This window comes from Lissotriton vulgaris, chromosome 1_1, assembly GCF_964263255.1.
Source record: "Lissotriton vulgaris chromosome 1_1, aLisVul1.2, whole genome shotgun sequence".
Taxonomy (NCBI): domain Eukaryota; kingdom Metazoa; phylum Chordata; class Amphibia; order Caudata; family Salamandridae; genus Lissotriton; species Lissotriton vulgaris.
The window spans coordinates 1,392,717,322-1,392,861,500 of NC_141685.1; positions in this window are offsets into that span (position 1 = coordinate 1,392,717,322).

Sequence of the window (144,179 nt, forward strand, 5' to 3'; positions counted from 1 at the left end):
TCCTTGTGCAGGCCTGGTTCTGGAACGGAGGAGGCTGCTTGCTCGGGCTTTGCTGCTGGGTTCCCGCAGGTATTCCAGTGCTCGCTTCGGCAGCACGTATACACACGGCTCCTGCGCTAGGGGGACGCGCAGATTCGTGGAGCTTTCCAGGTTAGTGGTGAAGTGTGACTCAGGACGGCAGTCCCGGTGGCTGAGATTGGTCCTGGACCGGGGTTCAGTTCCCCGCCTCGGTGGGTCTTAGGCCTACATCCTTCCATGGACTCGAGAATTCTCATTCCGGTACCTTCTCGTCTCAGAGGGTCACGCTCTGCAACTCTGGGCAGATGCTTGCTTAGTCTCCACTAGGTCCCCTTGCGGCGGGTTGCCTGACTCTCACCTGGTATCCTGCTGGGGTTTTCTCGCAGGGGTATCCCAGGTCGGGTTCCCAAGGCACGCTCCTTGTTGCCTTTGGGTGATACGTGCGCTATGCACATCGCATTACACTGGCATTCTCCCTCTCTCGTTCTACGAGCTCTTCGGGGTCCGCCCTTTTGGGCCCCGGCCCTCGGTGGCTCTGCGGTTCCTCGCCTGTCAGGTGGTTTTCCCTGGTGGCGAGGGTGTCTGCTGGGCGGATGGGCGTGCGGGGGTCGTTCCTCCGCTCCCCGCCCTTCTTGCGGGTTTTGCCGGACGGGGTTGCTCCTCCGGCATGTCCCCCATGTCCTTCCCGGGGTCCCTTCCCTGGGGCCTCGGTCTCAGGTGGTATCTTTACCGCTTTTTCCGACCAACGTGGTTTCTCCCTTGTCCGGGCCGGTTGTTCGGCGTGCTGTTTTGGCTTCTCTTAGCCGCACGTTTTTCCTTTCCCGGTGGGATGACCTGTGTTATGCCTTTCGGGCCCGTTTCGTTCGGGCCGCTAGCCCTCGTTCCTCAGTGGTTCACGGGCTTACACAGGCTGGCATCCTTCCCTGAGCTTCGCTGGGGTCGGTGGTTCCGGCGGGGGCCCAGGGTCGGTCTGCGAGGTGTGGCTCTGTTCCCTGGGCCCCCTTAGTGGGTGTCTCCTCTGTGGAGTGTTGGTCTGACTTCGGCGTGGTCATCACCCGCCTGGTACGTGGGTCTCTAGCAGTCCCGGGGGGACTTCGCTGGGGCCGTTCTGAGTGCTGGAGCTGCGACTCCTGGTTGGCCTCCTTTTCCTGGAGGTCTTGATTTCAGGTTTCCTGTGGTCCCTGTTTTCTTTTCAGTTGTTTACATCAACCTTGGGTTGGTTTCTCTGCATCACCTTGTGGTGTTGTGGTTATGGTGGTCAATGAAGCCTTGTTGGCTTGGGTATTTGCTCACTATGTAAATCATGTGGCGAGGAAGACTTACGAGGAGGTAATGCCCCGGTTACTTACCGGTAATCTTCATTACTCCGAGTATAGTCTTCCTCGCCACATGAGTTCCCTCCCCCCCTCCCTGTCTGGCTATCGGCTTCATTGTTTGCTTGGTAGAACAGGCTGATTGGTTGGGCCGGCCCGCCTCTTATAGAGGTCAGGTGGGACTGGTCGGCCATGTTGGGAGGGGGTGGGAGGTGGTTTATTTTTGCTTTGGAGGGTTCTGTTGTGGAGCTAAAGCTCACTATGTAAATCATGTGGCGAGGAAGACTATACTCGGAGTAATGAAGATTACCGGTAAGTAACCGGGGCATTAATGGCCCTTTGCAGTGCCTATCAATGGGCTAAGTCAGTAAGAAACCTCAGTATTCGGAGATAACGATAAACATAAATAAACCCAGGAGAAACAGAGATTTGAAGTCCTCATGCAATAATGAGCATTATTGTTCTAATGTGCTAATGAGCGCTCGTAGTGAATATCCATGTGCCCAGTGATGGCAGAAATTCAATACCCGAGGTATTATTAAGCACCAATGAGTTTTATTCACTCCTCCTTGTAATTCATATTGGTGTCCCCAAACATTAATACCCTTTAATGTCCACAGGCTATAATAAGAGTTAGTGGACCTAGAAATAAAAAGTATCATTAAGCCTAGGCAGTGTGGTGCATTTATATTAGCCCCACACAATAATGAATATCAACATCCCAAGACAGGAATTATATGTTATGTTCCCAAGCAATAAGATGTCTCAATATTTCTAGGTTTAATGGACTCTTCTTCTGATTATCAAAAGGTCCAGTGAGTGATGCTTGTGAATGACCTCTGTACCTCATAAGAATTAATTAACCTTCTTGAAAAGAGCTATAAAGTTAGAGTTAATTAATGATCATGAATGGCTCCAGATGACTAATGAGCATTATTTGGCCATTGCTGTAATAAACTATCAGTGCCTAAGGCAGTGTTCCAGGGAGCAGTTAGCCTTAATAGGCCCCTCTGAATATCAAAGTCCTCAGACAGTTCTTGGCATCAATTGGGCTAGCCAGTAATGTTATGATTGAGCCCACCCATCCAACAAGCAGCAATAAAGTTGGCAACAATCAGGGTTGAAAATCCATGTGCCCATGCATTAATAGGCCCAGGCAGGAATGAGTGTCAACTATTAAGGGCTTTACTGAGCATATATTGCCCCTTACAGTAAAGAACATCAGTGATTCCAAGGCGCACTGAATAATCACACCAGGATTATGATTAAGGCTTCCAATTTTCCTTTTTTTTACAGATTTTTACTGATAAATACAGACAGACAACAATCCATTTACTATCTCTATTTATTTTTAAAAGCTGAAAAATACAGAAAATTGTGCTCCTTGTGAGTGACTCTCTTTGTTGTCCTTCGTGAATTCCAGACCAAGAGCTAAGCAGACAGATGCCATGGAGATTTAAAAACAGGATGAGATTCCCTCAAAGACAGGGATATGTTACCATATATTTGTATATAATGCTAATATTTACCTCCCGGTGTAGTGCTTTGTTATATTTAGCTGCTTAATTTGCTAAAAAGCGAGAGGCATCCAAGTATGAGTGCATGTTTATCAGTTAAATAAATATGGAAAGATACCATTTTATGACCCCATTTATACTCAACTCATAAAATAAATATGGATAAACACTAATATAATGGCCCAAAAAGAAAATATGAATAAATACAGATGGAAATGTTAATAAAATAAATACCATACCACCATGAACCCTAATTATAAATTCAGTGGCCTCAAGAAGTAATGCTTTACAATGACCACTCACAGCAATACACCCTAATGTCTCTAGGCAGACACGAGCATGAATGTTTCTAGCCATTAATGACCATAGATTTGTAAAATGCTGTGGGGGGGGGGGGGGGGGCTTCACCTCCCTACAAGGCATTTGTAGTTTTTAAATGAAGAGAAAAGAAACCGTTGATTTTTAAAATCTATTTTTAAACTTTATCAATGGGTGAGAAAAAAACATTGTTGGAAGTACCAAACTACTGTAGTGTAGTTCCTATATTCCCAATAGGCTCTGCGCATTGGAATAACATAAACGGTAGTTTAGACGTAGGACTGAGGTCGACTAGGTCTCTACTGAATATGTTAGACTTAATTAGGTATGCCAGCTAGCTCAAAGGTCACTAGAAACTTTCTCTAATGAACAGGGAGGAGTTAACCTCCCTGATTAGACAAGAAGGGATTAGTTTCTGACAACCGCATAAACATGACAACTTTGCTCCCTCCAGAATAAGGAGTATATCTCCAGAGTCATGTGAAAACAATAGATAGCTATTCCACTCAGTCAATCGTGCATACTTAGTTTCACCAGAGTGCAGAGAAATAGAGAGACTGGCGTTTTCAATAAAAGGTGTTATTTATTGAGCAGTCTTCTTTCTCATGCAAGAGAAGTGAATTGCCACAATTGCAATACTTATCATAAAGTAAAGTGCGTACAGTAAAAGGAGTATTATGAAATAATACTGTAAAAACATTTATATGGTTTCTGAGCCATATGATACTTAAAACAGATAAAATATATACAATGCAAACAAAGATCAAAGTTTGACTAAACGTACTCAACTGGTGCTTCTAAATTACGCCTACCCCAGTGTACCTAACCTAAGCCTAGTACGTGGGAAGGAGTAAGGGAGTTGCAGTTTAAGTTTAAGTTAGTTTTGCCAAGAATCTGAATCAAGAATTCTCTAAGGATCTAATCAGCTCCGTACCTTGGTTTTAGAATGAAGGAGGTCTTGTATCTCGCTCTCAGGACTCGATCTCCCAGTAACCCGCAAGGGTGACTGGAAACACTAGAGCTGGATTTTCTTGGCAGGAGAAAAGACAGCGTCTTTCTCAGTGCGTCAAATGGGAGGGACGGCTTCCTTCGGCGCTAGTATCAGCTGGGCTTTGGGTAAGTAGATAGCCGCTTTGCTCCAAACCACCGTGTGTTGCTTAAGACAAATGCTGGTATATTTATACCTGGAAGGTGCCGAGTTTGACGTAAGGTTGGACATAAAACGTCACTAAGAACTGTCACTAAGAACTGGCAGTTCTTTCAGGACTCGCAGGAGTTCACGGACAAATCAAAACAAAAGCAGGGGGAATTCCCGGGCTGCTGGAGGTTTGGTTTGTTTAAAGAACGGGTTGTACTTTCTAGGAGTCTGAGGAAGTAGCCTTGCCGTATTTGGACTGCATTGGCTTTGACTAAATATGGATATGATTCTTATGCCTTTATAAGGATATGATTTGTTATAACGACATAAGGGCATAAATCGGGAATATTTAATTAGGGTCCTAGATACGTTCACAACACTACTCCATGTTTGTAATTGTAGCTGAGTTTGGGCCTTATTGCCAATTTTGTTAGATTGTTTTTTTAAAGCTCAAAACAAACAGGTTTTACGTGTCCCGCCTGGTGTTTGTGAATACCCTGAAAGCTAAAAACAATTCCTTTTCCCTTCATTATAATACTAGATGCCACACAGAACAATATATCACATTTCCCTCTCTGATTTAAACATCAGAGGAGCCCACGTTGTTAAAATGTTCCACATTTCCTGATTTTGCACTAGGGCCATAAGTGTTAGAGGTGTCCCTCCCTGCTGAAACAATGATAGGATTGCAGCTATTTGATATTTCAGACATTTAACGGATATATACAGGACCAGTGCATGCAGAATGCAGCTTTGCTCATTGCTTATAAGTTTAATATTGCTGAAAGGAAAAACAATTCAACACAACGAAAGGCAGGAAATGAAGCCAGAATACCCCAAGTCTTCCAAAAAAATGGTAATTTACTTGTGTGGGTAGGCCTAGTGCCCGTGACAGGAAACCAAAACGCAACGTGGACACACCACATTTTCACAGTGAAAACTGACCCTTTTTTTGCAAAGTGCCGAGCTGTAGATTTTGAACCCAAGCACTGCTGGCACCTCGGGAAACCTAGCAAACCCAAACATTTTTGAAAACTAGACACCCAGGGGAATCCAGGATGGGGTGACTTGTCTGGCTCTCACCAGGTTCTGTTACCCAAAATCCCCTGTAAACCTCAAACTTTGTAAAACAAAAACACATTTCCCCCACATTTCTGTGGTGGAAAGTTCTGGAATCCGACTAAGTGTAGTTGACAGTTGGCTCTTGTGCATTCTTCCCACACGGTGAGACAAAGAGACTAAGTATTGACAGGATGGTAGGGGAGGGGGCTGTTCCCTGCACCTCTTACACTTAAGGAGCTGCCTTCACACACTCCCAAAGAACTTCACACTAGTCTTTTGTCACCCTATACCTCTTGCAGCCTGGTCAGGGGAGGAAGAAAATTCCAGACCCAGATGTGGGGTGGACTATAAGTTTCCCTCACTTCAAAGGGTGGCACTAGGTATAAACATTTGACCTCCTGAGACACTCATCAGTACACTACTGGAGCTGTGGAAGAATTCGGAAGGACTGCCTTGTAACATCGAGCACTGCCCTGTTGCTTTAGGCCTAATGTGTTCCCCAGAGGGCTGCCCTGCTGCTTGAGGCCTGCCTTGTTTCTCAGAGGAACATCTTGTTGCTACCAGAGGACTGCCTTTGTGCCTGATACCCTGCCAAGTTCTCCAGAGGACTGCTCTGCTGCTTGAGGCCTGCTTCGGTGCTTGAAGGAGAGATGAACTTCTCCTTGATCACAGGCTACAAGAGTGACTCCAATGGTAAATGTGATGAACTTCTGTCCTGAGCTACAGGGACAGAAGCTCTAGATAAGTCTTCTCTGTAACCAACACAGCACAAAACACCTTGACACACCTTAACATAAATCTCTGCATCATAAGCTCCTGACCAGTGGCTTCACTGGGTTGAAACCGCTCAACACATCTCAATGCCAAATCTCGCAAATCTCAATGCCAATTCTCCCATCACAGGTCCTGAACAGAGGCTCCAGTAATATCGATGCAAAGCTGCACAGGAGTACGCAGACTTTTCATATTGAGCCCAAGGACACAAGATACTATCTTCAGTAGTCCATGTTCAATCATGGTTGGCCTGAACTTGTGACGTTGACCCAGTCCAGTATGACCAGATAATGGTAATTGGAGTTTTGCCCTTCCAGGTGCTATACTTACCTAAACGATTGGAATTGCATAACCCCGGTTCTACAGCTTGCATTAATGTCAATTTAAAAAAATATATAGTTTACTAAATTGGTTTGGATTTTTTTCTTGTGTTGTTTTGTCACTTTATTGCTGCTTGAGTGCTGCATAAGTTCTTTACACATTGCCTCTAAGTTAAACCTGACTGATTTTGTGCCAAGTACCAGAGGGTTGAGCACAGGTCAATTTACTGACTTTTTGTGGTTCACTTTGATGAGCATTGTGCTTGTTGCTTGAAAAGGCTTCACACCCCGTAATCAAAAACCTAATTTCCTAAAATGTATATATATATATCTATATATATATACACACCCATATTTAATCCCTGTCCTGATTTGGTCCTTAATCTACTAATCCCGCTCATTTCAAATTTACGTACGGGTTATGTTCTATATCCACCCCAGCGTTACGTTTCTTGTAGGCCATAGCGTGAAACCGAAACTTAAGATTTTCACTTAGTCTATGTTGGGTATTCAAGAGCGTGACAAAGGGATAGTTGTTCTCCCCATTCCTGATATCCCTCAAATGCTCCTGTGTTCTCTCTGTCAGTGAACGTATGGTGCTACTCATGTATATCACTCAGCTCTGTCAAATACTACAGCAGACCAAATACTTGGTATAGCAATTCATGAAGTGGTAATTGTTAATAATATTATATTGAAACTAGTAGTTTTGTCTAATGCATATTGACATATGTTACAGTAAAGACATTTCTAAAACAAATTTTAAAAAAATTCATTTAGGGCCACCTTGGTTGTCATCACCAATAGGTTAATTTTCCACAGCATGTTACATAAGCATACTTTGTAGTGTTTTACCACAAAAACCACTGATAACTCACAGCAGAGTTAAAAGGTTGGAGAGGGTATTGTCCAAAGTAAGCTGATAAAAATATTTTTTTAAAACATTGGCATTGTATCTAAACATCAATACAGCTATGAAACCATGAGTATCACACAACAGATATTTTTGCCCTGTATAAAACACCATTATACCTCCGCACCTTCACCTCAAACAGTGTTACAGTGGAATGCTGTACAAGAGAAACAACCATTACAACAATGATGTTACAACGCGTTGCCATTACAACACAGTTGTTACAACTCAACTACCATTACATTGCAATGCCATTAAAATGCATTACAATGCATATGCTTTAACCATGCATGCCTTTACAATAAATTAATTTTAAGTTTTAGGGTGGGTATGGGTTTTGGGGTAGCAAGAGAAATTTTAGAGATCAGGGTGGGTTTGGGTTTTGGGGTGCTAAAAGTAATAATTTTAGGGCTCAGGGTGGCGAGGGGTGCACAGAGTCACTTAATAGCGGCAGCCCATGTGAGAGATCTGGGGCACAGAGGAAGGAGGGGAATGGTGGCGGCCAACATCCAGCACAGACATCTGAAGCAAAACTGCGATTGACATTGAAGTCCTCTGATTGATCAATATCATTGAGGATGTCGGCTTCATCATTTTCAAGCCAGTGTTACTGCTACCTGTTGATTGGCTCGTGAACAGCCAATCTTGAAGCTGAACCATTTAAATAGACTTGGTGCTGGCAGCTTCGGAAATTTGTCTCTGCCCATTGAGGAAAGCACACAGCTGAAACGCGTATGCAGCGATTAAAGTTTCATAAAACACCCTACAGGTGCTCCATGTATATTTGAGGTAGATATATATTTTTGTATGGTTGCAATTTTGTAACTTTGTATCTTTATATTCTGTTTATTAGCAACTTTGCACATAGCATTTTTGCACATTGATCAGAATATGAAAATAATCTCTCGCAGTCTTTGTATTGTATTGTTCGCCTAAAAGATTTACTGATATTTTCCAATTAGGATATTTTGAAAGGCTCTCGTTCAAACTGCTAGGTCACTATCAGCTTTTCCTCTTTGTATCCAGTAAAGTAGTGGAATATGAGTAACTTTTTAAAAATATAGAGAATCAACTATTTCCTACGTTTTCTCCACTATTTTTTACTCCCTCTTTTTTCCATTTTTATATTAGAGTTCTTTGCACCTTTTTAACTGTGATGATGATACTGTCTTATATTAATGATTTTTAACATTTAGTCAGGTGTCATATCTGATGCTAATGTTATTTATAGACATATATAATATTTATCACACAGTTAGCTCCTTATAGCACTTTTTGCACAATTCTTCATATTTTGCACTTTTTGGCACAGTTTTGCACATTGACCATTCCTTGCTGCTAGCCTAAATAAGAGAATTTGTATCATATGGCCACAAGTAGTTTGTTATCAAGTTCCACTATCCATGATTAGTTATGACATTAAATGATTGTCTTTGATATAACGATACATATATTTATATGTATAGTGATTTTTAGGATTTATCCTCTGATTTAATGAAATTATTTATTGTATTTATACAGTTATATAGTTTTTCAACTTGCATTCATGCTTTTAAATGTTTGCCAATACTGCTAAAATCGTTTTTATATCGGACTGCAGTGGAATGTTATATCATTTTGCCTGGATAGTAGTATTTCTTCTGTGTCTAGTGATCACTGGATCGGCACTGAGATGATGTGTGTAGGGGGGTACCTCTTTAAATACTCCAACTTGGCGTTTGGTCGGGGTTCTCCGCTTGTGAACAAGGGCTCTCGAGCCTGAAACGCGTCATTGCTGCAACTTAAAATAAAAAATCTTCACTGACCTGATCCTGTGGTCTGTCTTCCTGCTACGCCGTTCTACGGGATCGGAGGTTGCTGTGGAGCTGTCCCGCATGTTAAAACACGGAAATTGGTTTGATTCCATTAACGGACCCCCTCGCTGATTGCTGGCGTTTCTCCCTTGAAACCACTTCACGAAGAATCCTCACGGGAACTGTGGAGAAAACGCACCCTAAGCAGCCGGAAGATTCGAAGCGGTTAGCGGAACGAGGACTAACATTGATCGGGTCGGAGGACATATTGTGGACTGTCTTCAACACTACGGGGTGAATCATTGGCAAGACTTAGGTTACAAGGTATTGGGATCAGTGAAATTTAGAACGCGGTTTCCACAATTTTTAGCAACTTGTTTTGTGAAGACTTTGTGGTATAGTCAGCATGTCAGCGGAAGCTGTGCGTGCCAGAGAAATGGAGGTGGATGAGTTGTTCAGCAACATACCAGCAGCTGCGACCGGGGCTAATAAAAACCCGAACAAACAAGTTGACAACGACGTAACTGATGTTAAATCATTGTTGAAACAGCTTGAGAAGCATAGAAAATCAGAAATAACCAAATGGTGGGAGCATTACTCTTTGTCTAAATACTCTGAAGCAGGCTGTGTCCCTCGCTGTCTGCGTATTCTACTTGCACCCAGTTTTGATAAACCTAACCCTCTGATGTTGAAGGAGTGGGGGCAAAGTAACCTCGCAGTGTCCATGAACTTGGTGCACATTTTGCTAAAATACGCTGCAATTGACCGCGTGGAGGTACTTAAGGAAATTGACAAAATCATTATTGAAATTGATAACTTTGATGAAACGGATGCGACTAAGAAATTAAAAGAAAGTATGGCTGAAAAGCTAAAGAAACATGAAGATAAAATTAAAACCAGAAAGGTACAAAAGTTCGCTAGAGATCAAGCGGACTACATTAATGGTCATATCTTCACGTTTTCACGAAAATATAACACTGCGAAGCAGCAACAATACACTGACAAGGCCACCAACAAAGGCAACATATGCACTGTTCTGAATACTGCTTCAACCTCAGCCAACAGAACCAACGCCACCGACGATGACGCGACCAGCATAGAAACAGAGTCACTCACCAGCAATTCCAGTCTGGATACTGATTTACAAACAGCGCCAATATTAAATTTGGAAGAAGAATTAGATTTTTTAGTAGCAGAAAGACTGCAAACTCTGAGACCGAGACAAAGAAACACAACAAGCAACGCAGGAATAGGAGAAGAAGAGAAAGAAGAAGAAAACATAAAAAAGAAAAAACAACAAAAAAAGACCAAGAAACCGTGGCACAAGAAACAATAAAATTCCATTATTAATCTGTCCGACGTAGTATTAACTACAGCTGAAGAACAACTTTTATCACTCGGACTTAACTATTGTCCTAAGCAATCTTTCAATTATGCCTCCACACGTATGGATGTTTTTTGTTTTATTCGTAAATTGAAATTAAAAAAATTCTTTTCTTTGCAGAACATCAAAAAAACTACGGAGGGGGATTCTCATCTTCTTGATTCCCTTTCAGCCCTGCCTAGCCTTGTCTCCTCGGATGTTTCTACCCTTTTATCGTTGCAGGATCGTGAAGCTGCCACGGATTCCCAACCTATGCAGCATGATTCAGATATCAACACTCAATCTAGACTATCCAAGCTCAATTTTGCACAGAAAGGAGCGGGTATCGCACCCTTCAAAGCAAAATCTACCTTTATTCCAATAATGGCAAAGGATGCTGTTGATACTTTTCACGACAGTGTTACCAATGACATCAAGGTACTATACAAAAAATCCAGAAAAAAGAAAAAGAAAAACAGCCACAACCAGAGTACAATAGACTCATGAAGAAACTAAATGAAAACCTTAATATTGTGATAAAGAACTCTGATAAGGGCAGGAATTTGGTCATCTGTCCCAAGAAAGGATATATCACGGAAGCAAAAAGACAATTGGCTGACTCCAACTGTTATGAAAGAACTTGTCAAAAAAATTATGTTAAAGCTAAAGATATTTTATTGAAACTTTTGTCTCAATGGCGGAGGGAAGGTCTCATTTCATTTGAAGAATATAAATTTATGCATAATGAATCTCCTATCCTTCCTGTGCTTTACCTTATTCCTAAAGTTCACAAATGCATTATCCCTACTCCAGGGAGACCGATAATTTCAGCTATAAATAGTGCGAGTGAACAGGTCAGCCAATACATCGACTTTTTTCTACAAGACCTAGTTAAGGAATTGCCTAGCTATGTCAAGGATACAAGTGATTTTTTACACAAAATTGACGATCTGGAATGGAATGAAGATATGCTTCTAATAACTTTAGATGTAGAATCTTTATACACCAATATCAATCACAATCAGGGTATAGCGTCTGTTGAGCATTTCCGTGGCAAGCGGTCTATTGAGTTTTATCAACACAATAAGGTTTTATTGAGTCTAATTGAGTGGTGTCTGCACAATAATTATTTTTTGTTTGGAAATGATCTCTTTAAACAACTCAGAGGGGTGGCGATGAGATCCTGTTTCTCCCCCAGCTATGCGTGTTTACACGTTGGCTGGTGGGAGGAACAGGTCCTAAACAAACAACATCAAGTATGGGTTGATGAGAAGATAGTTAGATATCTTCGTTATATCGATGATGTCTTTATTCTCTGGCAGGGCGATGAGGTTGAGGCTTCCTTGTTTGTGCAAGAAATTAACAATAACAACCTCAATCTTAACTTTACGTCTCATGTAAACAAGAAAGAAATTTAATTTCTGGACGTTAAAGTTTATATCAAGAATGCCCGGATAGAAACTACTTTGTTCAGGAAACCCACGGCGGGAAACACGACTCTACATGCCACCAGTTTACACCCCAAGCATACAATCAATAGCATTCCGTATGGGGACGCACTGAGATTAAAAAGAATATGCAGCACCACCAGTGACTTTTATTTGTGTGTTCATGACATGAAGAAGAGACTGAAAAAGAGAGGCTACTTGGATAGCACAGGCTATAGCAAAAGCTAATTTGCAAACAAGGGAGAGTCTACTACTTCCAACTTTTTCTGATGTTGAAGTTTCCGAAAATAGTGGGGATAGTGATAATCCCTCTGGTAATCTTCAATGTCCTAGACTAGTTACCACGTTCAGCAATGAGGAGAACAAGATTAGAACTAGCATTAAGAAAAATTGGCCCATAATCTTAATGTATACAGTTATTGGGTCAAAACTGCCTAGTTCCCCTCCTATCACTTTCAGAAGGGATAAGAGTATGGGATCACTTTTAGATAAATCCAGTCCCGAAGTGAGTCTGAACTCAATGTGGTTACAGCCTGCACGTGGTTTTTACAAATGCTCTACGTGCAGAGCTTGTTAATTTGGAGAAAATAAAACACATTATCAAACTCCATTTAGCTCTCAGGAAATTGCTGTAGCTGGCAACTTCAACTGCAAGACTGATCATGCTGTGTATGTCTTGACATGCACCTGTTGCTTGAATTACATTGGAAGTACCAAGCTATAGGTGAATGTCAGGATTCTACAACATCTTAGGGCAATTTTGCACAGCGATCAAGCATATCAAGTAGCACGCCATTTCAAGAGATTTCACGACAACAATTTGGCATGTTTAAAATACTATGTGGTAGGGGCCATTCCAAAATCACGCAGAGGTGGAAACAGAGAACGAAGACTAAGGCAACTTGAAACCACCATGATTTTGGAGTTTGATAGTGAATGGCCCAACAGGTTTAATAATTCAGAGGATATGTATAATTTCTTATGAACATCATCTCCCCGTTTTTAATTCCTTAGTGATTTCAGATTAGGGTGCCAAGTATTTTATATTGTCGTGATCTCTATTCTCTCTGTCTATTCTGGTATTTTTGCATTTTTGTATTTTTGTATAGTTGTATTTTTGTATATTTGTATTTTTGTACTTTTGCAACTTTGTATCTTTATATTCTATTTATTAGCAACTTTGCACATAGCATTTTTGCACATGGATCAGAATATGAAAATAATCTCTCGCAGTCTTTGTATTATATTGTTCGCCTAAAAGATTTACTGGTATTTTCCAGTTAGGATATTTTGAAAGGCTCTCGTTCTAACTGCTAGGTCACTATTAGCTTTTCCTCTTTGTATCCAGTAAAGTAGTGGAATATGAGTAACTTTTTGAAAACATAGGGATTCAACTATTTCCTACGTTTTCTCCACTATTTTTTACTGTCTCTTTTTTCCATTTTTATATTAGAGTTCTTTGCACTTTTTTGTAACTGTGATGATGATACTGTGTTATTTAAATGATTTTTAACATTATGGTGTCATATCTGTTGCTAATGTTATTTATAGGCATATATAATATTTATCACACAGTTAGCTCCTTATAGCACTTTTTGCATAATTCTTCCTATTTTGCACTTTTTTACACAGTTTTGCACATTGACCATTCCTTGCTGCTAGCCTAAATAAGAGAATTTGTATCATATGCCCACAAGTAGTTTGTTATCAAGTTCCAATGTCCATGATTAGTTATGACATTAATTGATTGTCTTTGATATAACGATACATATATTTATGTGTATAGTGTTTTTTTAGGATTTATCCTTTGATTTAATGAAATTATTTATTGTATTTATACAGTTATATAGTTTTTCAACTTGCATTCATGCTTTTAAATGTTTGCCAATACTGCTAAAATCGTTTTTATATCGTACTGCAGTAGAATGTTATATCATTTTGCCTGGATAGTAGTATTTCTGCTGTGTCTAGTGAACAATGATTGGCACTTGGATGATGTGTGTGGGGTGGTACCTCTTTAAATACTCCAACTTGGCGTTTGGTCGGTGTTCTCCGCTTGTGAACAAGGGCTCTTGAGCCCAAAACGCGTCATTGCTTCAACTTAAAATAAAAAATCTTCACTTACCTGATCCTGTGGTCTGTCTTCCTGCTTCGCCGTTCTACAGGATCGGAGGTTGCTGTGGAGCTGTCCCGTATATATATATATATATATATTACGCTTGACTCTCCCAAAATCCAAAAGAAATATATAATTGTAGCTTCAATGACACCTTCCAAAGAGAAGCCGAAACCATGCAAGAAAGATTTAAAGAGCGGGGATACTCGCAAAAAACAGTAAAGGCAGCATATGAAAAAGTGAGCACAATCAACAGAGAGGACTTACTTGTTGAAAAGGAAGAGAGTGATAAGAATGAACCAGTGAGATTTATCACCACCTTCAACAATCAGACCAAAGAAGTGAGAAAATGTATAAGTAAATTTTGGCATGTACTAGGAACAGATACAACCATAAAAAACTGTATTGATGTTTATCCCAGTATTACTTACAGGCGATGTCCAGCGTTACAAGACATACTTTGCAATAGTAACTTACCATACGAAAAGAAAAAAACATCTATCCAAGGCTTTTTCAAATGTTTCTCCTGCAAAGCGTGTAAATTTTGTAACAACTGTAAACAAATCACACTTTCAGGAAACCAGAAACCATTTGTCATCTCGAAGCATTTAAATTGTAAGACAGAATTCTGTGTTTATGCCCTAATATGCCCCTGTAAATTGGTGTATATTGGCAGCACCATAAAGCCAGTAAAATTACGCATACTGGAGCACATGCGAGCTATTACCAATGACGATAAACAGTATCCAATCGCTCGCCACTTCCAAAAATTTCATAAGGGAAATGTAAATCTGTTACAATATTGTGCTCTAGATTCAATCCCAATATCTGAAAGGGGTGGAAACAGGGACAAGAATTGCTTAGGCTAGAGTCACGACTAATCATCAAATACGAAACTATGCAGCCAGGAGGGATCAATAAGGATGAGGAATTGGCGGTCCACCTAGGCTGAGAACTGCATTGTGTTTATCATATTATATGAATGAAATTTTACCGCTGTGATCCATATGCCCACTTGGGCAGAATTGTATCAAAGTTTGTAAATAGTACACATTTCTGACAAAATACATGAATTGCATGTCATCCAGAATTTACGCCCACTAGGGCTATAAGAACTATAACAATTTCCAATATCATGTGAAGTTGAGAGATTTTTTATCTTAAAATGTGATACGTTAATTTAAAACTGGTTATAAATGCATTAACTATATGTAGAACAAATCACGGCGAAAATATGTAAATATTATAAGTATTGACTATGGATGTTTAGTTTAAAATACTGTTCCAACATGGCGACTCAGTATCCAAGAGAAAACAATGGGCTGAGTAAAATCCGTAGTCCTCTCTTTATCGTTTTGCACTACATCACCTAAACACTGTGTGTTAGCAACTGACCCGTGACCAAGGAACCGGCTGGTTCCGAAACGCGTCGAGCAATGTTTGCCACTGCTGCATAAAGAATAAACTGCTTCACTTAAAAAAAAAAAAAGAATTGGGGCTCGGCGTCTTTTTCTTACTCGAACTGTAAGAACCCTTTTGCTGGAATATATATATATATATATATATATATATATATATATATATATATATATTCCAGCAAAAGGGTATATATATATATCTCAAACACACCATCACTTCTTTTCTCGTGCTCTGGACCAACTCCAGCCAGGAAGAAAGCCAACGGACACGGACCAATTGTAGTGCTCCAAATTTTATTTCAGGTGCAGTAGAAGTCTCATGACGTTTCGGCTCGCAAGAGCCTTGTTCACATGACAATGTTCAACTTAAAGAAGCACCATTTTATACTGCCAGTGATTGGATGATATTCGTCACATGAGAGGGTAGTGGTACATCATAGTGGACATAGAAAACATACTGGCAGGTCTTTAAAATGCATGTTGCAAAAAATGAATAAAGACCATGGTTTGGGACATAGAATTACGGTAAAATACCAGATTGCTGCCCAAAAACACCATCAATTCAAACAGAGGTAATCAAACAAACTATATATATCATCACTTTTCTCTCTAATACTATAGGACTTGTATTGTCTGATATCGGTAAAATACCCAAGTTTATAATATAGTATTCACAGCAAGCTGTTATACAATAAAGTGCAAGTGCATGTCGTATTCATATGTGCAAAACCTGCAATAGTGCAAATATGAATGTGCAACAACTAGCAATAGTGCAAAACTCGCAATGTGCAAAATACCGCATAATAGTGCAAATGTTTGCTGCTATCAGCTCAAGGGGAACCCATCCTACTAAAGGATTCTCTCTCTAGAATACTGTATCCTGTACATCTAAATTCATACAAATCAATAACCACAAATATTTAAAAATATGGTTAAAAAGTCATAACAGAATCAAATATTCAGTCCTATATAGATAAAATGATGATAAAATTTGAACAAAGCAGTTAGATTATTAAAGACCCTCTGTTTCCAAGTACTTTCTATCTCATATCACTACGTTAAAACTAATTATCACCGTGAATTGAGTGCATAGTGGGTTGGGTACACGAGACTATCAGGGAGCAAGGACCCGTTTAGTCTACCTATATCCAGCCATACCCATCAAATGTTAAAACCAAGTTCATAATCAAATAGCAGCAAGTACAGATTAATGCCAGATTCAAAACCAAGAACCTGTATTTCATATGCTACATCATATGTCTCCCAGCCGGGCTAAAAATACAGGAATACTCAGGATGACATATCAACAGTATGTTAGTATGAAATAAATCAAGGTAAGCATGTATAAAGGTCCTCCGTTACATTCAATCCCCCCCGGACTCTTGGTGTTGAGCAAAAGGATATATTTAGTCTCAAGCCTCCTCAACTTGTTCTCTCTGTCTCCACCCCTTCTGCTGGCTAGCACTGAATCAATCACCCAGTATTTCAGCAAGCTGTTATTGCTCTGGTGGGTCTCCCTAAAGTGTCGGGCTACTGGGTATGTGTTATCACCATTGGTGATCGCACGCAAATGCTGTAAAATGCGCTTATGTACAGCATGCTTTGTGCTGCCCACATATCTCAGTAGGCAGGGGCATTGGAGACCATAAACCGCAAATTCGGTTTTACAGGTCAAAACCTGTGTGATGGGATGAGGATGGTCAGTGAAACCGTCCATGTATGTTTTAGTGTTTTCCCCATGGACGCACGCCTTACAGGTCTTACAGCGGTAACATCCTTTATTATGTTGCCACCAAGACGTTTTGTTGAATGGCTCTGGACTAGTGTCAACTATTTTATCCCGAAGTGAGGGCGCCTTGCTGAATGTAAGGGAGACTTTTTTGGGTAGGGTAGTTCAAATGATCGAATCACGGGTAACTAAAGGCCAATGTTTGTTCATGATTTTATATAACTCATTGTGTTGCCTGCTGTCCCCTGTTATAATGCGGAACTTGTTCTTTTCCATATCCAATTTATTTTCAGTCTCCCCAGTTTCAAGTAATGACTGCTTCACAGTCCTAGTCAGGAGCTCCTCCCTAGTTTGCATCATGGATTTTTCTTTATGAATCACCTGTCCAGAGTATCCACGTTCCAAAAAACGTTGCATACTGTCCTCTTGAGCCAATTTAAGGTCTGTGGGATTGCTGCACACTCGGCGTAAACGAAGCATCTCCCCATAGGGGATGCTCGAAATTAAATGTGCTGGGTGTGCACTAGCCGCATGAAGTATGCTATTTCCTGCGGTTGTTTTCCGAAAGATTCTACTTTCAAGGTGTCCATTGTGAACATATAATTCAGTGTCCAAAAAAGTGATAGATTCTTTGCTAAGGGTGGCAGTGAATTTGAGGTTGATAATATTGTTTATGCTTTCAATAAAACTCAAAGCTTCCTCCTTGCTACCTCTCCAAATGATCATCAAATCGTCAATAAAACGATACCATCTAATCAGGTTGTTATTGATAATTTCTTGGTAGTTTGGTCTGAGGACCAGCTCCTCCCAAGCCCCCATGTGCAAACATGCAAAGCTTGGGGAGAAGCTGGCCCCCATTGCTACCCCCTGAAGCTGGCAATACAGTTGATGATTGAACAAAAACAAATTGTTTGCAAGGCAAAATCGAAGCATGCTCACCAACATTCTGTTATGATCTTCAAATTCAGGTCCTCTTCTCAATAAATAGTGCTTCACCGCTGTAAGACCATCAGAATGTGAAATGCTGGTATACAGCGCTGTTACATCTAAAGCAATTAACCAGTCTCCCACCACCCATTCAATATCAATGATTTTGGTTAAAAAATCCTCAGTATCCTTGATATACGAGTCCAGGTTCCGCACATAGCCCTGCAAAAAATAGTCAATATATACAGAGGTGTGCTCCAGAAGACTGCCTCTAGCAGAAATTATGGGTCTGCCCGGTGGATGTAGGGGATCTTTATGCACCTTCGGGAGAAAGTACAAAATGGGTGTGATCGGATGGTCAGTTTTTAGATATTTATATTCAGCCTCACTGATGAGTTTAGATGTTTTCCACTTGGCCAATTTTTGGTGGTAATCTGTTTTGACTGATGTTAATATCTGCATTTGGACACGTTCATAGCATGTTCGATCATTAAGTTGAGCATAGGCTTCTTGGTCATAGTTGGTCCTGGACATAAGGACCACATTGCCCCCTTTATCACTTCCCCTCACAATGATATCCTTATCCTTTGATAGTCTTTCAGTTAATGCTTCATATTGTTAAACACGATCATTACATTGCCATTTCTTTTTGTTGATGGTTTCACCATGTAGTTGTTTTAAGTCCCCCACCACACGCTTTCATGGAAGACATCTATATTGTCTCTAGGCAAAACCGGTACAAATACGGAAGGTGGCCTGAATTGGGTTTCTATTGAAGTTCTGTTACCCCTTTCATCAAACATGTTTCCCTCATCCATCAAATTGCTTTCATATCCGGCCCCTTCAGTTTCCCAAAGTTCTGTGATGATTTTAGTACCTTGAGTGGCAATCATTGTGTCGCTGTTCAAATTCATAGTTTGAGCTGGATTGTTTTTAGCCCTATCCTTCCAAGCGTAGAATTTCCATAATTTTAATTTGCGTACTGCTTTGTAAACATCACAACGTGTGGCCGAGTAATTAAAGTTGCAAGGGGAAGCGTAGGTTAGTCCTAATTTGAGAATTTCCTCTTCTTTCGATGTTAATTTCAAAGGTGTGAGGTTGACGATAGTGCGGTTATTGTCCCCCGCTATTCCTGTGCGGAGGCAGGTCCCTGCCCCCATCCTCGTCCTCGTCTTTTCTTCTGGAAACCTCCTTTTTTGCCGCCCTGCTTCTTTTACACCTCCAGTAGTTTGCCCGTTTGCGGTTTGACCTGTCTGTGTCCATGGCCTTAATGACTTTAGTCTCTCCTGACATAAAAAAGCAATTTCTTGGCCAGGAGAGGGTTTGGGTCCAGCTCCCGCCTGTATTTGCTTGCGGCGGTCCGTTTCAGATCCAGTTTCAATGTCAGAGCTGAAGTTAGAGTTGGTTGAGGTCGCGCAGTCCGATTGCGCCTGTTTTTGGCGAGAGATCTTGAATTTGGGCAGAGGCGGTTTAACTGCTCCCTTGCGGAGTGAGTCATATTTACGAGAAAACGTAAATATTTGACCCAACTCGTAGTCATTACGATCTCTCGCAAATTTATATGCTTTTCTTTCTGTGATTTTAGATTCTTCCTTTTTTAGGCGCTCATTCATAGCTTTTAACAGACGTGTCCGCTCCTCCTCGTCCACCATGGCTTCCAATTCTTCCTGAATGTTAGCTATTTCGCTTAACAATTTGGCCCTATCGATGTCGGCATATTTAATCAAAATCTGGACCTGACGTCGTGATGCGTCCAAATTACATTCAGCCCATTCCCTCATAAGCTCAGGATTGGGGTCCTCATATGTTGGGGCTGTTAATATGCACTTTTACCAAGTGTATGTTGTAATGGCATGGGTGGGAAAGGCATGTAATAGCAACGCGTTGTAACAACACTTGTGTTGTAACAACTGCGCTGTATCATAATATATTCGCCGTACAACAGAGGTAACAGAAGTCCATCATGCATTTAAGGTGGTCTGATGTCATTTTAGAGACCAGTTTTTCAACATACACATCCCACATGAGCACGTCCTCTTCACAACCTACGCAACATTAACGTCTTCAATAAATCCTGTATCCATAAACCAACTTCCAGTGGATTAGTCATCTTCCAGATCATGGCTATGTGTCTCCTAAACAACACCAGCGCCAGGTCCACAACTCTACATTCCACCCTATTGACTTTTGTTTGGGTCATGAACCCCAGCAGGTAGGGTCCAGGGGTGCATGGAATCTGACTGTCCACTATTTCCAAGGTGGTGGCCATCATCAACGTCCACACTGGCTGTAACGCCGGGCAGTCCCACACCATATAGTAAAACCCCACATCCATCCGCCTGTAGCAAGGACAGCCCCTGAGAGCTACCCCAAACATACGTTGTATGCAAAGCAGGGTGAGGTATGTTTGATTCAGGTAATCTGTCACAGGGATTCTGCTACTAAGCAGAACTATGCCTTGGGATGAGAGAACCACAGAATGTAGGGACTGTGTGTCTCTACAACATCAGTACTTGTCGGCCCAAATCATGGCTAGCTCACAGGGCCTCACCTGAACTCCTAACCAGAGTAGCAGGGGATTTTGGCAACCTAGAACATGACCCTCTAGTCCCCAAGTGAATCATGAAAACAGATCCTCACCATTCATCACTCACTCATGCATGTCCATATAAAACATAAAAAAGACACGAAGAAAGTTTACAATACACTTATTGAAACTATCGTAGTCTACTATGAAGCAAATGTGCTGCAATCACTAGGCAGATTAAACTAAAATTAGCATTACTATCTGGCTGGATAAAATAAACACCCCCACCATTGCAAATTATCTGTCTAAGACTATCCTTATCATGTAAACAAATGAATATATAAGTGATCTTTGGGAATGGCAACAGGCTCCATACCTGGTGTGTATGAGGTGGTCCGCATCATGAGTGTAAACTCAGTTTACACAAGGATGCATATCAGACTCTGTAGGTGTTCGTTTCGGGACCAATATCTCTGCCAGAATTCTCCTCTTTACCCCGAAGGGGAAGGTACAGTTTACTTGATAATAACTACTGTTGGCAAAGCTGCAGTTGTGCTACCTTGTTATGGTTAAGTGTTAGAAGCTGTTGTTGAACCAAGCAGAAAAACAGTACTCTATGTTGTTATGTATTCTAGGCAGTGTACAAAATGTGCAGACTGAACGCCGAGAAGAATCACTGAATAACAAACAACATGCACAGCATATCCTTAAAATCATAGTACGAAAATAAGTGTTATGCGTGACTGTGCAAAGCCGAGGCAGCCCAAAACATCTAATATGCATAACTAAGGAAGAACCAAAACAGGCCCAGAAGAGAAATTACTACAAATTAAATTGTGCAAATCGAAAGTGCACATTCTGTGGCACCTGTTTGACATAGGCAACAACCCTGCTCCATTGTGAGGATGAAAATTCTGTGGCGAGATTGGTTTCCCATTTCGCCTTGTGATTAGGAGTCGCTTTGTGGGATTGTGCCAATAATGAGATGTATGGGTTCATCAACGCACTCCTGCCCGTGCCATGAGTCAGTAGCCCCGCTAATAGCAAAGAGGGGGATAGCTGCCACCTGTGAATAATGATCGTAAGTTCATCATATGTGAGAAACTGACAGCGCAGAATCCCATACACATTGACCAGATCTTGGAATGCCCCGAGTTTGCCATCTACGAATGGATACTCACCCGTGACACCCCTTCCTTCCTCCATATCTGGCCTGACCCAACTTGCCAAATCTCCGGCTTCAGGGTGTGCCTAAAAAACTAGCTGAAGGGCATATGGACAAGACTCTTCCCACAACCACCCCATCAGCATGCGCATATCTGCCCCAACAATACCTAGCCATTTTCATTAGTGCAGTTTCTGTCACCTTCTTTCATTTGGGCTGGAGAAGCCAGGTCATAAGAGGTGTGCCACCCAGTAGTCCCTCCACCTCTTGTCTTTCAGTGTTAGAGTCTACCCCAGCCATTTCTTTGGCCATTGCAGCTGTGCTGCCGTCCAGAACCACTCATAGTTTGGAGCTCCGAGGCCTCCTTCCAATATGAGGTATTGTAACTCACGCTGCACTACCCTTTTCCTACCACTACACCATATAAGGTCCAAAAGTTACCAAAAAAAGGATCATTGGGGGACCACTAGTAATGAAGTAAAAAAGTATAGAAGCCTAGCAAGATTACCATCTTGGCTAACACCACCCACCGGTGAGAGAGGATGGGAGGTCCAGAAAGGATGGGAGCCAGGGATTGAGTGCAAACATTGCCTTCAAGTAGATCAGGCTCATCATGGTATATCAGTATACCTAAGTACTTAAATGTATCAAATCACTAAATAAGCTTAGCTGGGGGGCCTCAGGACACTGGACGGGTCACACAAACTTCTAGGGAAAAAAAACAGAACGTGGCCCAGTTAACATTAACCCTTTGGGTGCTGCCGTCAGCCGTTGGCCGACGGGAGCACTAGCCCCGCCCATTTTGCAGAAGTGCCGCACTGCCGCGTAATTGCGGCAGCAGCAAAGGGGTTAAGACCTGAAAACTTCCCAAAGGTATTCAACATTGCCTTAAGAAAGGGCACTGTCACAGTTGTGTCTCATAAATAAACTAGGGCATATATGTATAGCGAGACTAGATGCCACCGACCCTTCACCCAAATCCCCCACTCAGATGCCCTGGTGCAGCGTAAGCATTCCCCGGGCTTTATGGCTTGTGCAAATAGCAATGGGGACAACGGGCTAACCTGCCGGATGCCCCTGCTGTTTGAGAAGCAAGTCTCAAGTACTGTCAGGAAGAAAGGCCACCCAAGTGTATCAAACACCATTTCTATATCCAGTGACACAGGCCAAAGAGCATTAATTAGTGGTGGCAATATCACTCATTAAACTTAGGGCCAGATTACAAGTTTGGCATGTCTCGGACCGCCAGACTCGAGGTGGCGAGGCAATGGCGGATCCAGCCACTGCCGCACTGGATGTCTGACTGCCCAATTATGACTCGGGTAGTCAGACCGCACTAGGACCACTGGGTCCACCAAGGAACTGCCTATCCCTGGTCGAGGAGTGGTGGCCAGAAGCTACAATATGCGTGGCAGGACCGCCACTCTCCCCACCAATCATATTGTGTGTTTCCTCTCTGCCAGGCTTATCCTAGCAGTTCCACCTCCATGAAAATCATGGAGAGGAAACAAAGGGGTGCCCTAAAGGGTGCCCCTTTGCCTCAAACATATGTGGATGCTCACAGGGGGGGGCATAACACAAGCCCTCTGTGTGCAGGCACATAGGTTCCTGCATGGCATGGACTTTCAAGTCCATGCCATGCAGGAACCTTTTGGGGCATTCCCATTGCGGTGCCCTTTTTAAAGGCACCGCTGGGGAAACCGCCACGCTGCCCGCCCCTCAGCCAGGCCATTGAAAAGTAGTAATCTGGTAGTCGGGCAATGGCAACCTTCGGCGGAGTGGTGGGTGGCGGTGTGTCGGTTTGCACCGCCGCTCTTCTGTAAGGTCGTAGTTTGGCCCTAAGCAGACACTGTATGTTTATAGAATGGCCTGGTCAGGAACCTGTAAGTATGCCGCAACTGAGCTAGTGCCCAAATGGTCCAAAGCCCGCGCATGCGCGTTGCGGTCGCTATGCGGTGCGCATGTGTGCTCCTACTCCAGGACTCACGCGTCGCACTACAGGATGTCTAGAGCATGCGCTCTAGAGCGCTGTCATCCTGGTAATAAGGCGGACGCGCCTGCAAATAGAAACAGCTGTTATTAGTTGACCAATTAGACAGGGTATAAATACACATGCGCCCTGCACGTCGGTACCTCCGTTCCTTCTCGGACGCCGGCATCGAGGTACCGACGGACAGGTAGGGTACTAATAATCCAATCTGTGGTCTTTAGAGGGCGAGTTATTGTAGTACCAGCACGAGAGCTCTAGAATGGCCCTATCGACCATACACCTTCTAACACTTGCCCTAGACTTGGTGACTGATAGCGTCAGAGCCTACTCTAATGAATTTATAGCGCTGAACATAGTCCTCCCAGGGGTGGCTTAGCCCCCCAACTTTTGTGAATTAATCCTTGCAGAGTCCCTCAGTCATTTTTCTTATATGTGGTTGAGTCTTTTTCTGCTTAAAGCTAGGTATTGTTAAGACTTATCTTGGAAATGGTAGCTAATTTGGCTTTTAGTCCCTTCGCTATTTTTTCAAAGGCACTTTCCTGTCCATTTCCCTCCTTAACTAGAGCGGGGCCTCCCTTTTTCCCGAGTTGGTTCCGGGTGAGGTGAGGCGTACTCCCACATAATGCTGGGTAAGTTACTATATATTTACATGTTGGTGATTTTTATACACTGATTTCATCATAGCTGTATAAATTAGCGGGGAGAGATTTTCTCCATCGCCCTGTTATGTGTGCCCAGCATCTTGTGCTTGTTCTCTTGAAACCTGTTGTGCACCATATGGTTACTGATTCACGCTTATGTCTCTTCTTTAGGAGATACATAAAGTTCTGGATTTCCTACAGTATTCATCTGGGCTCAGAGGAACTGGTAGGATCTATCCTTTGTACATCAGCGTATATCACTATTTTCTTTTGCAGTCGCAGTTTCTTTAATGGTCCTGAAGAAAGCTAAGACCAACAGTCATAACAGCTGAAACATGTCGACCTTCACTCACTTTGCCCACATATAGTTATTATTTCAAACTATTCAGGCAACATATTTTAATCTTGACCCAGGTGCCTTACTGATTAAAATTAATTTAGGCCCTTGGAGTTAATTTTATCTTCACGTTCTTCACTTTTGTTTTTTGCACTGCACCCCATTAGCATCACCAGTGAAGCCCAGTGGTTTGCATTTACACCATGGTAGTCCATCTCTGCACCATGACTAGGTGCACTGCTTGAGATTGGGATTGGTGACATCTCCCACATGACGACATTCCACCACATGGGTGGGCTGATGGGAATTTTCCTAGCAGACCCGGGCGATCACTTCTAGTGCTACTAATGGTTTTGGGGCACTAGCTCAGTTGCGGCATACTTACAGGTTCCTGACCAGGCCATTCTTTGTTTGTTGACGGTTTCTCTCAGGGCATGAGTGGTTCTTGGTCATTAAATATAGCCCTACATTGACCCTCCTCACACTTATTTTCTGTACTGTATGTTTATATACATGCTCCCATGAACCTGTACTGATCTGAGTGAACCAGGAGCCCCATCAGCTGCAGCAACCTATTCGCAAGGACCCTCCCCAGTATCTTACAGTCCAGGTTCAGTAGGGAGAGAGGCCTACATCCGTGGAGGGGTGTTACAACCAGGTTTGGTGAGCACTACAAACAGAGCCTCCCTGAGAAACTCCAGCAGCAGTTCCGACTCTCATCGTTGAGCCGAACAGCATGAGACACAGGTGGGTGCTATAAGCAGAATAAAATTCTAATGGTGCCCTTCTGTACCCGATAGTATGTTTTGTGCCAACTGTAGTAAAACCACCCACATTCCTTCTATCCAGAGAGGATAATGCAGCTCGCTGCATTGCAGTGGATTTATGCAGGGAGTCTGTATGTCACGGAGGAAGGTCAGCAGTCAATCAGCAGGCGGAGCAAGAGCTTGTGTGTATAATGTGGTGTAATAATCACTGAAGGCCGCATTTATAGAAGCCTGTGATGTGACCTCAACTCCATTGGGATGAGTTATCAGTGCTATGCGGTTGTAGTGTACACTCTCCCCCAACAGCCATTTCAGCACCCTCTACGCTCTATCACCCTCAACATGTTGTCTTGTTATGAAGTCCAAGGTGGTATAAAATTTCTGTGTCTACGGCGTAAAGCCCGCAACGCCTCAACCCTGTCAAGATCAATGAGCAAGTCAGTCTCCAGCCATCTCATGTCATCTTCAATACATATAATATCTGTGTGTAGGGTATGTTTCACCTCCCATGTAGTGGCTATACATTTCCCCCCTAATAACTTCCTTGAAGGCCTCCCATTCCACCAGCCTAGACTGGGTCGACCCTTAATTATCTGCAAAGTAATCAATAATTTGAGTGCCAATTGTGTCCTGGAAGGGCACGTCATGTACTGCCTCCAGGAGAAGCCTCTACATGAGTATCTACTTCTGCTCCACTGTAATGTCAACTTTAGGAGGGGAGGTTATGGTCTGGACAGTGCAGGTCAAATATTCAATGTCAACTACTTCTCTGAATGCCCACTAGTGCAGAGAAACAGGTCCAGTCTTGTGTACAGTTGCTGCACTGGTGAATAGAAGGAATATTCCCTATGCAACAGGTTTATACCCCGCAACAAGTCTCACACCTGCATGTCGTGTACCCAGCTCTGGAAGAAGTGGAAAACCACCACACCTGTGACTCTGTGTAGCGGTAGTGTACAAATCCATGCTCGTACCTAGCACACAATTAAAGTCCTCCCCCATATGCATGGTGTTAGAGCACTGATACTCAAAGTTCAGCCCAGGGGCCGCCTGCAGCCTCCAGACCCTGAGCAGCACTGAGCTGCTGTTTAATCGATTCCGCACTAACGTTAAAAAGACGTTGAACAAGTAGGCAAGCGTTTATTGAAATTCTAATTTAAGTTGAAGGAAGGAAGTAACTAGACTGACCTGCGCTGCTTAACTTTAAAAATACCTTCATTTTGAAAGACATTTTGCAGTAAAAGTTTAAAGTATGCTAAAGTCTGTTCAAATTTTAAAAAGTCTATTTCATTCACACGAAGAGCGGTTTCACCTTAGTACATCAGATTATATAAGAGCACTGAGAAGTATTTTTATAAAGGTGATAGTTTTCAAACATGGAATTAGAAACATTCATTCTTCACTCCACCCTGACAACAATGCCACTGGTGAACTAAAAGGCAGGACAGTTTTTATGTTCTCTCTTTGGGTAAGATGGGTTTCTATTATACATGAGCAACAGTTTATTGAATCAAGCACAAGGTGGTTTTGTCAAGCACACACCCTCGAGTCATTTATTTCATGGTCCTCATGTGCAATAGTGAAGAAAAAGGAGGGAAAGTGAAATAAAACAGTTCACTAGGCTCACACAATCGGGTTAAATGGGGAAACAGGTGAAAATTGACCCAAGCTTCTGGTTTCACATTGTGCAATTCAGACACCAGATGTATAAGCTTCGCTTCCCCTATACCCACCTTTCTACCAACCCACCTGCCCCACCCCAACCGCTACCCTTCTCCGATCAATGCAGCCCTCGGTCACATCATAGACCTAGTTTGTGGCCACTGGAAAAATGTTTGCGAGTGCCCGTGTGTTAGGGGGTCATAGGAAGCCCGACCGATCTGTGTAAGGTGCATAGAAGGACATTATGCTCAAAGGGCCGCCATCCAGCCATCCCTCAAGGATACCATAGCGATACTCTGGGTCTACTTTGCTGAAGGTCACTTGTATGGGGACCCCCGGCGCTATCCATATAAGCGTGCCCTTTGTGTATGTAGAGTAACTAATGCTGTATATCTGACCCCCCACCTCCTACTCAGTTTTGTGAGTTCCATTGCAGTCAGGAGAATCTGCTGGAGACATGCAATCTGAATATAGTGGCTCTTAAGGGAGGTATAAATCGTATGCCCTTTGTGAGGCGTGCCAATGTTGTGTACGTTCCAATTCAAAATTTATACCTGGATGTTAGAAATAGGGTCTCTAGTTGGCAGAGGTATACACCCTGTCCAAGTAGATACAACAGTCCTAGTCAGGGTAAGTGACAAAACAACCCAAATTATTCTGTGCTCACCCTCTGATAGCTTGGCATAGAGCAGACAGGCTCAACTTAGAAGGCACTGTATACAGTATTTGTGCAATAATTCATACAGTAACACAGTGAAGACACCGCAAAAACTCCACAACAGTTTAGAAAAATAGAGAATATTTATAAAATAATGCCAAAACAACAAAATCCAATGTGTAGAATTTGAAAAGGAGAAAACCTAGAGCCCATTGCCACCTCCTGTGATTGAATGTATCAATGTACATATTGTGGAAATATGTTATTATCCAAAATGATAGAAATCATATCCATCAGCATGTTGTGTTCCCATAATGTTGCACTTCTAGAGGATGAGAAATGTTGAAATAAATAACCCATTGTTCTTAGAGATACTTGTATATAGAGAACAAACATCTAAGGTACCAAAGACGAACTGAACCGACCAAATGATCTCAACCAGTTTAAGTAAATCTTTTCTATCCCATATATACATATATGCTGGAAGAATTTGTACCAGTGGTTGCAAAGAGAGCTTTACGTATTCTGAGATGTGTTCAGTGGAGAACCACTGCCAGCAATGATCGGCATATGTTTTTTGATAGGATGTTAATACATGAAGCACTAGAGTTTGGGTTACACAATTATTACAAGGCAACGCTTATTTATATTCGAAATCAGTAATGAGGCATATGTTTTTGTTTTGTCATTCTATTCACCTATGCCATAGGGTTATATCCCAGTTTGATGCCAACCTGACTATTGTAAAGCTGTTGATCTATTTTATCCATACTAATATAATAAAGAGAGAGCCCAAACCTTTGAGGCGGGTAATCTCAGGAACCACAGCACCAATCACAACACCCAATACAGCTTTGGAAAGGGCAGTTGCAGCAGAAGGACATAGGCTATGCAGACGCCCACCATAAACATTTAAAAGGTAAAGGAACCGTGCCAGCAAAGTAGTCCCTTGTGGGCGTGTCTGCGTTGTGCTGTGGGTGTGTGCTGGGGGCGTAACAAACGCTGGGGTCGTGTGGTACGTTCCGCCCTTCATGCCATGTCTCATATTGTGTGCTAATCCCACCCTGCTCCCTTTAAATACCCCTGCACCCCATAATCATAACCCACCCTTACTCCTTAAAATACCCAAACACCCTTAAACACTAACCCATCTTAACCCTATAAATATACCCTGTACCCCAAAACACAAACCTATCCCCAAACCCTAAAAATACCCCTGTACCCCAAAACCCAAACCTAGCCCTGAACCCTAAAAATACCCCTGTACCCCCAAAACCCAAACCTAGCCCAGAACCCTAAAAATACCACTGTACCCCAAAACCCAAACCTACCCTCGAACCCTAAAATACCCCTGTACCCCAAAACTAGCCCTGAACCCTAAAAATAACCCTGTACCCCAAAACCCAAACCTACCCCTGAACCCTAAAATACCCCTGTACCCCAAAACCCAAACCTAGCCCTGAACCCTAAAAATACCTCTGTACCCCAAAACCCAAACCTAGCCCTGAACCCTAAAAATACCTCTGTACCCCAAAACCCAAACCTAGCCCTGAACCCTAAAAATAACCCTGTACCCCAAAACCCAAACCTACCCCTGAACCCTAAAATACCCCTGTACCCCAAAACCCAAACCTAGCCCTGAACCCTAAAAATACCTCTGTACCCCAAAACCCAAACCTAGCCCTGAACCCTAAAAATACCTCTGTACCCCAAAACCCAAACCTAGCCCTGAACCCTTAAAATACCCCTGTACCCCAAACCCCAAACCTACCCCTAAACCCTACAAATACCTCTATACCCCAAAACCCAAACCTAGCCCTGAACCCTAAAAATACCCCTGTACCCCAAAACCCATACCTATCCCTAAACCCTAAAACTACCCCTGTACCCCATAACCCAAGAATATATCTGAACCCTTAAAATACCCAAACACCCCAAAACATATACCTCAGTACCCCAAAACATATACCCCTATACCCATACTTACCTTATCCAAACATTTTTTAAAAAACATGCTTTTACCATTCATGCATTTACTACGAATTTCGTTGTAAATGTATGCATGGTAAAAGCATATAAAATGTAATGTCATGCGCTATAATGGCATTGCGGAGACATGGTACCTATGTAATGAAAGTATGCTGAGTGATGGTATGCGAAAAGAAAGTTGCGGATTAATGGGTGTTTACCCTCCCCCGGTAAGTACATTGGTGGCACGGCGGCCCATATCTCCAGCAACATACTCATATTTTTTCACCACCCATTTGAAAAATGCACAGGTCTCTCTCATTGATGGCCAGCACCGACATACACTTTTAGACACACCACCCGCCACAAGTTCTAGAATTGCGAACTTTAGAGCTGGGGAGCTACGTTTGAATCTCGGCATCAGCTCAACATCCTGTGATTCCAGGCAAATCGCTTTGTCTCCCCATTCCTACCACAAATGAATGTGTTCTTCTGTAATGTTAATTGTGCTCATGCCATGTTGTCAAGTTCGCACTATATAATATTGCAAGGAAAAATAAAGTAAGGAAACTCGAGTTCACACACTACTGAATGCACACTCTTAAGTGCATCAGCAGTGCACTGTGAATCGGAGCGTTTCACAGGCCTGTCAGAGATGAGAAATGCTATCAAAACGAAATCCTACAAAACAATATACTACTGGCCGGCAGCAATTCATACCCGGACAACGTCGGGACGGGCTGCTAGTTTACATATATAGTCGAAGGCTCACAACAGGTCTAAGTGATATTATTAAATATTAAACCTCTAGGTTTTGGGACTTCTAGTAAAGGTAGAGTCAAGGGGAACCCAGAACACCCTTGGTACTGTCAAGGGTTGTTCTATCGTCCGCTGCAGTCATCTTCGACCATTCACTACTCTTCGTGGGCAACGAGATGGTCCAACCCTAGTGGGTCTATGGAGCACTGCTCCAATCGTGGTGGACATCTATAGTTAATAGAGATGGAAGTGTTTGCATAAGGAATAGTACAAGAGTCAATCGCAAGTCCGCCAGTTACCATATCCTTATCAAAGAATGTAACTTCTATTGTGTCCCTAGTGGCCCCCGATGAACTGAATCTTCCTACAATTTTAATGTCATCCCTTATAATGGAATAACAATGGCTGGTGGATCTCAACCAGTGGATGACTTTGTTTTGTAATAAATCCTGAACTTCATGCCCAGCCCTGGAGAGTTTGGTAACTTCAGTTAGGTAAATCACATCTTGAGCACCCTGGGCCCTAGATCTCGAATAGATTCCGTCCTTCACTGACCCCATCCTCGGTGTCCCCTGCACCCCAGCCTGGGAGCATGCCCTTCCTCTAGCGTCACCTCACCTCTATCTAGGGCCTTAGGTCTGACCCCAACATATCCAACTCCCAGCATGTTCCCAGCGGTTAGTGTAGATGTATCTGTTGGGCAATAAATACTAATATGATCTAAGGGTTTATGTGAAGAACTTGCAAGAGCAATTTTGTAAGAGGGCTCAGCCTACCCACAAGGATGGGGTCCTATGCACCTATCCTCTCTTGCCAATCATGCTACAGGTGAGGGAGCAGACAGGGGCCCTTGATGAACCCCCTTCCTACAAGATGATCTCTCAGTTAGGATAGCAACCTCCGTTCTGAGGGCAGCAACCTCCTCCCTCAATGACTCGATTAGCGACTTAAGAGCATACACTTCACAAGCAGGAACTTTTTAGAGTTTATCAGGATCAACTAATATAGCTCAGGCCTCCCTACCTCCTCGTGAACGAGGACGTCAAATCTGTTGTGGTACTCAACACGAGAAACATGTGTAATGCTAGGAAACCCACTAGACTCAGTAGATAATGCAGTTGTGGCCGAATCCGATTCCGAATCAGACAGTCTTTTTACCGAACCCGTGATCCTGCCGTTTGAGCGTTGGTTAAACATTTGCGGAATTAACTTTGCTGATTTTTTCCCTAGAGATGGCTTGGGTGGGATGGTTGACTGAGCAACAATATCAGAGTCAGTACTTATGTCTACTCTAGCTGGGTGGCCTATCTGAGAAGGGGAGCTAGGTGGATCGATATCAGCTATTTTCAGGCACTCAGTCAAGATTGGCTCTATCTGGTCCATAGTCTCATGGCAGACTGCACCAAGGGATTTCTTTCTCCTTTTGGGATTTTCCATACCCTGGGCCCTACCATAACCTTTTATTTTGCCCATCTTTCTGGAAACCCCTCAGGTAAATATATTTAACCCCTGCGCCCTGAGGGACAATAATCCACCACGTCACCAAGCACTGAAGCACCTGGGGAGAATAGACACCAAACAATGGTTTAGTGTCTACTTTAGGAACATTACATACAATAACACTAACATAAAATAATACATACCAAATGGAGAGAAATAAGCCAGCCTGCTGCAACAAAAACAAAGGAGAAGGGACCCGCCCCACCTCTTCCTGACACTGACTGGCGCAGACTGGCCTGCCCTTGGCCTAGGCTTCACCCAGGCATTGCCCCGGCACAGCTGCGGGTTCCTTTATTCACCTCCGTTGCATTGGCAATGACACAGCACCTGCTGGCGCAAAGATCAGTGGGGGATAAAGTCCCTGGCTGTTTCCCGCCTCAAAGTGCCTGGTGCAATGGGGGATAGAGTCCCCGGCTGTCTCCCGGCTATCTCTTGCCTCAAAAACTGACTGGTGCAGGTTCGTGAACTTGCGTCTCTGCACTCATTATTCCCACTGGGGGCTATTCCTCTACCCACGTTTCCGACCTTCTTACTTGATGCCCTTTTCCCTTTACAGATATATGGGGGGGGGGGTGGTTTGGGGAGTAGGGCATCAGCGGTTTCCCTTCCTTCTATTCCCTTCCTCCTATCACATAGTTGATAGGTTGAGCACTGGAGTGATCTGCTAGGTTTCAGCCGTAAGTGCTGATGCAATCCCCTGTGAAACCAAAACAGGAATGACAGGACGGGCGGGCTGGAGGATGACATTTGAGGTTGTGTGCAACTACCCTCATTCCCCTCCCCTTCACCAGGACCGGATTTACTCCTGGAGAACATTGTTATACTCTCCTCTATTTTAACAATCCGATTAGGATTGGTTAAAGATAGGTTAAAACAATTAGTTTAAATTTTTAAGAGAAAACATCAATTGAAGGCGGTAAAACCGGCCAAAGAGTAGTAGTTAAGCTTGCAACCACAGGTTTGTCCGAATAACTAGTTCGATTAATGTTGGCAGTCTTAACAGTCTTGGTCTTAACAGATTTTTTGACCCTTCCTCATATCCCTTTGTCTGGTAGCCCAGCGTCTGGGCTTGAATCAATTACAGAGGCTTTAGAAAAACCAGGTGAGGCAGGGGCAGGGGTGGCGGTGGTTCTGTTATCATTTAACGGGACTGATGAAGCAACTGTTTCATTCGGAATAATGACGGTTCTTACCGTTTCTAGTGAGAGGTTCCGCTCTGTCAACATGATCTCTTTTGAGAGCACGTCTGCTGTTCTTGTCAGGAAGGAGTCCAATGTGTTCGTTATTTCCCCTCCTACATCTGTAGTTTTGGATTTCCTCCTGGCCATACCGTATCTTCAATACTTTCAACAGTTTGAGGGAACTATTGCCCTGAAGAGAACTGCTCCTTCAATCACTCAATTCAGAAGTTAGGGTGTTGGCCCAGCCCAGCCTCTTCCGGGCAATGACAGGTGTGGACGGGCCCGCCCTTGGCCCAGGCACATCCCATGCCGCAGCCAGCGTCGTAGAGCACTCTCCAAGCTGAGGGGTGATAGGAAACAGTTCCCCCTACAGAGTCCTCAGTGCAAGTGCGACCTCTCCCCTCCTGAGAAAACAGTGAACAGGATCGTTAATGGCTACGATGACCGCCAGCCGGTGTTGTGCTTAAGAGCGCTTTCCAAGAGCAGAGGGTTACGGGAAACATAGTCCCCCCTGCAGAGCCTCAGTAAAGGTACGACCCATCCCCTCCTGGGTAAACAGTGAAAAGGATCGTTAGCGGCTTAAGTAGTGCGCCAGGAGGTGCATTTGCAGAGTGGCGGAGAAAGAGGGCATGGCCTCCAAATACCTCATAGCAATTTCGCTGTGTGGGACTTACTGGAGGTAACAAGAAGGGTAGTTGGCCCCAAGGACATCCTCAGGGGCCATCTACCTGTCCTGTTACCTCCAGTAAGTCCTACACAGTGGGATTGCTAAGAGGTTGTCGGAGGCAACGCCTTCTTTCTCCAACACTCTGTAAACGTGCCTCCTGACACACTACTAGTAGGGGGATGTCCACTTGGCTGTTGAGTGTACTTGAGGGCCAACTACCCCTCCTGTATCTCCAGTAAGACCCACACAGCTGGATTGCTGAGAGGTCTTCAGAGACCACACATCCTTTCTCCACCACTCTGCAAATGCACCTCCTGGAGCACTACTGGTTGGCGGAAGAAGTCCACTTTAGTCCTGAGACCCTCAGGAGTAAAGTGAAATTTATTCCCCAACCTGTAGTGTGCCAGGAGGTAACAGGGAAGGCCATACAGACCTCTCCCGCATTAATATTCAAAGAAGCCCTGAGGAGGTGGTGGTCCCCGGGGCATAACAAGCCCCAGGAGGGGATCCCATAGACCCCTCTCCTTTTTTTCCATAATGCCCACGGAACCTGCCCCACCTGGGGGCAGATAATGAAAAAAATGTGTGAGCCCATTAGAGAGCGAGTTTTAGTGATTTGATTTAAAGATAGGTAAAGATGTGTGTATAGATGTTGTAGAGTTAAAGTGAAGACAGAGTTGTTTTTGTTTGAGAGAGATAGAAAAGTTATTGAAAGATAAAGAGGTAGCTATTGAGAGAGGGAAAGAGAGATGGTCTATCAAATGTTAAATGGAGAGAGAGAGAGAGAGAGAGAGAGAGAGAGAGAGAGAGAGAGTGAGAGAGAGTGAGAGATCCAGAGATAGAGACTGTGATTGAAAATGTATAGAGAGGTGGTGATATATGGAGAGTTAAGTCAGAAGAATTTCGAATAGAGAGTAGAAAGGTATAGATAGAGAGAGAAAGAGAGAGACAGAGTTATAGTGAGAGAATATGTGAGAGAGAGATAGAAAAGCTATGTATAGCTTTTTTGTGGCATAAGTGAGAGGTACTGTGAAGAGAGTGATAATGCTTAGATAAAGAGTGAAAGGTAGAGTTTGATCAAGTGAGAGAGAGAGATTGTGAGATGGATGATTTATAGAGTTAGGGTGATACAGATGTATTAATAATTAAGACCTAGAGCGATGAGAGTGATATAAGTTATAGATAGTGAAAGAAAGAGTGTGAAAGAGAGCGAGAGATGGTGTATAGAGTTCGTTTTTTAAATTTAAAGACAATATTTATTTGTACTTACTAAATGTGTTTACCCTTATTTCCGGTAATGAGATCAGGCTTGTTGTGTTGAGTGTTGATGAGCAGTTTTTGGAGTTTCCAAAATCTGTAAAACAAATGAATGATAAGTAAGTTTAAATCTGAATGGTTATATGTAAACAAAAGTTGTGATGTGATGGAGATATAGTTTATTGTATTATGTAATTTGTTTGTGAGATATAAAGAATGAGTTTATATAGAAAATGAGAAACGTGCATAGAATATAAGGGGAAAGGAGAGATGTATATTAGAAAGACATCAAGAAGGGACAAGGGGAACCCATTAAATCGCTCGGGACCATGGGTAGCAAGTATTCATCAAAACAACAAGTGGTCCTGAGCATACGAAAATAGGGAAAACAATTGATATATATAGATCACAATGGAGCTCTATATAGTTCAAGATTCCTTGACCAGCCGGCCAAGGAATATTTATTGGTTCAATAGATTTGTGATCTCAAAGATACAACAAATAACCCAAGAAATAAGGGTTAAATTGGGGCACAGTCCTGTGCCTTGCAAGGCGAAAAAAGGTGGGAAAGTAAAGGTAAGTGAAGAAAATTTATCAGGCAAACAGTGTGAGCTTGCAGGTCACTGGTATAAGTTATACATTTAGCAGTGTATCCTGGAGTCATTCATACAACCAATAGTATCCGGGAAGTACATGTATGAACTACTCTAAGGTCGACGTTTCGATCCCCAGCTCGGGTATCACAGGATCATCATCAGGACAAGTGAAATAATTTTGCCTGAACACAGTTATATAACACACCGAGTGGATGGCTTGAAATGGAATTGGCTTCAGATGAGAGAGTTCTTATGGGGTCAATCACGTTATTCTTGATGGGTAAAACGTTCCGTAGAATGTGGTTATGAATTCTGTATGGGAACTGGAATTGATGAAGCCCAATCTTTAAGGTTTGCACGGTGATGTAACACCGGAATAACTGGTCTTGTAATTGATCACTCTGGGACATCTGGTCCTATGACATTATTTTGCATAGTCTGTTGATGGCTATAGGGGATTTGCAGAAGTCCGTTTCTGAAAATGAGACTGCAATGTGGTTTGTTTAATTCTTTGGGGGACCGATTGCCTCCTGGGCAGGATCGCCGTCCTCCAGCGTCTTGAATTAGCGCTGAGTCAGGAAGTGCGGCCAGACGAATAACTGGTCCGCGGTGAGGGAGAACAATTCTCCGAGGCGTCGGTCACTCGAGCTGCTCACAATAGAACGCCTTCACCGCGGACCAGTTATTCGTCTGGCCGCACTTCCTGACTCAGCGCTAATTCAAGACGCTGGAGGACGGCGATCCTGCCCAGGAGGCAATCGGTCCCCCAAAGAATTAAACAAACCACATTGCAGTCTCATTTTCAGAAACGGACTTCTGCAAATCCCCTATAGCCATCAACAGACTATGCAAAATAATGTCATAGGACCAGATGTCCCAGAGTGATCAATTACAAGACCAGTTATTCCGGTGTTACATCACCGTGCAAACCTTAAAGATTGGGCTTCATCAATTCCAGTTCCCATACAGAATTCATAACCACATTCTACGGAACGTTTTACCCATCAGGAATAACGTGGTTGACCCCATAAGAACTCTCTCATCTGAAGCCAATTCCATTTCAAGCCATCCACTCGGTGTGTTATATAACTGTGTTCAGGCAAAATTATTTCACTTGTCCTGATGATGATCCCGTGATACCCGAGCTGGGGATCGAAACGTCGACCTTAGAGTAGTTCATACATGTACTTCCCGGATACTATTGGTTGTATGAATGACTCCAGGATACACTGCTAAATGTATAACTTATACCAGTGACCTGCAAGCTCACACTGTTTGCCTGATAAATTTTCTTCACTTATCTTTACTTTCCCACCTTTTTTCTCCTTGCAAGGCACAGGACTGTGCCCCAATTTAACCCTTATTTCTTGGGGTATTTGTTGTATCTTTGAGATCACAAATCTATTGAACCAATAAATATTCCTTGGCCGGCTGGTCAAGGAATCTTGAACTATATAGAGCTCCATTGTGATCTATATATATCAATTGTTTTCCCTATTTTCGTATGCTCAGGACCACTTGTTGTTTTGATGTATATTAGAAAGACAGCATATATAGATAGTTAATATGTATAATGTGTTAAATTGAGTTGGTGAGTTAATTGAGAGAGAGAGTGAATGTAGAACTACAAATTGTATTGTGTGAGAGAGTGAGAAATGAAAGAGAGATATAAATATATTTTGGGTATAGAGGCTTTAGAATGTGGAATTACCGATGAGACCAGAGAAGCCTTAACAATATTAGCAAGAGGAGTAAGAATAAGGAATTACCACTGGTACTAGAGAAGCAGCTGCAGCAGTGTGTATAGGAGTTTGATGAGGAATTACCAGTGAGGCTAGAAAAGCAGCTGCAGTGGTGTATAGAGAACTAAGAATGATGAATTATCACTGGTACTAGATAAATAGCTAGCAGCAGTAGGTATAGTATTAAGAATGAGGAATTACTATTAGCAACAGAGATGCAACGGCAGCCCTGCCTAGAGCTGTTAGAATGATGAATTTTCATTGGAAGTAGTGAGACCACTGCAGCATTGTGTAGAGCACATTCAATTGCGGATTTATTGATAAGACCAAAGAAGAATTACAAATGAACTAAGAGACGAAGCTAACAGCACTGTTTAGAGGAATTTGAGTGTGGAATTATTATTTGGAATTGGAAGAGAAACACAGATGTAGTATTGGTTCGAGGAGTTAGAATGAGATCTTACTGAGAAACCAAAGTAGTAGCTAGCAGTACTGCCTAGAGGAGTTAGAATGACTAATTTTTGAGGGGACCAAAGTAGCAGGTATGTAAGGATATAGTTATTGTTGTGATATGTTGCGAGGTAAGTGAGCGATAGACTAAAGAGAAAGAGATAAAGATTTGGTTGAGACAGATAGAGTATATGGTGGTTGAATTAGAGAAATACGTAAAGGTGTAGTTACGGTGTGAGATATAAATAGATATGGATGTTTAGTTGTGTTTTTGAAAGATGGAGATATACATGAGATGTTGATAGATATAGAGAGAGAGTGAGAGAGAGGAAGAGTAAGTCTGATTTTAGAGAAATGGTATATATTTATAATGTAATTGTGAAACCTGCAGACAAAGGTGGAAATGTAGTTCTGTGGTATCATGAACTACATGTAAATGAAGCTATGTCACAGTTGAAGAATAGAAATTGTTGTACTCCAGTAACAACAGAGCATTATAAATCTAACAAGCAAGATTTCTTTGCTCGTTTACAATTTTGGAAAGACACAGGCCATCTGAGTTGGGATGAATATCGCTTTTTGATGCAATATCGCCCTGTGATACCAATATTCTACATCATACTTAAGTCCATAAAGACAGTGTAAGTCCACCGGGCAGGCCTATAATTGCAGCCAGGACAGCCTCTTTGAAAACACATCGAAGTATATTGACTATTTTTTAAATCCTATAGTCAATTCATTACCCTCATAAATAAGGGATACTTCAGACTTTTTAAAGCATATCTATGATGTTGAGTGGAAGAAAAATGATACTTATAACCCTTGATGTCTCCTCTTCATATACTAGTATACATCATAAGGATGGCTTAAGAGCAGTACAACATGTCTTACACATGAGGCCACTAGGATTTGCTATGCATAACAAAATGCTTCTAGAAATAATCGAACGGTGCTTTACTAATGACATCTTTATTTTTGGAAACCGATTGTACCAACAACAGAGAGGGTCTGCTATGGGCATCTGCTTGACCCCTAGATATGCAAATCACATGGTCTGGTACGAGGAGCAGGTGCTAGGTGGACAGGATATGGAATACTGGATGCAGCATGCTGTCCAGTGGCTGAGGTATATTGATGACATCTTTGTGCTGTGGCAGGGCACAGAGAGGGAGGTTATACAGTTTGTGATCTAGTTAAACAAAAATTAACTCAACCTCAAATTTACAGCCAAAATCAGTTCCACAAGGGGCGTGGCCAGCAACATGGCCGACTAGACACGACTGTCGGAGCTCCGGCTCCCTCACTTAAATCCGGACAATAATCCTGCCTTACAACACGACTTTACGGTTCAAGTAACATCCCAAAGGTTTACTGTACCTGGCGATGCAGCTACGGGAAGAATCCGAGACTTGAGAAGCTGAGAAAAGGGCTCTGAGGAACTGTGCCGGAGAGAGGAGGAGGCCGAAGATGGTAACCGGCCCCAAGAAGGCGCTCGGAGGGATGCGGTGATCCCAAGGATCTTAGATAAAACCTAAGATGGCCCAGCCCAGGGAAATGAGCATCGGTAGTTGAGAAAAACCTTGAGCAAGAGAAGGTACCCGGCAAGCAGGGCGCGGCCACGGGACTGCTGGTACTCCGATCAGGTGGCGTGTGAGCTCTGCCTTTTAGGCCCTTCTGGGAGGGACATACTTGTTGGACCCCAACAGCGGCCTGACAAATACGAGGGACGCGAGATGGAGCTCGCTGACAAGAGCCAAAGAGGTGCAGCCGAGCAGCCAAGGGTAAAGAGGAAGTGTGACGCCTCTTTGTGAGAGCTCAGGAGAGGTTGGATGCAGGCAGAGGGAAGCAGGCTTAGACCCCAGCGGAGACGAAGTGAAGAAACAGAGAGGTGACAGCACCATATAAAGTTGATGCCTCGGGGGGAAATCAGTAGGCAAGCCCTGGGCCCGGAGCAAGAAGTAGAGGGAATCTAGAGGTTGCTGAGGTCACAAGGAGATTTTTAGCGGCAACCGGCTGTGCACTTCCAAGGTCTCACACTGGACCTGGTTGGAATCACCTGCATGGGGATGCTTGGGCAGCTGCAGGCGAAAGAGATGGAAAGGGTTTGAAACGCAGCCCTGAAGAGGGGCAAGTGAGACAAACATAATACCCTGCGGTCAAGAGAGAGCAGAAATCACTTGGGGGAGGTGGGAGAATAATAAACCTCCCTCCGCTCAGAGGAGAACCTACCACTCGACATAGAGGGGTGGAGGAGACAGATGGCAACTGAGTGTCCTGTCAGACCGGACCAACACAGAGGGTCCTTTGGAGGTCTCCAAGATTAAAGCACCTTGAGGCTGATCAATGGTATCCCAGGCGAACCTGGCAGTGACGAGGCTGGGATACAAGTGAGGGGCTGGCGACTGGCTCGGGGTGCACCACCTGCTTTGACTGGAGCGGCCGAGGAACCACCGGTAAAGTAATATAACCCATCAAGAAATACAGGTGCAAAGAAATAGCGGAGTTAAGCAACAACACGAAGATCTAGAGAGATAGAGGCCATGTGGTGGCTGAACATGAGGTCACGTGGAAGGGTTTGCCAAGCTGGTTGACTCTCTTGACATGCTCAGATTGTCCCATAAAGGTACAAGATAGCAGAGACCTATCATGGCCAAAGACAAGGATCCTAAGCCCCAGAGACAGGGGAAAATGGACAGATACACCAAAGTGGTGACTCCGCCACCTGAAGCGTTGGGGGATCCCATCTTCATGCCAGACAATGCAGTCAATGCAGCTCTCCTGCATGCAATACAAGCATTAAGGGAAGTACTGAAAGGCAGATAGCTGAATTACGCACTGATGTGACACTGTTGAGGCAGGACCTCCGTAATGTGGCAGAAAGAGTGACGCAAGCGGAAAAACGTATCTCGGAAACGGAAGATATAACACACGATCTGAAGGGAGAAGTTATCAAGCTAAAGAGCTCCTTGAAGGAGACAATGTGGAAAGTGGAAGATGCCGAAAATCAAGCGAGAAGGAATAACCTGCCCTTTATAGGTTTCCCGGAGGGAATTGAAGGGACAGACAAGGGGGCATTCCTGCTCAAATGTCTTAAAGACACTCTCACAAGTGCCCAATTTTCCACCTGCTTTGTGATCGAGTGGGCGTACAGAATACCTGCCTCCAGACCCCACTAGGGGCACCCCCCAGACCAGTCATAGCACGCTTCTTAAATTACCAGTACAGAGACTTAATACTACTTGAAATGAGACGCTTGAGAGAGGTCTCAATGGGAAATGCGAAAATAATGGTGTTCCCGGACTACTCCAGGGAAGTCCAGAAACAGAGAAGAACCTTTGACTCTGTTAAAGAAAAATTGAGAAGTCTCCAAATTCAATACATTCTACTTTCCCTGACCCAGCTCAAAGTAATATTTCAAGCTAAAACATTCTTTTTTCAGACACCCGAAGAGGCATGGTCATGGATTGAGGAGAGGTCTCCCAAAGTGCAAAGCACAGAGCAGAGAGACTCTCAGAACCGGTCCCCAGAGACAGTAGTAAGATCCAAAATTATGAGAGCGAAGATTAAACGTCGCCTGGGGCATGGGCCTAAATCTCAAGGCAGCACATCCAAAACATTTAAAGAGACAGTGGAGCAAATGAATCACGATCTTGACTCCAAAGAAGATTCGAATCGAGAGTTAAGGGAACTGCCACGAATTGGAGGACGACCCAGGAGACAAGCCACACCAGACCTGCCGGAACTGGAGCACTCAGAGGGATCAAACAGCAACCAACCATTACTGCAGAAAATGTATTGGCAAGAGGAGTCAGAGGTAGAATGCGGGCCGGGAGGCACCGCGACCTGCATCTTCAGACAGGAATGAAGAAGTCTTGAGATCCAGGGCATGTTGGATGCCAAAGAGACAGTAAGAGAGCACTAGGTGCCTGTGGAGACTTAACTAGCCCAGGCTGGGGTAGCTCTGAGTTTGGGCCTGGTGCTCTGTGGGATCCCTATCTCTATTAGTTAATTAACTTCATCGTTGGGGAGGGAGGGGTGGGGGGACATAGACCTCTCAGGCTAATCCTAAGACACAGTTGTCATGTTGAAATTTAGGGGAAAGTGCGTGGGAGAGAGTGGGGAGTGGGAAGTTGGGGGGAAAGGTTCAGAGTGGAGACACAACCAGAGGAGGGTAGAAGTGTCCAATGAGAACCTGCTGCCATGAATCTAAATAGATGTATATTGATGCTGCTGGAAATGCGATATTCTTGTAATCAAAGGAGAGATGTGTATCGCCTTGTTGCCTTATATGTGGCAAATGTTAATTTGATGTCTATTGATAATAAGAAAAATGTACTACTAAAAATATTTCTTAATAAGAAATCAGTTCCACATCCGTAGATTTCCTCGATGTTAACATTTTAATTGGGAATGATGGTTTGGAAACTTCGATATTCAGAAAACCTACTGTAGGGAATACTATTCTTCATGCAAAAAGTTTTAATCCTGCACCCCTTATAAAAAGCATCCCATTTGGGGAATTGTATAGAGCCAAAAGGGCATGTAGCAACCCGGAGTCCTATGCCAAGACTGAAAGAGAAATGGTTGAGAGATTCAAACAAAGAAGATAGTCCAATTGTATCCTAGATGCTGCTTGCAAGAGAGCTAGAGAATTAGAAAGAGAAAAAACATTATTTAATCCCTCTAGGACCAGTGTAAAGAAAGAGAAACCATCCAGACACATAGGTTTATAACTAGGTATGACCAGGAGCATCAACAAGTGTGACACGCTATCTTTAATCATTGCCATCTGTTGAGAGAAAATCCCATTATTGGCCCATTGGTTTCTAAACGCCCCATTATAAACTACAGAAAATCTCAATCCATGAGACCATCTGGTTAGGAGAGAGTTTGACAGTGGTTATCCAAGTATGATGGCTTTAGAAAGTGTTCCAAGTATAAAGCATGCAAAAATGAAGAAAATCGCACGACTATCGATACCCCCTTAAAAAGCAAATCAAGATACAGGGCAATCTGACATGTAAATCTGAGGTTGTAGTGTATATCCTCACATGTGCCTGCAAAAAAACTTATGTGGAAAGTACCACATTGCTGGTACATACGAGTATATAACAACACATACGTGCCATCATACATAGGGACCGCAGTTATCCTGTTGCCCGTCACTTTGACAAAAATCACCAAGGTGATCGCTCAGTCTTAAAATACAGCTGTGTGGCACAGGCTGCAAAAGAAAAAGAGCTGCGTAAATTAGAAACTTGGTATATCTTAGAATTAGATAGTAAGGAATGATGGGCCTCAGTATGGATGAAGAATGATATACCTGCCTTCCCCAATTACTTCCATTCATGCTGACACACTTGGCATCTGTTTTAGAGTCCATCCACTCTTACTTAGGTAAATTTGAACTACAATATATACCAGCATATTTACTACTTTACGAGTCTGATGGATTTGTGTTATAATTTTTGGTCTCATGGATTTACAAGGAAAGAAAAAAAATATATATATATATATATTAAAAAATATGTATGATTTTGGTATTTTTACGAATCTTCCAGTTATGTGGCTTGGTGTGTGTACTAGTTATCATGAATTTTAGCAATCGTGCCTCATCAAATATTAAACATTTTGTATTTATTATTATTGTTTTGGTCAATGAAGAGCTCATTATACTCTGACTGACGGATAATTTTTATAGCACTTTGCACTTTATGAAAGGTAACTAGAGGGGAATGCTGTGCAGATAGACATCAGTCACTTGCCTTGATAACTTGGTTTTCGATTAGATGTGATTTTAAGGTGTATAATGTTCTTACAACCTGTTTTCATGTTTTTCCCCGCCTTTTGTACATATAATTTTGAATGAAGTTCATTTTAAGGACGATAATTATCCTTTATTAAGTGTTTATTTAGGTGATAAATGTTTTCACTTGCAGTGTAATTTAAATGAATGTTCAAATGTGTATACAGCAGGAGATTCCTAAATCGACATATGTATCTCTGTGTTTCAAATTTGAAAAATGAATTAAATTTTATGTAAGTGAACATTATTCCTTACGTCTGGTTACCAATGCAATTCACTGTATCTTTACTTTACTTTTCCCCTTAACCTGAGTTTGTTTTTTATGCACGTCACTATATATTGAATCACAGAATGGCGCATCCTGTCGTGATCAAGGCTGCTGTGTGCCGTCAAAACGCGTTGACAGTTTGTCACTCACAATCGCATGAAATAAAGCTTTTTGAAATACTCACAGAGGAGTTCCTCTGTACCCTTTTGTTTTCGAGTGGATACATTTTCTTCAAATATATATATACATGTGGTCAAGGTTACTTGTTAACCGAAACGCGTCATGCCAGAGAAGAACCGTGACAAGAGAGAATAAATCTTCCCGAAATATTTACCTGCTGCGTGGTGGTCCGTTATTCTGTGGTACGAAGTACGCTGAATGCAGAGTCTACAAGGATATATATAATTGTTTGGTAGTTTGAAGAGAGAAATGTAAGTTAAAGATAAAGAATGCAAGGTGAACAAGAGATAGTGTTTGAGAGGTATTGTTACAAATAGCTAATGAATGGAGATATTGAAAGTGTCATATAAATAAGGGAGAGAGAGAGTGTGTTAGAGTATGTATTAAGATTGGTTGTGCTATATGTTTATCTAAGTTGGAGTATTTTTGATTCCAGTCAAAGAAGGTATAGATATATAACGAGAGAGAGCTAGTTAGATAGTCAAAATGGGTGTGAAGGAAAGTGAGAGAGTGGTATTATTTGGGAGTTAGAAATATGTATAGTGATTTTGATAATTGAGGGAAAGAGTGTGAAGAAAGAGTTAAATGCAAGAGAGAGAGAACAAGATATCATTTGAGAGAAAGAGAGAATTAGAGAAAGGTTAAGAGTGAAAGAGCTGGATGTGAAGAAAGATAGTTTGTGCGAAGATGGAGTTTTAAATGTGAGTTATATTGAGAAGAAATAATATGGGTATAAAAATAGAAAGAGAGTAAGAGATAATGATTAAGTTTGTGTGATTAATTGAGGGAATGATGGCATATGTGATAACATTTTATGATATAAGTGAAAAGTTGTGTGAGTCTAGTAGTTTGTGATTAAGATCGTGTAAGTGAGAAAGTGAAAGTGTGATGTGATATAGTAATGTGTGTGATATGTTGTGAGATCAATATTTTTTTAAGTGAAAAATATAAAGCTGAGAGTGATAAAGAACGTGCCAGGGTACTTGATAGTTAGGTAAATATGTGTTTATACTGTGAAATAGAGATTTCTGTTGGTTTGTTATTCTTTCTGAAAGTTTGAGTGATAATTGAGCTGTAGATGTAGAGCGGGAGAGAGCGATAGAGAGAATGTGATAGAGATAGCTGTTGTTTATAGCTTTTTCTGGAGTTGATATTTTTGACAAGTTTTGTAAATATAGAGAAATACGATTTTATATATACCATGAGAGTGAGTAAGTGTGGGAAAAGAGAGGGATGTGATATTACGAATATAATGTTAATTTGTTAGTTTAGTGAAAGGAATAGTGAAGAGAGAGAATTAATTTTTATATTGAGATGTATGTAAGTGTTAAAAGATAAGCTTCACAAAAAACATGTGCTGGATGTGTATAGTGGTAGTAAACAATGTGTTCCACCTGTTATCCGCGCACTAAATTGCACAGCAGTGTTACCATGTGAAGGTTAGGAATTGAAGCGCTGGTTGTCGGAAAAGTGATGTTGTCAGTAGTTGTTATTGCATAGGAAGGCACCGCGTTGACCCTAAAAGTAGAGAAGCATAATATTTGAGAAGTGTGCTGCTGTTGTAGCTGCAAATGGAGAAATAATTCAAATTGTATTGCATTGTGAAAGTTTATTTTTTTTAGTATATTATAAATATAATGTATACTTTCTTTAATTTGATACATGTTTAGCAGCAATAAATCGGCCCATAAATTATGCATATAAAAGTTTTTTTCAGCTCTGCAAATGTTAATTGATAATACATCAATTAAATTGCATTAAATAGTCATTTCGTTTTAATTTATAATAGTAAATATAATAATAAACCATTATTAAGCAGTTAGACCTCCGTAGGCGTAGCAGCGGGAAAGCGTGTTATGTCATTACAGATGTGGGCCCTTTTTTTTTGGGAGTGAGGTAATATAAATTTTATGGTCATGATGTGTTCCCTAGCGAGTACCCCACCGACTCCATGTACGAGCTAAAAGTGCATGTAACTTCCCTCCTGTACCAGCTATGACGACGCAAATACATTTGCGTCCAACGTTAACTTGTCCTCTTTCAGACCCACCATGAATGGGTTTGATGGTCCGCTCCTAAGTATGCTATGCCAACGTCTTTTTGAAGTGTACTCCTACGTTTTTCAGCCTGACTGAAAGTAGGCCCTGAATCTCTGCCACCGAGCCTCTTTTCTGGCTTCTGACTGCGAGGGCCCCTGCTCAAGCAGCCCCGTACCCGTGAACTCTGACTTACTTCTAGCGCGGCCCTCCGTGCTCAGCTCAGCCCGCTGCCTGCCAAGATTGACTATAACCTTCGAGTTATCTGTTTTCCTCCCCGAAGATACATTCCAGCCTGCTAGCTTCAGTAAACATCCTTCCTCAGCTACAGGGCTAAAGGGCCGACCTGTCTTTATGCAAGTAATTCATAGCCTCTGTTGCCATGCTTCCATGGAAGGCCCCATGCCCCCACGCTTCTCATACAGACATTCAGGCGCTTATACACGCACTCACAGCAAGTATAGAATAGCTTTTGCTCTAGAGACCTTTCTGCCCAGATAGCTTAGTTCCTAAACATCAGATATCAGATATGATAGAAGCACAAGTTGATCTGACATGCCAGACTTCTGTCTCTTTCCGTCAGTGTAAATGTCAAGTCCCCTGCACCCCGTCTATCACACGTCATGCAGCTGCGCGCGCATCCAAGCTTCCGATTTCTGCTGACATTGCAACATTCTGTTAGCACCACCCCTTGGTGCCACCCACTTGCGTCACCTATCAGTGACGTTTCTAGCACACACGCCTAGTTACGCCTAGTTTACGCCTCTTGATGATGTACTAGCACCACGTGTATACTGTTATCTTGTCTTCTCTCAGCTGTTACGCCTCTTACATTGAACGTTATGATGTAAATCAAGTATATAAGCTATGTATTGTCAATAAACGTTAGCGCGCTCATCTATCCCTTCTGACACCCTGTGTGGTGGTCAGAACATGATATCCTGATTCCTTTATGAGGAATAAAACCCTTAGAAACTCTTACACCACGGACTCTGTTTTCCTTCATTCTGATTGAGTTATCATTAATTAAGTACTTACCTGCATAGAAATTAAGAGAGTAAATTAATTATTTACATCATTTTGGCGCCCGAACAGGGACCCCTCCCCCACCTCACGCGCCGGAAGGTGCGTTGCAATCCGTGTCCCCTGCCATCAGTTAGACGGACTACACGTGTACTGGCAGGATTTCCTGCATCCCCCTCTGACACACGGAGGTGACGAAGACTGCAATCAGTGCCCAGACGAGGCGGTGAGGAGTGCGGAGGATCCCGACCAGAGCCCAGCCGAAGGAAGCAAGGTCCGAGGTGTGAAGAGGCCCACCAGTTTTCCGAAGTTTTCCGAAGTTTTCCGAAGTTTTCCGAAGTTTTCCGAAGTCCCGAGCCGAGTCCAGTCGAGTTTTCCGAGGCCTTCTGTTTTCCGTGCTTCCCGGTGAGTACCATTGCTGGGTCGTATCTAGACGGGTTTGGGTACGCAAGTCCGGTCTGCACTGTTCTTAGGCAGTGTATCTGTACTGTTTAGCAGTATATAAAGTATTCCGAATTTCTGCACTGTTACAGCAGTGTATCCGTATCGTTGAGCGGTACATTAAGTGTAGGGGGTAGGTAGCTATGTCTTTAAATGTTTCATGTGATTAATGTCGTGGTATGAATGTGATTGTTTTTGTGCATTATTGTGTTTTCTTGTTTAAATAGTTACAGGTGAAATTAAGTATTAAGGATCAAGCATTTCAGTATCAAGTAGGCACAATGCCGTTTTTCAATAAATTAAAGCAGATAGGAACTAGGAAAGGGATGTTAGAGGAAGAGATTCCAATCCCCCCTAGGGATACTCCAGGTAATTTTATGTACAATAAACATGGCATAGACGCCATCTTGTATCTAGAGTTATGGACAGATTATACCAAGCACCTAGAAGAAAGATACCGATGGCCAGTTAACGGAACATGGGATGCCGAGTGCATCATAAAGGTAGAAGAAATATTACGGAAAAAGAAAGCTAGACAATCTCAGAAAGACGCCATAGAATTTTGGCGTAAGGAATCACGTAAGCGTGCTGATAGAGCACTCCGTAGAGAAGACAGGCTTAAAGAATCAGAAAAGGCTCAAGAAAACGAATTAGTTACTGAGGGAATTCGAGTAAAAGTAGAACAAATAGATCGTATCCAAAATGGCAAAGTGAACAACATGTATCTTTTGGCTGATGGTACCCCTGACGACATTTCAGAAATACCGAAAAATTTGCCGTCACCATTAGTTCCAACTAAAGTAATGCATAAGACTACTAAAGACATATTCCTAAATTCATACCTCGAAGATGTAGCGCCAGCTTACACCAATCTGCCTGTTCGTGCCCTGCCTACTGACAGGGCCGGGGGTGGTACTGCCCCCCAAGATCACGCTCAGCCGACACCGGAAAAGACTAGTTCCGTTCCGCCAGCTCCGCCACTTCCCTCACCTAAAACTGATTTGCCGAAACCACTTCAATCAGATCCTACTAAAAGACAAATTCAGATACTGACTACACACCGAGATAATGCCCAAGCTTCCGCTTCAGGAGGTGCGACCGCGGGTCTCCAGACCCCGCCACCGACTCACAGATTAAATCTCAGAGGTATGCAGAGTCCTCTTACGCACAGATCCCCCCGTTCTTCTAATTCATCCCGCCTTGACGCATTAAAGGAAAATATGTCAGTTTGTAGATATGATCCAGAACCCGGACAGGACGACTTAATGATATTAGCGTCATTACGGTTAAGATCTGCTACTGATAATTTGTTATGTTATGCAGGAATGAAGGAGCGCCTAGATAGAATATATGAGTTCGTTCAAACGGGAAAGGACCCCGACAGTATTAAGGATGCCCTGGAGAAACAGAAAGTTAACATGCAAGCACTGATATTACGATTTTTCATAAATTGTCTAATAAGAGAACGAGACAGGCCCGGAACAGACCAGAGTGAATTAGATGCATTGAACAAGTGGGGTCAAAATATAGCCGATGGAAAACATGACAGACAAAATTGCATAGAGGCCATGTATAAAAAGATTAAGAAAGCAGTGATAGCAGTACACGAGAAAGAGAAAGAAAAGGCTCCCTCCGAGGAGGAAGAAGAATCTGAAGAACCAGAGCCGACTACAAGCACTATAGCATATGTAGGTAAGGGAACTTATCTTAGGAAGGGTATCCGTCCAGAAAGCAAGAGAGTTTTCTTCTCTGCCTTAACGAATCCGAATTCTGCTGAGCATCAGTTCCAGGAAACTGATAAACGGCTTCGAGATCGAGTTGGGTACCATGTACTCAATTCTATGGATGAACAAGAATTAGCCCGATCAGCGGTATCATGGGCCGAAAATGCAGACATATATAATGATGACACCGTAGCACAGACATTTCTGAACCTCTCCCCCGACGAACAGAAATTAGCAGGTGTATACATGATTCAGCACCTTCTCATCAAATACAGAAAACATTATTCCGATCCAGGTCCCTTACACGAGACACTGGAAGCACTACTGATGGATAGATGGAGAGGCTTAAGTACAAAATTAGTTCAAATAATTCTAGAACAACGACGCAGATATGATACCTTTGTAAGCCCCGAATATGTCCCCGCCCCACCCCCAGAAAGGAAAATGTACCATATGCAGTGCAGGGGTGGTATTGAAAGTCAGAACCCCTTACGAGAAGTGCACCCTGTTATGGGTGAGGACAAGGTTTTGAAACGCGTGTATGTACACACGCCTCTGACTAAGTTAGAACTGTTAGAAATGAAGAAATTAGTCCCGTGCCATGATAAAGACCCCGCAGGTTTTCATAGAGAGCTCAAAGATATGTTACTGATGGGGGACTACACATATGATGATATCATGAAAATGTTGAAAGTATTATTGCCTACGGGGATATTCGAGAAATTAAAGGAAAAGGAATGGGAGGTGGGAGACACAAAGATTGCCTGGGCAGAAATAGAAGACGAAGAGAAAAAACGGATTCCAGGGTTAGGCCTTGGGGACAAAACTAAAGCATTACCAGGTTTAATAGTACAGGTCCTGCCCAGATTATTGACAACTAGAAAGGAGGATTGGGATGCAATCTCGTCCTGTAAACAGAAACATGATGAAGATACTAGCGACTTTTATTCAAGATTCGAGAAATGTTTTATTATCAATAGTGGCCTCCAGCCAAGTAGCGAGTCGTACCCACATCTTTTTGTATCAAAGTTAGTCGAGAATTCCCTACCGTTAGTTAAAAATAGAGTGTATAAAGTCGAGAGTACATGGCAAGCAAATACGCCATCCCAGATGTTACAAATGTTACAATATCACCAGAATAGAATTAGGGAAGAACAAGATCAGGAACAGAAGCGCATGAAAGACACGAAAATGAAAATGCTAGTAGCCCAGACAGTCCCATCCGACAGTCACAGGAAAGGTACGACCCAGACAAGTCACGCTGCAGCTCCTGTTAAAGGGACATGCAATTATTGCAAGCAGCCAGGTCACTACGTACACGAATGTGCAGTTCTGAAACATAACATAGCGACAGGAAAAACTAAAGAGAGACCGCATCCGCCTAGACAAGACCATAACCAGCATCAGTCTACACAGAATACACAGCCTATGCATGCATCTGCACAGACAGCGCAGACCGTAGCAGTACCACAGCCACAGCCCATTGCTGCAACTCAGCAAGTCTCACAACAGATGTACCAGTATGCCCAGTCTGCTTACCCCGAATATTCCCGATATACATGAAACAGCCTAGAGAGGGAAGGTGGCTTGCCTCTTATCGAGATTCCTGTAGATCAAGAAGGTCCTTATGTACACAGTCAAGTATTGGGGAAAGATAGAAAGTTTTTAATTGACACAGGGGCAAGTCGCACTACAATAAGTCATGACGAAGTTCCAGGGGCACCCCTCTCAGGCTCACAAAATGTTTCCCTTGGGTTTTCAGGACAGCCTATTGTAAATGAAGTATCAGAACCAGTTCCCCTGGCTGTGGGTCCATTATCACGCGTTACAGACCTGTTACTAACAAAATCATGTCCGGAAAATCTGTTAGGGATTAAAACACTGAAGGCTCTAGGAGCTATAATATGCTGCTCCCCGGAGGGAGTTAGACTCTTTCTGCGGGATTTCAAGGGTCATTACGTCCTTCGTGAGTTTGACGTCAGATTGAAAAATGTACCTGATTACTTATGGGCAAAAGGCCCAACTGATGTAGGATGTATGCACATTACACCATACCGCGTTACCCTCAAGGCAGGTGTTGTATTACCCAGAATCAGACAATACAAGTTACCACCCGATGCTGTAGCGGCTTTACTGAAAATCATTGAAGAGCTCATTGCCCAAGGAGTGGTCGTCGAAACCGACTCCAATATCTGTAATTCACCCATCATTCCGATTCTTAAACGTACTGATCCCAATGCACCGCCAGTATATCGGTTGGTGATTGATCTTCGAGAATTGAATAAATGCATTATCCCACAGTATCCTGTGGTCCCCGATATATCATCTCTCTTGACTGCTATTGATTCAGAAGCAACGTTCTTTACTGTAATTGATCTCAAGAACGCCTTCTTCAGCGTGCCTATTGATCCAGAGAGCCAATATCTCTTCGGATTCTGTTTAAATGGACGCAGTTTCAAATTTTCACGCGCACCTCAAGGATTCACAGAAAGCCCCAGCATCTATAGTCAAGCACTGAAAAGACAACTAGATTGTATTCAAATGCCAGTTAACACCGCTTTACTACAATACGTCGATGATCTGCTGATCACCGCACGAAGTGAGCTCGAATGTGAAAAAGCATCACTGACAGTTTTACATTTCCTGGCCGACAAGGGACACAAGGTGTCTCCTTCGAAGCTACAATTCTGTGTTCAGCAAGTTGTGTACTTGGGTCACTTGCTGTCCAAAGTGGGGAGACAGCTCACTCCCGATCGCATTCAGTTAATTGTGAACATGCCGCAACCCAAGACACAAAAGGAAGTGCGGGCCTTCATAGGCCTCACCTCGTACTGCAGACAATGGATTCCCCAGTATGCATTTCTAGCTAAACCACTCATCCAGTTAACGACACAGGAGGCAGCAACTTCGACTGTCCTCCCTTGGACTCAGGAACACACACAAGCTTTTGAAGAATTAAAGAAAGTTTTATGCCAAGCACCAGTTTTAGCGACACCATGTTACAGCAAACCGTTTACACTTTTTGTTACAGAACGTGATGGCACAGCGTTGTCTGTCCTCACTCAAGATCAAGCAGGTTCACATAAGCCTTGTGCTTATTTTTCTAGTACATTGGATTCAGTAGCTCAAGCACTCCCTGCGTGCTTAAAGTCAGTAGCAGCAACAGCGTTAGCAATAAGACAAAGTGATTCAATTGTTTTAGGTCATCAGTTAACAGTTCAAGTACCACATTCTGTAGAGGTTTTGTTAAACAGAACCCAGACTCAACACTTAACTATAGCACGACTGACAGGTTATGAATTAACACTATTCCAGCCACACATAGAAATCAGACGTTGCAGCATCCTGAACCCAGCAACACTGTTACCTACAGTTATGACAGATCCAGCTCCGCATGATTGTATAGAAATAATTAATGCAGTAACTAAGCCTAGACGAGACTTAACAGATGTCCCATTGACAAATCCAGACCTGACACTTTATGTGGATGGTTCATGCATGAGAACAAGTACAGGAGAATTAGTGGCCGCGTACGCCGTGACCACTGAAACTGAAATTAAAGAAACACATCGTATTGACACACTGTCTGCTCAAGCAGCAGAGCTCATCGCTCTGACCCGAGCTTGTATTCTAGCCAAGAACAGAAATGTTAACATATATACAGATTCCCGCTATGCCTTCGGAGTTGTACACGACTTCGGAGTCCTCTGGCAAGAACGAGGTTTTCTGACTTCCCATGGGGCCAAGATACAACATGGCCCCCTCATTCAAGCACTGTTAGAAGCAATACATTTGCCCTCGGGCATATCAGTCATGAAGTGTAAGGCACATACTAAAGTCACAGATTCTGTTTCCCAGGGTAACGACCTGGCAGACCAGACAGCAAAACATACAGCACTGACTCACACCCAGACTACTGATGTGACAAAGACAATAGTCCAGACCCAGTGTATGACAGTTAGAGATCCCGCCCTAGATGTAATTGATATCCAGACACATGCTACTCCAGAGGAGATAAAGAAATGGACTGAACTAGGAGGGACTCAGACAGATCAAGGTTGGGTGACGAAGGGAAAATCTATATGGTTTCTCCCCGACTCAATGGTTCAAGTCATGATAAATACAGCACATAGTCCTGCCCATCTTGGAGAGAAAGCCATGTTAGACAGTTTACAGAATCTCTGGTACAACAAACACTTACGAGCAGCAGCAAAACAGAAAGTGCGTACTTGCATGATCTGTTGTCAGTTCAATCCAGGTAAAAGCGTCCCTGTTGAGCAAGGTGGATTCCATCCTCCTGATCACCCTTTTGAAGTCCTCCAGATGGATTATATCCAGATGAATAGCTGTAGAGGATTTAAGTATGTCCTTGTAATTGTTTGTGCTCTGTCCCGCTGGACCGAAGCATACCCCGTCCCAGACTACACTGCTCCGACCACTGCCAGACAGTTGGTTCGTGAATTCTTCCCACGGTACGGTTTGCCCGTGTCGTGTACTCAGATAACGGACAGCCGTTCTCGTCCGAGTTGATGAAACAAGTTTCCCTCTTGCTGGGATATCAGTGGAGGTTCCACTGTGTCCGACATCCCGAAGCAGCTGGCCTTGTAGAAAGGCATAATCAGACACTAAAAATCCGTCTTGCCAAGATCTGTCAGGAAAAAGGGGTCGACTGGATAGTCGCCCTGCCCGTGGCACTATTCTACATGAGAATGGTCGCCCACTCAAGATCAGGGCTATCCCCGTACGAAGTGGTCTTTGGCAGACCACCGAATATGTGGGGGACGCCCGTTCCGAAAAAGATCACTGATGTTGATTGTAACATGTTGACAGATTACCTTGCCTCCTTGATGTCTGCACTCCAATCATGTCGTTCACAGGTTGCCGCAGCCTTCCCTGACAACACCGATGTAAAGGCGCATGAGGTCCGTCCAGGGGACCTGGTGCTCGTCAGGAATTTCGACCGGAAAAGTCCGCTGGAGCCCCGCTGGAAGTCTCCAAAGACTGTTCTGCTTACCACCAGGACCGCCGTGAAGATCGAGGGGAGAAAGGGGTGGGTCCACACGAGTCACATCAAACTATGCAATGAACTAAAAAACGGACTGAAACAGGACTCTGACTCGTCCACCCCCACCAAAGACTGTGTTGAAGCACAAGACGTTACTGTGCCTAAAAGAGAAAAGACTCCTCAAGAGCTTTACCGTATGAAGCTTCGATCTAGCAAGTCAGACAGTTTAATTGTTTAAGTCCTCCCCTAGGTGAAACGGTTAAATAGTTTCTGACATGTATCCCCTAGATCGAGTTAGAGAGAGAGAGGAAAAGAAAAGAACATATTGCAAATCGCTTCGTAGTCACTGCATAGTGACACTAATAATTATGTTTATTCTCAGTATACTACTCATTATTGCCAGCATTCTGTTACCCATATACTGGCCTATTTTCAGGCGTGAACAATCTGCTTACAATGTCTCTGCTGAACACACTTTTAGTGAACTTCCTGCACATGAACTCTCTTACAGACTTGCGCTGCGCAACAATACATTCATTAGTATGTTACACCACTCCCATCAGACAAGTAATGCGACAGACTGCTGGATATGTGGTCGACTCCCTCCCTACCAGAATTATAAGGGAGCTCTGCCCCTCTTTCCATACCCATTCACTCACAATGGCTCCTGTGGAGCATGGTTTAAAATAATTAATTCCTTAGATCCTGATATCGCTGTTTCCGAAGGGGGCTGGGTTTGGGGAAACTTGAACTTAGTCCTGCTCAACGTCTGTTATCCTGATAAAGAGGGACTTCCCACTCGAATAGGAACTGATCTAGAAAATGAAGTATATGGATTAGGTAATTACACAATTAGCCTTATGATCCTCACTGTTGAATCTGAAGCTGCTCCAGTTTTGCCCCATATGTTAGTATTACCAGTCACAGGTGAATTATGTGTTAGCAAGAAAGGTTCAGTACACGTAGGTCATAGTAAATGCACTACTGTGGTCGAGTTCAGTGACCATGGTAAATCGTCCTTTAAAGCTACCAGTCATTCCTACTTCGTTTGTGGTCATACCGCATACATACGTTTGCCTCCAGATTGGGATGGTACCTGCTACATTGCATTCCTTCTGCCACCTGTTTTCCTAGCTCCCCCTGATTACCATAGAAATACAAATCTAGCACCGAATAGACCCAAAAGAGATATTCCCCTTGTCGACTACACTGAAACGGCATGGGAACAGTACACTGATTTCAATAAAGGATTCTTTTTCTTCCTAGGACCTGTCCAAAACAGTAAATTAATACGCAGATTAACGAGAACACTTGAAGCAGTAGTGAACGAAACTGCCTCCGCTCTAGGTAACTTAACAGAGGAGCAGTCTGCTATACGGACTGTTGTCCTTCAAAATCGTCTTGTGATTGACGTCATCTTGGCAGATAGAGGTGGAGCCTGTAAGGTCATCGGGTCAAGTTGCTGTGTTTTCATTCCACAAAATGCACCATCTGTCTATCAAGCTATAACCCGTTTACATAAAATTGCAAATCAGATACATCAGAATCCAGGCACCTGGACTTGGTCCGGTTGGTTCTGGACTACGTTAACAGCTTGGGGATGGAAGATCTTATCCTTCCTAGGCATTGGCCTTGTTATAGTATTCAGTTGTTGCCTGTGCCTGCAGTGTGGGCCAGCGATATGTGGACTGTGTGCCACATCCTGCATTGAGCATTCCAGTTGCCTCTCAAACAGTCAAAGAAAGAAAGACGAACATATAATGTTACAAGAACAAACCGATCGATTTATGAGGATCGATATATCATGAAGGGTCCGTAGGGAACAAGGAGGGAATGAGGTAATATAAATTTTATGGTCATGATGTGTTCCCTAGCGAGTACCCCACCGACTCCATGTACGAGCTAAAAGTGCATGTAACTTCCCTCCTGTACCAGCTATGACGACGCAAATACATTTGCGTCCAACGTTAACTTGTCCTCTTTCAGACCCACCATGAATGGGTTTGATGGTCCGCTCCTAAGTATGCTATGCCAACGTCTTTTTGAAGTGTACTCCTACGTTTTTCAGCCTGACTGAAAGTAGGCCCTGAATCTCTGCCACCGAGCCTCTTTTCTGGCTTCTGACTGCGAGGGCCCCTGCTCAAGCAGCCCCGTACCCGTGAACTCTGACTTACTTCTAGCGCGGCCCTCCGTGCTCAGCTCAGCCCGCTGCCTGCCAAGATTGACTATAACCTTCGAGTTATCTGTTTTCCTCCCCGAAGATACATTCCAGCCTGCTAGCTTCAGTAAACATCCTTCCTCAGCTACAGGGCTAAAGGGCCGACCTGTCTTTATGCAAGTAATTCATAGCCTCTGTTGCCATGCTTCCATGGAAGGCCCCATGCCCCCACGCTTCTCATACAGACATTCAGGCGCTTATACACGCACTCACAGCAAGTATAGAATAGCTTTTGCTCTAGAGACCTTTCTGCCCAGATAGCTTAGTTCCTAAACATCAGATATCAGATATGATAGAAGCACAAGTTGATCTGACATGCCAGACTTCTGTCTCTTTCCGTCAGTGTAAATGTCAAGTCCCCTGCACCCCGTCTATCACACGTCATGCAGCTGCGCGCGCATCCAAGCTTCCGATTTCTGCTGACATTGCAACATTCTGTTAGCACCACCCCTTGGTGCCACCCACTTGCGTCACCTATCAGTGACGTTTCTAGCACACACGCCTAGTTACGCCTAGTTTACGCCTCTTGATGATGTACTAGCACCACGTGTATACTGTTATCTTGTCTTCTCTCAGCTGTTACGCCTCTTACATTGAACGTTATGATGTAAATCAAGTAAATAAGCTATGTATTGTCAATAAACGTTAGCGCGCTCATCTATCCCTTCTGACACCCTGTGTGGTGGTCAGAACATGATATCCTGATTCCTTTATGAGGAATAAAACCCTTAGAAACTCTTACACCACGGACTCTGTTTTCCTTCATTCTGATTGAGTTATCATTAATTAAGTACTTACCTGCATAGAAATTAAGAGAGTAAATTAATTATTTACATCAGGAGAATGTATGAGAGAGTGTTATGAGCGGAGGAGATGAAATCTGCGTTCCTGAAGAGAAGGAAGGAAGCCCTTGGGAATGGAAATTCCTGTCCTGGAGCAGATAGATCCCGCCCCAGCTGCAGTTGGCAAAGCAGTGTTGTAAGGATTAGTCTGTTAATTAAAGATAGTAGAAATTTAAAGTAAAAGGTATGACTAGTGTGTAATGTGTTGTAAGTAAAGGTGTTATAAATGTTTATGAGGGAAATGAAAGTATGTGAAAAATGTGGACAAGCACTTTTAAGTGTACAGCCAGGGAACGCTGTGATAAAGGAGTGTGTTAAATGTGCAGTTTTTCTCAGGAACAACGAAAACTGGACGCAAACCCCAAAAACAACGCCAAGTATTTGGGTACCTGAAAGTGCAGTACAAAAATGGTTTTGAAACAGAAGTAAACAAAATAGCAGCTCTAGCACCATAAAAGCATGTCTTGACGCACTTGGACCTACTAGCTAATGCAGACGTTACAGCAAAGCTTGTTATGGTGTATTTACACCTTGTGTCCAATAACAACATATTGGTAACACAAAATACCATACATTTTTGATGTTTTTCAAATTAACATAAAAATAATGTAAGCGCTTTTAAAGAATAGTAGCAGCTATAAAGCGTTATAAAGCAGTTCGACCCTAGGAAGGGTAGCAGCAGCGGTAGAGCATGTTATGCAGTTAGAAATGTGGGCCCATGTGATTTTTGAATATATGAGTGTTATGAGCTGTAAAGAGGAAATCCCTGTGTGTGGAGAAAAGGAAGGAAGCCCAGGGGAATGGAAATGTGACCCCCAGAGTAAGTAGAAGCTGCCCCAGCTGCAGTTTGCAAATTATGAGAGTGTGTGAGTGTGGTGTAAGGTTTAGTGTGTTAATTAAAGGATAGTAGAAATATAAAGTAAAAGATATTGGGGCATATTATCAAAGGCTGGCGATAGAATTATCTCCGCTTTAGCGTCCGTTTACGGACAAAAAGCGGCGATAATTTTATCAGATTATTAACAAGGAGACGCTAGCACGTGTTTCCTTGATTTAGCTCCCGTTTTTTTCACGACTCGCATTGCATCGATAAGGAGATGACTGTCAAAACAACACAGGAAAATATCGCGAAGGCAGCTTTGCTATTTTAACAACGAGGCGTAGCGATAATCTTAATCGCGCTAACTCTGCCTTGTCGCAGGAATTTAACATCTGCTAAATTCCTGACTAGGGCATACCTAACATGGGAGGTGGATCATGGGGTTAAGGCCACAGGGCCTTATCACCAAGCTTGTCGCCGTTTTAAAAGGGACATCGCTGGTTTTTCCGCAATGTTTGGCCATTTTCCCGCTATTGCTGGAATATTTATCGCCATAGCGCTAAGCGTTGATAATACATCGCTAGCTTGGGGATATATTCCAGCGATAGCCGGCGATAATGAAAAGCACGCTAAGCACGCTCAGCGATAATTATCACTGGGGCTTGATAATATGCCCCTCTGAGAGTTGTGTGAGCAGGAGTGTGTGGTAGGGGCAGATGTGATGTATGGGTTGGGCGTATTTGGAGAAGCGTATATAATATGGAAGAAAATCAATCAATGCTTTATGTAATGGGTAATATAATTGGGTGAAAGTCAGTGCTGACCTAACTGAATACATATTATGGTTGGTAGAGAGTGTTAGGGTCATTGTGCATTTGGATCGAAAATGAAAGTGAGAGCTTTGAATGAAAGTTGTGACATTTTCCGTATATTAACCGTAGTGTGTTAAGTGTGCTAAGTATAGGTATTGATTATGAGGCAAATATAAGTTGTGAAATATATGTGCAAACACTTAATTGTAAAGGCTGGGAATGCTGTCATAAAGGAGTGTGTGTTAAATATGCAGTTGTCTGGATGAACCAAAACTGGACGCAAACCCCCAAAACAACGCCAACTCCTTGGATAGCTGAAAGTGCAGTACTCTTTTATTCAAAGTATATAAGAAAACATTTGTAACTGAAGTGTAACCAAAAACGTGCTCAGAGGTGTGATGTTAATACATTTACATTTTTTAATGCTGGCATAGTGTTTAAAGGAGCAGTTAGACAGATGTTTCCACAAAAATGTGCTCAAAGTCAAAAATGAAAATATAGCAGTTTTAAGAGCGTAAAAGCCTGTCACTGCCAAGATGGGCCCAAAATGAAAGGGAGCACTCCAATAACAACAAATATTTTTACATATAAAGGTACTATATTTTATACTATTGTAATTTGTTTTATTTTTAGAATGTGTGAGGTAGCAATTATGTATGAAAAGTAAACATTCCGTAAACCATTTTCACGTGAAAAAAATATTAAAATTATGTGCTCAAGACTTATAATTATAAAGCAGTTGAACGCAGCGGTATAGGAGAGAGAGCCGAACAGAATTTATTTGCTGGGACAGCTTAAAGTTTACCCAAACGGAAACAACTATGCAAACTGTTTGTAGCTCTTAGAAAGCAGTATTTTTTATGTAGTGTATAAACAAATAGGCTTGTAATGGAAGTAAAAATAATAGCAGCTGTAGCAAAGTAAAGGCACGTCTCCACACAGTTGGACCCAATGTATATGTAACAGCAAAGTTTGTCATGGTACAATCACACCCTGTGACTGGTAACAATATAGGGGTAACAGAAAATACAATAAATGTTTATGTTTCCAGAATTAAAATTAAAATAAACTAAAGAGCATGTAAAGAATATTAGTTGCTATAAAGCGTTATAAAGTAGTTCGACCCTGGGAGAGATAGCAGCAGCGGCAGAGCATGTTATGCAATTAGAGATGTGGGCCCATGTTTTTTTTGTGGCTGTATGAGATAGTGTTATGAGCCAAGGAGAGGGAAACCGTGTGACTGGCGCGAAGGAAGGAAGCACACAGGAATGGAAACTTGTGTCCCGGAGCAGGTAGACGCTGACCCGGCTGCAGTCGACGAATCCTGGGAGTGTGTGAGTGTGGTGTGAGACTTAGGCCCTCATTACAATGCTGGTTAGAGGAGCATCTGACCGACATTGTATCAGAATAGAGTCCGCCCGACATGTAGTCAGAGGCTCCACCCCCCAGTATTATGAGTAGTAGTGAGGTAGTGTGGCTCACTGGTTAGAGGCGGCAGACCCGAGAGCAGAGGACGGCCCGGGACCAGGGTTCGATTCCCGGCGCGGCAGGTTTCTGGACCAGGGTCAGCAGACTCGATAATTCTCTCGCCTCGGTGCCCACTCTGATCAGCGATCACACTCGGCAACTCTGGGCATTAGCTTGCCTCATCCTCACTAACGGCCCCACCAGACCGCCGGGGATGCCTGGTCTCACCCTGGAGATACCCATTAAGGGACCATCTCTCAGGGAAGCCAGGAAGGGTTTCGCAGTGGTCGAAGCGCCTTGGGACCCTCCGGGTAAGTAGTGCGCTATATAAATGCCTATACATTTACATTTACATTTACATTTACATGATCCGACTGCCTTATTATAATCCACTGCATTGAAGGAGGTCAGAAACATGCATCTTTCAATTAAGGCTTATGCTGCGGCCCGGAAAAGGGCTGCAGTACAATCCCCAATGTCAAAAAGCATGTTTACAAGCATACTTGCACTGTGTGCCAGGTATCATGTGGTGCCTGGCACAGAGGGCATGGGTGTTTGGGTGGCACCAAGTGTACCCCCCCCCCCCCCCCCCCCGGCCCTGTAGCGGCGGCCCTGGGGAGACAGGGGCCCTGCTTGGGGCCCTCAAAGTCCATTTCCTCTGCCTTTTCATGCCGGTTGGACCACCATGAAAAGGCAGAGGGAAACAGGCATTGTAATCCCTACGGCGATGCCTGAGCATACACTGCCCCAATTGTAGGGAATTAACCCCTCCCATGCTCATGACAAGCTCAGCTAGTCGTGAGCCACGGTGCTCGTGTGCTCATGACGAGCTGAGCTCGTCATGGCTGTTAAAACACTCACATGCGGGGATAATTCCCCTGCTGTGCTGAGCGTTCTAAGGAAACGGGTGTGGCCGTGACGAGCTCAGCTCGTAATGAGCACACGAGCACCGTGGCTCATGGCGAGCTGAGCTCGTCATGAGCACCGGTGCGCTGTGCGCGCCCCCTCCCCCTCCCGCCCCCCAGCACAGCAGGGGAATAACACCCGCAGCCAACGGGTTAAGGTCCCACCATTGCACCGAGGGGCTCCTTCAGCCTATCGGGAAGCAGTTGTCGGTCCCTCCACCCTATGCCTCAGAGTGCATAATATATGGAAGACAGTCAAAAATGCCTTATGTAAGGGTGATATATTTGTATAAAAGTTACAGCTGATCTAACAGAAAATGTATTATAGTTGGTACAGTGTCATGGTCACTGCGCATTTGTATCCCAAATGAAAGGGAGTGCTATGAAGGAAAGTTGTGACTTTTTCTACATATTATCCATAGTTTGTAATATGTGGAAAGTAAATATGTTGTAAACGATTATGAGACAAATTAAAGTATGTGAAATATGATGGCAAACGCTTTGAACTGTGATGGCTGGAAACGCTGTGATAAAAGAGAGTGTGTTAAATATACAGTTTTTGTCAGGATCAATGAAATGTGTAGCAGCAAAGCTTGTTACTGTGCAATAACATCCTGTGAGCGATAACAACATACGGGTAACACAAAATACAATAAATTGTAATATTTCCAGAATTGAAAATAATATAAATTAAAGCGCTTTTAAGGAATATTAGCTGCTATAAAGCATTATAAAGTAGTTAGACTCCAAAAGGGGTAGCAGCAGCGGCAGAGCATGTTACGCAATTAGAGATGTGGGCCCATGTTATTTCTGGATGTATGAGAGAATGTTATGAGCTGAGAAGAGGAAAGCCCTGTGTGTGGAGAGAAGGAAGGGAGCCCAGGGGAATGTAAATTCCCCTGAGCAGGTAGATTCTGCCCCAGCTGCAGTTTGCGAATTATGAGAATGTGTGAGTGTGGTGTACGGTTTAGTGTGTTAATTAAAGGATAGTTGAAATATAAACTAAAAGGTATGAGAGTTGTATGAGCGAGAGTGTGTGGTAGGGGCATATGTAGTGTAAGGGTTGTGTGTATTTGGGGACTCATATAAATATGGAGGACAATAAATTAATGTTTTATGTAATGAGTAACATATTTGAGTAACACTCAGTGCTGACCTAACTGAAAATATATTTTGATTGGTAGAGAGTGTTATGGTTATTGCGCATTTGGATCCAAAATGGAAAAGAGAGCTTTAAATGAAAGTTGTGACTTTTTATGTATATTAGCCATAGTGTATAATGTGTGCTAAGTATAGGTGTTGTAAAGGATTATGAGGCAAATAAAAGTATGTGAAATATGCGGACAAACACTTGAGGTCTCATTACGATGTCAGTCGGAAAGGCTCCGAACAGAATTTGGATTTTCCTAACCCGTGTCGGAACCTATGTTTCCGACCTACTCGGAAACGTTTCTGAGCGACCGATTTCAATGGAAAGGTAACTGTTCGGTCTTTCCAACTCAGCTACGACCAGCATTTGGAGACTCCGAATCGGTCAGAGCAGAATCGTACAGGTCTATGGCTGTGTTTCCCACTGACGTATTACGATGTTGGATTCGGACAACCGTCCCGAATCAGTCCGTCCGACAAAAAATGGGTGTCTGAAACTGACTTGAGGGCCCGTGGCAGTCCCCTTCACCCAGATGAATCTGGTTGGGGCCTGTGGGGCTACCCATGGGACACATCTTTACAACCATGCACAGTGTGGCAGGCACCATGGAATGCCCGCCGCAGTTTACAAGGTTTTCAGCAGCCACCCCTTTTTTCAGTGGGAACCTGCATTGTCATTGGAACACAGGCTCATATTGAAGTCAATGGGTGTCCGACCGAACGGTGTTCGTAAACATCGTAATCGGTTGGTCGTACTCCACGAACCCGAGTCGGTCGGAAACAATTTCGACAAGGAGTCGGTCAGAATGCTTTCTGACCGACATCGTAATGAGGCCCTTGATTGTAAAGGCTGGGAATGTTGGGATAAAGGAGAGTGTGTTCAATATGCAGTTGTTGTCTGAATGAACTAAAACTGGACGCAAAACCCCAAAACAACGCCAATTATTTGGGTGGCTGAAAGTGCAGTACTCTTTTATTCAAAGTATACATTAAAACGTTTGTAACTGAAGTGTAACCAAAAGCTTGCTATGAAATGAGATGTTAATAAATTGAAAAATGTTAATGTTGGCATAGAGTTTAAAGGAGCATTAAAACAGATGTTCCCTCAAAAAATGTGCTCAAAGTGCAAAATGAAAATATTGCAGTTTTGAGAGCGTAAAGGCACGTCACTTCCAAGATGGGCCCAAAATGAAGAAGGAGCGCTACAATAGCAAGAAATATTTTCACTTATAAAGGTACTACATTTTATACTATTATAATTTGTTTTATTTTTAGCATGTGTGAGAGCTATCATGCATGGAAAAAAACAGCCTGTAAATCATTTTCTAGGGAAACAAATATTAAAATGATGTGCTCAAAGACTTATAGTTGAAAATCCGTTAAACACAGAGATATAGGAGATTGTGCCTAAAAGAATGTATTTGCTGGGACAGCTTAATGTTTACCCAAACAGAAACTACTATGCAAACTGTTTGTGGATCTTAGAAAGCAGTATTTTGTATGTAGTGTATAAACAAATTGGCTTGTAATAAGAGTAAAAATAATAGCAGCTGTAGCAACGTAAAAGCGTGTCTCCACACAGTTGAATTCATGTAGCCAATAGGAAAGTAATAGCAAAGTTTGTCATGGTACGATCACACTGTGCGATTGGTAAACAGATAGAGGTAACTGAAAATACCCATACATTTTTATGTTTGCAGAATAAAATTAATATAAAATAAAGAGAATGTAAAGAATATTAGTTGGTATAAAGCGTTATAAAGTAGTTTCACCCCAGGAGGGATAGCAGCAGCGGGAGAGCGTGGTATGCAGTTAGTGATGTGGGCCCATGTTATTTGTGGATGTATGAGATAGTGTTATGAGCTGAGGAGAGGGAAACCCTGTGTATGGAGAGAAGGAAGGGAGCCCAAGCTAATGCAAATTTGTGTCCATGAGCAGGTAGAAGCTGCTCTACCTGCAGTTATTGAATTATGAGAGTGTGTGAGTGTTGGGGAAGGCTGAGGGGGATATTCACAAGGACTTAACTCCGGATTAGCCCCACCGTAACGCAACAAATGTGGAGCTAGATTTAACACCCCATTCACAAGCTGGTGCAAACGGCAGACATCGCCAGTATTCCCGTGATAACTGCCCCAAAATGTATCTCCACGGTGGACACCACCAACTAACCCCAATGAGATGCAGAGTAGGCGTTCCCGTGCAAAAAAACACGAAAAAAACACAACACCACTTTCACAACGAACTGCCAGATCCGCAATGCCAAATAAAAACAGGCCATAAGCCGCCGTAGCAGCAGGGAATTAACACCTCCTCATTGCTGGTGTAAAGCAGGACGACTACCTGCAACATGAAAGGAAGCCCGGCCAAGAGCCACACCTAAAGACCCACAGATGCCAATGATTATGCAACGCGGATACCCATGAGGGCCACAACACCCACCGCAACTACCCCAGGCACGCCACCACCCCCAAGACCCGTCCCCCCCCGGAACACCACTGAGGCTGTGTACACAATGACAGTGGGCCCACCTGAAACACACCTGCCACCGACAGTCATGCAACTCACAACACTGCCAATGCGCACGCAGAACTACTACATCCAACATGACACACAACATGCCAACCGACCGGACACAACAACACGACTCCAATGTGAATCGGGCCTTGCCCACAACCCAGCCGCAGCATGGCACCACAGACACACAATAGCAGGACGTGAGGAGGGGCATTGAGCAGGCATGTGCGAGAGTGGCAAATGACTAAGGAAGTGAACCTACCCAATGCCAGGTGTGACGTGGAGGTGCCGGACAGACCACAGAGTGCCAACCACAGAAATGACCATGTGGAGATCAACTGCTGGTGCATGGAGTGTAATAGCCAGTGGACGCTACCATGTCCCCACAGGCTGTGGGGCAGAACGCAGAAATGTCTTATGTTACGTCCTCCCCTGCATGCGCGTGCGTAGTGGGTTGGACCTGCGTACGCCAGGCCTGGATAGGGGTGTGAACAAAAAGCTCTCGCACTGGACTTGGTTCCCATTCGGAAAGGACCATGTGTCAGCCAGGGCGGCGTCTCTCAGCCCGCCACAAGTCCTGCTTCGAGCGCGGCAGGGCTTGCGTCCCTGAGCGCCTGCTGCACCCCGGGCCGCCGGTCCCCAAACCCGTCATGTCTGACCGAGCGCATCAACGAGGCTCTGCTCACCTACCTTCACCGGAGTGTGGCAAACAGGGCCCCCCACGTGCCAGTGCAAGATCCAAGCACCGGTCCCGCAACCTCTGCTGCGGCCCAGTAGGTCCCACATGTGGAACTGTGTCCTGAGTCCTGAATGGCAGTGACCCCAAGTCAGTGGCAGCGGCAACAGCACCAGACCCCCTTTGATCAGTGAGGCATAATTCCATATGGCAGGCTGGCCACACGAGGTGCCACTAACTCTGTTCAATGCCAGCCGGCCACACGAGGTACCACTAACCCTGTTCAATGCCAGCCGGCCACACGAGGTGCCACTAACCCTGTTCAAAACCAGCCGGCCACATGAGGTGCCACTAAACCTGTTCAACACCAGCTGGCCACACCAGATGCCACTAACCCTGTACAACGCCAGGCGGCCACACGGGGATGAGGGCCGAGGCCTACCCTGCGGACCAGTCAGTCCCACATCCAGCACTAGTCGCAACTCATGAATGGTGGAGTCCCCACCAGTGAATGAACAGAGAAAAGTAAGAGGAAGATGCGGCTCAGACAGATCAGAGTCATGGAGGTGTTCGAACCTTACAACGACTGACCTGGTGCTATCAGCCTGTTTATCGCAAGTCACCATCCCGTGGAGGTGTGCTTGTTCCAGCCACAGTGCATCCAGGGCCACTGACTCTGTGCTGGTCACGTCCTGGACCCCTTCTTCTGATATATTGGATGACCTCTGTGACGGTAGTCTTGGGCTCATCAACGCCATGTGTCTGTGGCCCTGTGCTGCCCGCTGCCTCAGGGCTACACTGCGGTCCAGTAGGTCACACATGTGGAACTGTGTCTTGGGTAAGATGTGGAGGAGTCCACACCATTGGACACGCCTCATCGCAGGTGGCATCCCTAACAGCACTGGTGCCACTAACTCTGTGCGCAATGAGTCATGGGCACTTTCTGGTTGTACCTTGGTGGCGTCTGAGTCCATGGCCTGGTGGTTTTCTGCATCTTCCTCATGCTGGACCAGACTTGGTGTCTGACATGTGTCTGTTCCATTCATCTTCACCATAGTGACTGTTTCAGCATGGTCCTACACTCTGCATTATGCCCTGGGGCTACTCCTTCCACTATCCACCCAGACACTCCATGACAAGCTCCTTTTACATCTACGAGAACCTGCTCTGCACTCGTGACCGTGCCCCAGTGCCCCGCAAGTCAGCATCCCATGGCAGTAGGCCCATGCAGGTTGCTGTGCATCCGGGGCCACTAACTCTGTGCAGCAGAAGTCATGGGGCCTTTATAGTTGAATGGTTGTGTCCTTTACGATGTACACTGTTGTTGGTTACTGACTGCACCAGGCAGCCCTTGCCGGCTAGTGTGCACACACCCCTCACACATCCAACACAGGTGTCACTCAGTATGTGTGCCTGCTAATAAATATGGCCGTGCGCACGTGCACGTAGCCATTAACACCATCTGAGCAAGTGTGTCCCTGTGGCCATTGTGTCAGCATGATGGGCACATGCCCTGCAAAATCACAGTGTGCTGTCTTCACCGGACGTTACCATGTCACCTCAGCGTTGGCAGTGACCCTGGACATGTAGCTTTGCACGCACCCCCCTGCATGCACAAGAGGCGTGTGCTGGTCTGGCATATGTCAGGTCAGCACAGGGGTGTGCAGAATCAGCAGGGGGAGCAGGGCGTGGCTTGGACCTGGCCTTGGGCACGAAGTGCGGTAAGTGTGTCTCTGTGTTGGGGTGTAGTCGCCACCAGGGCCACAGTAGTCGATGTTGCAATGTAGCATGCAACAGGAGGGCGGGTCCACACGTACGGGGACATGTAGGAGCACAAAATCGCACAGGGTCTTGGCACATGCATGCCAAGTGTCTTGTGTATCAACCCTGGGGATGCATGAGTCATTTGCCTGACCTCATTAGCAGTACGATCCCAGCCAGCAATGGGCTGTACACTTGTGTCCGCCCTGTCCGGTCCATTGGCCTATGCTCACATGGCCCCACACCTTCAAAGGCTGGCGTCATGGTGTTCGCAGGGTCGCAGACATCCCACCACATCCATGCCAGGCCCTGTGCATCTCCTGTATACATGCAGATGGTGAAGTTACTGTACGGATGAAAGGTCCTTTGTGTGAACTATACTATCAGGCTGTAGCACATCTGCAGTTCCAGGCAGGAACTGGCATGTGGCCAGCACCCCCTAACAGATACAATGGCATTTGCTTGTGACTCCCACACTACGGACTGCCAGAAGTGAGATCAAAGTGGACACATCCCACACAAAGTAGTCCTTGGTCATAGTTGGCGTGCGTGAAATGGCCTTCACACATACTCCCACCCTAGGCCTGCACCTGTTGCACACAGACACTGCTCATTGCACCGGGCTGTGCCATTTCATCCACAGGACTGGCGCTGGGCAAGCTAGTGCCACTTCTAGCAAAGCCACTGACGCATGGCAGACCATCCTGAACACATGCCCGTATCCAGTCATGTGGACCTGTACCGTGCATGTCTGCTGCATGTACTGGGGGCACTGCCGTTGGCCGTTTTGCGGGTCAGTTACCAGCTGAGCTTCCGCCTGGCGGACGTCACCTGCGTTCAGCCTGTGTTGCATTGTTGCTCGTGCATATTCGAGTGGTCCATGGATGTCTGCCTCTCCAACTTAACGGTAGCTGTCCTGGATTACGACGTGTGTGTGCGCCCCCTGTTGGCCCACGACCTGTTGCTGGTGTGTCTGTTTTGGGCAGTTTTCAGTCCCTGAGTCTTGCCACCGTCTCCAGACTGATGTGGTCTACACCATGTCATCCAGCTCCTGATGTGTCGCTGAACTCCAACCTCCGGTGTGCATTGCTGCCTTCTTGTTGATGGCGTGTTTCTGCTTGTTTGTGCTTTTCGCATCATTCCGGATGTTCTGGTTTTCTTCCATTGTCCACCTCCGCTCTCAGGCTGCATTCACCTTGTCCGAGATGACCTGCCATGTACAATGTTTTGTTGCCAATGGGGCTTGTGGGGTTGTGTGCTGGCTCGGGTTGCCTCCATTGTGCTTGGGTGTTGTTTTCGGTTTGGATTGTTTCTTTTTTTCAGGCTTTTGTTGTGCTTATTCCCGCTTTCCCTGTGTGTCGCGGGCTTGGCGGTGCTTAGCCCTGCTTTCCTCATCGCGAATGGGCTCTACGCATGTTTTTTGTGTTGTGATTTGTGTTTTTATCTCCGTCAAGGTGGGTGTATCGCGGACATTGGCCGCGGTTTAGGAAGACTATTGCATGCTACCGCCTTGTTGAGAATTCCACTTTGACACAGGGTTATTTTCCCACGATAGGCTGCGATGTGTAAAGGTGCATTAGAATTTTTTCGGTATGTTTAGCACACGTTCTTGTGAATATACTACTGAGTGTGTTAATTAAAGGATAGAAAAATATAAACTAAAAAGGTATAAGGAGAGTTTTGTGATTGGGACTGCATGATAGGGCGCCTGTAGTGTGTGGGTTGTGTGTATTTGGGGCTGTGTATAAAATATGGAAGACAATAAATTAATGCTTTATGTGATGGGTGATATATGTGTGTAAACGTTACTGTTGACCTAACTGAAAATTTATCATTGGTAGTAGAGAGTGTAATGGTCACTGCGCATTTCTAAAATGAAAGGTAGAGTCTTGAAGGAAAGTTGTTACTTTTTTGTATATCAGCTGTAGTGTGTAATGTGTGCAAAGTGAACGTGTTGTAAACGATTATGAGGCAAATAAAAGTATGTGAAATATGTGGGGAAACACTGTTAACTGTTAAGGCTGGGAATGCCGTGATAAAGGAGAATGTGTTAAATATGCAGTTTTTGTCTGAATCAAAGAAAACTGGACGCAAAACCCCAAAACAGCGCCTACTATTTGGGTACCTCAAAGTGCAGTACTCTGTTAGTTAAAGTATAAATGAAAGTGCCTGTAATTGAAGTGCATCTTAAAACTTTCTGCAAGATGTTACGTTAATAAATCGAAAAATAGTCATGTTGGCATAGTGTTTAACAGGTCAGTAAGATAGATGGCCCCCTAAAAAAATGTACTCAAAGTCAAAACTGAAAATATTGCATTTGTAAGCACGTCTGTGCGCTTTTTGACCTAAAATTAAAGTGAATGCTCCAATAGGAATTCATATTTTTACTTATAAAGCAACTACATTTTATATGATAGTTAATTTTTGTTTTTTCCAGCTGTAAGGTAGCTATACTGTTTGCAAAGTAAACAGTCTGTAAGCTGTTATAACAGAAAATAAATATTAAAGACGTGCTCAAAGACTTATAATTGTAAAGATGTTGAACGGAGCGATACAGGAGAGTGCGCCTAAAAGAATTTATTTGCTGGGGCAACTGAAAGTTTACACAAACAGAAACAACAATGCAAACTATTTGTGGATCTTAGAAAGCAGTAATTTTTGTATGTAATGTGTAAAGAATGGGATTATAATGGAAGTAAAAATAACATCAACTGTAGCAACGTAAAAGTATGTGTCGACGCACTGGGACCCAGTAGACAATGTAAATGTAACAGCAAAGCTTGCCATGGTGTCATTACACCTTGTGAGGGGTAATAACATATGGGTAACACAAAATACAATAATTGTTAATGTTTGCAGAATTAAAATTAATATAAATTAAAACATTTGTAAAGAATATTAGCTGCTGTAAAGCATTATGAAGTAGCTTGACCCTAGGAAGGGTAGCAGCTGCGGGAGAGCATGTTATGCAGTTAGGGATGTGGACCTCTGTTATTTGTGAATGTATGAGATAGTTTTATGAGCCGAGGAGAGGGAAACAGTGAGCCTGGTGCGAAGAAAGGTGTCCAGTCAAGTGGAATGGTAATATGTGTCTCCGAGCAGGTAGAAGCCGCCCCAGCTGCAGTTGGCGAATCCTGAGAGTGTGTGAGTGTGGTGTAAGACTTAGGCCCTCATTACGCTGCTGATCAGATGAGTGTCAGACCAACATCATATCGGGAAGGAGTCCGCCCAACATGTAGTCAGCGGCTCCACCCACCTTATTATTATCCAACTGCCTTATAATTAAGGCTCCCGGTTTTCCGTTTAAACAGATTTTTACATATAAATACAGAAGGAAACCTTTTTGGTTTTTGTCTGTTGTTTTATATAGAGAAACAGGAAAATACTTACAAAATAATCCTGCCGCCTCTGTGCTCCACTATGAAAACCGAGTCAGAGGTGCCCAGGGGCTGCCAAAAGAAATCGGAAACTGCTGAATAAGTGCAGCTGAGAGTTCGCCGTGTCTGCAGAGACCCTCCAGCACCCCTCATAGCGGTTGTCACGCAAGGTATAAATTGTTCGAGCAGTACAAGCAGCGATGTCCATTAAGAGGTGTGAAAACACCCCAGGACATCGGCTGCAGGCCCAGCAGCCTTTTGTTTTGTTTTTTGTATGGGAGGGAGAAGGAGATTGAGGTGGCAGGGCACGGGGTCAGATACGCATCCAACAACTATTAGCTGGCACCGATCGAATCAAAAAGGAGCGCATTTAGGACACCATTTTAAAATATAGTGGCTTTTTGAAGGTGGAGCGATTGTGCCTTATAAACGCAACAGCCGAATTGAGAACCTGTTGTCACTATTGGCATTGAGTAATGTGATCTTCCTACTGTAGTAGGGTGGAGAGACGCACTTGTACTGCAGCGTTCAGAACAGAGGCCAAACTTTGTGTGCCAAGAGCTAGGCCCACATCGGGTGCAAAAATATATTTAAAATTAACAGTAGTCATTTTTTTTAGGGCTCGGCCTAGCGGACACTGCGCAGGCCGAGATCTTATGTTTTTCAGTACTGGGGTTGAACCCGCCTCTCTCTTCCATTGGCTAGCTCCATAAATGGAGGCTAGCCATTGGAAGAGAATGATGTCAATCAGTCTTGGAGCAGATTCGTGGGCGTTTCTGTCTTTTTTTAAGCCCCGCCCTGCGCCTCGTCCCAGAGACAGCCCGTGTTCGTCCCTCTCTGCTGCTGTCCCCGTCCCTAGAGCAATGTCTGCCCCTCTCTCTAAACATGGAAGAAGGATGCAAAGTACGACTACTCGTGAAACTGCATTCTGTCGCCCCTTCCTATCTTTGCTGCCAGCGACGCCATCACTGGGTGATCTGGGAATCCGAGGACATCCGAGCCGGGGAGGGTGCCTGGGACAAGGTGGCGAGCTAGAGTGCTGGAGCCCGTTCAGGGGAATGTGGTGGCAGTAGTTGTCATGAGGAGCTTTAATGTGAGCGTCATCTGATTATTTATGTCTGGGCACAAACGAGCGCCCCCAAACTCGCACTCCACTCCCGAGTAAAAAATCCAATCCTAAAATCACCGATAAATCAAACTCGCACCTCAGCCAAGACTGCTCCTACCGACCCGGCCCGACTCAAAGGAGCCGCTTTTCCAAGACGACCACTCGCCTGCCTCACCCCACAGGCGAACACGAACCCCCACACACATTGCATGCACAAGCTGTGTGTGAGGGGCACAGGTTAGCCCAATCGCCGCCTGCCCCAGCAGCAGTGTACCCCGTACTTGACGCGTCTGGGTGGGTGGATGGAGGGCATGGGCCCCGGCGCGTGACACCCACTGTCCCCTGGGGGTGAGCTTCACTATACGGCACCCTGGGGTGCGAGATTCTGTCGGACTCCCCAGGGTACGAGCTCCACTGTGTAACCCCGGGTGTGTGTCCTCTACCCGATGCCCTGTAGTGTGAGGCACACCGTTCAACCCCCTGAGGTTCCCATCTCACTGTCAGAGACACATTGAGTGCGTGAAAAACACAAGGCAACAGGAGGTGCCTAGCTTTTTATGGATATTATGATATACTTTAAAGTACTTTACGACCGTTTAAAAAAACTTTTTGATAAGCGTGTAGAGTGCTTGATACTGCTTCGAGTTGACATTCACTATTGTCTTAAGGTTTTTTTTCACTAGATCAGCAAGACTAGTGTGTGCTCTCGATGTTTGTCATTTCGAGCTTTCCCAATCGCGGTGGTTCTAATGTGGAAATCACTTTGTCAGCAGATCTGTATCCTCTAATAACACCCCATACACAGCAGTATTTGCTGCCCCAACACTGTGAATTAGGTGCAACACTGTCCAAGAAAGTCACACGTGTCTTTAAGCACTGCCCGACAAATCCGATATTCCAGTAATAGGGTTGATGCACTCCTCGTGCACTCCTCCCCCCACACACAGCTTTGCCATTGCACCTCCATCTTGACCAGCAGTACTATGCTCACAGCTCTTTGGTGTGTCTCCTCTAAGAACCATTCTCCCTTCCCTGTTTCCATCTGGGGTGAGAGCATCACTAGCTGCAGTGGGGGGGGAGGGTGCTTTGTCAACATGAGCGAGCGCACACATTTCTTCAAAGCCACGAGGGTAGCGTAGCATTTATCTGAAGCAGGGATGCAAATGCAGGTCAAGCGATGGTTTAAATGCAACCTTTGAAAGAGCAGTCGTGGCGCCCTCTCCAACTAGCCGAAGGTTGTGTGTAGAGATAGATACTGCGAAGTTCAGCGGTGGTGAATGTGAACGCCTTGTCTCCTAGCAGCACTAGGACGGGGTTTGTTAATATTTGTGCCTCTGGTAAAATCCACTCCCCCATCTCTCTCCACAGCTAAAGCGATACATTTGCTGCTGACAGGGGCTCTGTGGCACTCTTCTGGTGCAGCAGTAAGGAGGCTGCCTTATCCTCCCCTCACTAACATAACCACCCTGTGTGCCATTTGCAGCATGTTTGTTCTTTAGAGTTTTTAGGCTCCCATAGTGAAACCGGGGGGGCAGTATACATGTCATCTTCAAGCCTTGCTTCTTTTAAAGCTACGCTGGGACACCTAACTGTACAGCAAGATCTGCAGAATAAATAGTTCACGTAATGTAGTAAAACTATTCACACTTCACTAACAGCTAATGCATTTGCAGCAGAGTGCGCGCTCCACCGCCATGCAGAGCTCATCCTCCTCCTCCTCTAGCAAGTCTGGCATCGTCATCTCGCCCTTCCGCCTGGAGGAGCTCAGCAACCGGCTGGCGTCTCTGCAGCAGGAGAACAAGGTCCTCAAGATCGAGCTAGAAACCTACAAGCTCAAGTGCAAAGCCCTACAGGAAGAGCCGCAACCTGCGCAAGGCCAGCATCAGTGTCACCATCGTGAGTACAGGGGGCGCGGGGTCGGCGTCACCATTATGAGTCCGTGCTTGCGGGGCGGTGTGTGCTTGTGTCTTCCCTCTTGGTATCTCTGGTGTTTTCTGTGCCTCTGTTCCCTGCTAGTCATCCCGTTTTTTCTGTGCCTCTGTGTGCGTGGCTGTCTGTGTGTGTGCGTGGCTGTCTGTGTGTGTGCGTGGCTCTGTCTGTGTGTGTGCATGGCTCTGTCTGTGTGTGTGCATGGCTCTGTCTGTGTGTGTGCGTGGCTCTGTCTGTGTGTGTGCGTGGCTCTGTCTGTGTGTGTGCGCGGCTCTGTCTGTGTGTGTGCGTGGCTCTGTCTGTGCGTGTGCGTGGCTCTGTCTGTGTGTGTGCGTGGCTCTGTCTGTGTGTGTGTGCGTGGCTCTGTCTGTGTGTGTGTGCGTGGCTCTGTCTGTGTGTGTGTGTGCGTGGCTCTGTCTGTGTGTGTGCGTGGCTCTGTCTGTCTGTGTGTGTGTGTGCGTGGCTCTGTCTGTCTGTCTGTGTGAGTGTGTGTGTGTGCGTGGCTCTGTCTGTCTGTCTGTGTGTGTGTGTGCGTGGCTCTGTGTGTGTGTGCGCGGCTCTGTCTGTGTGTGTGTGGCCTATGTCCACGAATACTCTCTACTACTCTCTAATACTCACCTATTGCCATTGTAAATGACAATACCATTTATTTATGTTTTAAAAAAAAAAAAGAAAAAAAATTCATGAACAATGCCAATAGCTCTAACTTTAATAATGCTGAGACCATTGCATTGTAAATGCTTGTTTTTTTAATGTAGTTGGGATGGCGTTTTCAGGCGGAGGCACATGAGTGTGGAGAGACTGGTGCTTAGACCGTGGGGTAATGGGGGTGGTGGTGTGCGAGCGACGCGGTTGCAGCTCGGAGATGTGCACACAGCTCTGGCTGACTTGCACTCTGGCTGCGTGCTGATATTACCCCGCTGAGGATCGAAGCAGTGCCCTGGCCTCCACGTCACGAAGCCCTCTCTCACAGAGTGCAACAGTGCAAGGAGATACTGCGGCCTGGAGAAAAGAGATAGCACTAATACCGCCCCCAATTGTGGACCTTACATAATATTTAAGACAAAAACTATGGCAACAGAGTTCAGGGAAAAAAACTCCTAAAATGGCATATCCTATACGGCCTTCCTAAAACCAATGATCTTTAACGCATCCTAAATTACACAGAAACCTGTTCCATACATGAAATACACAGCAGGGAAAATGTTTGCATGCTTCTTTGTGGTAATAGTAGGTTATTGCACATGATCTCTGGATCTTGTTCTGCCTTATACTACCACTTGCTCTTGTCTACATAGGCCCTGGGTGCTAGAGAGGTTTAACTTCTCTGGGTAGTGATGGGGAGGGACACCCCTCGCCGATCAGCCACCAGGCAGGAGACCATGCTTTCTTTCCCACAGTAGAGGCATAGGGGTGGAACGATCTACATGCCTCCTCAGGGTAGGAAGGAACTGGCCTGCACTCTCAAAGGAAGGCTGGGTCGCTCCCACTATGTAAAGTGTGCTTAGCATAGGCTCCAATTGAAAAAAACATCTAAATATCCTAATGCATGTGTGCATGTCAATTAAAAAAAATTAGGAAAGATACTAGCTACAGTGTCTTTTTTTTCTTGCTACAAAAATAAATGTGGATAAATACAGATAAAATGACCCCCCAAAAAATATGGATAAATACAGACAGAAATGTAAAAAAAACATAAATAACATAAAACCGGGAGCCCTACTCATAATGATCTGACTTCCCTGAAGGCAATTGGAAACATGCCTTTTTCAATTGAGGCTTGTGCTGCGGCCCGGAAAAGGGCAGCAGCACAAGCTCCAATGGCAAAAGGCATGTTTATAAACATAGAAAAACCAAAGGGGGTGATGGACGGAGCGTTGACAATACAAACACTCACCCCCAGTCAACTGATCTGGGTTTAATCCATCACCGTTCTTTAGCTCACTCCGCCACCCCAGTTCAGACATGGCCATATGCAAATCAGTCTGACCCTGTGCCTCATGGGAACAGACCAGCATGAACTGCCAAGCCATGTCTTCCTTGGACCGGAAACAAGCATCCTGGACCGGTTTCTGGCATTCCAGACGTCTTCAGCCGGGCTTGCTTGAATCCAGTGGCAGAGTGAGCAAGGGTCTCACGTCTGAGCATACCCTGCCAATTTAGGGCGAACAAAGAAAATCCAAAGGGGGTGATGGACGGAGCTTTGACAATACAAACACTCACCCCCAGTCAACTGATCTGGGTTTAATCCATCACCGTTCTTTAGCTCACTCCACCACCCCAGTTCAGACATGGCCATATGCAAATCAGTCTGACCCTGTGCCTCATGGGAACAGTCCAGCATGAACTGCCAAGCCATGTCTTCCCTGGACCGGAATCAAGCTTCCCAGGACCGGTTTCTGGCATTCCAGCCGTCTTAAGCCGGGCTTGCTTGAAACCAGTGGCAAAGTGAGCAAAGGACTCACGTCTGAGCATACGCTGCCAACTTAGGGCAGGGTATGGTTATAAACATCACTGTACCGTGTGCCAGGCACCATATGGTGCCTAGCACGGCTTGAGCAGCGGCCCAAGGAAAGGGCTGCTGCACAAGTCACAATAGTAAAGAGCATTTTCCAAACATCCATGCACTGTGTGCCAGGCATCATGTGATGCCTGGCACACAGTGCATGGATGTTTGTGGGGGCACCAAATGTGCCCTCAGGGCCACATAGCGGAGGTCCACAAGGGAAGGGCGCCCTTCTAAGGGCCCCAAAGTCCCTTCCCGACAGCCTATCCATGGCGGTCAGGCTGTCGGAAAGTGACATAGTAATCCCTATGGCTGTGCCTGCGCAGGCACCGTCTTCATTGTAGGGGTTACAATCCGCCCAACGCACCGACAAGCTCCTTGAGCCAGTTGGAAGCATCAGTCGGTCCCTCCGACACAAGTGCTCCTACCGCTAGTATCCTAATCTGGCAGTCGGACCGCAGCCTCAGATGTCGGACGAACTGCCACCCTGTCGGTGGTTATCCGCCCGATCCACTTTACATCATAATAAGGCCCTAAATAAGGTCTGTGCATTACGGAGTGGTTTAGATTTTTTTGCATAGATAACCTAAAAAATTAAATAAACACTTGTAATACTTTTTGTAATACCTTTTGTGATGAAAATCGCCACAGAAATTTAAAGAAAGAAAATTCATTTTGTTTGCTGAATGATAAGCGTATGTTGTGCTGCACAACGAGGCCCACAAAAGTTATCAGAAACATATAATAAAGTGCAATTCTTTTGTTGAAGCTGAATTCTAGTGTGTTAAGCAGCGCAAGAATATTGACCATTGGCTGGAAGTTTGCAACAAACTGTGAAATTAACAGCATGTGGTTATGAACATGGGTGCTAATTTCAAGTCTACAAAAGATGGCAACGCTGATAATCATGAAACGTCTTCCGATGCCAGTGCTAAACAGGAGGCTTAATAGGAGTGTTTGGCAAACCAAAACAAAGAATGCCATGTTGGTGCTGTTGACTTAAAAGACCACTGAGGCAGAAATGTAAAATTAATACCATCAGGTTTTCTACAGTAAGTATGAATGAAAACATTCATTAACAAAACAGAATAGATCAGATTAAATATCCATATTAACTCATCGAAAAACTAGTTGCGCAAATAAAAACAAGGATTGTATTATAATGCACTTACACCCAAATATATATAAACTCATTTGCAACTTAAAAATGTTTCCTTTGCTTGGGGGCGTGGCCTGACCAGCAATGGAGTGAGACGTGTGCTGAGGGAGCTCCGGTCTGCCACCACCGTTATCAGCGCGATTTAGGCAGCCTGACAGCTGTGAGGTGGCGTGGACGGAGCCCCCTGTATGTTGGACATCTCTGAGAGCTCGCAGTAAGCTCCAGTGGACCCCGAACCGGAGAGGAAACCAGTTTACCTGGGGGTGAGTGGCTGCTCCCGGTGCAACCCGGTCGCCATCTTGTGGGTCTGAGGCCTTCCTGTGTCTGGTGTGGCTCAGAGCCCCCTGGGCCCTGCTGGCGAGCGGGGCGGAGAACTGAAGGCGGAGCTCAAGCGGAGTGGGTGCTGGACAGACCCGTGTTTGGCCGGGGCTGCCGGGGAGCTGTGGGAGCCGCGTTGGAGCTGGGTGCTGGAGCGATCAGCCACTGTGGTAGACAGCCCTATTGTCCGCCAGCCCCGGAGATCGGTTCGCCGGAGGTGAGAGGAGGCGGAGGTGGGGGACCCCTGTTTGGCTTGCAGCAGCAGCACGGAATGGGAAGCTTTGGAGGCCTGTAAGCCCGCCAGCCATCTTCTTCTACTGAGGAGCAGAGGCGGCCCGCCATTTTGATCGGAGGACCCGGCCGCCCTGCAGCTGGGAACATTGGCCGCGAGGGCACAGGAGACACGATTAGGTTGGGGACTCCAGGGCACATTCTGTACTGTGCGGTGAGTGGGGAGCTGGGGCCCCTCTGTGACTGTTGGCCGCACCAGCACTGCTTTGGCTGCCATCCGCCATTTGGGGACCCTCTCTGGATGCTGGCATGGAGGGGGCCTGGGAGGAGAGAGAGAGGGACCCTTGCCTGCAACATAACGTGAAGGAACTGCTGCGTAATTGAAGCTGGGGCTGCCATCCCCAATGGTCCACCTGCCTGGTGACCAGTGCTGCCGGGGGTGAATGGGGACTGTGAGCAGGCCGTGCACTGGGGGGCCCGGCATTCATCCCGAGCAGTCCGCCTGTCTGCTGGTGTCCCAACTGCGGCTGGGAGGAGCAGCGACTGAGGGCCTGGGTTCAGTCTGTGGGGCCCGGGTGAGCCGGAGGTGCTGAGGTCCCCCGTGTCTGTCGTTACACTTAGAGAGGGGCTGGCTTCACTGCCACGCTGTTCGCCTGCCGTTTGGGGTCTCCGTAGCCTCCCTCTAGCCATAGCATTCCCGTGGTTTGGCGGTCGGTGGTGGTCTGCTCACGACTTTCTTGAACCATGAGGTATTCCTCGTGACTACGCGAGTCGCGCGCATGGCCGATACCATGGTGCTGTGCACATTGATAACCTCCCACTCCTCGGGCTCATACGGGGTGCGATACTTCCAGCCAGGGTAGTGGTCCTTCACCATGACTCAGTCTCGAACGTGAATGTGCATCGGTTGTGCCCTTCATGCTAATCTCGCCTTATCTTTGGACACTTTCCTTTGGGTCTGGGCAGCCTCTTGATCCAACGCTGGGGGACTCCACCTCGGGTCCACAGGAACACTGTCTCTGGGCACCCTCTGAAACACCAGGTGAGCCGGTGCACACTGGGTGGTGCAGTGTGGGGTTTGACGATAGGCACTGAGAAACTGCAGAAGGCACTGCTCGGCATCTTCTCCCTTCTCAACTCCATTTCTGAGGGCCGATTAATTTCTCGCATGAACCGTTCCACCTCCCAGTTTGCCTGGGGCCACTGTGGCATGATCTTTCAGTGTCAGATGCCTCTGGAGGCAAGGTACTCCTAGAATTCTCCTCCCTTAAACGGCAGCCCATTATCTGACTTAAGCTCAGCAGTCAGTCCCATAATGGTGAAGGCGCGCTCAAGAGTGGTCTTGACGTGGTGAAACGCTGCTGACAACATTACCTCCACCACCGGGAACTTGGAGTGAGAGTCGATGAGTACCAGGGTGCTCCATCCGTCAGGAAATGACCTGAAATCAAGGCTCACTTTGGACATCGGCTCCAGGCATGGATCTTCTGTGATTACCGGGAGGGGTGCAGGATCGCCACCCGTGATTTTTCAGGCATGGCAGGTGCGAACGACTTCTTCGACCATGGCATTAATCCCAGGGAACCAGACCTGGCTCCTCAGCCTAGCCTTTGTCTTTGAGACTCCTTGATGCCCTTGGTGTGCCAAAAGGACCACTTCTTCTTGAAGGCTCCTTGGAATCATGAGGGTGGTTCCCCGCAGCAGAACTCCGTGAAGGCCCTCGCTGAGTTCGCTCTGGACCCTCCACACTTGCTGTCAGAACAGCCTTTACTCCGCATTCAGGGAGTTGATACCCTCTAGAAAGTGACGCCAGTTCCTGGTGGCTAACGTGGTCTTGACCTTAGCAAGGCACTCATCGGATTCGGTTGCCTTTCTGATATCTTCAAGCGTGAGTGCGACTGGGCATGGTTCGAGGGAGACCATCCAGACAAACTCTTCAGTGTAGTCTTTATCGGCCAATGCATTGGACAGCACTGGAGGGGCAGGGTGCCGCGATAGGAAATCGGCGGTTTTGTTGGCCCCAGGTTGAAAGATAACTTCAAAGCGGTAGGCCTGCAGCTGAACTGCCCACCTCTCGATCCGGGGAGGAGCAAGCAGATGTGTGCCGGCAAAGAGAGGAACCAGAGGCTTGTGGTCCATGACCACCTGGAATTCATGCCCATACAAGTAGAGATGGAAGTGCTGGCACGCCCATTTGATGGTCAGGGCCTCGCGCTCTATCTGTGCGTACCGCATCTCCATTGCAGTCAACGCCTTGCTGGTGTACGAGTTGGAACCCATTCCTTGGACTCAGTCTCCTGCATCAGGACTGCACCCAATCCTACGGGACTTGCATCCACCACTACTTTGGTGCGCCGATGTGGGCAAAAGTATGCCGTGACTTTGTCATCTGTGAGGGCCTCCTTGACAGCCTGGAACACCAGATCTTCCTTTGCGGACCAAACCCACGGTTGACCAGCCTTTGTGAGGGTGCGGAGTGGCTCGGACAGGGACGCCAGTTTGGGAATGAACCGGCCACAGTACGTGGCCATCTCCAGGAAACTCCGGACTTCAGTGACCGACGTGGGTCCGGGGCAGAACGTATGGCCCTGCCTTCTTCGGGTCAACACGCAGCCCTTCCCTGGAGGAGATATATCCAAAGAAGTCCACTGACTCCTGATAGAATGAGCACTTGGCTCTTTGCAGGGTGAGTTTGTTGTCCGCTAGTCATTGAAGGGTAGCTCGGAGGTGTGCATGGTGCTCCTCTAGCGTCTTGGAGAATAAGAGAATGTCATCACTTAAGTTTATCACACCCTGCAGCCCCGTGAGAGTCTCCCTCATTGCGTTCTGGAACACCTCCACGGTCGAAGAGACGCCGAAGCTCAGTGTTTTATAGCGACACAGTCCGACATGGGTAGAGAATGTTGTGATGTTCCTACTGTCGTGGTGGAGCTCCAGCTGATGATAGCCAGCATTGAGGTTGAGTTTGGTGAACCACTTGGCGCCTTTTAGGTCAGCCACGATGTCATCCATCGTGGCTGTGAGGTGACGCTCCCTTTCCACGGCCTTGTTTGGCAGGCGCATGTCGACGCAGAGTTGAATGGCTCCTGGCTGTTTTAGTTTCGGGGCTACGACTAGAGGGGACACCCAAGGTGTGGGGCCCGACACCTTCTCTATCACCCACAGGTCCTACAACTTCTTCAGCTCCTCCTCTACTTGTGGCTGCAAGTGAAATGGCACCTGCCAATGCCTCAAGGCCATGGGTCGGACTGTTGGATCGGCGTCCAACTTGAACTTCTTCCCCTTCATGCAACTAAGGCTATCGAACAGCATTGGAAAGCCTCTGTGCATCTCTCAAGCGTGCAGATCATGTACCTGGTTCACAAAGAACACTAACTCCAGGTCCTCTGTCTTGTGGCAACTGAGGTGGGTGCCTGGTTTTCCTTCGGTGAAGTAGAACTTTGTGTTGAGACGATGGCCTTCATTGGTTACTTCGACCTCCATGACTCCTCGTAGAGGAAGTGGCTCATTTCCATTGTATGTCTATACCCTTGCTTTGGACGTTAGGAGTGGGGGCGTGGCGATAGTTTCTCTTACTGGTCACTGGACATCATGTTTACTGAGGCACCGGTGTCTATGAGGGCACTCACAGGAGACCCAGCTACAGTGATGGTTCACACGGGTGGTGGTTGGTGATTTGTTCCTTCCCGGCTGACAAATGGCAAAAAGAATACGTTGTCATCAGCTCCCTGGCCAAACCCAGGTGGGGTGTTGTCCACTTGCTCCCCCGGGTTCTCCAGCGTCAGTTGCCTCACCACCGATGAAAGTCTACGTGGCCAGGGGCGTGGCCCCTTCCTCTACCACTCCTGCAGACCTTCACAAAATTGTTCAGTTTTCCACACTGGGAGCCCGTTTTTCTTCTGGCAAAACACCTCCCTGCCTGTGGGTGATCCAGGCCACAGTTTCTGCGCGTACTTCTCTGGGGAGGTCTTGTGGATCCTCTTGATTGAGTCGGTCGTATCTGAATAGCGTCCACTCTCTCTTCTTTGATCACCAGGGCCCGTGGCGGTGCAACTTGCGATGTGGGCCGCTTCCATCTCGTGTGCACACGTGTTGGACAGCTCGTGGGATCTGGCAAGCAAAAGTATTTCATCCAGACTGATACCCGGTTGGCGCAATATCAGGCGGTTCAGTGTCACTGAACGACATCCCTGAATGACTTGCGCCCTAATCTCCTCCCTCTGGTCTGGCAGCATGGAGGAGCTCGCCAACTTCCATCGAGCGTAGAAAATATCTATGGTCTCAACGTCCCCTTGCCGCGCTTGTCTGAGTTTGAAACCCTCGTAGTCAGGTTTATTTGGGGGTCAAAATGCCTGTTCAAGGTCGCAACTGCCCTGTTGTAGTCGTCGTCCGACCCGGTGTTTGGCATCATCTCAAACAACTTGTACAGTTCACCCTCTCTGTAGCACATGAGGAGCAACCTCTTTACCCTTCCATCGGTTTCCCGCACACCTACAAAGTAATGGTCCAGGCGACCGATTCAGGACTTCCAGCATGCTGCAGCAGTGGCGGGATCCGAGAGTTCACTTTACGGCGATAGGGGGGCAGCCATGGCCAGGGATGATCTGGTACAGCTGCCTGCTGGTGCGGTGGTGGGGGCACCACAGGGGCACCTGCGCTTTGCATGCTCATTCTTGGTCGCTAGCATGTGCCACTAACACCTGGGGATGCGAAAACAGCAGAGTAGGCGTGGTGGGGCAGGGACGCTCACAGGTGGGCCGTTGCAGACGGCGTGTGTATGGTACAATGTTCCTTGTAGCCGCAGAGGCCAGGTGGGACAGGTCTGTGTGACAGGCAGGTAGGTGATGTTGACACTAGGTAGGTAGCAGGCTGCCAGTGAATTGCTGTGCAGCCTCTAGGGCGAGGGGCCAAACAGCGGTTTCTGGTGCAGTGTACAGCAGGCCTCACAGGCTTAGGGCAGGCGGGCTCGACCACACAGACCTAGGAGCGGCGTGTCAGGCGCGCGCACAGACACGTGTCCAGAAGGGCAGGCCTCACCTCAAGCTTGCTGTTCCAGGCGCCTCCGGTCTTCACTCTGCATCGGTCGCCATGCGACCCAGACTTCGGGCAGGCAAACAGGCACTGCGGGGTAGGCACCCGCTAATGAAGTGAACAACGGCGTGACCTTCCTTGATGAGCGGCAACATCGCGTGGGCTGGGCACCCGCCACGATGACACGCCGTGCCGGCATGCTGGCCACACTCTCCCCGCGGGGATCCTTCCTGGCGGCGCTCTGCTGCAACCACAGCTCCGGGACTGGGCACAGTGGGTGAGGCACAACAGAGGCATGGGTGGGACCCACCTCGTCGCCAGTGATGTATCCTGCTCTGTCAGGATACTCGCGACACGTGGTAGGCCGCAGGTTTGCGCAGCATGCAAATGAGGGACACAGACACTGTGGTTTACTACTGGGCCAAGACTCCGAGCGGTCCTGAGCCCCTTTATTTAAGCCCTCGGGCATGCCCGCCATTGGGGTGCAAGCGTGCATGTGAGGCGTGTGTGGACGGCCAGGTGGCTCCGTACTACACGGTGTGTTTATGCCGTGCCATAAACACACTGAAAATTCAATTGCAGCTGGTGAAGCCGAAGATTGTGTCTCAATGCAGTCACACCCAGGGCAGTTAAAAAAGTGAACTTGAAAGCAAAATAAAAATGCATTTTACTTTCTAAATTAAAATACAGCACATCTGAAGTAATATGTATTAATAGTGTCACTGTGCTGTAAAAAGTAAAAACTTAATGCTAATGCAAAATGGAATGCGTTTTACATTGGTGGCATCGTGTCACGGTGACATAAAAAGTTCCCTTACACCTTTACGAAAAGGGATCATTTATGCTATGCTGAGTTGACTGTTTAAAAGCTATCTGAATAGGATGCAGTGACTGACCTAGAGCAATTTTTTCCCTTTGTCACCGCAGTGATGGCACAATTAAGTGCTGCAGTCAACTAGTGACATTTAACTTACAAACCCTGCGTACACTTTGGCATATTTAATTACCTGGAAGTCCCTAGTATATGGTACAATCAGTATTAGCCAGTTACACGTACATTTTAAGGGGTCACAGCATGTGCACTGGGGCTTCGCCAGCAGGGCATAGTACAATTCAAAGTCAAAGTAATAGCAACATCAGTCCAACAAGATGGGGGGTGATCATGCAGAAAGAGTCCTTTCCTTACACACAGGTTTATGAATACACTGATGTCCTTATGAGCAGAGTTTGTAATTTTCATAGTCTTTCCTCTCACCTCTTCGCTGACACTCCAAGAATGATGATGCTTAAAGTAGGGTAACTTAAATGCAACTCCCCACCCACATATAAAAACTACTCACATGTTTCACACAGTTGAATCGGCACAAACCTTATCTGAATCATGTGCAATTTAGGTACAGGTGACTTCAGGGCTTTAAGTGGGCCGGGTCCTGCCGGTGCTCAGCATCAACAGTTGAAAAAAAAGCAGGTGCTGAGATGGGTCCCTATTGGACTCTCCATTTTTCCCATTATTTTCACCCTCAGAGTGAAAATAAAATCTTAACTCTGCAGCAGCACCACACTTCACTGCCTTTGAAGTAACTCAAAACAGGCATGTTATAGTTCTTTTGAAGTCTCATCTTGCAGAACTGAAGCATTTTTATTATTATATACAACGAAGGTGTAGTTGTTGCTTATTTATCTTATGCAACTAACAACCATTGACAAAGCCAATAGTCCTGGCTTGTTGTAGGTGTAATGTTACTTGTTGTATTATATATCTGAATGCAATGACAGAAGCAGCAAAATAGCAGTCGGGTGTAACCCTATGCTAAGCACAGATTTTTATCTTAAGTGTTTTTAAGCCACGCCTTTAATTACATTGGCCACGCCCCTTTGAGAGACCCCCCCCCGTTTTTTTCTCCCACTTAAAGCCCTGTGTTACTTTCACATCTGTCCAAGAATGTGTCTGTACAAGGAACTTTGCAGTTGGAAGTCAATCAAACTCACAGTTAGATGGGTGCATTTGCACTTCCATGATTCACCCTTCTGGTGATTTCACATTATAGTGTCAGACCGACGAAGCTGTTCTTACCTCTTAAGACTTGCTGAGACAATATGAGCCCAACTCCTTATGCCTAATCTCTTTCTAGTGGGCTTAGTAAAAATCAAGGAAGATCGATTAGGACAAAGAAAGAAACTGGTATGGATCCGGATGCGCTGTATTCTTTCCCATCTGCGTCGCTGTTGAACTTTGAATGAAAAAGAATATATTAAATAGGTGACTTCTATTACTAGACTCTCCCTGAACTAATTTTGTAACACATTGACTCCCAAATCTATCGACAATCAGTTTAGTCCTACACAGATCCCTGTGAAGAAGTGGGCTGTAATAAAACACTGAGGCCAAGTGCGTTTAATGTGGATTTATTCCCCGGAGCGCCGGGACAGCCGCTTGCAACTCGCTTCCGCTTCCCCCCTTCCTGTTCCGGTGGCGGAACACTAGACCGCTACCACATATATCCCCCCTTTATGCAAACACACTTAACTTGTTTAAACATCTTACTTGTTGTCCATATTAAAGTCCTTGAATCTTTCTGGGATTCTTACCACTCTTCCTGCTCTCGTTTTCATCACTCCATCTCTTCTTTCACCTTCCAGCACCTCTGTCCACTGGTCCTGTGTCGCTGTTTCTTCCTGTATGCTTCCCACCTTTTCCTTTCTGGTTCCCTTCTTGACCTCGTCCTGTATACCACTCATGTCTCTGACTTCTCCGTCCACTCCGACTACTCTCTCTTCTACCTGCTGCATGCCTTCCTCTACGTGCTCTATGCTCCTTCCGCAGCCTTCTTCTGTGCCTCTCTCCTCATTCTCTTCCTCTTCTTCTGTCTCTGTCCCCCACTTCAACATTTTGCTGCATTTCGCCATCCTGTCCTGCGACCACACCTTTCCGTCGCTGAGCAACGCCGATCTGGAATACGGCTCTAGCACCTGTAGGGGTGGCGTGAACTTGCTTTCCCCTTTTCTTTTAAGGGTAGCCATCCTTACTCTCACCCAATCACCCTTCTCCAGTGATACTCCTTGTGCATTATGTCTTTTGTTGAAGTGTTCGGTGTACGTCTCCTGTGCCTTCTCCATATTTCTCCTGACAACTGCTGGCGACCATTTACTCTGCACAACCATCTTCCTCCATGCCGCATTGTCTTTCGTAAAGGGTTCTCTCCCTCTCAGTACCTTGAACGGGCTGTACCCTGTGCAACCTGGAGTGATGCGGTAGGCCCACAACATCTTGGGTAACTCCTTCTCCCAGTCCAGTCCATCATTTATTGCTGCTTGAATGGTGCCCATAATCACCCTGTTGAAGCGTTCCACTTGTCCGTTTCCGGTTGGGTGATATATGGGTGTGTGTTTGACCTCTATCCCATTCCCGGACACAAAGGCTTCCCATTTGGCAGACGTGAACTGCGGCCCGTTGTCGCACGTGATTATTTTCGGAATTCCTTCCTTGATGAATATGGCTCTCAAGAAGGTTATCACCGTCTCAGTGTCTACCGTTTCCTTCACTTCTATCTCCGGCCACTTTGAATACCTGTCAATCAAAACTATGGCGTACTTCTGTGTGCCCTCTATGTTGAGAACAGGTCCCATGATGTCGACGGACACCATTTCCCATGGCCCATCCGGTACCGGGAACTTTCCTAACGTTGGCCTCAACATTCGCTGGGATTTGTCCGCTTTGGCACAAGACTCACACTGCCTTACATATCGTTCCACTTGCGAGTCGATGGCCGGCCACCAGTACGCTTGTCGAGCCAGAGCTTTGGTCTTGGCAATCCCCTGGTGTCCTTCATGTAGCAGTGCCATCAGATGATCTATTATTTCTCGGGGAGGAATCACTTTGTCGCCTCTCAACAGCAACAGGGGATTTTCCCCCAGTGACAGTTCATCCCTTACTTCCCAGTACCTCCTTAGCGTTTCCTTGAGGTGCCTCTTCTCCGGCCACCCATGGACGACGTATCCTCTTATTGCTTCTAGGTCCTCATCCAATTTGTAGGCCTCTTCCCATTCTTGTGCACTGATCACTTTCTCCATGTCTTGTATGGTGGCCACCACGTATCCATCCCACTTCGGGATCTTTTGTTCCCTCGCCTCCTCCTTAGCCGCTGCTCGGCTCAGGAAGTCAGCCACCTTGTTCTGTGGCCCTGGTATGTGCTCTACTTCATACACAAAGTCCAACAGGCGCAGGGTCATTTTTGCGATCCTAGGCGTCGCGTGGGCATGGCCACTGGAAGTCAAAACCTTTATCAGGGGCTTTTGATCGGTTCTGACTGGAAATTTGCCACCCCACAGGTACTGCCTGAAACGTTCCATCGCTCATACCACAGCTAGCTTCTCCTTTTCGATGACGCTACATTTTTCCTCGTTGGGCGCCAGGGACCTCGATGTGAAGCTGACCGTCGATATCTCTCCCTGCCCTGATCGCTGCATTAACACTGCTCCCAGGCCACGGTCACTGGCATCGGTGGTGAGAATGGATTCTGCATCCGTGTCACACCCTTTAAGGGGTATGGTTTCACTCATCTCCTGTTTCAAGGTGTTAAATTCTTCCTGCTCCTCCTTGTTCCATTTGAAACCGTTCCTTTCTTCAAGTAGTTAGCGCATGTAGTGCGTCTTGGTGGCGAAGTTGGGAATTAATTTGCTATAATATTCGGCCATGCCCAGGAATGATCTGACGTCCTCCTTTTTCTCTGGGGCTGGCGTGTCCAGTATCGCTTTCATATTGGCTCTCTTTGGTTCGACGCCTCTCTCACGCACTTCATGACCGAGGTAGGTGACTGATGGTACTCCGAATTTGCACTTGGACCACTACGACATCAAACCGCTTTCCTGCAGCGTGCGTAGCACCGTGTGCAGCTTCTCAGTATGTTCTTGCTTAGAGGCTCCCATGAACAGAATGTCGTCCTGGAAGAATTGAACTCCAACTACCTTCCGGAAGAGTTTATGCATACGTTTTTGAAATACAGCGGCAGCTGAGGCCAGCCCAAATGGTATCCTGACAAACTTGTAGCACCCGAAAGTCATGATAAATGACGTGAGGTGACTGCATGATTGATTGGAGCTTCATCTGGTGGTAGGCTGATGACAGATCTATTGTGGAGAACCATGTGATGCCCTTCGTTTTGGCCAACATTTCATTTATGCAGGGAAGGGGAAACTTGTCGACCAGGATGTTTTTGTTGAGTTCCCTGAGGTCGACACACAGCCTCACTTTTCCATTTGGCTTTTGGGCCACTACCAAGGGCGAAAGCCACTCTGCACTCTCGATGGCTTGTATCACTACACTTCTCTCCAGTCTGTCAAGTTCCGCCTGTACCGCTTCCCTGCATCGAAACGGAATGTTCCTTACTTTGTGAATGACTGGCTTGGCTCCCTCCTTCAGCCTGATAAGGTGTTTGTACTTGGCCAACTCGCCTATCTGTCCATTAAATACCTTGGGGTATTCCCTGTGCCACACCTCATCATCATCTCTTCTTTCCATGTCCATCAACAACACCTTTTCTATGCCTCCAGGGTTCAGTTGTATCCCTAACGCTCCTTGGTCCTTCCAACTGAGTACTGATTGCCCCTTCTCCGCTATGTAAAGTTTGCAATTAGCCTGCCGTCCTCTGAACTCAAAGAGCAACGGGCAGTAACCTAGCATTGGTATCTTCTGCCCCGTGTATGTGACAGGCCGTAGATCCATGGGGCGCAGCCCCTCCTTTATTTTTGTCCTGAATTTCTCTTCCTATACTTGCCTCTGTATTATGGTGATGGGGGCTCCACTGTCTGCAATTATTTAAATGGGCACTCCTCCGATGTGCATATTTAGCCTTCTTGTTGTTCTTGATCTATGAACCTGACCATGGCTCCTTTGGAATTTCGGCAGCATACCTTTTCGTAATGGCCGAAGACTCTGCAATAAGCACATTTTGCCCTGAACGCCGGGCACACATTGTCGTTTCCCAAGCTTCCGCATCTGTAGCAACTGGGTCGACCACCCCTGTCCGTTTTATTGGCTGACGTACCTACTTGTGCATTCTGTCTATTATCCTGGCTTCTTGGCGGTTCCCTCTGCTTGGCCTTCTCACTCTTGCCGCGCGTCATTATCCTGCAGACCGTCTGTGTCCCACCGGCATCCTTCCGAGCTGCCTGGGCGCACCGCTTGGACATCTCCGCTTTCTTTACTAGGGCCCAGACCTCCTTCAGGGGGGCCTCTCCGTTCACCCACAGTTTTTCTTGTACATGTGTGCTGGATGTGTGCATTATGATCTGGTCTCTTATCAGGTCATCATGCAGTGTGCCGAATTTGCATGAAATGGCCAACTTTTGCAGGGCTGCCACATACTCATCGATCGTCTCTCCGCCCTCCTGTTTCCTCTTGAAGAAGTTATGCCTGTCGATGGCTACGCACACCACCGGCCTGTAGTGTGCGTCGATGTCCTCAATGGCGTGGCTAAACATGTCCGTGTCTGTCACCTCCCTCGCGCCTTTGACAATTGTGTAATACACCCTGAGCCCCTCCGGGCCTAGATTGTGCAGCAATATCTTCTTCCTTCTCGGGCTTGAGTATGCCGCACCTTTCTCCTCCTCCAGCGCGTCCAGATAATTCAAGAAATAACGTTTCCAGTCTTCCCACGGCATTGTGGGATCCCCCCTTTTCGGGAGAAAAGGTACTAATTGGGTTAGGGATGTGGACTGTGCCGCCATTTTGCCGTTTCCTCTGGGGCCTGCATGTGATGGGATCGTCCCGCTGGGTGGGCTGCCTGGCGCCTGTCTCTCGTCCCTGTCCTCCTAGCTGTGCTCACTGCCAGCTGAACTACCTCCAGTAGCGCCTTCAGTATCTGGGAGCTCTTGTGTACTGTCTCCTATTGTTGCGCCGACTGCTCTCGATCCACCCCCTCTTCCTTGTTGTGCCGCCAGGGTGCTTCGTGGGTGCCACTATGTAGTGGGGGGGGGCTTCACGAGACGGGTGGAAGAGTCATTGAACTCCTAGTACCTCCCCCCTGTGCGCAGTGCTCCCTTCCGTCCCTTCACTCTCACCGTGATTCCTGGTGCAGGACGATGGTTCAGTCACTTCTGGGTACGTGACTGCGCCGATAGTGGTGGAAGCACCCTCTACTTTGTTGCCGGGGTTCTCCCCTCGTCCTCTGCCACGCTCCGGGATCGGTGTTTGTGCAGATTCTATGCCTCCGTATTTGTTTTTTTTTTCTTCTTGCACTAGTGGGGATGCGTGTGTTATATCCCGTGCCTCGTCGCCATTGTGAAGAAGTGGGTTGTAATAAAACACTGAGGCCAAGTGTGTTTAACGTGGATTTATTCCCCGTAGCGCCGGGACAACCACTTGCAACTCTCGTGATAGGCGCCTCTACAAGATGGCCTCCTTCCGCTTCTGCTTCGCCCCTTCCTGTTCCGGTGGCGGAACACTAGACCGCTACCACAATCCCTACATTAGAGCTGTGGTTACGTTTCACATCCTCTGGCTTCTCTGAGGTTTGAATACTCATAGAAAAATATGGGTTTATTTTCTGACTGCTCATAAGAACACGTTTTCAAGATTGTTGATGTTTTTTTTTAAGCTTAAGCGACTGTATTGTCAATTACTTCACACATTACTACTTCTCTTTAGAATATACAACCACAAACAATATCTGTTGTTATTATCTACAAATCTCTTTGGTCTTTTCCCAGGTCTTGTTCCTTCACACTCTTGGGTTAGTTCAGGAATTGTTTCTTCCTAACTTGCTCTCAACAAATGTTATCCTAAAGAGTTTTATATTTGCATTTTCACTTTAAAACAAAAGTACAAGTAGCTATACACAGTGAATAGATCAGTGGCGGCTAACACAGGATGGGGTGGTGAGGCAGAGGGCAGGGTGTAAATAAAAATAAAAATAAATGTACCTCCTTGGTGCGTCTCTCCACCGTCGTCTCTCCATGACTAGCAACAACATGGTGGAGAACATGCAAAGTGTGTATGACTGTTTGGCGAGCCCAAGACCACCGGTCAAACCTTCATGCACAGTTACAGAGTGCCCACAACTCCTCCCCCTGTTCTGTCAGCAGAGCGACCCCGCCCGCAAAGCAGCCACGGCAGGAGAAAATAAAATAATGGCATTGAGTTATTATCATTTTATTTTTTCTTTATTTACACTGCTGAAAAGGAGTGGGGCTATGCTCCTCTGCCTTAAGTGAGGAGACATCACAGAAATAGATACACTACCTCAGGTGAGCATTGCGATTTCTCTATTTCTTTGTAGTTTCGTTTGAGGTGCTCAGCAACAAGGAGGTCTGCTTTCTACAAGGGACTCTGTAGTATTCTGTGTAAGTGTTTAAGTTATAGTTTGTTAATCTCATATAAGAACTTTGCTTATGTTATCGGAATGTTCTGTAATAGATTAGTTACAATAGAATGTGTGGAGAGTCATTCTTGAGTTAAGTACAATTGGAGCTGGCTGCTGCTGTCGCTAGCTCATTTCCATGTAACCAATAAATATCTACTCAAGAAAACTACTTTGTTATCCTGGAAATTACTTCATTTTTGTGACGACGATGGTTACATGGAGAACCCACACGGTCTGTTTCCTCACTTAAAATTAAAGACATTGAGGACTTCACTTTATCTTCTATCAAGACTCGACTTTCAAGACTTTTCAACATCATATTGTCTTATCTGTCATCATTTCTACTCCAGTGATCACGGTAGGGTGTTTTTATTTCATATTTCCACCCTATGCAGTGTGCTGCCAGCTTTAAAGAACTCGAGCTTTTGTTATCGTCTTTCAACTTTGAAAATACTCCCACTTCTAATTTATCTTTCACTATTGACTTTACTCAATTTGAGGATTTTTTTTTTACTTTGGGAGAGTGACGTGCTCGTTTTGAAACAAACTCTTTTCAATTTTAAAGTTTGTTGGGTGTGCATCTTTTAAGTCAATTCAATTCAAAGAATCTTTATTCGGTGATTAAAAAACACCATAAAAGCACATTCATATTTACACAATAAAAAAGCATTAAACATTTCAGAATTCTTTGTACAATAAATTTACAGACATAGCTGCAACAGTATGGCCATATTTAACGTTTAAGAATGAGAATAAAAGATTTCAATCTACACCTCTAGTGAGCCTTAGTCTTAGTGCTACCTTAATAAAATTCATAATGCTACACAGTGTCAAAGGGTCCTCGGCTTTCTGTAAGAAAACTAATGCCTCCCTAGCGTGGACCAAATTAGCTTTTTTCAAAATATTTACAAGGTATTTACGCCGGGGCATAGAGTAAAGAGGGCAAATTAAGACCAAATGAAGGGAATCCTGCGGAGACCTATTGTCGCAGCCGCAGGGCCCCTTCTGGTCTATTGTTGTGACGAACCCCGCTGGTGATGCCAACATGAATGGGAGTAAGTTTAATCTGAATCGGCACATCAGGAACCTATCCTGGGCGTTATGCATGAGAAACAAGTATGGTTCCATACCTTCAACGCTTTTTACTTGGTGATGGGCCATCACAGTCTTTTTACATCCTTCAGCCTCCTCTCTGCACATGGTTTTCTGTTCCAGGAAAATTCTCCCCACTTGCTGTTTAAGTCAACTTCATGCGGTTCTGTCACGCACTCTGCAATTCTATTTTAGACTCACCGATATGTTCCTGCGCACTGATGTATGAGTCATCCAGAGCATTGTCAGTCTGCGTTTCGCTCACCGGACTTCTCCTGTTTCCGCCATGTTCCAATGATTCTGCTGCAGACGCGTAAATCATTCAGAGCGCGATGACGTATGCCGTGCTTGACTACTGAAGTCCTCACGTTGTTATTGTGGTGTATCCTAGCAACCAACGAAGCATTGCTTTACGCTGATGCGCACAGCTGATTCATCGCGCACAGCTTTATTTTTTTTCGTTTTAAATTACGAAGATATACACAGCTTACAAGTGTGTTCACGCTAATAATTGACAGAAATATTACTGTAAAACGAAGCTTTTACATTACGCTGATGCGCACAGCTGATTCTCTGCGCACAGTTTTGTCCTTTGTTCACTTTCACGCTGATACACACAGCTCACTCTACAAGTGTGTTCAAGCTACTATTTACAAAGTTATTATTTTTTTTCATATTACCCTGATGCGCACAGCTAATTATTTGCGCACAGTTTTATCTTCTTGTCTTTTTGTCTACAATCTACACACTGATACGTACAGTTTATTTTTCAAGTGTGTTCACGCTGTTATAGGAAGTTTTCTCTGCAATAAATGAGTACATTTTCTCATTTATTATGAATTCACGCTGATACACACAGCTTTTTCGTCATTACAGTTCCCAGAGTCAGATTTTCATGTGGTCACAACTATATTTTTTGCCAGTGCTGGTATTTACAACTCATTTTATGACATTTTTATTTGTTTATAATGCACAAAATTTCTTTTTAGGTATTTCATTCTAGTTCACACATTACCTTGAATATATTTTATAATCCTCAGTAATGTAGAGTTGTTAATTCTATTGTTTCCGTAAAAAAAAATGTTTTCCTATTCAATTTGGTCATGTGTACGCTACAATCAGTTTGGCACGACACCTTCGAAAACTATTTGGGAGCTATTGGTGCTTCTAGATTTAATTCTGAAAGAAAAAAATGCCTTTTGTACCATTCCCTAGGATTTGAAGGGAGATCTGTATTTAAACATCTACCTGATCTACCTCATGAATAAGATGCATCTCTAGAAGAATATAAATATACGGTCCAAAAACTCAAACTTCGTTTTGACAAACATCCTAATCTCATGGTTCTCAGACACAAGTTTTTAAAAAGGAAACAAACTGAAAGTGAGGATGTTGACTTGTACATTTCCATATGAAAATTTTACGGACCAACTGATCAGAGATCAATTTGTGTGTCATTGTAGAGACAAGAACATTAGACAAAAGTTATTAGCAATGGATAATCCTTCTCTAGATGATACTGTTAAACTAGCTAAGAGTGTTGAAACATCGATTGTTTCTCTAAAAGAATTGGAAGATAAAATTGTTGAACCTGTCAATGCTATTAATCTAAAATTCCTCCTCTAAGTCCACTAAAAAGAAAGTCTTTAAGAGTAATTCTAATGGAAAGTCAGTATCTTCTAAACCTGATTCGATTAGTATGTCTCAATCTTCAATTTGTATGAGATTTGGGAATCCACCTCATTCCATAGGATCACGTTGCCCTGCATCTAATTTTACTTGCAACTACTGTTAGAAAGTTGGTCGTTTCGCTAAAGTGTGTTTAAAATTAAAAATCAGATACATTTTAAAAAACCAACTGTGTGTATAGTTGATTCTGAATCTTCTTCTGACTCCGAGGTTGTTTCTGTAGTTTCTGAGTACACTGCCAATGAGGTAATAGAAGGGGATCCCAATTCTTGTGTTGACCCTATTGCTGACATAGTTATTGGAGATAAGAATGTTACATTACTTTTTGATTCAGGAGCCAAGATAACTATGATTACTAAGGATCTTTTCGATGCGACATGGAATGGTAAACAATCTCTTTTTCCACCCGATCGTTCTCCTGTGTCTTATGAAGGCAGGAAGATAGATTTTCTAGGTTTCTTTGAAGACGAATTATGTTTTAAGGGAAGAAGAATCAGAGGGAAGATTTATGTGGCTGTCAAGGGAATAAATATTTTAGGATGGTTCCACCAGGGACTTTTCAGTATGATTCTTAGGCCAGGGGCAAAAGAACAGATACTAGTTGTAGGATGTTCTGATGAGGTTCAAATTCTCAAAGAAAAAATTCCTTCTGTCTTCACTTCAAACTTAGGTAAAATTAAGGGATTTAAACACAAAATTATAGTCAAAGATGGTTCACTCACGGTAAAACATAAACTCAGGGGTGTTACGTTCAGCGTCAGGAATGATTTCGAAAAAGAATTGTTGCAACTCTGTGAAAAAGGTGTTATAGAACCTGCTGAGTCTTCTCTTTGGTTGTCACCTTTGGTTGTCGCACGTAAGAGATGTGGACAGCTTAGGATTTGTGTGGATTTAAGATCCCTTAATAAGGAGATATGCGTTGATTCCCATCCCCTTCCTAAAATTAATGAGCTGTTCGCAGCAGCCAAAGGTGCTAAATTTTTCACCAAGCTGGACTTGGCGAGTACTTATCACCAGGTCGAATTACACGTCGATTCACGTCATCTCACAACTTTTATATCTCCTTTAGGCACATTTCAATACCGGCGCATGCCATATGGTCTAGCATCGGCTGCGTCTGTATTTCAGAGGATCATGGGAAACATCCTTAAGGGAGTTGATGGAGTATCTGTGTTCCAAGATGACGTACTGATTTTTGCAAAAGATCTATCTTCACATGACCTTATCTTGGACAAAGTTTTAAGTTTATTCCAGGAACACAGAATTGTGTTGAAGTTGGAGAAATGCAAATTTTGGTGTACTGAAGTTGAATATTTGGGTAATGTTCTTACTCAAGATGGGGTAAAGCCTAGACCTGGTCTTTTAGAAGCAATTTCAAATGCTTCTACTCCTGTTGACAAAACGGGTGTCAAATCTCTTTTAGGAGTTTGTTAATATTATTCCAGATTTATTTCTCACTATGCAACAATTGTTCGTCCAATCAGCAACTTGCTAAAAAAAGCCGTCAAATTTGTTTGGAGTGGTGAATGTAGGAATGCATTTGATGAAGTAAAGAAAGCGTTAACAGAAAGTTCAGTTCCTAAACCTTTTGACCCCTCTTTGCCTTGTTGTCTGACAGTTGATGCTAGCCAGGTAGGACTCGGTGCTACATTGACACAGATTGAAGATGGTATTGAAAGAACTATTGGGTTTGCATCAAGAGTTTTGAGGTAACTTGAATTGCAGTACTCAGTGATAGAAAAATAATTGTTGGCGTGTACGTGGGCCCTTGAGAAGTTCAGACCTTATGTGTGGGGAAAACGTTTTTTACTTCACACTGATCATAAACCACTAGTTAATATCCTGGGAGGTAGTTTGACAAAATGTTGTACTCCCAGGATAATGAGAATGGTGTCTAAATTGCTTCAGTATCAATATGATATTGTGCTTATTGCAGGTGATAAGAATGGGAGAGCAGATTTTTTTTCTCGTTTTCCTCCTTCGCATTTTCCGGAACATGAAATTACGTTTTCTGATCTTATTGAAGAGGACTGCGAAGATTGCCTTGTTGCAGGAGTAGATATTCCAGTGTTGAAATGTTGTACTGAAGAAGAGTGGAGAGAGGCATTTGAGAATGATAGGATACTCCAAGATGTTTGCAATTTTGTTAGATTTGGTTGGCCACGTGAAAAGGTTTTATCTTCATCTCTTCAACCTTTTTCAAAAGTTGAAGATGAAATTTCTGTAGAGGATGGTATTTTGTTACGTAATGATAAGATTGTCCCTTCCCACATTTTCAGGAGTGGCATTATTGTGAAGGCTCATGATGGACATCTGGGTTCCTCGTTCACCAAACATCATATTCGTGATACTTTCTGGTGGCCTGGAATGGATTCGGATATTGATGAGTTTGTAGCGGAGTGCTGTATATTTAAATATTCAGACAAGATACTTAAGACTTTAGTTCCTCCGCTCATGCCGGTTGAGTGTCCTGATCGTCCTTGGTCCAAATTGGGAATAGATATAATGGGACCTTATGTCACTCTTAATGGGAATGTTAGATTTGTTTTGGTCTTAATAGACTATGCGTCAAAATGGCCTGAATACAAATTGGTTAAGGAAGCTGACACAAAGAGTATAATTCAATTTTTGAATGATGTTTGGACTAGGGAAGGTATTCCTGAGACGTTAGTATCAGACAATGGGAAGCAATTTGTTAGTAATTAATTTTAATTTTTTCTTTTTAATTCTGGTGTTAAACACCTAAAGAGCTCTCTTTATCACCCTCAAGGTAACGGATTGGTGGAAAGGATGAATAAAGTGATTGGGGATTGTGTAAAGTGGGCCAAAGGTAATAATTATGATGTTGCTAAGTCTTTGAGGAACATGATTTGGTTCTACAATACGTCATTCTGTCCAGGTTGGATGTCTAAGTGGATCAAAGTTGATTCAGATGTACGTAAACTTATGGATATTGTGAAAGGAAATGTATCCTCTACTCAAATCAAACAGAAGGTTAGTTTTGACAATAAAAAAGGGTCTAAAACTACCATTCTAGAGATTGGAGATATTGTGAGAATTAGAAAATCAGTTCACGTTAACAAAGGGGAAAGTAAGTTTGGTCCTCCTGTCAAAGTCATTAAGATTGTCTGAAATGCTGTTCAAGTCGAAGGCGGGTTTTGGTTGAACTTAAGCAAAGTTGCCAAAACCAAAAGTACTGCCCCAAGTGTTATTCCCAGAAATCCTGTCTCCACAGACTTTATTAGAAGAAGTTCTCGTAAAGTCATCAGACCTGTAAGATTTAGAGATTGATTGCATTTTATCCTTTTTACTATTTCGAAATTTTTGGCTTTGTTTTGCTTATGTTTTTTTTTTTGTATATATTGAAGAAGGGAAGGTAATAGTATTCTGTGTAAGTGTTTATGTTATAGTTTGTTAATGTCATATAAGATCTTTGTTTATGTTATCGGAATGTTCTGTAATAGCTTAGTTACAATAGAATGTGTGGAGAGTCATTCTTGAGTTAAGGACAGTTGGAGCTGTCTGCTGCTGTGGCTAGCTCATTTCCATGTAACCAATAAATATCTACTCAAGACAACTGCTTTGTTATCCTGGAAATTACTTCAGACTCCAATGCTGAAGTTGATGAAATCAATCGTTAAGAGGCGAGGCATTTGCATTGTGAGTTCAGGTAAGTTGAGACGAGATGTTCTCAGTTTCAAGTCACTCGAGTCGAGGCAAGGGTTAGGCACTGTTTAAATACTAACTACGCCGAAGATGGGCATCGAGATTTTCCCAAATCTTGCAAGACTTTGGCAAATCTGATGGCAGGGCCCCACCGTGAGTGATAGAAATAGCACAGCAATACAAGAATCACACAAATGCATGTAGCTTTATCTAAACCGCATTGTGGGGGGGGGGCTGAGATACCTAGATAAAAACAGAACGCCCGCCCTACCGCTGAGATACTCCTTTGTGTATTTGTCTTGGTATTACTGAGGGGGCTGAGATCATGTTCACCAAGTATTAAAGGACTCTTTCATGGAGGGATCACAGCCTTGCTCGGGGAGCTGAGAAAATGTTCACTGTCCATAACCATGCTTGCCTGTGATTCTGCATTTGATTGGTCACCTGCTATTTCACCACAAGGTCACTCATCACAGCTCCAACAATAGAATCGGTGCTATCTATGAAACTCGAAAAGCGAGATAAATAATGGGTAAGGATATCCTTGCGTTATAGACGCATAGAAACTGGTTTAAGTACTTATTGACCTTTGGACGAGGTATTATCTCTCTGCATGTATTTATGACCTCACCTCATGTGAATACTGACATTTATTCTGGAGTAATATCAGTTGGAGAGATTGACAGAGGGCATCGCCATTTCTAGCAAGCTACTTGTAAACGTTTCTTTTTTAAAGTCTCTGCCCTCCGCTTGCTTTCTTGCCACTTCAGTTAATGCTAATGCCACACAAGCTTAATAGACCCACCACAGGCTGTTCTCCAGATGGGCCCAAGTGAATTGTGGCAGGACTTAGCCTCTCATGAGCCATGACCCCTCCCCACGCTCAACAATAGTAAATAGTATATTACACATTGTGCGTTTGCATATATATTATATATGTCTATATGTCTATCTCTCACTATGTATATTTAGAATGTTTTAATTACACTTTAATAATGCAAAGTTGTTGTAATGTGCACTTGATTTAAATATAGAAACTATCTATGTTTTACTTTATACTTTATGCTGTTCTGCTACTCCTGTCATCTTTTGTCTTTTGTATCACCCTGTGCCTCATTTTGTTTTCTATGTCACGACGTTTCTGCTTGGTGTGATTCTGTCATGTGCTGTTTAACAGGTGTAGATTTGGACTATTGTTACAAAATTAGCTTCATGCTGAAATTTGTACATATGTTAGTTCATGAGGACAGTTGGGAGGAGAGGTTTCTTGGGCAGGTCTGTTGTCGAGGACTTTACAGCAGGGCTCGAAATGAAAAAGCAGAAGGCCACGTACTCACTACCCCAGAAGACCTGATTACCACTGAGAAGTGCACGCACTCTTGCATTACATGTATTCCACAAATGGTGAGAAGGGTAGGTTAAATATTCATGGAGAACAATACATAATATTACCTACACAGACAAAAGGAACGCAAACCTACGCATGTCTCCTCTTCTTAAACATAAAAGCCATGAGTTAAGAAGCGTTTCGGCTAATGACGTCTCTAGAAATCTCTCTTAACCAATACAGGTAAGTCCTGTGTAAACAAGCAGCTTCTCAAACAATGAGTGGTCACACAACAGAGCTGCCTAAAGACCGTCCCAGGGGGTGAATAAAATGTTTCTGCTGCTGCAACGAGCAGTGTATTGTAAACAAGCTTTATTCCTGGCACTGGGCTTTTTATTAAACCCCTCCAGGCTGAAGTGTCGGTTAAGAAAACAAACTGGCTTTCTTCTTCCCATCAGTGCTCCTCTTGAGAGCTCATGTTTGTGAGGGCGTAACTACCAGGTGATTCATTTGTAAAAAGAAAATAGAAATAAATCTCGGGGCTCTCGGCAGGAGGCAGCTTGCACTAGCCCAGTCCTGTTAGCGCCGCCTAAAACAGAGCCAACTACTAACCATGAGAGTGGGGAGAGGATGTGGCGTAAGGGCCCGAGCTGTCGACTTCAGGGCTGAGCACCGGAAACCACCGGCTCAAATTCCCTATTGGTGCAGGAAATCTACACTGGACTACAGAGCATTGACCATCTGAGCCTTCTCTGCACCCAGAAAAGTAAGCAGACCTGGAAGGGGGAAGTGGCTCAGAAATTAAGAGGTAGGGGCTGATTCACAGAACTAACTTAAAGCAAAATCCTAAACTTACTACTTTTGGTATTCACAGAAGTTAGGATTTTGTCTTAAGTTTGTCTTAAGACAGACTTAAGACAAAATCCTAACTTCTGTGAATACCAAAAGTTGTAAGTTTAGGATTTTGTCTTAAGTTAGTTCTGTGAATCGGGCCCGTAGTGCGGCCAGGAGAACCAGTTGAGTAGTCTCAGTGACTTACAGTGGCAGGCAGAATCCCCCCTAGGACGGACATCTGTGTGGTGGCAGCAGCTCCAGATGGCACTGCAGATCAGGGCGGTGAGCACAGGATATGGAGGATCTTGCTGCTCTTCTCCCCCCTCACACTTTCACTCCCACCCTTTAAGCACGTAGGCTCTCATCATCACCCCAGCTGACTGATAGGAAGAATCAACAATAGACAAAGCCGTGTTAAGGGTTTTAGTTAACCAGTAACACAGAGAAGAGACTGCACAGCAGCTGATGAAGGATTCCAAAAAGGCTTCAAAATACCACACAAGGTTCCCTGGTGCCCCAATATAGTTGAAACCTTCCTTGAGGCATATACTGGGCACCCATCCAAAGGAGGGGATGAAACAGACATATAAAAAATGGTAAGGAGAGTAAATGCTCTTTTCAGTTGCCACCAAGGAGCAATTTCATAGTATCCAATTCAGCAGTAGTGCCCAAGAAACAGCCAGGTCAGTTAAGATCACCAATTCTCCCTGTAGAAAAGACCAATAGAGTATTAAACAGCTGGGTTGACCAGGAACACTGGTGTATGATAGAACTGAAGAGAATGCAGTGGAACTGGTGAGAGCGGTCGGTAAAAAATGCCTTTATGGCCAGCACTGAAACAGATGCAGCTTTCAGGTTGCTGCAGTCCATCCAGAAAGATTCCATCTTCTAGTATATAGTTTAAAGGGAAGTATTACTCTGACGAATGCATACACATGTAGTGTTCTAGGTCATGCTCGAAATTACGGGATTTTTAGCACACTCCTCACGTGGGCCTTGTACAAAGAACACCCACACCTGCACTGTCACATTACTTGTCCTGAAACAGAAATGTGCCATACTTTTGGCACTGTTCAGGTTTAGCAACCTCATTGGGTGTGCCTTTAGAGGGTGACATAACAGGAAGTCCATCGACTGAACTGACTTTTTTGAGAATTTGTCTGGGGCCTGTAAGGGCGTATGTTGGCTCTCACAGGCAAACTGGGTTCCCTGGGGAGGGATTTACAGAAGGAATATCTGCAAAGGGGAAAGCCTTATTAAACTCTGAGCTTCGGTCATTCTGTTTGGCAACGTATTCACCAGACTACTATCCCAACTGACATCAGGGGCACAAAAGAAACACCACCATGTTCACCTGGGTGCCGAAGTGAGGCAATACCTTGCAGTATGAACAGCTTTCTGTCTAACTTTAACGACACTAACATGCAAGGATGGCATCACAACAAGTGAGTTGAGTCCCAGATAAGTCAGACAGTGTGAGTCTTACAAAAATGTCTGTTTCAGCCTGGTGAGCAATATGGGTAGTAAAGAGTTGGACCAAGAATATCATCCTGGTAGGACTATTCACAATTGTTACAGCATTCTATATCAGGGACAAGAGGCTGAGAAACCAGAAATGGATGGCACGGTCCAAAAACCACTCAGTGGTGCATCTGATCAATAAAGGGACAGCATGCTCTTAAGTACTTTTACTAAGCCTGGGCGGAGTTCACAAAGTTCCGCGAAGTGTAAAAAAAACTCCACCATACTACGGGGAGTTCTGCAAGTGGCGTAGTGCATTAGGGTCATGCATTTCACTGTGATTTTCAGCGCCGGGTTTTTCTCCCGAGTTGGAAAATTATCGCAAACGGCATCATGCGCAGCTCATGAGAGCACTGCTTTCTTTCTATTGTTGGGTAGATTTTCTACCTGAGTGACAGCTTTCTCAACGCAAACAGAAGGTTTTTGAACACAAGCAGTCGCGAGCTTACGCGACCACTTGCCTTCAGAAATCCAACCGCCCGTGTTGGAAAATCTCGCAGGGAGGTTTATTTTCCTCTCTCGTGACGGGCAACTAGATGTTGATGTGCATGAGCAAGGAAAAATCTTGTTTGGAGGTGTACTTTCCACGCTCGCGCTCACCAACTTGCAGTTGAAAAGCGCTAGCGAGGAAAAAAAATCCGGAGAGTGTGGAAAACTCTGGAAGCTGAGCGGGGTTCACCGCCCAGGCTTAGCTTTTACAGCTGCTGAGATATAAGGCAATAATTTGTATTCACACTAACTATAACTGCAGTAGCTATGTTTTTTTCGCCCATGCTAATGATGGAGCATGGACATCTGAACCTCAGTCTCTTAGTGAAATCGTCAAATATATTTCTCCATTTGTTGTAGGGGCCTTTGTTAGTTGACTTGAATCGAAGTAAGGGGGCTAACATCAGAAATGCATTTCAAAATTTGGGAACCCAATGTGACTCTACAATGAAGAAAAATAAGTTCAACCAGAAAGGTTCCTTTTAGAACATGAATCCAACCAGGCAGAAATGAATTCGAAAGATATAACAACAAGGTTGGAATGGAATAAGATGAGATACAAAACAGAAGCCACATCAATCTATTTCCTTGGCATTGTGGCCGTCAGGTGTTCCATAAAGAAACTTTCCCTGTGTAATCTAAACATAGGTTAAGGCTGATTCCAATGGAAACTTCTAAAGAAGAGCATAGAAGGTGTCAGCATAAGGTTCAATTTCAGTAGAAGTCCTAGGAAATAGGAAGAGTGTTAAGCATGAAGCTTTGCACTCAGAGGCCCAACAAGGAAACGAGTTGGCCTAACGGCTAGGGCGGTTGACCTCAAATCTGGGGAACTGGGTTCAAGTCTCTGCAATGACGCGGAACATCCTGTGATTATGGACAAATCACTTACAGCCAGATTCATCAAGCAAAATGCGCTCGCAAAAGGGCCAGATTCTGAGAATCTGGCCCTTTGCGAGTGCAATTTTGCATTTGGGATTCATCATCCCAAATGCAAAAATCGCTAATAAAGAATTCGCAAATTTGCGAGGATTAGCATATCTAATCTAATAGAGATTCCTTAAATGCTATTCATGAAACATTAAAAAATTGCGAATTCGCAATTTTGGAGCGCTATTTACCACAAAGTCAAACCTCGTGGTAAATAGCGAAAAACTTAGAAAAATGCATTTAAATGCCTTTTTCTAAGTTGCATGTTACACACACACATGTCCTTTGGACATGTGTGTGCACAACATCAGTGTAAATTCACATTTCAGGGGTGCTACAGGGTGTCCTTTGGACACCCCTGGCACCCTTGAAATCACATCCTTATTTGCGATTAGCAAACTGCTAATCGCAAATAAGGATTGACTCCCCATTCATTCCTATGGGCCTTTAGGCCCATAGGAATGAATGGGGAGTTATTCCTTATTTGCGATTAGCAATTTGCTAATCGCAAATAAGGAGGCTGTAGGAATCGCAATTTATTTTGCGATTTCTACATGAATCCCGATTTGCAAGTCCTTAATAGCGATTCCTTAATAATCGCTATTAAGGACTCTAGCTGTTTGGGCCATATGTAGGTAAACTACATTTACCGATTCTAAAATACAGAATTTTACAGATTTGGTATTTTAGAATCGGTAAATGCAATGTAGGTAAAAATTAGGTAAGTATTACCAAATCGGTACCATTCGGTGTTTACCGAATCGGTTATTACCAATTCGGTAATTCCCATTCATTTCTATGGGCCTGGTAGTCCATGGGAATAAATGGGAATTACCGAATCGGTAAATACCGATTCGGTAAAAGGGGGAACACATTGAAGGATGGCAGGGTGTCACTTTGACACGCTGTTGCACCCCTCAATAGTACATGGATGCCCATGTGGCACACATACATGCCCTAAAGGGCATGTATGTCTGCCACATGTCACTGTTTTAAATTGCAAAAAATTGCTTCTTTTAGGGTTTTCGATATTTACCACCAACTTGTAGTTGGTGGTAAATAACAAATCCTAAAATGGGAAAAGCACTCATTTGAGTGCTCCCTACATTACGGATTCGGTAATTTACCGATTCTTTAAGTTACCGATTCGGTAAAATACTGAATCCTACAATCATGCCATCTACATCTGAAAAGCCTAATACCGGTCGGTAATGGCTGAAATTCGGTAATTCCGGCCGTTACCGACCGGTATTAGGCTACCTACATCTGGCCCATTGTATCAACAATGCCTGAACCAAGGACAACCGATACTCCCAGCGGGAGAAACTCTGAAAACATACCAGCCAATGGCCAAGGCGCACATTCCAGCACCAATCGAAGTAGTGTAAAAACAAAGTGCCAAAATATAAAATCTGAGGATAGAAAGCAAAACCCTCCCATCTTTCCTGGACTGATGTAAAAACGGAATCTTGCATCAAGGTTTATGGTAGGCCCAGATAAACGTCTGCCATAGGGTCTCCACTTTGGTGAAAAAGACCACCGGAAGAAAAGTTAGAATACAGCGAAAAAGATAAAGATAACGCAGGAAGATAGTCATCCTTATAACACTGCAGTGGCCTATAATACCCAAATGCAAACAATTCCACTTAAGCAAGACCTCCACAGAATTCTGAAACAGCTTCCCATAGTTATACCCCAAAATATCTGGAACACTAATTGCCAGAGTGACCCCAAGGTACACCAAATGTTGAACCCATCTCTGATCTTGAGCTGGCGAAACCACATTGGATAAGATCTGATTCTTATCAGAGTTCAACTTATAGCTAGAAACCTCCCAAAATGATTTAGCTGCAGCTATCACTGCCCTAAATCCCCCAACTGGAGCAGATGTGAAAAACGAGATATAATCCACATACGTGACAATTTTCCCCTCATACCAATGTAGCCTTAAAGATGATATACCCTTATTTAATTTGAGGGATTGAATAAACAGCTCTATATAGAGTGCAAACAATTGCAGAGCTAGCAGGTAGCACTGCCGGGATCCATGAAGAATAGAGATGTGATCAGAGAAAATACCAGCGCTGCGTACCCTAGCTTTGAGGCCCTGATAAAGGAGCCAAACCATAGAAGCAAAAATGGAACCCAGACCAGCGGACTCTATTACCTCCCAGAGAAATGGCCAGGAGACCCAATTGAAGGCCTTCTCTGCGTCCAAACAAATCATACCGACTGGGCTCACTACCACCAAGGCCACCTTCAAGGCCATATTTTGCCATGTTCACATATGATGGTGTGTCATGGCCTGGTATAATACAATGTTTGTTTGGGTCCACCAATTGCAAGATAATTGCTGACAACTGATTAGCAAGAATACAACTATAGATTTTGAATCGGCATTGATTAAAGATATAGAACGATATTACCCACAAGAGTTGGGATCTTTCCTCTTTTTTGGAAAGACAATTATGTTTGTCTCCCTCCAAGACTCGGGACGTTACCAGAAGTATCAAATTAATTAAAAAGATCCCTTAACATTGGGAACAAGATCTGTGAAAAGGTGACATAAGATTCTGATGGTATCTGATAAGGACCTGCGACCTTTCCGATAGCCAGTTTGCTAATAGCCTCTTTGATCTCAACTATAGTGATGGGGGCCTCCAAATTAGGCCGCCGAGCAGAGGTTCTCTGGCGGTCCGAAAACCACTGAACAAATCAACGATATCTTCAGCGAAAGAAAGACAATCTTCCCTATAGTGGTCCTGATAGAAATAACAATGGATCTCACATACTAGGACGGGGTAGCCACTAGCAGGCCATTCTCATCCCTAACTTGCTGAATATAATTGGAGCAAGATCTATCCTTTACCGGAAATTACATCTGCCCCATTTCCTCTTTGTGCTCATACTATGGCAGCTTTGGAGCCCTGTTGCTTTTAACAGTCCTCTCCCAGATTCTTTCCTCAAGGGATGCTCTGTGGACTGCAGACTGTTCAAAGAACTGCCCAGCCCAAAGCCCATCCCTTGCCCTAATACTATTTTCTAACTCAGATTCAACGGACCCAAAGATCGTCGGGTCCCCGTTTCCTCCACCAATGCCATCCGACGTTGATTAGAAGCAAATTGGAGAGTTTGGCCTCGACAACACACTTTGAGAGAATCCCAGACCACTGGAAGTGATACTGTCCCAAGTTAAATTAAAAAAAACTCCGTTATAAGCATCTTCAATGAGCTGGTATGACCCTCTTGCAGAAGTAACCAGCATTCAAATTTCAAACTGCAGCTCAAATGCCTGAGGTGGCTCTTTAAGCTGAATAATGCATTATGGTCCAAGAGGACACTTGGATCATGAGTAATCCTAGAAGAAGAAAACAGCTTATTACTAACTTAGAACATGTCCAGTCTCAATATGGCCTTATGAGGAGCAGAGTAAAGCATAAAGCCCAATCGCTAGGATGCTTAAACTGCAAAACATCGTCCAAGTTGTATGACGATATTAGCTTGATATAACGCCCCGCAGCTGATGCTTCCCCCAGCAGGCGGGTTCTCAAGGAGCCAATCTGAGGGCCCAAGCTCGAATGCAAAATCCTTATTAGGGCACAGTGTAACATTAAAGTTGGCCCAAAAAATATAGAGTGAGGCCAGAAATACAACTCCAATAAAAGAAAATCAAAAACCTAGGGTCATTTGTATTAGGCCCATAAAGGGCGCAAATAGTAAAGTGATCTCTGCCCCTCTGGATAATTGCTACCAACCAGTGTCCCCCAAATCAGTTATCCGACACAGGCCCTCAAACTGATTATCCAGAGCCATCAATACAACCCCCCTTTTAGATGAACTATAACCAGAGCAGGATAAGGCATTATAACCAAGTTCTTTCAATACTGAGCATTTTGACTGAGGGAGATGGGTTTCTTGAAGACACAAGATTTGTGGCCTATGCTTGTTCAACTCCTCTCATATAAATTTTCGGTTTTATAATGACTTGACCCCATAAATTGTCCATGTTAGGTAATGCAGCTGCTGCCAAGGGCCTCTGCCTTTATGAGCTATTACTATAAACCCACAAAAGTCAGGGGTGGGGGCAGGGATAGGATGAGGTTTGTTGTGTTTATTTTTCAGAGCATTTGTGGTATAATTTGGGATGAATTAATCTAGAGCAAGGTCGTTTATACTGCAAGTAAAGTATGCAACTTGATCAGGCAAAAGTTTCTTTGTGCTGGTATACCTTACCATGTTGGGGAAAATGAAAGCATACCTTCTTCAGTTTAATTTGAAGCTGCTTACAGAAAGTAATGCGTATTTTGACCTAGTGGTAGGTAGAGAGAGCTGCTAACATAGTCAACATGGACATGGAGCTAAAGTAATATTGGGGAGGGGAACAAAAATGACTTGCACTGTGAAACTCGAAAGATGAAGTGTTTCGTTTTTTTTGTCAAAGGTGCATTTTATTGGAGAAAAAAACAGAAAGAATCTTGCGACAATCTCGCACAACATCCCTCGCAGGGGGTCAATCAAAGCAGGCGGGAGGATCTGAAACTTATGGGCAACCCAATCATCGGGGCCACTAGGGCTCTGAAGTTAAACAGTCACTATAGATGTCGCCCAGGCCTGGTGCGCACCAGACAATAATCATGGATCCATAGGGTCACTTTAGGTGTGAAAAACTGCAACCAGCAGAAGTCCTTTTGGACGAGCAACTGAGTGCCTCCCGCCACAGGCATGGCAAAAATGTCCCAACCAAACTATAACTCGAAACTTCCCTCACCCACCCCCACCCCCCCTCCCGGTGGTGGCGTCCTCCTCATTCACACTCAACCTTACGCCAACATTCATACTTGGAAGAGATGTAGGCTCCACAACGTAGGCGGGTATACTGCCGATGGTAGTCCCCTAGATAGGAATCGAACCAGCGGACCCCAATGAAAGGCAAAGTTCTTAAAATCGCCTAGAAAGACCTCAGCCATGTGTTCCATGCTTAACAATCTCCACAATCTAGCATACCACAGAGAGATTGCTGGGGCCCCCTTCTTTTTCCATGCCGCCGCTAGGGTGGTCTTCGCCGCCCCAATGCACAACCAAAGGATCTTCTTATCCGCCCGGGTTTGATGTTCCAGCAGAGGGTCTCGGAGTCCTAATAATACATGTGCCATTGAATCAGCCACGGGGTAGCCCAGGATGTCTTTAATGTGGGAAGGAATTTCCTCCCAGTAGGGGCGGATAGCGGGGCAATCCCACCAGATGTAGCGAAAGTCACCCAACATGCCACAGCCTCGCCAGCATCTGTCGGAAGTGCCGGGAAACACGCGATGCAGTTTAGCGGGAGTGAGGTACCAATCCATCATAGTCTTAAGATGGGCCTCACGAAGTTCAATAGAATGATTGTGTTTCTCCAAGTCTCTCCACAATTGTGACCACTCGATATCTGATATCCCGCGGTCCAACAATTCTTTCCAGAGGCCCATGTATCGCGGTCTGGGGGAAGTCGCCGTGGACAAGAGGTGACGATATAGGAAAGAGATGACTCCCCGCATGCCAGTGGTCCGGGAAATGAAGGCCTCAAAGGGGGTAAGCGCTCTAGTGGCCGCGTCGCAAACAGCGGGGGAGAGCGCCCAGTGTAACAGCTGGGCATGATGGTATCACTCCGCTGGTAGGACCTCATAGTCCCGTCTGCAGTTGTCAAATGTGAGCGGAACCTCTCCATGGAACAAATGAGTAAGGGCAAAGCAACCCCCCTTCCTCCACTCATCAAAGGGCCCCTCAAGTAAAGCACGAGGGAACGCCGGGTTGAAATGGATGGGCGTAAAAAGGGAGGGGAACGTTGTCCATCTCTCGTCCCCGGCGACCGAGTCCCAAACCTTCAGGGTGGTGCCGGTGGGAGTGCTAATATACGCATTTTTAGGTCTGTCCCCCTTAGGTTTCCAAGCTAAATCCCATATCTATTGTCCCGCCACACTCCTGTCCATATGCAGCCAGTGTTTTTCCGACAAAGGCTGGGACCATTCCACCATCACCCTGAGCTGCGCTGCTTTGTAATAGAGAAGAACATCCGGGAGGCCCACCCCCCTCGGGCGCCTAAGAGTGGTAAAGGAAAAGCGAGCCCGCCCACCTTGCCAGATAAAGCGGAGCATAAGGGTTTTAACACAGCGAAAGAAGTCAGCGTCCACGACGATGAGCAGTGCCTGGAATAGATAAAGGAGCTTAGGGAGGAGTGTCATTTTGATCGCGTGTATCCTCCCTAACCACGAGATGTACATAGGTAGCCAACACCTCAGATCCGAGCGGATATGCGCCAGCAGGGGGGGGAAATTGGCAGCGTACAGCTTCCCCACTGTGGGGGTGAGGTGGACTCCTAGATACAAAAGGGAAGAAAGGGTCCACGGCAAGGGAGACAGCGGGCGGAGGCGGTCTACCTCTGCCAGGGAGAGCATGAGGTTTAGAATAACAGACTTGTCGTAGTTGACTTTAAAGCCCGCCACCGCCTCAAAACGCGCCAGTTCGGTCTGAACATGAGGGAGGGAAGTCGCGGGGTCCGAAAGGGATAGTAGGACGTCATCCGCGAATAAAGCGATTTTATGCTGTTCGCCCGTGAAAGGCAGGCCCCGGATGTCTGGGTGCTCCCGGACCACGATCGCCAGCGGCTCTATACTCAGGGCGAAGAGCAGGGGAGAGAGTGGGCACCCCTGTCTCGTGCCACGGGAGTGGGAAAAGAAGGACGACAGGTGGCCGTTGACCGAGACCCTGGAGCGAGGACAGCTGTAATTTGCCCCCACCATAGATAGGAATCTGTGTGAGAAGCCAAAAGCCGTTAGGATCTGGAACAGAAACCCCCAGTCCACCCGATCAAAGGCTTTTCTGCATCCAATCCCACCAGGACCGCAGGGATATGGAAGCGAGTAGCCTTCTCAATGAGGTGCATGGGCGTAGGAAGTGTGTGGGACGCGGGGGATATGTCCCCCCCAGATTTAGGAGTGGGGGGCACGGGGGACAAGGGTTTGGGGGACGAGGGGACAAAATAATTTTCCCTCTCCCTTCTGTTATTCAGCAGGGCCATTAGCACGCAAAAGCTACCTAATGGCCCTGCACTTGACCTGCTGGAGTCAAAGAGGCCACCCGCCCTCTGCCCTTTGTTATTTATTTATTTGAGAATTTTATAGAGCGCACAGTAAGGCTCGGAGGCCTGGGAAGAGCAGAGAAGGGGAAAAAACTGTCTCTTTTCCTTCATACCCATTTCTGTCTTTGTCTCGCTCCTCCTTAAGTACTGATTTCAAGAGCTCTTATTACTCGCGCTTGCATCTCCTTTTCTTCATTTGTTTCTCTGTGAAATGGATCCAAAATAGGCGGACACTGGCTGCATATTTCCTTATTTACTGACCGTTTTATAATTCCAAAGAAAAACCTTGGGACGGAGAGAAAAAAAATGAAATACCTAAATTAAGCAATACAGAGTGGTCAGCAGACAGGCCAGATTGTTATTTACACCCACACACATTAGAACCACTTTACAGAGTTTGCCAGTGAAAGCGCTACTTTCTTTTTTTCTTCTTTCTTTGAACAACATTGTTTTCCCATGGTGGGGAAGTGAACCATTCCTAAAGGGACTGCAATACCTGGTTGATGAGTGGAGTGAAAATGTTTAATAAGATCGTTTTCAACTGTTTTATTATTTTAGCTTATAAAATGTGTACTGCAGCTCTGTGTTCGGGGATGTAATTTTTTTTTTTACCAAACTGCTTACATTTTGAAAGGATATAAGCGATGGACATTGAAACGGGTCCCTTCCTAGTCCTGTAGCCATGTCCTGAATTTTTCAGGCAAAACCACTTACTGATTTCTGAATAATGAGTTTAAAAATGTTACGGTAACCATGTTGTTCCTGAATACATTTCACATGATTTGCTTATTCTTGCATTCCTTATGAGTGTTTTTTTTTTTTCAGGGTGTTATTCGTTTTTTTTCAGGCAGCATTTTACTGTTGTCTAGTGCATAATTTGAATTTAGTTGCAGCACAATTGAGTTGTAGCTGAAGGCAGTGCAAGTTTCTCTCAGTGGGGCACTATGGTGTTAAGTGTGGGAGAGGATGTGGCACTCTGACCAGAGCTGCTGAATTCGGAACTGGAGCACCATTTTCAGCCTTCATGACCAGTCCACCAGACCGCACTCCTGACAGAGCTCATTCCGATGCTACACCTTAGAAGGCCTGATAGACCTTAGAAGCCCTGGTGTCTTAGCACCCGCAGGTGGACCCCAACGATGGCAAGTGTGAGTTAACCTGGAAGGCCTGTCCACCACAATCCATACTGCAGTTCACCTCCAGTCTTGTGAGCGGCATACAAAGAAGCACACCCTAAATCGACAGTGACTGTCACTGAAGTCACAAGATCCTTGAGGCGAGTCCACCGCACCCATTGGTACCTCCATTGGCCTTTTTCAGCAGTAGTGGTGCAACTTACCAGGGGTTGGCAATGTAGGATTTGCATGCACACCAAACTTAGGGGGTGATTATAATGAAGGTGGAACTGCCACGTCACACCGTCAATGGCGGTCCCACTGCCATTGGTGACTGCATCAACACCAACCATGTCACAATGGCGGGTGCTTTCCTGGCGGTCGGAAAGACCAACCGCCATGCACCCTACTGGCTCCTTGAGCCCGCCAGTGCGGCGGAGGGGCTCTTGGTTCCTACAATGCTGGTGGTGCCTGCCAGGCACCACAGTAGGGCTTACGATACCCCTTACCCGCCAGCCTATCCATGGCAGTTCACCCGCCATGGAAAAGTTGGCAGAAAGGGACATTGGAGGCCCATAGCGGGCCCCTTTCCCCTCGGCCCCCAGACATGGGACATAACAGAGCGTCCGCCTCCCCGCTTCCGCTCCAAAACCACAGAGATAATCTGCGGCGTACCCCAAGGCTCATCCCTCAGCCCAACGCTGGTCAACGTCTACATGGCACCACTCGCCCACGTCGCCTGACAGCACGACCTAAACATCATCTCCTACGCCGACGACACCCAGCTGATCCTCTCGCTCACCAAGGACCTCCACACTGCCAAAACCAACTTTCACGAAGGAATGAAGGCTGTCGCCAACTGGATGAGGGACAGCCGACTGAAGCTGAACTCGGACAAGACAGAGATCTTCATCTTCAGCACAACCCCATCTGCTTGGGATGACTCCTGGTGGCCAACGGCACTAGGAGCACCCACCAACCACGCACGAAACCTAGAGATCATCATCGACCCCACACTCTCCATGACAAAGCAGGTCAACGCCGTCTCCTCCACCTGCTTCAACAGCCTCCGCATGCTTCGCAGGATCTTCAAGTGGATCCCCACCGAAACTAGAAGGACGGTCACCCAAGCCCTCGTCAGCAGTAGACTGGGCTATGGCAACGCACTCTATGCAGGAGCCCCGGCCAAACTCCTGTCACGACTGCAACACATCCAGAATGCCTCCGCATAACTGATCCTCAACGTACCCCGCCGCAGCCACATCACACCCCACCTGAATGACCTGCACTGGCTCCCCATCAACAAGAGGATAACCTTCAAGCTAATCACCCACGCACACAAGGCACTCCAAGACACCGTACCGGCGTACCTCAACAGACGACTCGGCTTCTACACCTCGCATGCCAGCTCCGCTCCGCAGACCACGCCCTCGCCATCGTCCCCCGCACCCGAAGAGTGACCACCGGTGGCAGATCATTCTCCCACCTCGCCACCAAGACATGTAACACCCTCTCCATTGGCCTACGACAAACCGAAGATCTTCTAACCTTCAAGAGACTCCTCAAGACCTGGCTCTTCGAAAAGTAGCAGTCCCCCCCCTCCCCCCAAGCGCCTTGAGAGCCTCACAGGTATGTAGTGCGCTTTACAAATGCTATGATTGATTGATTGACATGTCAGTTTTTACATTGCGGCAGATGATGCAGCCAGCAGCACCTGCTACAATGTAAAAGATAGGCACTGCGAACGCCATAGTGGGGGTTACATTGTAAAGCCTATCGTCAGGCCGCCACCTTGAAGGCCAGCGGTCCCATTCCCCGATTCGATGGCAGACGGACTGAAGTCCGCCTGCCTTCGTAATCAGCCCCCAAGTTTGCAAACTTCATGGTCTCTGCTTCATGCACAAACACTTTTAACATGTGCAGCCTTCTTTAGGGCCATTGGAGTTATGCAGCAATGGAGGCCAAAATTATGTTGCAGTGTTGACTAAATGATGCAACAATAAAAAGGCTGCAGCGTAATGCGATGCATTTTATGATACTTAATTACTTTAACATATTTGTACATACTAACAGCCTCTGCAAAGCTTTTGCCTCATTAGTACCTGTGTAACATACAAATGCAGCACAGGGAAAGGTGACCAGTCAACCTTTGTAAAGGGCCCTACACTTCACAGCAACATAAGTCACATTTCTTTTAGTAATGTTTGAACCGTTTGAGCTACAAAATTGTTTTGGGTCAAATCGTTAGATTATGCAGTAGATGATGTATTATGTGGCAAATATGATGCAGCCATAGTTAAGTGGAATTTTTTTTCCACTCAACTTAATTTTGCCCCAGTATTGTAGTTGATCAATTTATAAGTTCCCCAACCCCAAAAGTCGAGTTTGGGCACAATTTGCATTTTAAAAGCAGTCCTACAACACAGGGCTACTTTTAAACTGACTTCAGGCTTCAGCAGTGCACACATGCAAACACAGAAAGGGCTGCTGGCCTCTAAACTGCCATGCCCTATTATATTCTAGGGACTTAAAGGTAGTTCTAATCTCCCTGCCCTACTATGAACAAGGGCCTTATAGGAGAGGTCATGCCAATCATAGGGGTACCCTAACCCATAGTGCACCCTAGTGTATTTAGGTGTTTTCACAGTATCTTTAAGTGTCTCTTTCAGAATAGCACTGGCCCTGTGCCTGTTCAGGCAGAGGCCAGGGTCAGTCAGAGTCAGGTACCACCAGTACCAGTCAGCAAAACGTTGGGGAGTGCCCAGGGCACAGGATGGCTTTGCAACACTAAAGAAGCACACACTCAGAATTTAAAACATAACACCATGGTTGGGGGTACTATTTAATAATCAGAATTGATTTCTATCCTAATGAACCCATTTTCCAACATTAGGATAAGGAAATACTGGGGAAAAATGATAATGTTTTAATCTATACCTTGAAGTTTTCATGCAGCTCTTTGATGATGGTTAATAGCTCACTGATCAATGTTAGGATTTTAACTTATAAACTGCAAATACCAACCGAATCTCTCAGACAAAGGCAGTAACTCACTGACCAATTTACATGATATGCATTTTGTGATCTGCGTGGTACACATTCTTTGCAGCATGCATATTAACCCACTGTGTCTACCTTACCAAGAGTCAAAACTTCCACTAGACAAACCTTCGATCTCTCTCAATAAAGAACATTAATCACCAAAGTTATCTTCACATTTTTATTGTTGCCTGAAAATTGCTGGAGACCAGGAATGCAGCAGCAGGTACTTTTCAAATCATAATGCACTTGCAAAAACGACGCCCCCACCCTAAGTCAGCCACCTATGTTTGCTTGGTGCATCAAGATGATTCATATACATGTTTTTTTAACATTTGGTCTGATTACTATATGAATGTAAATAACAATAAAGATTAAATGAAAATTGTTACAACATGCCTGCTTTTCTTAATATTTCACTTCGAAAGTATGCAATTGTATTTGTTTAACGTGCAGTGATTTGTATAGGGTCACTGGAAAGTCCACAAGGTTGTCCCTGTCCCCCCCAGAATTTTAGTGTCTCCTATGCCCCTGATGAGGTGGACTACTTGGCGAGTGTTATCGTGAGTCTGGCGTCCCTTAATGAAACCGGATTGGTCGGGGTGGATGATAGCGGGCATGAGGTCCTGTAACTGGGACGCCAATATAGCCGAATAAAGCTTGGCATCTATATTCAGCAGGGATTTAGGCCTATATGAGGCACATTTGGTGGGGTCCTTCCCTGGCTTGGGAATGATTGAGATAACCGCCTCCGCCATTGAGCCCGTGGTCGTACCAGACTCCGCCATAGCGTTAAAGAGGAGCACTAGATAATCGCACACCTCCGCAGCAAAGGTCTGGTAAAAGAATGCTGTGTAGCCGTCCGCCCCGGGTGCCTTGTTGGGTTTCAAATTCTTAATCGCCGTCAGAACCCCCTCCCTAGTGAAGGGAGCCTCAAGCAGCTCATTCCACTCGGGGGAGACGCGAGGGAGCGGGAGTGTATTAAGATAATCCCGTTGGGCCTCCGGGTCGAGGGCGTCCCCGAGTATAGTGCCGCATAAAACTCCCCAAAGGGTTCCGCCTTGTCCTCGTCGCGATGCTTCAGTTCCCCCCGGAATCCTGGAGGCCTCCGATGTATTCCTTCTCTCGCTTGGCCCTCAACTGGCGCGTGAGGTGCTTCCCAATCTTGGCGCAGTTTAAGGAGAGTGAATTCCGCTCTGTTGCTATAGTGGTTTCTGAGCTTACCCCGGACTGCCGTCAACGCACGGAGCGTTTGTTTGGTGGGGTTTTGTTTATGAGTCTGTTCAAAACGGCCCAACTCCTCCTCCAATCCCTCCCTCTCCTCTCGCCGCAGTCTATTAAGAGCCGCGTTGAGAGCCATGCAGCTACCTCTGATCGATGCCTTAAAGGCATCCCAGGTGACAAAGATCGAGGTGTCCTCTACAGGATTAAGGTAAAAAAAAGTCTCTGATTGCTACCCGTAGTGCCTTACAGGAGGGATCGTCTCTAACCAGTGAGGCTGGGAAATACCACTTGCATGTTCCAGAAGAGTCCGGGGCCCAGTGTACACAAAGGGTCATCAGACTGTGATCGGAGACTGACACGGGGAAAATCGTAGCACCACGTAGGGAGCCCTGAAGGGACTGGCTCAGGAATCCATAATCTAGACGGGAATAGGTATGGTGGACATGGGAATAATAGGTGTAGTCCTTTAAAGGGGATGCAGGGCGCGCCACCCATCGATCAGCCCCAGGTCTGCAAACCGCCTATGCGTCTCAGCCGAAAAGACCCAAGCGTCAGCCCTCTGAGGGCGAGAGCAGTCTAGATCACGATCCCAAACCAGGTTGAAATCCCCTAGCACAAAGAGTGCCCCCTCAACAAAGTCCTCCAGAGTAGTCAGCAGATCCTGGAGGAACCTATTCTGTCCCGCATTGGGTGCGTACAGTACCAGAAAAGTGCATAGCTTGCCGCAGAGCATACCTTTGACCATGATCCACCTACCCTCCTTATCGCCTCTAACCCCCATTGGTTGAAACCGTATCGCCAAGCTGAACATGAGGGCCACACCCCTGTGCTTAGTGAGGGCAGAGGACCTATATATAAGCGGGTAATGTCTATGCTTGAGGCGGGTTTCGTCCTTCCTTGCTAAATGTGTCTCCTGGAGACCCACCACATCCATGCTATGGTCTATAATGTATTTCCACACTTTTTGCCGTTTTTGAGGGGAGTTTAACCCCTTCACATTCCACGTACCCACAGTAATCGGCATCACAGATAGAAACCCTCTCTCAGCTCTGCATCCCACCACTCCATGACCAGTAAATACCACTTCATCCAACAACCCTGGCCTCCTAACAGACCCAGCCCTCTCTCAGGACCCACCAGCGGGCCCCCCATTCTCCGGGAACCGTGCCCGCCTCCCCAGCGCATCACCTCCCAGTCAACCCCTCGACTCCAATCATCCAGCCAGGTCTCCGAACAGCGTGGCCATCCTCCCGGAAAGTAGCAACCCCTCCCAGAACAGAGCGCAGGAACCACAACATACCGCCACTCACAATCACGCCACCACCAACCCCCCCTCCCCCTCCCCACCAAACCCCCCCACCCCGCTTCCCCCCTCCCCCTCCTCAGGACCGGAGAGCCTCAACAGGAGTGCCTCTCCTGCCCGCAACTGCAATGTCTATGCTTGAGGCGGGTTTCGTCCTTCCTTGCTAAATGTGTCTCCTGGAGACCCACCACATCCATGCTATGGTCTATAATGTATTTCCACACTTTTTGCCGTTTTTGAGGGGAGTTTAACCCCTTCACATTCCACGTACCCACAGTAATCGGCATCACAGATAGAAACCCTCTCTCAGCTCAGCATCCCACCACTCCATGACCAGTAAATACCACTTCATCCAACAACCCTGGCCTCCCAACAGACCCAGCCCTCTCTCAGGACCCACCAGCGGGCCCCCATTCTCCGGGAACCGTGCCCGCCTCCCCAGCGCATCACCTCCCAGTCAACCCCTCGACTCCAATCATCCAGCCAGGTCTCCGAACAGCGTGGCCATCCTCCCGGAAAGTAGCAACCCCTCCCAGAACAGAGCGCAGGAACCACAACATACCGCCACTCACAATCACGCCACCACCAACCCCCCCTCCCCCTCCCCACCAAACCCCCCCACCCCGCTTCCCCCCTCCCCCTCCTCAGGACCGGAGAGCCTCAACAGGAGTGCCTCTCCTGCCCGCAACTGCAAAAGCCCCAAGGGGGCTAAAGAAAAAATACAATAAAGAGAAAAATAAAGAACCACCATAGGGGTGTTCACAGGAACCCCTGGGGAATGGCGGGTGAGGATCAAGTCAGTGTCCCACACGTTCCCTGGACCGGGTCGTCTTCCCCAAAAGTACATAGTGACCACAGTACCTGAGCGGAGGGGGGCGGTCCCCCCGCCACCTAACAGCCTTCCCTCCTTGATCACGCTGCCCCCGAACTTTCTGGAGATGGCGACACCGTTGCGCTCGCCACAGAAGCCACAGCTCCGTTTCTCTCCTGCTGGCTGGCCAGGGGATCTGGCCTATTCTGCATCAACGGGCGCCCCACTCTCTGCCAAGAGGAAGAGCGCCGCCTTTGTCGCGTTGGTGATTGCCCATCACTCGGGGAGGGGGCCGCGTCGTCCATTCCCAGAGGCTCCTTGACAGCCTGCAGAGAGCGGACCTGGACCAGCCTGTTCTGCCACCTGAAGATGAGGCGGAAGGGATGACCCCAAGAGTATGCCACACCACGCTCCCGCAGAAATGATGTCACCGGTTTGAAGTTGCGTCTCTTTTGCAGTGTTGAAGCAGCCAAGTCCTGGAAGAGCTGGGGGCGGTGATCTCTAAACTGCAAATCCGTGATACCTCTCGCCTTCCGAAGGATCCGCTCCTTGAGTTGAAAGTCATTAATGCAAACCAATATGTCCGGAGGCTGGGCCACCGTGCCTCTCGGCAGTCCGACCCTATGCACCCTGTCCATTCTGACTTCATGAAGGTCATCCTCCTCCAGGACCTGTAGAAAGAGTGCCTCTACGTAGCCGCGCAGGTCCCCCGCCTCTCCGCCCCATGGCACCGCGCAAATGCGAATGTTATTTCGGCGAGAGCGGTTCTCCAGGTCTTCTGCATGCGTCTGAAGATCCAGGTTCTGCTCCGTCAGCCTGATCACATCTTGCTGGAGTTGGTGCACATCCCCTGCTAGGCCCAGATCGTGCTCCTCCAACGTTGCAACTCTTTCGGCAATGCCATCTACATCTCTCCTAACTTCCCTGAGATCGGAGGCAAGCTGGGACCGGAGCTCCAAGATGTTCTCTTTGATGGCGGTGAAAAGTTCCAGCATGAAGGCTTTGGTGGCCGGTGCTTCATCGTCCCGCAGCCTGGGAGACGAGCTGGTGCTATGGGACCCCGCCGCTGCGTACCCTTCAGAGGCCCATCCTTTCCCGGCTTGTCCTTGCGATTCCATTGAGCCATCTGAACTCGCCCAGCGTCTTCAGCACCACCACTGCAATCGGGGGTACGCCCTCCAATATGCTCCCTCCGAGGCAAGCAACCTCTCCTCCCCTCCGCAGGTGGCTCCGCTGCTGGACCGGGGCCACCTCTACGATCCTCCACCTCCTCGAAGCGACGTCCCCACCGCACCACTCTCCGCTGCTATCAGCCCGAGGACACTCCAAGGGGCCTCTCCAGTCCGCCTCGGGCGTGGACACAGCCCAAGCCTTGTCCCATGCAAGGACTGCAGGTCTCTCCAGCCGTAGAGCAGTACACCTCGCTCTGCCCCGAGCTATGCAGGGGTGCTCCGCTGCTTCTCAGGGCCCTCCCGATCGTTAGGCTCCAAACGTGAGAGCGGCGGCTGCCAGGGAGCCACGGCCCACCGCCAGCAGCCCGCCACCGAGGCCTGTACAATCCGGCGGTACTGGCAGAGCACTGCCCGGCCCAGGGGGTCTCCTGCAAAGTCTTGCAGTCTCAGGTGCAGGAATCGGGGCAGCCACCTTCTCCTCTTCAGCTACGGGCCTGCGCCGCCACACTCCATGAACCGGCGTCCTCCGCGCCGGGGCCGGGTGCAGGCCCCTGATCCCCGGCCTCTAGTGCGGCAGGCGCATGCCAGCTGCCAGGCTCTCCCCGCTCACCGTCAGCTGCTCCTTGGGCTCCGCAGCGCTTCTACTTCCCGCGGGGCCGGGCCGTTCCTCGTGGAATCTCCGGCCGGCTCCTCCGCCGGCGAGCATCTCCCCTGCTACGCGGCCGGACGTAGCCTCTCCGGCAGCGCCGCACGCAAGTCCCCGGCTCTGCTACTCGACCTCGCCACAGGCCTCAGCGTCGTCAGCGGTGCCACTCCTTCACCACCGGAGCCACGGAAAGCTTCGGAACTCCGCTGGTGACTCCGGCGGCGTCGCGGCAGAGCTGGGGGTGATCAGCAAGGCTCGGGGAAGGCGCTAAACAAGGCTAGGAAAATCACGGCGGCGGAGGGACAGAAAGCACGTCCTACTCCGTCGCCATCTTGGACGCGCCCCCGTTTGTGATCAGTGTTTCGTTTTTAATTGAGTAGCTTTTACATAGTAAAATATAAATGCAAACTAGTAATAGTAGATTGTTAAATGCTTTGACGGGCTTCCGTGTGGATCTGTTGGTCCTTCTCTAAGTTATACTGGCGGCTGCGCTAAGCGTTGCAGTGGATCTGCTGATTTGTGGGGAAAAAACAACCAAATTGGGGTTCTTTACAGGAAACATGGAAAGGATTAGAAAATTAATGATCATTTAGAAGTGGTAAAACAAAAATAAAAGATGAAAGGAAGCCTGTGATTTGTTAACTGCAGGAGCATAAGTAAGAGCCATAGTGAAGGGCAGCCATTTTAGCTGCTGTTGTACTGAGAGTGGAGGAGGATTGTCATAGCTCTGACTAGAGATTTTCAATGAAAATTATTCTAACAGAAAAATAAGTTAAAGTTGAAGAACATCAAAGAGATTTTAAAAATATTTTAGTAAGGTTGTTGTATAAAAAAGTATATTTTGATAAAACATAGTGAGGGTCTGTAACATGAAAGAAAAGATGTAGCTTCTAGACACTATACCAGAAAGCAAAATAAAAGACAGATTAAATGAGAGCATGAACTAAACATAAATTAAACGATAACTCGCAGCCAACACGTGTTTCGTCAAGTCCGTGTAGGACAAAATTACTTCTTCAGGGCTGCAACCCAAATACTCACAATCAGTCTTAATTTACAAAATTTCAAAATCGCAAAACAAACCATTATGTACATTTTTCTACGTAAAGCGGTAATTCACTTGAAAATTATTTTTTGACCTTAACCAAGGTATAATATATAATTGAAAGTATTTACACATTCGAATTCCCAAAGAAGGAACATATTTGCCAAATACATGATCTCCACATCACTTGATATGAGTCATTACATTTCAAAGCATCACCGACTCTAATTTCATACGAGTCATAAGTATAGGGTATAGGGTATAAGGCTGTGGTCCCCGATAACACCCATAGGTAACAGGTTCTCCAACTTATAATAATAAATCTCTAGTCAATGACTCACCTATTTCAAGATAGATGTTTCGAACTCTTAATGTCAATACGTGGTATATTTGATAGATACCAGATATCGTCCTATTTCTGTGGTTGATGTATGTGCCAACTCCTATAAGTAAAATTAATAAATAGTGCTATCAATGCTAAATATTTCATGCTTGATAGCTCCAATAATAACCAATACAAGTCAGATCTAATCCGCTATAATATTAATGGACCGATAATTTCACTCACCAATTTGTAAAGTAATTTTTGTAGCTAATTTCATACGTATATAAGTGTTCCCATAATCTTCGGTTCCAAGTTAAATAGCATCCAAGTCTAGGGATAGGTCGAGTAAATTCCTAAAGTAAATTAACATCGCTGTCAATACTGTTCGTTAGACATGTGACAGCTTATATAAAGTGTCGACAACCGGCTATACATATCCACTATGCAGGTCTCACCTTTCGCATCAGTATCTGTGTGTACCCATACTATCTCATCTTCTAATGGCTTCTTTAATCCTGTTAAGAACTACATTGTTCTGGATGAGAAATTGAATGATTTACAAATGGAGATAAAGAAAAGGAAGGCACACAAACTTAAGAGAGATGAGAAAGACTATAATACAGGACGAGTATATACCTTTGCAAAAAGATTCGATTATCTGGTTAAAAAGGATCCCTCAAATGTAGCAAGTGGCAGCACCCCTGTAGTGAGTGATACTGATGCATCTTCAGTGATATCTAGTAGTGAGAATGAAGATGCACCAGAGATAGTCCCGACTACTGAGAACACTACTTTTTTTGGGGAGGTTCAGAGATTGAGGAAGGGGAATCGGGACTTAGAGATGAGAAACCGAGATACACAAGCAAAAAGACAAGGAGAGGCAGTAGGGGGGTAGGAGATCCAGGCGCAAGAATAAGGAGCCTGAGGTCATGGAAACAATGATGACAAATGATGAATCCATTGCATGTGACGTAGAAGTGATCAATTTATCTTCTTGTGAGTTGTCTGACAATATGATAACTGTACTGAAAAAAGGTTTAGGTTTTTGTCCAGCAACGAATTTAGATTGGTGTATGATTAAAATAGATCTTTTTAAATTTGTAAGAAACCTTAAAATCAAGAAATATTTTGCCAATGTATCAGTGAAAGACAAACAATCCTCCAATAAAGTTCTCAGTGAGATCACAATATAAGAATTGAAAGATACTCAGCTCCTTTTATCACTTACTGAGAGGGAGGGTGATCCAGTAACCATGCAGACACTTATGGAAGATCTCGAGATATCGAGATTTCAGAGGGAAGGGAGTGGACTGAAAGTGAAGTCAAAATGGACTCCACAACTTATACCAGGGAATACTATTGATGCATTCTTTAAGATGGTCTGCACAGATATAGATAAGGCAATTGATATGTCCAGCCTAAGGGACACTAGAGTACTTCGTGACAATCTCACATTTGGAGAAAGAGAGGCCTTACATGAGCTTATTAATAACAAAGCAATAACGATACATAGTGCAGATAAGGGTGGGAATATAGTTGTATTAAATACTATTGATTACAATAATGAGATCTACTCCCAACTCAATGAAACTTTGTACTATGAGAAGTTGACTACTAACCCAATGCCAGACTTAATTGTTAAAATCAATGGTGAGATCAAGCTATGGTATGAACAAACATTGCTAGATTACGATGAATACCTCTACCTTATGTTAAGCACACCGAGATCACCGTGTTTATACACTCTCCCAAAGGTCCACAAATGCCGGGACAAACCGCCAGGGCGGCCTATTGTCTCCGGCATTGGTGGCCCAACGGAGCGATTATCTGAGTTTATTGACTGTTACTTGAGACAATATGTGTATAATCTACCGTCTTTTATTGAAGACACTAAACACATACTGAATTTACTTGAAGACATTGTATGGGAAGATGGTATGTTACTTGTTACATTGGACGTGGTATCCCTATATACCATCATTGATCACAATATGGGTATACATGCTTTGGACCACTTTCTCAGCGCGAGACCAGCTGAAATGTTTGACCATACTCAAATGCTATTACGGATGACCCAATTAGTATTGGAAAATAATGTGTTCTTATTTGATGGCCAGTGGTACAGACAACGCCTTGGGACAGCCATGGGTTCTAGGTTTGCTCCGTCTTTCGCCAACCTATTTATGGGCTGGTTCGAGGCGGAGCGAATCTGGGGCCCTGAGGGAACTGAATGGACCCAATATATACACTATTGGGGTCGATTCATTGACGACTGCCTGATGATATGGACAGGCACAGTAGAGAAACTTAAAGGTTTTTTTGACTATTTGAATGAAAATACATACAATTTGAAGTTTACCACTTCTTATGATAGGCAGAGGATAACTTTCTTGGATGTAGAGTTGTATGTGGAGGGAGTAAATATTCAAAACCAGATGTACCGAAAACCCACAAGTTGTAATTCAATTTTGCATGCAGGGAGCTGTCACCCTAGTTATCAGAAAAGAGCCATACCCTATGGAGAACTAATCAGGGCTCGACGCAATTGCTCATCAGATAGAGAATTTGAGAATAATCTAGCAGATATGTCATCCAGATTTCTTAATCGTGGATACAGACAGAATGAAGTTACTAAAGCTGTATCAAGAGTAAAGAAAGTGAAAAGAGAAACTACATTGATAAGACAGAGTAAAGATGGTAGAATAACTGATCAGAAGGTCAGATTAATAACCAATTATGGAATGGACAGCGCGAAACTTTTTACAATCTTGAACAAACATTGGCACCTACTTTGTATAGATAATGATCTGAAACCGTACATCCATGATAGGCCAAGTGTGACATTTAGAAGAGGAACAACTCTGAAGAACATGTTGAGTCCTAGTTACCCGACTAAATTGAACAAAACTGATTGGTTGAACAGTTTTAAGGGCTTTTACAAATGTGGAAGGTGCATCTCATGTAGATGGGCAATGAGGAAGGTACTGTGTTTTGAATACAACAATTCTGGTAAATATACCATTGGTATGTTCATAAATTGTGACACCACATATGTAGTATATGTGATATTATGTACGTGTGGCAAAATTTACGTAGGGAGTACCAAGAGGAGGCTCAGAGATAGAATTGCGGAGCACTTCAGGGCATTAAAAAACGGAGACACACGCTACCCAATTGCGTCACATTTGATTCAGAACTTTGAGAATAAGAACCAACATGTTTTCTCCTACCATGGGATCGACCACATAAAACCAGATCCACGAGGGGGAAACAGATTGCTAGCATTGAGAAAGCGGGAGGTACTCTGGCTGATTAGATTGAAAGCAGTGGAATGTGGCCTCAACGTTGACCATGAGTTTGAGTTTTACCTAGGAAACTGAGATAATAAGAAAGATATTAGTGTGAAACTTCTAGAAAACAATGCTGGTGCCATTTGTTTTGTTCTGTATTTTATTTTATTTTATTTTCACCCAACACTGAAAACTCTATAGAACGAGAAAGGATATTGATACATAAAGCAAGTACATATCTATGTATTGTTTATACGGATGTTAGAATCCAAATGGTTAGTTTGACTGTTTTTAACCTACTACCTCTCTAAAATGTTTTATGCTATGAACACGCCAATATGATAGATAAGAGAAAACAATGACAACAGGGAAAGGGCTGTGGTTAAACTGAGGACCCCTACGGCTTACAGGTTCAAAAAAGAATTAATATGAGATAAGATACTCTAGACCAATAATTTATTACGCTTACTATCGTTCGATATACATTAATATATGTGAGACATATCACAAGAAGCAGATAAATACTTGTATATTTTAAGACAATATACCACAATTACGCCTACTATTTTAGGTGTTAATTACAAAAACGACAAACATGATGACATGGACCGATTAATTAATCATGAATCAAGAATAGGATCTAAACATATGTGTAAGGTCGTAATATACATAGTGTTAAAATCCGATCAGGATTTGATGGCAATGTAATATTAACATATAACAATATCCTGATTAAGGATCTACAATCTTTAATTGTGCCCATTAAAATATGGCGGGACCGTGAGTTTATAGCATATCCGCCGGGTTTGTAACTATAGTAAGACATTACAAGATGGCGCCCGTGCGAATAGCTATAAATTGACATTTCAAGATGGCGCCCGTGCAGAACGCCAAAGTCGGAACGCTTCTGACTTACAAACGGTGAGCACGGTGGACTGATTGAAACTTTAGGGAAGTAATTAATGAAGGTTTGGACTTCATGAGTGTACCCTCTCTTTTTTACTAGACACAGACTCGTGTTGAGGACACTCAGGATTAAAGAAGCCATTAGAAGAACGGATAGTATGGGTACACACAGATACTGATGCGAAAGGTGAGACCTGCATAGTGGATATGTATAGCCGGTTGTCGACACTTTATATAAGCTGTCACATGTCTAACGAACAGTATTGACAGCGATGTTAATTTACTTTAGGAATTTACTCGACCTATCCCTAGACTTGGATGCTATTTAACTTGGAACCGAAGATTATGGGAACACTTATATACGTATGAAATTAGCTACAAAAATTACTTTACAAATTGGTGAGTGAAATTATCGGTCCATTAATATTATAGCGGATTAGATCTGACTTGTATTGGTTATTATTGGAGCTATCAAGCATGAAATATTTAGCATTGATAGCACTATTTATTAATTTTACTTATAGGAGTTGGCACATACATCAACCACAGAAATAGGACGATATCTGGTATCTATCAAATATACCACGTATTGACATTAAGAGTTTGAAACATCTATCTTGAAATAGGTGAGTCATTGACTAGAGATTTATTATTATAAGTTGGAGAACCTGTTACCTATGGGTGTTATCGGGGACCACAGCCTTATACCCTATACCCTATACTTATGACTCGTATGAAATTAGAGTCGGTGATGCTTTGAAATGTAATGACTCATATCAAGTGATGTGGAGATCATGTATTTGGCAAATATGTTCCTTCTTTGGGAATTCGAATGTGTAAATACTTGCAATTATATATTATACCTTGGTTAAGGTCAAAAAATAATTTTCAAGTGAATTACCGCTTTACGTAGAAAAATGTACATAATGGTTTGTTTTGCGATTTTGAAATTTTGTAAATTAAGACTGATTGTGAGTATTTGGGTTGCAGCCCTGAAGAAGTCATTTTGTCCTACACGGACTTGACGAAACACGTGTTGGCTGCGAGTTATCGTTTGATGAAAACTGGATTTGAATTTGAAGGAAGATTGGACATTAAAAGGAATAGTGAAAACGATATAAAGACTCTTTGATATTTGATTGAGTGCTCGGAGGAACACAGTAACTGTTTGGACCATTGGTTTGTCTTGGAGGCTGTGGTAACCAGTCCCCCACCTCTTCCTGAGCACCGCTTTCACATATTGTTTGATTACTTATACCTGGACTCTGTGCTGTGCGCTCTTATAAGCCGTTACCATTGTTTGCTGTAAAAATAAATTAAGTAGGAAAGGAGAAAAAAAAATTGGTATACTGAAAATATAGTAATTTATTAAGCCAGTATGAATGAATGCATTTAAAATCAGATGTAGGTGTTTGCTTATAGTAAGTAATTTAATAGTATGTAATTTCTACCCACTCACAGTCAGGACGGCACTCATACACACAGTTACATTCCTATAAAAGCACTTATGTGCCCACCACTTATATAGCCAGACAGTGATTGTCACACACCCACAAAATCATTCACACACCCATTATTTAGACACTCATACAGGCACTAGCCCATCCACTCACACACCTATAAAGGCATTCATGTACCAAGCACCTAGTCAGCTCCATATGCACTTACATACCTATACACCCAGTTACCCACCCAAACAGCTACTCACATACCTATTTACAATACCATACAACCATTCACATACAGTGATAGAGCAACAGAGGCACTTACACATACATTCACACACCCACACAAAACTTATGTATCCAATAGTAACTATGCTAGTTGCACACACAGTTACATACCCCAAAACTCACTAACACAGCCAGTAAGCAATCCATAAAGTCCCTTTACACACTTACAGACCCATAGAGTTTCTAAGAGAGCCACGTATATGCTGACTTAATTACTTACATATTCAGTGACACACTCACAGAGGGACTGATACACTTATTTAGATATGTACTCAAGTACTAGCACTCCTAGTCATCCATCAGACAAGTAGCCCTTTGAACATGTCTCAAGTGTGCTACTGCAGAGCCGGTGTGTGCAGTTTTATGCCATGTTGACATGGAATTTATAACCCCTTGCCAAGCTTTAAACTCCTCTTCTAGTATCTACAAGTCACCCCTAAGGTAGACTGTAGATAGGCCATGGCAAGGGTGCCTGTGTTGCAGGCAGGATTGCTTTTGTGCAGGAAGGGTCACCTTCCTGCACAAAAATAATCCTAAGAGGTGATTTCCTCTTTCTATGTGTCCTGCAAATGCAGCACACATGGAAAGAGTAAAAAGCAAGGATAAATAAAGATATTTCTCCTTGTTACGCCTCACTTGAGAGGCCTAAGGATTTGGCAGTTCCCAGGTTCCCATGATCTTGTAATCCTGGTGCAGTTACATAATCCATAGGTGTTGCATGAGAAAACCTACAGCAGCGCCCATGGAACATCTCCTGAGCACAGAGTAACGCAAAGCAGAAATTTGCGCTGCTTTGCCTCACTCCATATCTATGAGCTCATCCAAAGCCACCCATAGTGGGTTTGCGAGGCCTCATAGATTTGATTTTGTAATCTGTGCCACCAGAGCATCAAAAAAGAGCTAAGCTCAACCCACTCACCAAAGGAATCTTGTTTCCCAACCTGGAACCAACTTTTAAGAATATCTTAACAGTTGACTACTTCCTAGTCAGTGAAATCATTGCATCTAGGCTGAAAGATTGTGAAGTTGAAGATAAGGCCGAAAGCAATCACAGGCCCCTGAGGGCCACGACACAACTTGTGGTACCAACAGCAACCACATTCCATTCAATAGGTGAAACCACAGGAGAGGAGAGGCACAACGTCCTCCAAAGGACAAAATAGTCTGAAAAAATTGGAGACAAATTGCTAGCATGGACGGAGAATAACCTGCATGGTACAAACCCACCAAATCAAGTATCAGCAATAAACAACTGGGAGAACATCGTAAGGGAACTCCAACTATGCCCGGGAAATATATGAAAATAAATCCTCAATTACTTCTGTAGCTCCTCGACAGTCACAGGTAATAATTAGATGCAAACGTACCCTACAAGGGCTTGGAAGCCAATAAAAGTGGGGGTACTTCAACTGATGGTACTTCCATCACAGCTTTGGGGACAGCTTACAAAAAAATTCTGGGAGGATAAAAGGGTACACATTGAAAAGGAGTGGCTCAAAGTGTTCTCCCTGATGAAAGAGAAGACCCTCACCGTGCTGTGGAGGCATATTAACCTGGTGAGCAATCGAGGAGCATCAAGGGAGAACGGGGTTGCGGAATGTGACTGGCCAAACTGTGTAAAACAACTGTAAATGACCGACTCTCTTGACAAAGGATCCACAGAATCGAACAGCTTGGTAGTGGGGTTCTGACCCCCCTGGCACATCAATCAAAACCGAGGCTGTGGAGGCATATTAACCCGGTGAGCAATCGAGGAGCATCAAGGGAGAACGGGGTTGCGGAATGTGACTTGCCAAACTGTGTAAAACATCTGTAAATGACGACTCTCTTGACAAAGGATCCACAGAATCGAACAGCTTGGTAGCGGGGTTCTGCCCCCCCCTGGCACGTCAATCAAAACCGAGGAAGTAATGTAGATAATCATGAAAATGAGGAATGATGGAGCACCAGGGCCAAATGGGCTACCAGCACCAGTATTCAAAACAGCGGCTGACTTTTAGGTAGGAACTTTAAGTCCACTTTTTAACTATACTTTTTAACTGCAACAACGTCGGACTCCTGTAGGGGTTCCATACTTTTCCCTATGTACAAGAAAAGCGACCGCTCTGAGCCATCAAATTACAGGCTTGTCGCCCTTCTCAGCATAGAAGCAAAGGCCAACGCTCGAATTCACTTGAAGGACCTGGAGTTTTGGACTAAAAAAAAAGGCATCATTTCTTTTTACCAATCAGGGTAAGGTTACACTCTTCAACCATGGATAACATCATAGTATTGACTCACTTATCAACACTGGTGGTCAAAAAGAAGAGCCTCCCATTGTTATGCTGTTTTATTGATTATAGCCCCGCTATTGATAAGGTGGACCACAGAAGATTATGATGGAAACTAAGAACCTGGGGGATTCCAACCAAACTTTTAAAAACAATATTATCACTATATTAAGATACATGGTTTCAGGTCAAAACAAGCCCTAACACAGTGACCTCTAAAATAACTACAAACAACAAGCACAAACAGGGCTGCGTTCAATCATTACACCGCAGACCTGGGGGCCGCTATGCAAGGTGCCAGCCTATTTCTACAAGGCTGGGTTGGGTGAGAATCCCGGACCTACAAATTTTGGATGACACAGTAATAATGGACCATACTAGAGTGGGCCTCCAGAGAGCCCTCTTTGCGCTGGATCACTTTAACCGGGACAATCATCTACTGGTTAATCAGGGAAAGACCAAGTTGTGTTCTGAAAACAACAACACAAATGGCAAGCGCTTTGTCATCTGGGAGAAGTGCAAAATAGTACAGTAACAGCTTACAACTACCTCGAGGTCTGGCTCTCAGAAAGGGCCAAACCAAACATCCATAAAAAACATTTTGACACTAAGGCAAACAATGTCACCCATTCATTAAAACAACTAAGCCATCATCTGCTAAATTCATCAGCCGAGCCAATATTATGCGTCTTAAATGCAAAATTGATACCAGCCATCTGTTGTGGCCATTTGGCTTTCCCAGGAGCACTGGATATGTTTTTTACTACAACCCAGGCCAAGGCATATAAATCAGTGCTGACGACTTAGTGATCCTAGATCAAACAGAAATAGGACTTCAAAGGAAGCTAAATGCTTTTAAAGGTTATTGTGATAGGAAAAAGTTGACTGTAAATATGGAAAAAACCAAGGTCTTGTGTTTTGGAAAGAGCAAGAAGAATTTTAATTGGTTTTTGGGTAATAACAAATTAGAGGCAGTTAAGGAGTATAAATATCTAGGCCTCTGGTTTGACAGTGCGCTAAATTGGCGCACCCATTTGGAGGCACAAAGAGCCAAAGCTTTTTCATCCACATGTGGGTTGAAAAAGTTTAATAAAGAATATGGCGACATGACTCATAAACCAATGATAAAGGCATTTGGTGCAATGATCCCCCCCCCAAGTATTGTATGGCGCAGAGGTGTTATACCTGAGCGGTAAACATGAGTGGGACCAGGAAGAGGGAAAAATCTTAAAAATGTTATTGTCCTTACCAAATTGTACTATGGTTCAGGCAATAAGAATGGAGCTAGGGCTAACTTCATGGACCGTACAATCTCAAATGGCCCTGGTAAGATTCTGGAAGCGCCAAGACCCAGGAGTGACACTAAAGGTCTCACAGTGGTGTAGGGATGAGATCCAAATAAGTAACCTTGACTGGGCAAAGGATGTGAATAAAACCCTCCAGAAAGTAACTGGGTGCCTTAATGTGAAATTCTCTCAGGAAGCCTTGATAGCCGAGTTTACTAAGAAAACCCTTAGGGAACAAGGCCAGTCGCTCTCTAGGGCGCAGGACCAAGAATATATGACAGAGAAAAAATCAGTCCAGTGGTTAAAAAAGTCATGGGTTAATGATGGCTGGTTCCCGTATTTGGACATTCTGCCCAATCGAGTGCTGAGATATGAAATTCTTAGGACTCGAGTTGGGATTAACCCATGGAAGATAGATGGAAAATTAAAATCTGCACTGATCGGCCCAGAAGGTAATTGTAACTGTGGACGCGGACTAAGACATGATATGGCACATATTTTACTTGATTGCTTATTTGTACAGGATATAAGGAAACAGTTCTTACGCCCGATATTTTTATCACATAGGATAACTTCACGTGCCCAGGCGATATGTTTACTTACCGATATGCCCACTTTAGAAATTGCAATTGGATTGGGTACATTTTTGAGGAGTTTAAAAGAATATGGAAAGGTGATTTTGAAAGAGGGGCACTGATTTTAAATTGTTTTAAAGTTTTATAAAATGAAAATATTCCTCTTATCCTTTTAGTGATTTTGAAATTTCTGTAAAATAGGGCGTATTGTATGTAGTGTTTCTGAGGGCGTCTCCCTCTTTTAATTTAATTTTAACAAGTATTGAATTTTACCTATTTAAGTTGTAGTAGAATTTTGTCTGTCCGTACTTTTTGTGTCTAATTGCGTGTGTTCTGTACTGTTTAAAAGACCAAGGTCTAAATAAACAAGTTTCTCTCTCTCTCTCAGTGCTGCTCTTTCTGCAGCAAGCCATGAAATCGAGTCTGAGACTGGAGCTCGATGAAGGAAAGAACCCACCAGAAGGGGTAACAATTTACCTACTGCCTTATATTAATAAGAGAGCGGGCAATATCTCGCTACATTTGAATGGATTCAACCAAAGCTGATATGGATAAAGAATTCAAAGAAACATACATTTAATCATATTGGAAGTCCTTATAAAGTCTATTGGATAATTAAAATGTTATATCAAAAATATAATATAAAGTAATTAGTTAATATATTAGTAAGTGTGCCAAGCGAAATTTTTATATACATATCAAGATTCTTCTTTTTTCTTTCTCTTTCTTTTATGTTCTTTTTGCCCCTTGGTATTTTCCTTTTTAACCCACAACTAACATACTCAATCACTCAAACCTCAATCAACAAACTCACTCATCCCACATCTATATTCAAAACTCTTAAGGTGAAAATTCATAAGTACATTAACATGTACAACAGAAATAGATACAGAGATGGCACATGTAACTGTAGCAAATTCACATAAGGGACAATATTTCCATCAGTCCATAAAGTTCAACCAGAAGCCTCATATATACTTATTCTCGAGGCAATAAACTGTAGTGAGAAACACCCTATTTTTGTGTTCATTAGTGTGTTAGTAAGGCCTCTTCTTCAAGCTCACTTTCTCCGGAAAGTTACAGATATTGCTGTTGCAACAAAACCTAGTGCCGAAGTGCGTTTCGGTAAGGGCTGATAGAAAGGCCAAAACCTTCTTCAGGGCACAGTGGTGTCTTTTGATTATCTGTCAAAGGGGGTAAGGGGACTACCAATAAAGCGACAATGCATAGGGTTCCTGGATAGACCTAAAAACACAAAAATACTAAGCATGGGCGAATTTTGCGAATCTCGCGTTCGCGAATTTTGCGGATTTGCGAACTCGCAATCCGCAAAATCCGCGAATTCTCGCGAATTTTTTTTTTGTGTTTGCGCGGGTTTCTGCCAGTTCGCGAGGGTTTTGTACAATTTCGCAAAACGCGAACTTACCTGTCGGGTCGCAAGTTTCGCGAACTTGTTGTTTCTACGTGTCCAGCCTGTTTGGGACACTCTTCTTCATCACTGCCACTCTCTGTCACCACTTCCACTCTCTGACTACTCATGCCACCCTCTGGCCCACCCATGCCACCCTCTGTTTCATCACAGCACCCTCTGGTTGTCCAGTCAGTGTACATTATTGTGGCAACGCAAGCACACCTTCCCTGCCTCAAGTGACCTGAATTAATTTGGGGCTGATTAATGTGTCACAGAATATTTTTTTAGCTGGCACCTGCTTCCTTAGTGCTTCCTGATTAGTGATCTTTTGCACTTGCTAAGTGCTTTCATTGTTGCAAAATTAGTTACAACACCTGCCCTGCCCCAACTGACAATAATGAATTAGGGGCTGATTAATGGATTTGAACTTCCAGCCTGGCTCCTGATTGTCTCCCTTAGCTGTAATTCAAGACCTTTGTGGCATATGTGTAACTATTCTGAGGTTCAGAGCAGGGTCACATAATAGTTGCAACTGGCAACTGAACTCTGGAGGGGCCCCTCAGGAAGCACTACAGGAAATGGCTACTAATGATGTGCCTGAACTTTTGAACCTGGTAAGTAGTTTCAGTTTTGCTAAGATCGTATTTCTGCAATTTTGCACTTATTCGCGGGGCGCGAAGTTGTACTGGGAAGCCGCGAACTCACGCGAACAGTGCGAGCAAGCCATAAAATCCGCTGCTCGCGGATTTGTGGATTTTGCGGGAGATTCGCGAATCTCGCGGATTGCGAATTTACCGAAAATCCGCAAAATCCACGAGCGAAACGGATTTTCCGCCCATGCTTAAAAAATACACAAGGTGAGAATTGCTCGATCCATTGCCAGAGATGAAATACTCTAGATATAGGCTGAATAGAGAACATGCTCAAAAAGACCACCCAGCATGGATAATAAGACAGAATATACAAAAAGAATAACAAATACAAAATAATGATGAAGAATATAGAAGTGGAAGTGAGATGAAATAAAAGTGTGCAAACCACGGGGGAAAAATGCATAAACACACTTACACCCCAGTGATAAATTCTCAAAGAGCACTAGAGCAGATACCCTTTGGTGCCATGCAGATAGTAAAGGATATGAACAATAAGAGAAATCAAAAGAATAGATACATTGCCAAAGGGATAGAGCCAAACGTCTAGACTCCCAACATTGGAAAACATCTCGAATGGTCCAGAAAGCCGACAAGTTTTACTCACGAGTCTCCTCAAGGTAAAGAGTTTGAGGAATAAAGAACCGAAGGCATAATATCGAGGATACTGGGCATCGAGAGGGCCCACACAGGTTACTGAAGGTGAAGCAATGAAAATGACAGTGTTAAGTAGATTAAACAAAGAAGGAGAGTTCCCTCAAATCTAAATGCTAGCAGATGTAAGTTACCTACACTATATTTGAGTTAGTTCAGAGCAGTATCAGAGCTAGGCTAGTAGTCCAAATCCAGCAGGTAAAGATATACGGTGGCATACATGTAGAGTGAGGTAAGAAACTCGGAAAATAGAAGAAAGAAGTTGAATAATGCACAGTAGAGGATCTCAAAATACAACTCATACACCAAATTCGGGACAGGGAATTAATTCCAGGCAGCCTCTATTATGAAAAGTCAATCAATCAAGTGATAGAATAAACTACACACCTTGTAGATATGCCGACCATGGATATTTAAAGGGTATGGGGCCCTGTAGCATGTATATACAAGGGAGATATCAAGAAGAACTGGCTCACAAATTTAGGAACTAGAATGTCTATGTGTGAAAAACCATTCGTTTTTTTAATGAAAACCCTCACCCATCAACCTAGTTGGTGGCATGCTTTATCATCGGGTCCCTCCTAAGGTGCAGACACTATGGCATTGTCACACGCCTTACAAGAGCCGCATCTGTGGTAGAGACAATAACAAAAAAAAGGAATATGAAATTGGACGATCCCTTTATGACTACTCCACCTCCCCCAACCATTTCCCCCAAACCCTACGGTATTTCTTAGGACATCCATGAATCTCGTACATAATACTTGGCCCTTTTAAAGGAGTTGCATACCAATCTCTTAGGATAACCTCTATCCAACAATTTCTGTTTCAATATTTCAGCATGTTTCACAAAATCTGTAAGATTAGTACAATTCCTGCGAAGATGCAGGAATTGGCTAAAGGGTATCCCATCTTTTTGGTAGCACGGATGGAAGCTGTAGGAGTGTAGTAAAGTATTTTTTGCCTGGGTTAGTGTATGTAAAGAGAAACCATCAACTGTTTGTTCTCATGTCCTATCCAAATATCGAGAAACTCAGCCCTTTCTCTGCTCTTTTTAGGGGTAAACTTGAGGTTTTCATCGCATAAATTGTTCGATTCAAGGAACTGATCCAGATATTCTTCATCTCCCTTCCACACAAAAAATATATCATCTATGAAACGATACCATGAGGGTATATTTTTGAAGAAGTGGGCTATTTCATTATGGAAAAATTTCCTTTCAAAGTTACCCATGTACAGGTTCGCAATAATGGGGGCGCAGCCTGCCCCCATGCTAAACCCTTAACATGTTTGTATAGCATTGAGTCAAATTCAAAGAAGTTCTCATCAAGTACTATGTAAAGGTATTGTATTAGGAATTCCCTGTTCTGAGATGTCTCTGATCTGGATATGAAGTCCCGTACAACTTCCAGCACCTACTGTTGAAGTACATTAGTTTACAAGGCTTTTATGTCCATGGTGACCAGGAATTCTCAACGGTAGTCAAACTGCAGACCGTATATTTTAGAAATAAGGTCACCAGTATCTCTGATATGTGATGGAAGTAGACCGACCAGGGGTTTGAGGTAGACATATATTTACTTAGAAAGAAGTTCCATAGCAGCCCCTATGGTAGACACAATGGGTCGAAATGTGGGGTCCTGTATATTTCTATGTGTTTTAGGTACCCCATATATCACAGGAAAACAGGTGACGGATGGAGTCAGGAATTCAAATTCCTTCTTACAGATAACACCAATGGTCTCTGTTTTTTTACAAATGTCATATATTCTACTTTTCAGTCTAATGTCTGGGTCCCCTTTGACAGTAGGTAGTGTTCCTTGACCTTCAGCATAGATGTCATGTTGTTTTTGTATCATTCAGTATTGAGCATGACAATACCACCACCTTTATCACAAGGTTTTATGGTCACATGAGTTTTATCTTTTAATCTGGTAAGGGCCAAAGTCTCTTGATGTGTTAGGTTAGAGGTAGATTTGGGAATATATTTGATATTTTTTTACATTTTTTAAGAACAACTGGAGCTCGGCCTTGGGAGGCCAGATCTGATATGCCAAGGGGATCTAAGCAAGCTATACATCAGGACCTTGAAGACACCAGCAGACTCACTTAAACATCAACTGAGGTGCATTTTCGAGACAGGTTCCACCTGGCATGCTAGCCTTGGCCTTGTTAAAACCACCTTGAGGATAGATGCAACAAGTCTACAACTACCTGATATCCCTCTAACCCCTTGGAAAAAGCAGTGAATAAGCAGGTACAGGAAATATTGTTTGCACAAGACATGGAATCCCTCCCCCCTCGATCACAGAGGCACTGTATAAATCATACAATCATGCTCAACCCTATTTACATTAGGCTTTAACAATACAGGTCGGTAATAAAATCCTCTACATGAGACTCACCATGCTACGCTTTACAGATTTCAACCCAGCTTGGGCACGCAAGGGGGAAAACACTGAGTGCAGGTTATGCTCCTATTTTAAAGAATGTTGGCTTCATCTCCTGTGCTGTTGCCCCAAACTGAACATCGAGTGCCGGAGCTGTCTTCGCCCAATACTTATTGCAAAAGGGAGGCTAGGACCTGTGCTTTACCAAACCTTTGACAAGGAACCTAGCAAGAAGGGGGACTGTTACACACTCAATCAGGATTGATTTTAATAAGACGTTACAAACTTATGCTATCCCTCCAATAGGCTAATGATCACTCACTTTATCAGCATTATTGCACTTTATTACACAATGGAGGTTGCAGTATGGCCCCCTTGAGGGTCTAAGTGGACAATCTTCTTTTACTTATAGGTTTACTCAACAAACCTGTCTTCTTATGCTTCAACAACCATTGGTCTCATCATGCAAATAATTGTAATCAATTTTGAGAATTTGTACTAATGAGCCGAGGTTCTAAGGGTTCAAGACATTGAAGGGGAAGGGATGGAGAAGGGGGAACTGTTTTAAACAATTGTTTTACTGTAATGATTTTAATTATTCAAACAGTTGATAAAAAAAATACTACAGAAAATGCATCACAAAAGTTGAGGCTCCGGTGGCGCAGAAGGCTTGGAAATAAGACTCTCAGTCTGCCACCCATACTGTGACTTACATACTTAGGTACAAAAGCATTGAGCCACTAATTCACCCAGTCAGGCAATGTCGGAGGCAGTTACACATTTTCTAGCACATCCACATAGCACTTAATCATCCAACAGTAACAGAGCCAGTTGAACACCGAGTTACAGATTCCAACACTCACTAAGACAGGCTGTAAGCAATCCAAACATCCACTTACATACACAATTACAAACACATAGAGTTACTAAGGCCAATCTTAAAGTGACATACTTACTTACACATTCAGTGACACACCCACAGGTGATCTGATAGAGTCACTCAGATATGAACTCCACTATTGACACTCCTAGTACCCATCCTGACAAGTAGTTCTTTATTCATGTCTATAGACTGCTACTTCAAAGCCTGTATGTGAAGGTCCCTGCTAGGCTGACTTGGCATTTAATACTCCTTGCCAATGTTTAAACTCTCCTTTTCTTTACACAAAAGTAATCCCTAAGGTACGTCCAAGGCAGCCCAATGGGCAAGGTGCTGTGTAGTTAAAAGGTAAGACATGTAATTTTAAGTTTCAGTCACTTACACACACACACCTACAGACCCATACACCCAGTTATAAATCCAGTCACCCATCTATACAGCCACAAACATACCAATTTAGAAAACCATACAGCTACTGTCACATGTACTTAGTAACAGAATCACCTACCCATCCACTCACCCAGTACTTGTGTATCCACTAATAGAATCACTTGAACACACAGTTACACACCCAAACACTCACGAACACAGTCAGTTACCAATACATACAGTCATTTACATACCCATTTGAACACCCAAACAGTCACTAAGACACCCAGTCACATACTGAGACACCTAGTTCACCTCAGGAATGTGAGAAGTTTACCACTTCAAGATAGTGGCAAAGAATATGTGCTTCTCCCCTAAACATAGTTTTATTGACTTAACCGTGATTAGGTTATTTAATTTATCTGAACACCTATACTACACAGTGCACCATGTGTGTCCAGGGCCTGTAATTTAAATGTTAGTAGTAATCCTGCCGCACTGACAGTTTGATTTATTTATTTTTACAAAGAAAATAAACAAGGTGTTAAAAGGGGTAATGGAAGGCAACTGGGAAGAAGCAACTGCCTTCAGTCTTTGAAAATCATGAAGCTTTAACAGTACCTAAAAAGTAATTAACAGCGTTGATTCTTCACTGTATCCAGGTTTGCAACCACAGACAACATCTTTAGAGTGATGCGTATCAGGCATTTACTACAGTGAGTTTCTATCTCAGATAACTTATCGAAGACAGCTGTACCAGTTATGATAGCCAGTAACAATGATTCCCCTAAAGCTACTGCAGATAATGATTGTTCTTCTACTGCACCTGCCTTCTCCTGCACTATGCGATGGTACATGCATTGATGGATAGTTTTGATGTACTTCCACATGGAACTTGTTAATCATCAGTCACACACCTATTTGCACATGCAAACGCCTATACAACCTGAAGACCTGCAAAAAAGGGAGAATGTACCCACACAAGACATTTTTACAGCAACAAGCATGTGACATTTCGCACAGTGAGTAACCATCTCACTCAATTCTTCATAGGCAGCTGGTATTGTAATGGCTGCAGCTGATGATGGTTCTCCAAAGGGTGCTGAAGAGATGGACTGCCGTGCTGCAACTGCTTTCTTCAGCATCATCCGCCGGTTATAGACCGTTTCATGAATTATTTTTAAGTGTTTCCACATGAAACTTGTCCCATGTGCATACTTCTTGGCAGTGCCCCTGGATAACCGATTGCTGGGAATATTTCACTTCACATACTTAGCTGCAACCTTCTTTTCCCCTGAAGGTATTGTAAATGCTTCCAGACACCACTTTGTTTTGTTCTTGCTGGCACATCCATCCACAGACCAATACAGTCACTGACAATACAGCCACTGAAATACCCAGACACACACTGATACAACTACTGACACACCCAGCCTCACTCTGATACAGAAACTGGCCCACCCAGGCACATACTCATATAGCAAATGACACACCCAGTCACACATCGATACTGCCACTTAGACATTCAGCCAAATGCTAATGTAGCCTCTCAAACACCCATACACATACTGATACAGCCATTAACACACCCAACCACACAAATACAGACGCTGACACATCCAGGCACATAACACTACAGCCTCTGGCACACCCAGTCACACACTGATACAGCCACTGACAGAGTCAGGCACGTATTCATACACCCAATAAGAAAACCACTTACACATTGAGTCACTTGCACACCCAGGCACACATTGATACAGCTACTGACACACCCATTCTCACACCAATACAGTCTCTGGGACATTAAAACACAAAGTTAGCTCTTTGCTTGACCAGATGGTGGCTCTAAAAATAACTGTTTTTTATTTTTTTGTAGAAGGGTTTTTTATTTTTTTTACCAAAATGTAAACAGGGTAGTAAAAGGGTAAGGATAGGGAAATGCAAACAAACAACTTACTTCAGACTTCAAAAAACGTTATGTGGTAACTGGAATAAAAAAAAAGAGTACCAACAATCCTTCTTCGCTCTATCCAAAATTGCACCCACTGAAGACATTTTTACAGTGACAAGCATGGGGCATTTTGCACAGTGAGTAACCATCTCACTTAAATCTTCACAGGCTGCAGGTATTGTAAGGACTGCAGCTGATGAAGGTTCTCCCAAGAGTGCTGTTAGGTGGACAGTCCTTCTGCACCTGATTTGTTCCACATCATCTAATTGTACACTCTTCGTGAATTGTTTTTAGGTGCTTCCATATGGAACTTGTCCCATGCGAATACTTCTTGACTTTGCCCCTGGGTAACTGCTTCCTGCAAACACTGCACCACACATATGTAGCTCTAACCTCTTTTCCCCTGAAGTTATTGTAAAATTCTTCCAGATATCAGTAAGTTTTTTAGAAGGTGATGTATAATCAAGTTCTGGATGTTCATCCTGAACAGAGGATGACACTTCAGCCAGTCTATGAAAGCATAGCACCACTGTTTCTCAATCCTCCTACTACAGAGGTCACAGGAGAAAGTATTGTTTTGGGTGTGGTTTTACAGGTACATGGGTCAGGTCCTAATGCACCCAATAAAAGGGCAAGGTTTGTGTGTGTCATTGAGTAAATTCACAAATCTGGTCCGTAGATTTGGGGATTCACAAAACGAGTAAAATGAGTAACCTTCTTGAAATAAATATATATGGGGAAATGTATTACCTACTGGCGGTCGTCAGTAGGTAGTTATTGTTAGGACCTAGTTACCATGGGAAAATGGCAACATTCTATTCCTAATAACTTTGGCGCCGGTTGACGAATCTTCGGAAAATTTTCAAAACTAATTATTTGTTGATATCAGCTCCTATGTTGAAAGTTTGGGGATGATTCGTCAAGGGGGGCTAAGAAAAAAGGGAGTCCCAAAACATGTTTTCTCCATGTTAATTTCCATGGGAAACTTTAGGCAAGGCTACAGGTTGAACGGGTGAAAGGAATTACCCCAAATTTGGCAGGGAGAAGGGTCTTGGTCTAGAAAGCACGCTTTTGTTCATTTGTTGTAAATCCATTCAGCAGTTTTTGAGAAATATTTAAATTTACAGATATCGATATTTGGGACCTCTGCCATCTGACTGGCTGCGGCGTAACAAGCACAAGCTTGCTGCTGATTGGCTGCGAGTGGTTGCAACTAGGAAGTGTTGGCCGCCATTTAGTGATTCTGTTGAAGCGAGTAAGGGGAAAAAGGGAAGAAAAAAGTGGGAAAGAGGAGGGTAGGAGCGCTGGGAGGTCTGTAGGGTAGTTAGGGTGTGCTGTAGAGGGAGTTTGAAGTGAAGTATTCACCCCTACTGGTGTGAAAGTGCTCTTTTGCCCACTGTGAGATGGTGCTGAGGTGAGGTGCCAGTACACTCCAGGATGAAAGCGTGCGTGTAAACCGTGAGCTGACTACTGTAAACTGATGTGCTCTGGGCGCTGTAGCATACTGGCCGAAGCGAAGTATTTACCCCTACTGGTGTGAAAGTGCTGTTTTGCCCACTGTGAGATGGTGCAGAGGTGAGGGGCCGGTGAACTCGGTGATGTAAGCGTGTACCTAAACTGTGAGCTGAGTGCTCTGTAGCATCCTGGCAGAGGCAAAGTATTTACCCTTACCGGTGTGAAAGTGCTATTTGGCTTTGAGTGAGATGGTATTGAGGGGAGGTATCGGTAAAGTCGGGGATGAAAGCTGTGCTTAAACTGTGAGCTGAGTGCTGTAAACTGATGTGCTCTGGGCACTGTAGCATACTGGCCGAAGTGAAGTATTTACTCCTCCTGGTGGGAAAGTGCTGTTTTGCCTACTGTGAGATAGTGGTGAGGTGAGGTGCCGGTACACCTGGGAATGAAAGCGTATGCCTAAACTGTGAGCTGAATGGGCTGTAGCATACTGGCAGAACCGAAGTATTTACTGTTACCGGTGTGAAAGTGCTGTTTTGTCTAGAGTGAGATGTTGCAGAGGTGAGGTACAGTTAAACTCAGGGATGAAACCGTGCACCTAAACTGTGAGCTGAGTGCTGTAAACTGATGTGCTCTGGGTGGTGTAGCATACTGCTGTTGTAACATATGTGTGCATGTGGTGTTAGTATGCCTTTAGAGTATAGCAAGAGTGGGAAGCAAAGTACTCACTGGTACTAGTCTGACGACTCGGGATGAAACTGTGAGTGTAAGTCGTGAGTTTATTGCTGTAAAGTGATGTGCTGTGGGTGCTGTAAGATACTGCCCGCTGTAGCATACCTGTGTAAGTAGTGTTAGTGTGCGTTTATACTACACAGGGAGTGAGAAGCAAACTACTCACCCATACCGGTCTGTAGACTCGAATGAAGTGATTTAGGAAGCAGGAATAAAGAAATAATCATGAAGAATATAATGTAGAATGTTGCAATGCAACAGAGGAAAAATGGTGAAATGAGGTGTGTCTAAGAAAGTGGCTGTGTGTAATAAAGGCATGGAGTTTGCAAATTATATAGAAAGTGTCTTTATTTAAGTGCCATAATTGGACCCTCTGGTGCAAGAGCTAGGGCATCCAGCTGATGCAAAGTTGAAGCAATTCTGTTGTATTCAAACATAAGCTCCTGCATCAGTGAATTGAATATTACATGTTACAGTTGCATGTGACATAAACAATAGCTATTACACTTGAATGACTCTACATTCTATAAGGAAAAAAAAGGTAGGATACGATTACCACATGTATCCTTTAAGAAAAAAAAGAAATTGCAAAATGTAATCATCAAACTTGTTAGGTACCTTGGCAGTGCTTTTTTGTAACCCAAAATTATCAACAGTAGAATAGTCAGCAATCAGTTGTACAGTAGATTCAATGCGGTGCGTGTCAGAATTGGTACTAGATCTACCCACATAGGAACTCTCAGGATGAATACAAACATTGCGCTTCTGAAAGCACATTCAGTACCTTTGTAGTCAAACCATACATTATTGTCTTCAGCTGTTTCAAAAAAACATTCTTGTGTAGAGAGCTAAGGCATCGCTGAGACAAACTCCAACGGCTTCTGCTGTAGTCAAATCGAAGCTCCTGCATCAGTGAATGGCATATTATATGTTAGAATTCTATGTGAACTACACAATAGCTATTAGACATGGATAAATACATTGTATAATGAAAATAAAGGTAGTTTATGATTACTACACTGTGCCAACCAGTTCCTAAACAAAGTCGTCTTTTTTCATTTTTATTGTGAGGTTCTGAGAAGAAGTTGACTTTGAGTAAATTTGTGCGAAAGGGATTTGTGAATAACAGGGAGGTAGAGAGGCGTGTGCACAAAGAATAGAAGTGGTGTCAAAATGGGTGTCAGGTTTAGGCTAATTTAGGAAGTAAATAGAGTATTTGCATAGGCCATGCATCACCGATCCCTGGTTAAAGTGGAGAGGTAAGGGGCAATAATGAAGATAGAGTTCAAATGTCTGTGTATACTTAGAAAGTTGTTCTATAAAAGTAGTAGGATTGAAGTGTATTATAAACAATTTAAAGTAAAAAGTAAAAAAAGTTGGAATAAAATCCATTCAAGAATAACGTGAGTTTCTTACAAGTCTTGGAGATTCCAGTCCAGAAGTTCTTCAGCGGCTTTAGATGCATAATGTTCTAAGAGGCTATTGTTGCCATCGTCTGAGAAAAGCGAAGGGATCCAATTCATATCTTCGAAGGGACAGTAATGTTCCTCGAATGTTGGAGCGGCAATTTGAATTGGCAGGCAATCTGCGATGTTGTGAAAGGTCGCACGTTGCAGGAGATCTTTCGCAGCTGCGCAGAAATCCCATTCCGCTGCGATTCCTTTTTGCATTGTATTCGACATTTCTCCACTGCTAGAACAATTACCTTCATGGTTTTCAAGATAATGCATTACCTGCTGGATATCGGGAGTGATTGGTCAGATGTTGGCAAGGCATACATCCATTCGCCAGTCAAATGGGCAAGTTTTGCAATTAAACAATGGTTGTACACATATAGCAAAAGTGTAGATAAATGTCATGTTGTAGCTAGCTCCGATAATAGATAGAGGCAGGTAGCCGAAAAGTTTTTCCGTTTTTGATGTAGCTTGGCGTAGAGGCGTATTCTGTCGGACATAGTTGTTACCACAAAAAGCATAGCCATTTCTAGAAGTAGAATTAGTAGTAGGATGGCCGCAAAGAGAGCGAGAATTGTGGGCACTGTTCCTAATATTCCAGAGATGATCGAATGAATATGGTCTGATATTAAAAGAAGAACAGATTGAACGCATGTTAAAAGGCTGTAGGAGAGCGTGTTAAAAAAGTGTGCCAGACCTTGAGTGTGACATGTGTTGTAAATTGTGTAACAATTCACAAAGTGTAATGGGCGGTTCGTATATAAAAGGGAGTGTATTTTACTTGAAGTTTGTGGTATCTGCAGTCGATAAATTTCTTTTGCAGAAGTGAGGGAGGCTACTGTTCTGAACAAAAGCGCTTTTAGTATGTTTTGTTTCTTGAAATCTGTTTTCAAACTAAGAATTGAAGGCCAAGTTGCAGTTTTGGAGTTAGTTTGTTTGGGTGGGAACAGACATTGCCACAGGAAGTTACTCTGTTTGAAATAGTAAGGACATGCAGTGTGCCAGCTCACATTCCGTAGGAGTGCATGTTGTTGAGAAGCAGATAACTGCAGTTAGAAAGATGTGTGAATGTTAGTCGGATTGTGGAAGTTGGCGTGCTTTTAAGAAAGGATGCAAGGTTGGGGGCTGTAAGCT